Here is a 144,179-nt window from a genome sequence, read left to right as displayed (position 1 = left end):
TATTAGGAAGTAAAAATGCTTAGAAAAACATCCTCGCTGCAACTTACTGACCATTTGTTTACATGGCTACTCTCCGTTTTTATTCATCTTGATCCCGTTTTGTACTCCTGTAGCTTTTCTCTTACATCCAGCTGCACCGCCGCAGACGAGATGGCAAAGCTGTTTGCAGCAGAGACCGCAAACTCCCTGCTCAGAAAATATAAATTAATCATAGCCAGGCGTTGTGGGGGTGGCTTTCGGACTACAGGTTAGTTTTGTGGTCTGGTGTCGGTCTGCACTCATGGGAATTAATTTGTCCCTTACCTTACCTCTTTCCTTTAAATAATAAATCAAATGAGTGTCCTCTTTTTTTATTCTGGCTACAGAGACGATGCATAAGCAAGAATAGAAGGTGTCCTCTTGAGTATTTGCAGCAAAAAAATTCAGATTATACACAAACACACATTGCACAGCTGCTGCAGAGTTCGCTGCAACAGTTGCTCATGTGGGAAGCTAACTTGTGCTCTGACGTAGACCAATCAGGTGTGGAGAGAGCCGGATTGGCTCCGACAGCTAGTTTTGGGAAAGGAGGTAAAATACACTACAGAATGCATGCAAATGATCTGCATATGATGAAAACAGTCATCTGTGAGAAAACCAACAGAGGCGCGGCTGCCAGCACGCTGATGGAGGCAGCATGTTCCTGCCGCAGGGCATGTGAACCACTCACCATCAGGAGGATAGATTTTCCTTTTCAACGTTTGCTGTGTTTTCACAGGTGGAAGAAAATATTTGCGCTGCGGTTATTAAGTCATCACCACTACATTTCGACTCGGGTGCTTTCTGCAAAGAACTTTAACAGGCTCTGACTGACTGGAGCCGACCTCAAAGGGAAATCGGACGAGGCAAAGCCATCATAATAAGAATTGATTTCAGCAACAAAAACATGGAAACACTTTGATTATATACCATCGGAGCAGAAAGTTCTGCGGAGTTCCAGACAGTCTACAGCTTTATACATTTTCACTTTATTAACTCCAAGTCATGCACAGAAAAGGGCAACTTCTCACCATTTTGCTTTATTATCAACACACACTGACATGAAGGACCTCGAAGGTCCTGCAGTTCTTTAATTTCTTCCTGCTGCCACGAGAAAATGTCCTTATTCTTTTAGTAATAACGACAGACTTGATTTTGCTTGTGCTTTTAGTTATAGGAACAAAGAACTTCATTATGAATCATAAAGATGGTAATCAAAAAAGATTTGAGGAAGGACAAAGGCTTCTGCATGTGTACTAACTAACCTAAACACAAGTGAAAGGGAAATGAATGGAGATTTTTATTAAAAAAGACATTCATCACCATTCAAAAGTGTTCATTGCCTTCGAAATGTAGATTTTATCTTTAAAACCACACACTTCAATATATTCATTGGGATTTTATGTAATAATAGACACAAAGCAGTGGACTATTGTAAATAGACAAGGATACATGGGTGGTAATATGTATTTGTCATCATAATTAAGAAACTGTTACCTTCAGTCGCTATAAAAAATTCAGTATATACCAAACATAACTTAAAAAAAATATGAGTTTGTGATTTGACATCTTGAAATTGGTCTCTGCCTCTTTAAGAAGCTTCTGCTCTTTCCGAGACTCAGTAGACCATCACAACACGTCTCTATTATGCTGTTTACAATCATTTTTATTAGCTTTGGGCTGAGAAGTTGTTCCTATGATGATCTCAGGAGACATGCAGGTCCACCAGGTGCCTGCTAATTGCTGCTGCCGCTAGTCTGGAGGGGCTGAGTGGGAAATTCAAAAATGTGGTTTCGCAAAACATTCAAGTGATAATTGGTCATTCAGAAACATTTTCCAACCACATTTCTTCCTCATTGATTATCTGTCAGTGTGTTGGTCAGTTCTTAACCCAATTATACTAGTTTGACCATTTTCCTTAGATGTTTTCTCCTCTTTATGCCAATAATTTGAGCATCTTCTCCACGACCACAGGATGCCTTTCCTCATCACTTTTTATCACTGCTCATTGCATCAACTTGTTGCCAGCTGGAAGACGGTTGTTTAGACAGCATGAGTGTCTTCAGTCTGAACTTAAATGGAATAAATAAACAAAAAAAAATTTTTTGTTTCTTTTGCTGAACTTACCTTGTCAGCAGTTTAAATGGAACATTTGATTTTCTTAACTTATTACTTCCAACCTTTGTGCACTAAACATATATTAAAATAAGACAATGTCAGGTTTTTACTCCAAGTATATCTGCTGTTGCTAGCATGAACCGGCTTTTTAACAGTAATTTATCTAACTTCTGGAGGAGTAAATCAACATTTCAAGTTGCAAATGGTCCAGCTGAACACAGCGGGTTCTGTCACCAACTAATTGGTTGCAAGTATGTATTATTTCAGCTATTTGGCACAACAACAATTTAAACCAGGAAAAGATGGTTCACAGATTTTACTCAAAGACAACAGAGGATGTGCTCTTGCAAAAATAAGATTATTACTTGCTGCTCACCCTTCTTTGTAAAACCCTGACTTGAAAAAAGTTCAGAACCTTTTTGCCCAGAGGGCAGGAGGAAGAAGACAGGATGTAAAGGTGGAGCATATTGTCCTATAGGTGGCACATTAATTAAAATGAAAAGAGATTTCTCTGCAGTAACAGAGCAGCAGAGGACATATGAAGTGGATAATAACTGATTTGGTGGGTTTTGCTTGTAGCATCTCCAGCTGGTAACATACATGGAACATGCACAGTTTGTGTTACATGCTGCTGTATGTTTCATACTGCATGTGATTGCATGGTAGAGGTGGACAGATCGATTCGAAATATCAATATAATCAATACCATGTCGGTATCGGTATTGGATCTAAACTAGTTTGGTAAAATTGATGCTTTTTCCTCTTAAATTACTTCATTTTTCTACTGTAATTTCTCAGATCTACCCTGAAAAGGTTTTGTTTTGCTCTTCAGTAGTATTTTTTTTAGAATGCCTAAAAATGTATTTTGCTTTTCTGTTGTATTTATCATTTCACTCTGTTTGAATAATTTTGTAGGAGGCTATAACTTCTGTCCCTATCCTGTTTGATAAAAAAAAAATCAGAAGAAAAGCCACAAGAACACCCAAAGGTCAGAAATTTAATGCTATGTGAAACCTCAATAATAAAACATCATATTGTTGATACAGTATCTGTATCAACAATACTGGCTCTATATTTACTTTGTTGGATCAATACCAAAATGTGCAGCATCGCATACATGTCTGTTTCATGGTTATGCACTGACATCTTGCAAATCTTTAAGACCCTGTTTCACATTTTACTTTTCTCAAACGGATATTATTGGGAATTTATGCCACTAACTCAAAGTAGTGCATAATTGTGAAGTTGTTAGCAGCCTGTAGCAGTTTATCTTACACAATTCCTCCATATTTACCTCAATCCATCTATCCATCCAAACTGACCAAGTTGCGGCCACCACCATGCTTCACCATCGGAGAGTCACCTTCAGGGTGTTATACAGTATTAGTTTTCCCTGACATATTTTCTGGCACAAAGTCAAAACTTTCTATTTTGGTTTGTCTAATCTGACCAGAACAAACTGCTTAATGAATTTCTTCTTCTTCTTTTAACATTTGTCATTTTTTCTTTCTGAATAAAGGATGCTGTAAATTTGCTTCCTGTATGTGTTGTCAGCAGTGTGTTCATGTCTGCAGCTCTCGATCGACATGTAGGGCCACGTAGAAGGAGCAGCAGCATATTCTGCTTTCCTGCACTGAACAAGCTCATCCTAATGAGCTGAGCATGTTGAACACAAAACTAATAAAGAGCGAAGTTAGCGACCGTATCAGGCTGGAAATGTTCCAGTTGTTCCAGTTCTGTGTCACAACTGTTGAATGTTTCTGTCTGCTGTGTTTCTGAAAAGTAGGTTAATTTGAGATTCAGATCGGGCCTGAGGTGTAATTGTGTGTGTGTGATTTTCTGGAATTGACCTGCAAACGGCAGATGGTAATTAGTCTCAGCCTTTAAAAAAAAGGTGCATTAATTTGGCCTCTTCTCCACTGGTCTTATGAAGTCTTTCTCAAATTGTACTGATCCACATTTATTTGCCGTGACTTGAGGTCAAGTTGTGAAGTTAGCTTACCAAATGATTGTGGTTAAAAATAATTAAGTGGCTTAAAACCAGGTCACATCAACAGTTATTGTTTTTATTTTATTGAAAATGATGCATCTGCGAATAAATCCAGCTGATAGAAATGGGTAAAAGAACTCATATTTAATGGTGCCACAGAAAGTCAAACCTGTTTTTCTTTTATTGTGCTTCTAAATTGCAAATAACCCTAAAACTATGCTAACAGCACATGTAGTGAAGAACAACTTTTATTTTTATTTGATATCTGGAATTTGTAAATAACTCAAAAGTCCCTCAACTTGCTCGCGATTTTGTCACATTTATAAAACATGAACACTTCTAATTAGTTAAGAAACTAATACTTTCATGTCATGTTGGATATATTTAGATGTTATTGTTGTGCTTAGTGGGTGAAGTGTTTATCAGAATGAAAAAGTTTGAGAAACTGGATGATGGAATATTCTAACTAAAGCCACGAGCTTGAAAATATAATCACATTTACTAAAGTGATTATAATTTATTGAGATCTCCCTGTAACTGCGATTCTAAATGTGCTGATTTGAGTGTAAAAGCAAAGACAAAATGCTTTGTGACGATTTAAAGACGTTTCTGGTTTTGCAGGATCCACTGGGCCGGTACAGAGACCGCCACCCTGTGGTGCGGCTACATGAGCGGCGCCGTGCAGGCGGGGCAGCGGGCCGCGCTGGAGGTTCTGGCTGAAGTCAGCCATGTTGTCCTGACGCCGGAGGAGCAGGAATCTCTGATCCAGGGTCAAACTCTCCACCGTCCCCCAAAGCCGACCGCGCTGTCGGCGCTGCTCAAGAGGCTCAGCAGGAAGTCCGTGTTGATACCGGCGCTGACGATAGGCGCTGCTCTGCTGCTGGTCCGGAAACGAGACGTTCTGGTGAAGATCCAAACTTACGTAGGAGCTTTCTGAGCGATGAGGCGATACTGTAAGAACATCGTCGGGAGAAATGTCAGTTAAATTTGTTTGTGTTTGTGAAGTTAAGCTCCATGAAACGACTTAATGTTTCTAAAACTTCTCAAATCCAATCTGAAGAACAAAATAATGAATTTTTTTTGAATTAATACTTCAAATGAACACATTATTGGCTAACAAACATCAACCGTTCAATATTTGCATATTCATATTTAATTCATTCTGGAACGTAGCTCCAAATTATTTAAATGTGGAGCATTTCTGAAGCATTCGAAATAAAAAGCAGCTTCTGAAGCTAAGATAGCTAGCCACAATGGGATTGGCTGGTTGCGTTTGGAAACCAGCCAATCTGGTGGCACCGTTCACTTTCCTTGGTGCTGATTGGCTGGAAGATCATAATTAAGGAAAACCATAGATATTAGTTTCTTCAGTAGAACCAAGATGGTTTTTGTTGTGTCTATTATATTCAGGTGTGTTTTGGAGTTTAAATGATTAAAATATGAAGTTATCAGCATTTTTAAGGGGGTTTAAAAGAGGCAGCTGCAAAATATGATTTAAAAAACCCACTGACTTTCTGTCACTTCTGAGTTTATTGACTTTTAATTAGTTTTATCACCTACTTGCTATTTTCATTTGTTTACTTGTTTCTCACCAGTTAATTCAGTAGTTGCTTTTATTAGACTGTTCATCTTTTCTCTAAAGCTGTTTTACCAGATGTGATTTGATTTTTGCTGTTCATTACCTCAGTGACTTTAAACCATCCACACACTAATTCAATAATAAGAAAATAATCAAAACGACTATAATTAAAACAGCTTAAAAGTCTAAGAAATACCAGAGGCTTATTAGGTTTTCAGAAGCTGAATGGAAAGAGATTTAATAGATTTTTTTAACTTCTTGTGCCTAACTTTAGTCTAATGTAGAAAAGGAGGTGAGGCAGATGAAATTAAAATTTTCTAGACTTCCCTGCAGAGGAATTGAAAAGGGATGGCACAGCAAATATGCGTTTAATTTAAAGTAAATATATAAACATTTTTGTAATCTTTCAAATATAACATCCATCTTTATTAATACAAAATGAACAGTAAACGCTCATTTGAGCATAAACATTAGTCACATATTGCAGAACTAAGAATCTGTTTCCAATCTCTGAAGTCTGTTTCTTTAAATACAAAAAACAATCTATGCAAGCAGTACAACTGCATATCAGGGTAGCATTAATTCATAATATCACTCAAGTAAAAGAATAGTAAAGAATGCTATACATTTCCCCCAAAAAAGTTACTCAAGTAAATGTAACCAGTAGACAACAATAGAATAGACAGCAATATTAGTAGCTTATTTGATGTCATAATGACGCTTTTACTGCAAAGTTGCATTAAAAGTCAATTAAAAGTGTAAACTTTGCATTATTTAGTCAATAATTACACTTTTAATGCAAAGTTCTATAAAATTTTGAATAGAAAGTAAATTAGAAGAATCAACTTTTCATTAAAAGTGTCAATGAATGACACTTCATGACAACACTCATACATATTGGTGAAGACTCCTTCATGTTTATGACTGGTGTTATGTTCCCACTTCAAATAAAGTGGTACCGTTTATTCTTGCTAAGAAGTTTAACTTGATCTATTGGCATGAACTAGTCATCATTTAGCAAACATTTAGCATGCAGATCTGCACAGCTGCATGTCTGAGGGCTGGCGTTAGCATCTTAGCGCTCATGTTGCGTTTAAAAAGGACAGAGGGCACAGAAACAGGAAGTGCAGAAGTCGTTACTGTATCAAATTGAGACAGGAATAATGGAAAGTTTGCCTCTCTGAAGTAAAACTGCATCTGAACCATTTGAGGCACAGACTCACTTTCCACCTGTTTCTGTTTGAAAACCTTCTCCAATGTTCTCCTAAAGCTTGAAGACACTAACAGAATCACATCATCTGCAAAAAGTCGAGAGGTTTCCAAACTGGACACTTTTCTCTCTGTGGTTAAACCTTGAGAAACTGTCCATGAAAACCACAAAGGCAGACCTGGTTTAATCGAAACTGCACAGAAACAAATCTGATTTGCTAACAATGATGCATCCAAACTGACCAAGGTTCCTGTTTTGGTCATAAAAGGACCTGAAAGATGTCTTCAGCCACTATGAGAAGGGAAACAAAAGGGAAACCTTTCCAGGAAGGCAATCTCCACTCTACTTAATGTAACGTCTGTATTTAAACTTAGTTTCTTTCAAAAGAAAGTTTTAGAAATCCTCCAAAATCCTCACTTATCAAGGATAATCCCATAAACCAATCACTTCACCCTTAATTAGCTTAGAGGTGACCTTGTCTTTACACTTGAAGCTTGTAATTCACTTTCATTGATTCAACACAGACATACACTCACTGACATCCAATTCAAGGTTGATGTAGCCATTATGAATAATTAAAGCTAATTCAAAACCTCAACTTTGTGCTAAAACTGATCGACTCTAGTTGATTCCAGAGATTTAAAATAGGTTAATTACACATTTTATCATGACTTTGGTTATAAAATAACTAAGCGATGTCCTAATTCAACCCTGCATCCAATAAACCAGAACAAGATGAATAATTTGTTCCTGCCTTAAAATCTGAGTTACATGCTAATGAGGGGATTCAGCTTAGATAATTGATTCATGTAAAATTTACATTAAATTAGCTGTAAATCATTGTGGTTTTTTTTAAACATTTCTGCACAATTTCTACTCGAAATAAAATAAAATGATTGCAATGTTTTCGATTCTTTCATTATTTTCATGCAAAAATTGCAGAAATCCTTGAGATTATCTTCCTGCTGCTTGGTTTGAAACCACCTCAGACTGCTCGTGTTGAAACAGGTTTGCGGAGCGGCGACAGAGCCCAACACGGCCTCACAGATTGCCATAAAAACTGCATGAGCGGCTTGGAGCGCAGCCATGGGCCCATTTGTGCGGCTTCAAAACACCAGCAGATATTTGAACGAGTGTAAGATGGATTAACTCGTCACGCAGTAATAACATCTCCGGCTAAGTGATTTAATCAATATTACTAGATTGCGCAGTCGATTGAAAGGATTTTTGTCAGCCCGTATGTCTCCTCCAGAGAGCAACTCAAAAGCTCACTAATCACCATGAATCCAGCAGCACCACGGATCGCTATTTGTCTGTTTTCGCAGGTTTGAGCTAAATTCAGAGCCTCTGCAAGCCATGCTGAAGGATGGGTATCATCTCAGAAGTTGTTTGCATGGTTTGAAGAAGTGAAATAATGGATACAAAATACACCGATTGCGTTTTTGACTTGACCCTGAAATAAACAGCTCACACTTTTCCCCTCGTCCCAACAGCATAATTAGAAACTTAAAGATAACAGCTGTGTGATTAAATGAGATTTTATCAGTCAAGTCAAAGCAGTTTTTATCAGCATGAAGAAATGTTCGGTATTATTTAGCTTTAAGAAGTACTAATCGAGTGCAGAGACAGATACTTATTGAAATTTTAACCGTTTCTTATTGGCAGAGGCGGTCCTGACCTGTTTGGGGCCCTGGGCGAACCACCTTTATATGAAATTAGAACATTAAGCTGACATAATGTGAATTACAGTAAATTGTAATCAATATTAACATTTACTGAATTTCAATGCTTAAGGACTTTAGCACATAAGCAAACAAACATAAACAAAATAATCTGCAAACATTAAATAATTAACTTTAGAACAATACTTCTCCTTAACACTTATTTCTTTGCAATAAAACACACAACATAGCTTCACAAACTTCTGCTAGTTTGGAGAAAACCAATCTGTCCCACAGTTCAACCTGCCTGCATGCCTTCAAGGCAAAACACTGGGAAAATCTGACCCACTTCTCCTGTCAGACACTGAGAAGGGCAAAATAACCCAGAGATCACAGAGCGAAACAGGTTCAGTCATAAAAACTTTCTCTAACATCCGTTTAGCTGCATTTTCAGGGAACATTTCTGAGTGCTTGGTTGACCTTTGACCTGATTTGACAACCGCCACTGCTTATTGGGTAGTTTTATCATTTCATTTTGTGATAAACGTTTGAGAACATTTGTAATCTTGATGTGACCCTAAATGAAAAGTCTCGGCTGTTGGAAACATCCCCTCTCACCTGGTATTTTTCCCAAAATGCACTGCACTCCTGCTTTCAGCTACAAAGCTACAATTTTTGCAAAATGGTAAGAATTCACATTGAAAGGTAAAATTACAGCTTACCTGATGAATATGAGCTTTTCTTGAAAACCTGAAGGCCAATTTCAGCTTTAATCATGTGAAAAGTAGTAATGAAGCAGCTTTTAGACATATTCACCCAAAGATTAAGATTAGAAAAATGCTTCTAAATGGCTGCGTGCCACCTATATTCCATGTTTTATTTATTTCACAGTTAAAAGGAGAATAATGATAATGATTTTACAGCCACAGCCGATGGGCATGAAAACACACAAAAGGAATTTATTCATATCAAATCCTAGAGGAAGATGGTTTTGTTGATAAAATTGATGCTCTCTTTTTTAGGATAAAATGCACTAATAAATTTTTCATACACTTTCAAAGGCTTTATAGAAAAGAAGACCGTTTAGCATTTTATACAACCACGTTTAGCTCCAGCAGGCAGCCTCCATGTGACTCCTTCAGATGGATGGATAGAAGGAGCATCTTCTTTAAGGAAGGTTGCTGTAATTACTGTGGCCTCTGTAAACAACAGTCAAAGCACTTGTGTTAGTGTTTGCCCTCCGGCTCCAGCGCCGTCTTTAAAAATTCATCCTCTGCAGTGGAGGGTAATCAGTGTTTGTGACCATAAACAACTCTTTTAACAGATTACACATGCAGCCCATTTCGTAAAAGCTGCAGATTTTTCTTTTGTGCCATGTTTTTTTTTTTTTTTTTTTTACTTTTATCTAGAAATAACAGTCTTTTAAAACGAGTCTCTCTTTTGCAGTCCTTGCAAAACTGGATGAAGTATTGTTTTTAATTTGTGTCAGAGTTATGCCAGCGAAGCAATGCTGCAGCTCCAGCCGTTTGTTTTAGATTGCATTTCGCATTGTTTTCATATTTCACGTAAGTTTTATTGTTATGCGTACATCTAAACTGGTAATTATTTACACAAATTATTAACAAATCTGTGTAGCTTCTCCATCACAGAAAAATTATGGATTTTTCTTTTGCATTCTTTGTGATAAAAAATAATCTGAAAAGTGAAATGAAATAATACATAAACATGTTTTGTTAATGGAAGGTAGTTTTGGTTTTAAAATAAAAAAAAAATAATATAAATAAAATAAAATATTTTTTAAAAACTGAAGAAAATAAGAAAATTCACATTAGTTTTATTTCTATTTTTCATTTAATCCACCTGTGGTCAGGAGGAGCGCTGCAGATGTCACGGTCGGACAGCAGCGAAGTGAGGTTGTCCCGTCAGACCGTCAGTTCCTGAAACCACACACCAAAAGAAATGTCATAAAAACTCATGTAGGATCAGTGTGTGACTGCACACAGAAAAAAAAGGGTTAAAAACTGAAAGAATAGTATGATTTATTCTTTTTTGAGAGCACTTTATTCCTTATTTTGAATCGACAGCAGGCGGCTAATATGACAAATATGTTATTTTGTTCTTGACGCAAGAGAAAAATCTTCTGTAACTAAAATAACATTGGTCTATATTTTTTTTCTCAACAAAATCAGGTAAAGTATGACTTTAGATATGAATGAATTTAGCTAAGTACAGCTGGAGTTTACCACCCACACGGCTTAATTTACACTTCTTACAGTATTTCTCTGCAGCTTTACATTCTTCCAGCTAAAAAGCTCTGTTGTGGCTTTATGCTGTCTTTTTTAGCATTAAACAGTCTCCACCACCCACTGCCCAGTGAACAGCAGTCTGACTTCATTGCTTTTTGGTCAACAGAGTCAAGGCTGAGTCATAAAAAGCGCCGTCATCTCCAACACCATTTTTAACAAATCCCATTTCAACCTGGGGGTCAAACTCAGTACAGCCAATGAGCAACAAGGTGCACAAAGCTGTTCAGCTGCCGGGCGTTCAGATGAATTCAGAGAGAAGCCCGTCTCTGGTATAAAAACACACGTTGCCTGAGCAGCCGCAGCTCCGTGGAGCAACACTAATACCTTCACCATCTGGTACCAAGGACGGCGACTCGTAGTCAAAACATGGGAGTAAACAAGCCCAGTGCGTGTTAGCGATTTAAAAGTGAATCCGTGCTCGAGCGAGAGCGAAATAATGGAGTTGGATGAAAACAAGCTTCACTCACCCTGAAAATAGCTGAAGGCGCATGAAGTCTGAGCTTAGCTGTGTGAAGATAGCATCTTTCCCCTCATTAGCACAGCTACTGTAAGTTCTCTGCTTCATATGAAACAAATATTCTATAGAAAGATGGAGCCAGAGTGACCAGAAAAGCTCCAGTTGTCACTTTCAGTCCTTGTTTCATTAAAGCTGCAGTAAGTAACTCTTACAAAAGTTTATTTTTTTACATATTTGTTAAAACTGTCACTATGTCAGGACTGACAAATAGAATATGAAAAAAGTTAAGTTCCTCTGCTTTTTGCCATTTGCAGTAAAGGTGGACGAATGGATCAATCCAAAAATATTGATACCAAGTTGGTAATATCAATACTTTAGATTTAAATCAATCTCAACTATACAGTAAAAGGACTTTGCTTTGATTTGCATTTGATTTTTGCATTTATTTAGGAAACACTGCACACATTTGTTCATGGAGAAATTTTACAAAAAGTATTTTTTTCTACACCTTTAAACTTTATTTAAATTTTGTCCTGGGTTTTAACAAAGCAAGTCAAAGGAAAAACCATAAAAAACGCCTCAAAGTTAGAGGTTAGGGTCGGACGAATAGGTCCAGATTTCTCAGAACCACAACACAACTGCTGCTTTAAAAAAATAACAGCAAGGCTGAGGGAAGTACTTGACAACTTTAACATCTAGATGTGATGTTATAAAAATAAAGTGACCCACACAACTCTGACGTCTCAGTGTTTGAATTAGCTAATCAGTCGCCGTTGTGCTAGCTTAGCTAATAGCAGCAGTAGCTAATAGCAGCAGTAGCTAATAGCAGCAGTAGCTAATCTACCACACCGATCACTTCAAAAAGTAAGCATCAAGCCTAAAAGGATAAAACTGACGGACTGAATGCTCTGTCCTGTGTGTGGGAAATGTCTGAGTGTTTTTTGGTGTTGAAACCTGATGCATAAAGTGGCGTTGTCGTCAGTTGCTATGGCAACGGCCTGCATGTAGCGTAGCCGACACAGAGAGCGAGAACAACAGCGGTTTTGATTTGTTCTCTAATGGTTTTTCTGCGATGTTTTTCACTTTCCTGTGGCAGGTGGTGCTAAATCAATGATACCTTCATCTGCAGGTTTCATTTAGTTCACGGAATCGTTTTACTGCGGCAGCATGTAAAAGAATCGTCTTTTTGGCCTCCAGCGTCATGTTACCATGTTATTAAAAGCAATAACATGCAGGGAGTCCATAGGTTGAAAACATAATATTATTCTTTCAAAGCTGTATTTTATTTTGTCTCTTTTCTTGTTGTTGTGAATCTATATAATTTCAGTTTGTCTGACTTTTCTTCTGGTGTACCTGAATTATAAAGGTTATTTCTGGCTTACTCTAAAAGATGCTAGAATATGACCTTCAACATCAGGCGTTTTATTAATTAAAGCTTCATCTTACCTCAGATTTTTTATGACTATATGTCTTAAAATTGTTATTAAATGTTGAAGGAAAATGTGAAGATGTCTGGGAGATGAAATTATTTGACCATTTTTAATTGACAGGCTGGATGTAACAATTCACAGACAATCTATTATTTTTGGAAGCCTGAGGTTTGAATCCTTTCGTCTCTTGTCTTTAGTTTCAACATCAGAATTGTAATAAAATGTGAATTCCGTGGTTCAATCCACCATCTTCTGATATTCACCTTTTTTCTGTTACCTTTTTGCTTCAAAATGTTGTTTTGTTAAAAGGTTAGATATGAAGAAACGCACACAAAACATCACAACCGATAAATAAAATGTTTGGTTTTGGTCTGGTCCAATTATCTTCTCCTCTTGTGCCAAAGTAAAGGTGCAACCTTGAGTTCAAATTAAGTTAAATAGAGTTTAAAACATGTTTTATTTGTTCTTGGAAAGACTTTCAAAGATAAGGGGAAAGTGATTTTCTGACTGAACTTTTTGCAGAGCACCTGCTAAAAAAAAAATATGCTCAACATCAATATGAAGATTGAAAATATTCATCAAAAATAACATTGGTACTAAAATTCTCTAAAACAAATTAAGACATTTCCAAGCTCTTTATATTTGCATAACAGTTTTAACAGATGAATGTTAAAACCTGAGCTGAGTTGTGAAAGATGCATTATATTTGACATATTTAGCTCTGAACAGAAATTACTGTTTTGTTTTTTAACAATTTCTGAAAACAAATCGTTCCAGACGTTCCTGTGAGGTCAACCAGCCCAGTGAAGCTGCTCTAATCATTTAAATTAGAGGAATTTTAAAATAACACAGACTTTGGCAGGGTTAATTATTCCCTTTTTTCTGTCCTGTTTCTAATTTTGCCAACACATCAAAGCCGTTTGCACTTTATGAAACTAAGTAGGCAAAACAACACGAATGAATCGATTCAAAATCTTTTCTTTGGAGAAAAATAAAGACAAGTGTTGGGATTTTAATATTTTTTTTATTATAAAAGACAACTAAATGTCCAGAGATGCTATAAAATCCATATTATTGCATTTTTTTGTCAACTTTAAATTCCTTCTTTTCAGTCATATTTGCATTTGTCTCACTACATTTTACACAAATCAACAACTTTACAGAAACACAAAGTTTTCTCACATGATGTTGAGCTTTTATTCAGTTTTATTTCCTCTTATGTCCAATTAAATCAATGCATTATTGACTTTCTTTATGCACTGATGAACTGGTTTAAAAAAAAATATGTTTGTATTTTATTGTAAATGTGATTGAGTTGAACCAAAGCTGCAGTTTCTGGTACAGTCAAAGTTTTCATTTTGGCTAAATTTGAGGAATTTAAACTGATTTCTTTGTTGTTGTGGATAATTTCTGATGCGGTTCTGGTTTGAATAGTGCAGGTATTTTGGAATCAAGGGTGTGAAATTCACCACATTGCATCAGGATGACTTTTTTTTTTTAATTAACCATATTGTCTCATTTTTCCTTTTTTTTTCCTGTATCAAAAAAACCTTCTAACTGGGAACATTTTATGTTGAGTTAAATAAAATATTACCGATGCCAAAAAAACAAAACTTTTAAACATAATTTCACCCTGTGGGCTGGAGAGCCTTCAGCTGCCTTGTTGGATGAAATACTGATACATAGATGATCCACGTTTTATTGACAAACGCCGTATTGTAAAGAAAAACCATTTCTCTGAAGTTCAGTAAGTAACTTGTACCGTCTTTTAGCTTCCTTTCTTTTACAAACCTAAAAAGGCTTTTTTATTTTTTTCATTATTTATGATCATCCTTTCAGTAAACCTGAGTGAGAAGAACATATATTTTTCAGTGGGTCATCATCTCAACCTCAACACGATGTTGAATATGAAAGGGTGAATTAAAGTTCACGCTTGAATTTCTGTAACTTAGGGAAAAAAAGCATCTTGTGTAATTAACATAATTAAAATTCGCATTTATGCATTAACAGTCACAAAGCATAATTTATTTACAGAGACTTTATAATTAATTTTATTTGTTTTTTTCTGGCATTTTGTTTATTTTGGACATTTAAAATGTCTTCTAGTTTTAATTTATCATTGTTTTACTACAAAATATTACTTGAAAATGGTCTGAAAATAATATTATCACAACAACATCTGGGACAATTTATCATCCAACAAAATTTGTTATTGTGATTTATTTATTATTTGGACTTTGTGACATTTAGACCAATAAAATGAATAAATAATGGAGAAGAGGAAATAATTATGCATGGTTTTCATTTTTCTTTCCAAATAAAAATAAGAAAAAGAAGTGGAAAAAGAGGGTCGACCTCAACGATTTTGGCCTAAATTTTCAGATTTTAATAAATAATAAATATTGCAAACAATGCATCATTTTTCATCCAATTCTCGATCCGTCATGAAATTAAAATAAAACGCAAAAATGTGAGTGGTGCAAATATGATCACACAGGATTCAGCTGTTGTGTGAAACTCAGGAGGCAGGAATCGCTGTTAAAGTCGTGACCTGAATCTGAAGCAAACCCATCCGGTGAATTTACCGTGGCCTTACCAACGAGGTTAAAATGTGGAGCAGGTCGGAAAAGATTTAGAAGTTGGATAATATCAGGTGTATTTTATCATGTTAGAGAAAAAGGAAACCATTTTGCAAAATGTGCATCGTCTGTGCATCAGATCGGCTTAATCCTCATCACTCTTTGTAAATTTTCTCTCTGCTGTTCAAACCTAACATTTCAGCTGCAACACAAAACTCTTAATTCCACTATCAAGTTGCATAATCCGCTAACAGTCGGGCTGCTTTGCTCCGTAAAGCTCCGCGGAGGAGAAAAATCTGAGAACGCCTCAGAAAGTTGTTACATAAGTATTTGGACTCACACTGGCTTATTTCACATCCCTCCTCTGTCAAATAAGGGTTTTCCCAAGAAAGAGGGTTACCATCTGCAAAGATCATGAGATTTGCTACAAGATGGTAAGTGAGAAAAAGCAGCTCCTTCTTTCATGGCAGAAGGTGTGAAAATGTGATCATCTTTATACATTGATGATAAAATGACTAAAACCAGGCGATTGTTGGCAATCTGAACTTGATGTTTTGTGATTTACATTTGTTTATTCACCACAACGCCGCAGGCGCTTGATTGGATGATCCCGAGCGTTTCTTTGCAATAAGCAAATACACCCTGGTCTATTTTGTATACAATCATAAATGTCAATTTAAAATTTCAAAGAAATACACATTTAAAGAGCCTCAGTGAAAACGGGTTTATTATTCTTAACTCTTTGGTGCAAAAAGCTGATTGAGGATGGATTTATTCATTGCATGTTTATGTCTGTTTGTATAAGGTTGAGATGGAACCGCACCTGAAGGTATGCGCCCTTTATTAACCAACACAAAAACGACACAATCAAAACCTGCCAGATTACTTCATTACCCGGTGGAAATAACTCAGAAATAGTCCAAACATTTTTCTTTCGGTTCTTCTTATGGACAGAGATGAAAAGCCCATGTTTGACAAGTTTTGCTTTTGCATTTTGCACGTAGGTTTGTAAGGCATTTCTATCCGAAAGAAAAGGATGTGAAACTTCACAAATGGGTAAAAACATGGAAAAACCTTAAGAAAACTTTACAGCAGGAAGTACAGTGGCCATCGTAAGAAAGACTTCCAATATTCAGTTATGACGCAGAAACTGATCAGTACATTATTGCGACGGAACGCAAGAGAAAAGAAAATCCTCGATGCTCTGAACCGCCTCGTGTTTCCAGCTGAGGATGATCATCTCATCTCATATTTCCACTTCCAGTAACAAACCACACAGGCTAGAATTTGGTCAACCGTATGTTAGGGCTGGTCAGTAAATTAATACCAATATTAATTACATACCGAAACAGACACATGATCAATATCAACAGATATTTGACGGAATATTCAATAATTTCGACAAACTCCAATCCAGAACCGCACAGGAAAGGATTTAGGTCATCAAGGCTAAGCTAAGTTAGTTGCATCAACCAACTCAGTCGCTCCGTGGTTACCTAGCAACAATCAGGCTGTTGCTAGGTAACCACCGTGCTTAAAAACAACAAACAATGTAGTGGAGTAAAAACCATGGATGGGACAGAAAGGCTCTCGCCACCAGTTTAAGATATTTAAAACAAAAAACTGATAAATAATTATTGATATCAAACTGATTGTGTTCCAGCCGTATCGTCCAGCATCCACTCCTTTCCATGTTTGCTTTTCCTCAGCATCAAACGTCTCATGAACCTAAGAGTATTTTAGTGGCAGAAACATCAATACTGTATAATCAGGTTGATGGGGAGCCATAATTTTCCTCTCAACCTGAAGTGAGCTGGAAAAGGCTTATTTCCATATTGTGGAGCCTTAGAGCCTAAAATATGATTAATATTATCCATCAAGTTCAACAGCAATGTCAGAGGTTCAGTCACCACAGGTAAGTTATCATCTGTAAGAAGCCATCATTCATATTTTCCTCCTTCAGCATCTTTGATGATAATTTACCTTTTTATATTCCAAATCTTTTGTAGTATTCAGCAATACCTCTAAATTATCCCAGAGTGAAAACTCAGTTTGGTATTTTTCCCCCTTTGACCAATTCTTTGGCACAGGGTTCAGGATATCATCCATCTCCAGTGCTTAATATTTTTATGCCTTCTTAAATTTGCTCTCAAGGACGAATTCATTCAAAGCCATTTTTACTTCATTTCATATTCTATTAGCAACACATTTCATCTCCACGTCCTTAAAACGCTCTGTGTCAGTCCAATTCTCCGGACAGGCAAGTAGTTTTGACAAATCATGGGGGGAAGTACTCAAACACAAATCTCACATATAATACAAATTTAACAGTATACCAGAGAAAATGACATCCATCCATCCATCCATCTTCTTCCGCTTATCCGGGGTCGGGTCGTGGGGGCAGCAGCTTCAGAAGGGAGGCCCAGACTTCCCTCTCCCCAGCCACTTCTTCCAGCACCTCCGGGGGATCCCAAGGCGTTCCCAGGCCAGCCGAGAGACATAGTCCATCCAGCGTGTCCTGGGTCTTCCCCGAGGCCTCCTCCCGGTGGGACGTGCCCGGAACACCTCACCAGGGAGGCGTCCAGGAGGCATCCTTACCAGATGCCCGAGCCTCAATTGGCTCCTCTCGACGTGGAGGAGCAGCGGCTCTACTCTGAGTCCCTCCTGGATGACCGAGCTTCTCTCTCTAAGGGAGAGCCCAGCCACCCTGCGGAGGAAACCCATTTCGGCCGCTTGTATCCGTGATCTCGTTCTTTCGGTCATGACCCAAAGCTCATGACCATAGATGAGGGTGGGAACGTAGATCGACCGGTAGATCGAGAGCTTCACTTTTTGACTCAGCTCTCTCGTCACCATGATGGACCGGTACAACGCCGGCTTTACGGCAGACGCTGCCCCAATCCGCCTGTCGATCTCCCGCTCCCTTCTTCCCTCATTCGTGAACAAGATCCCCAGATACTTAAACTCCTCCACTTGAGGCAGGACAACCCCCCTGACCCGGAGAAGGCACTCTACCCTTTTCCGGCTGAAGACCATGGCCTCGCATTTGGAGGCACTGAGCCTCATCCCGGCCGCTTCACAACATCCCAACAAAAGATAATTAAAAATTGGCGCAGAGCAAAGTTAATAGGTCACTTAAACTCATGAGCTAAAATGAACTAAGAAGCTAAAGCTTGCTAACCTTAAGTTACCCTTTAGATTAGGACTAGCATCTTAACTTTAACAGAGGGGAAAAAAACATATAAACACTAAAAATAGGTAAAAAGGTAAAACAAGCGATGATACTGAAACTGAATGATTGTTCGAAGGAGGGTTGGAATTAGGGGCGGGATTAAGGTCTTAATTAGTTTTAATATGAGTAAAACAATTTTTTATGAAATCTGTAAAAGGTATGAAAAATTTTAAATAAGCAGAAGTCCTTGAAGGATATGACTCAATGTTTAACTTTTACCAGCGTCTCTAACTGGAAGTGCAGAAAATGTTTTGCAGATTTTTCATATATGTCATCAATTAAGACATATTTTTTTAATCACCGTGATAAGAAATCATTAGAGAGTTGGACTTTTGACAGTAAATTCTCTTCTATAATTGCAAGTATCCACATATGATTAAGATCCATATCTTCTTTTGACATTTAAATTGCTTCCCTGGCTTTGGTCATTAATGCACACTTATACTTACTTTTAATTAAAACGGATTGTGTCATTTAGTTAAATGGCTCTCGGTCTGGCTTGGGTTGCATCTGATTTTAGCCGTTAAGTTATTAGAGTCCTCATCACCTAGAAGGTCTCTGCACATATACAAACTCTTGCACCTGGCAAACTGATGCAGAGGAAATCCTCTCCTTTATGAATCAAATTTTTAAGTTCTTACACTCATGGAGTGCTGCTTCCTTGGGGCTAAAAGAGAAGAGCCATCTGGCTTGTTATTCGTGCAAAATCTGAAATACAGCATCTGTTTTGGTGTGAGGCTACATTAGCGCACATGACGTGGGGAGAAAAAACATATGTTAATGCAAAAACAAACAAATTGATGTAAATTATGTTGTCATCCACAATGTTGTAGTGTAAAAGGCCAGGTGGGCTTCATAAACGGCTTTCCATCCATAATTTGTGGTCAGCTTTGTGTTTTCTCTTTGGTGTCAGAGAATCAGAGTGAGGTATGTCAGTTTATTGAACAACACCAGTGAACCTGTGTGTTTCTACTGTAAGAATAACGTCGTGTTACAAGAAAGATCAAAGAGTGGAAAAACTTTCTCTGTAAAAACACCAGCAGTTTGTCTCACTGGTTCCCAACAAAACTGCAAACAACTTGATGCTTTGCCTGCATTAATGGTGCTAAATTCAGACTAAATACCAAGACAAAGAGCTATTTATGGAGCAACATTGGGGTCATAAAGTTTGTTCAAAAGAAACTGAAAATAATTCATTGATTTTTTTTCTATTTCAAATCTTTTTGTGTTTCCCATCTTTTTTTCACTTTCAAACCTTCTTTAAACACATTTTTCAGTTTCAACTCTTTCTTTTTGAGAAAAAAAACAATGAAAACTTGAAAAAAGCATGCTAGCAATAAAAAGACGCCATAAGATTAACCATTTTAATTACAATTGACATAAAAAATCTCAAATATTTACTCCTTTTGCCAAATGGTTTGATGTTTTGAGAAATATATCAAGCTGAAGAGTTAAGTATGGAGCTAAACTGGGGCCATAAATTTTGTTCAAAAGAAAAAAATAGTTAAAACTGCAAAAAATTATTTTATTTTGTTTTTCATTTTGCAAACTTTTTTTCTTGTTTTTTTATTTTTTTAAAGTCTTTAGTGAAAAACCAAATCCTTTTGCCATGACATTTTAATTACAACTGACATAAAAAAAACTGAACCCATATTTAAATCTGCCAAAAATATGAATAATTTAGGTATTTATTATAGCGGCTTTCAGGAAAATATTCTTGCATAGTTGTATTTTTTTTTAGAAGCCAAATTTTGTATGTTTAAAAATGATAACCATACAAATGATGACTTACCTTTCATATATTCCACATAAATCTTCATAAAGTCTTGTGAATGGCCATTCATTCTCTCAACCAGGTAGAAACGGTCATCTGCTGCTAGTTAACACCACCACGGATGTAATTTCATAAAAAGGAACTTTCTGCTCCGAGGTTTGAGTCTTAGGAAGGCGTTAGATGATAATTATCAGCTGCTGCCAAGCCGTAGAGCCTGCTGCTTCCTCTCAGGTGGATTATATAGTTTGGATTTATCTTTTCCAGTTCATGGTGTCGTAGATAACATTTCCCCTGAGGCGGATGCTGCTGCTTTGCTGAGGCCACATAGAGCCCAGTGATGATGGTTCAAAGATAATTGATACAGTGTGCGCCAACGTTGCTTTATCTCGATTCGACCAACTACATCATCTGTGTTAACCTTATCTTTTCAGTGAGAAGTTGCTATCTGATTTCTTTATTGCTTCTGATATGGTATATTAAACCAAAATAAATGTGAGTTGACAAATCGTGCTAGCAGACCAGCAGCTGGTTGGCAGCGACGGAGTTCGAAATGATCACCACACGAACCTTTCTGTCCGTATTTTAGGAGCAGATGGAGGAAGCAGATGATCTGATGAGCAGCTCTCCTGTCATGTGACTGTTTTTAAAAAACGCTTGCAAAAGGAGTAGCCGTTTGTTTGGTAGAGGTTTTGGATAAAGTGGAATCTGCACTCTAAAAATGGAGATGTTTTTAGGTAACATGAAAAATAAAGAAGTGATTAGAAATGGTTCCAACCTGGAGTGCTGTAGCAAATTTCCGGCTTCCATAAAAAGAATGAAGCGGTTGTGAGTCAGCTGCAGAGATGTTGGGTAAAGTTGGGTAGAGGAACATTTTGTTTGAAGCGAAGGCCAGCAGGAGGGGGAGGAGTAGGAGGAGGAACACGGGAATCAAAACGGGTTGTTTTCCTTTTTTTCCTGCCAATCAGAAAAACCTTCCAGGAGATAAAACAATACACATCAAGGTTTCCCTTCTCTCCCCACAAAGTCTGCAGGTCTGAAAGTTTGACCTTTTTTCTGCCGTCTTACTCTTTGTTCATTTCAGACTTTCACTAATAAACCTCTTATCTGTCCTGCAAATTACCGTGCTGACTTCAAAGTCCCAGGAACGTCGCAAATCGTGCTTTTGTTGTCTTCCAAGAGACGTCGGATGAAGATCATATCTCGGTTGCTTTGTTTACAGGAGTGTCTTGATGAATCTTAAATCAGTTTGTTTTCATTTTTAGTTAAACATCTTCTTCCTGGGGTCTATCTGTGCGAGTATTGTGGGCTGTTTGGACTCGGGTCAACGGGGAGCCTAAACGTCATGCATTATGCATGAGGTCGGCTCACAGGCAGACAACAGCGCTGTCTGTGCTGCCGCGGCTCAGCCACACTGATTTGCAGAGATCATAGGCACAAGCGGAGGATAAGACAGATACAGGAGGAGGGAGGCGGACGGAGACAGGGGAAACACGAGAAGATAAAAGGCACACATCGGGAAATATCTGAAGCACAGGTTCATTCAACTTGTAAGAAAGAAGAAACCCTTTTTTCGCTCTACAAAGCTGGCACCCCATGAATATCTCTAATTCTGTCTTTTAATAACTTTTTGAGTTACCTGCTTTTTGTTAAGATTTCAAAACTAAAAATACATTTTACTGTCAGAAACCTGGTCAGGGTGCATATGTGTGCCTTGACTGAGATGCCACAACATAAAAATATTTGTGGAAACAAGAGATTCAATCATTTAAAGTGAATTCTCTTGTGTGTATCATAATTTTTTTTTTTAGATGATTACATTTTCTTTATGCAAATACACAAAATTTTACCAGTTATTTCTGGTCTCGTTTCTAGTGCACTTGAAATTAGACAAAAATAACTTAAAAGTAAATTGTCAATGAAATACAGGAGCTTGTTTTATGTCAATAATAATAATGTTGATGAAAAAGTAGCTACTAGTTCCACTGGCAGATAAATTTACTTTTAACAAGAAATTTCCTCATGTTATAAGTGAAATAATCTGCCAATGGAACTAGAACTGGGTTGCTAGGTGACAGCCTGGGCATGACTGGGGTTGCTAGGTGACAGGCTGGGCTTGGCTGGGGTTGCTAGGTGACGGGCTGGGCTTGGCTGTGATAGGTGACAGGCTGGGCTTGGCTGGGGTTGCTAGGTGACAGGCTGGGCTTGGCTGGGGTTGCTAGGTGAGAGCCTGGGCATGACTGGGGTTGCTAGGTGACAGGCTGGGCTTGGCTGGGGTTGCTAGGTGACAGGCTGGGCTTGGCTGGGGTTGCTAGGCAACGAGAAGTGGAATATTCTACCAATGGAACTCGGAATTTTCCATCAATATTAAGGGATTATTGACTTAAAAAATATTTCTGTCTAATTTTAAGTGTATTGAGATATTTGCAGTAGAAGCCAAACCAAAACTACTTGGTAAGACTTTGTGTTTTTTGAAGTGCTTCTGCTTATTTCCAATTTACTGGCTCAGAAAAAAACTAGTTTTAAATTACTTAAATGATCTTTAAGCCAAATAAATTTTCTCTAATTCAATAAGACCAACACACTTAACACTAAAATTAGTGTTCAAGGTCAGCTTTTCTGAGAACAATGCTCTGCTTTCACTCAAAGGATCTTGGGTCCAATGGAAGATCTGCTCACAAAAGCTAGGAAGAAAAGTTTCAGAAATTAGACAGTACAGAACCACATTCATGAGGTCAGACACTGATGTTGGACAATCTTTCATCCTTGGATTGAATTCAGGACTCTGAATAAGTTATTCCTCAGTAAACTTTCTCATTTTTGTTTTGTGGACGTTTTTGGATGCAGTTTGTCAGTCATGTAGCTCCGTACGCTTTGTGGTTAAGCTAATCTGAAAGTCGTATGAAGTTTAAAGTCTGTGCAGAAAATTGATGACCTTCATGTACCATGATCCTCAGCTTTTTCTGACCCGGCTCTATGATTTTATGTAAATTTGGTGACAGAGTTCCTGTTACTTTTAGTCACATCTCATTATTCTCATAAAATTATGTCTATCATTCTTAGTTGCTGAATTTTTACGATTTAAGTAAAAAAAAAACAAAAAAACAATCATTCAGCATCAAGTTTTACTACGGATACTTCAGGGTCACAAATTGTCAACTGAGCTAAATTTCTATCAAAGCACTTTGCAGTAAAAGTCAAAGAAATCCATTTATGGTGTTGGTCCAATGGGGGAGCAGAACTTTATAACCTTGACACAAACATTAAGCTTCCATCTGGCTTTTTAAAGTACTTTCAGCACCAACTACTGCAGTCTGACAGACCTGCAATAAAATGTACTTTTATTACACTTTTTATAGAAAATGTTCATGATTTTATAGGCAGCCTAGTCTAAAAGTGCAGCTATTTGCTCGGCTAGATGGCGACTCATGGCAAGTTCTCTTTAGTAGCATCGGTGAACTGATACTTAAAGATAGATGGGAAGAGGAAGAGGAGAGAGAAATGATTTTATGAAATTAAAAACCTCAAGAGGAAACGATATTGTTTTCTTTTCCCGTTTTTCACATCACAAACAGAAACTTTAATGTACTTAATGCAATAAATCAACTCAAAGTTGCAATGCGTTTCTGTTTTCAGGTGATTTATTGAGAATGTCTTATTTTGGGGTATTAGAGTAAAGGAGGATTAATGGATTAACTTTTCAGATCTTATTTTCCTTCCACCTCACAAACGACTGTTTTGGTTTTGAAAACAAAAAATTTAATTATGAGAATAAGGTCAAAATTATACAGGAATAAAGTTTAAATAAAATCAGAATAAGGTCAAGATTACAAGAACAAAATCATAATGTTATGATTTATGGTCTTATTTCGACTTTATTCTTGTAAATAACATTGTTCTAATTATTTTTGACTATTTTCATAATATTACCACTTTTGTGTTATCTCAACTTTATTCTCATATTTTGACTATTCATGTGACTTTTTCTTGTATCATTTCCTCTTTATTCTTGTGCAACTTTATTATAATACTACAACCTTATTCTTGTATTACTTTATTTTTGTAATACTGCAACATTCTACTTTATTCTCATTTTTTCACTTTATTGGCCTTTTTTCATTGTTTTGACTATCACTATATTTCAACTATATTCTTGTAAAACTTAATACTACCACTTTATTTTTGACTTATTCTTGTAATAATATTACTATGAATTTGACTAGAAAGTCGTATGAATATACAACTTTGTTTCATAATATTTCGACTTAGACTTTATTCTTCATTTATTATTTTTATTTATTCTTTATTCTCGTACTTTGACTTTATTCTTGTATTATTTCCACTTTATTATTGTACAACTTTGTTTTTGTAACATTCTTATGATAGTTTCTCATAGTTTTAAGAAATTCTTGTAATTTTATGTGTTTTATTCTCTAATCGTTGCACTTATACTCCAATATTTACTGTTGGAAAAGCGGATAAAACCCCATTGTGGTTAAAACCTAAAGGTGTGAATGCTATTGCAATGCATTGTGGGTGGAGAGGAGCAAGCAAAGAGGGAGAGGGCGCTGGACAGATCGGCCATCTGGACCTGTGAGCCGACAGCTTGACATGTTCCAAGAACAGCAAACATGGAGCAAACGATCGGAGCGCGGCTCCCTCCTGCGAGCCGCAACACGGAACACGGGGAGCGTAATTAGAGGGGCCCGCCACGAGTGTCACCGTGAACAGACCGGTCGAACAGAGATCAATGCTCTGCTCTCTCAATTAATGAGGCTAATGCGGATTTGACAGCCTCTTCATGGGAGATCTGCGTGGAAAACCCGAGGAGGGAGGGAGAGAGAGAGACTCATGAAACTCAGAACAGAAACGTGCAAATCTTTGACACACAAAAGGATCAATGGAGGTTTTTAATTTGACCAATTACTATTGCTCACCAGTAAAGTCATCATTTTAATTATAAAACATACTGTTGAAAGTGAACAGAGAGAATACCGCAACAAATCCAGATGGGGAGAAGAAGAAGTAGTAGAGATTTACATTAAAAAAGTATTATTCTTCTCCTTGTGTAGAAAGAGTACAGGTTAAAACAATCCACAACTCAGTGGGTTTCAAATACAATAAAAAACAAAAAAATAAAGAGAAACACAAGCCCACGCAGAACCGTGCACAGCAACATTATGCAGTCTGTTTAAGGGGGGCGAGCAGGGTGATTGTTTCTGAAGAAAGCATGATTTTTTTTAAATTTTTACTCTGGTTTAAGAAAAGTTTTACAATGTAAAGCAGTGCTGAGTTTTCTTTCCGACAAGATCTTCCTGCCGCTGCAAGGTCGTTTATTCACAAAGACGCACGTTGCACACATGATGAGAAGAAAAAAGGGGAGGAGGAAAAGAAAGAAAAAGAAAAGAGAGAAAAGCAGCTTCAGCAGCAAAGCACTGCTGGACCTGAAGGGAGTTGAGGCCTCTTTTAATATTTAATCTGTAAAGAAAACAAATACCAGATTTGTCGTGAAGTATAGGTGCATCTCATTTAAAGTTTATTTATTTCAGTAATGCTGCTTAAGACGTATTTCAAGCTTTTATTTCTGTTGATTTTGATGAATAATTAATTTTCTTACCTAAAATATTCCTTTAAAATCGAAGTTATTAAGATGAGTCACAATTTGTCATTGCTCAAGAAAATGGCCGCTCAGAGTCATATTGGGGGAATGTTTAGTGGAAGGAAAACATGCAGTGGGAAACAAATTGCACAAGCAAAATTGATAACCACTTTCTTGGGAGGACTACAGTTACTTTTTTCATAAATCTAACTTAGAAATGTAGAAGAAAAGTTATATTTTAAATTAAATAAAAATATTTAATTAAATATTTATATTTAAATGCATATGTATTGATATTTTAACAAATAAATCACAAATGAGCAAATAAACTGTAATTCAGTCTTTTGTACTTAAATGCTTTTGGACCTTTTTTCTACTGCAGTTTTTCCTTCCACTAAACTTTACTTTGCTTGGATTCAAGGAGGATGCTCGTCTAATTCCATAGCATTTATATTTCCTTTTAGCTTTCTGGGGAAACTGTTTGTGTTTCGTTTAGATTTGGTGAAAGCTGTAATCATCACAACGAACAGAAATAAACAACTTTCTGAAGGTAATGCTCCAGTTTCACTGAAGTAAATTAACTTTCTGTGTGATACAGAAATGCTCTGAGATGCGCCGGTATGTTAAGGTGAGCCAAAAGTAAAGGAGGATTCATTTGGCTCTTTGGTATCTGTTGCTCAAACACACACATTTTTTTTTCTTAAAAAATAAAAATAAAGAAAAGAAAAACACAACATTAACAACAGCAGAACTTCTGGAAATCACAATTTGTCCTTGATTGGAGCATCTGTCCTCATTTCTGTTTGTTTTTTTGTTTTGTTTTGTTTTTTTGTCTCTCTTATTAAAAGTTATTCTTGAAATTTCATTTTATTTGGAAAGAATTTATAAAACTCTCCGAACAAAACAAAATGCTTCAAAACAACCAAAGCGGATTCCTCTTTTGGTACTTTCTGAGGAACCGTCGCAGCTCATGTTTAGTTTTTCTTTCTTTTTTTAAAAAATGTACTGAAAGATTATATAATGATGCTTCACAGGAGTTGAAAACATGGAAACCCATTTTAAATTACACACCCCTGTGTTGTAGGAACAGCTTGTCCTTTTCGTACGACGCCATGTTGTCCTTGTGGAGACAATAAGCCATCAGGGTCCCTGCAGTGGGCGGCCATCTTTATTGTATCCATCCCTTGGCTCTCATTAGTTCGCACAACAGGAATCCTCAACCATCGGTGCGTGTGTTCGTGAAGTGAGCATCATGAGAAATGCCAAATGACCAAATCATAATAATAATAATAATTAAAAAAAATGTTATAAAACCTTAAGAAAAAAGAGAGAAGCCGCCACGTCATCTCCTCCTTTCCTCCTGGATCGATTGTTGCCTGGAATCCGTTTGCATGGAGGACAATTGAAGCGTCTCCTCCGATCTGAGCGATGAGAGAGGAATCCTGGCGGGCCGGGCTTTCGTTTGTTGCATCATCTCAAACAGTCCTTTCTCTGAGAGTTAATGGATTGTAGGCACATCTCCCAGCCAGGCACCAGGTAGGGGGCGTGGACACGTGTACTCGTTCTGCAGAGAACAGGAAGGAAAGAAAGAAAGAGCAGGACGCCGTTAGCGCCGCGCAGCTGGTGGTTACGACGAGAAATTAATTTTAGTTCCAGGTGATTTGATCGCACCACAGCGGGCCTGTGACAGCGCCAGCAACGCAAATAAGGATAAGCAATTAAGTGGTTGATAAACTCCCATGTGGTTCGACACACAGACAGGATGTAAGAGAAATCTGTAGATTAAATTTCAATTACACGACGTCGAGTCTGTTTAGAACAGCTGGAGTCTGAAACGCCACTGTTTCAGTAAAACCCTGCATCTCCAAACGCACCGCCTGAAGGATTTACTGGTTAGACCAGCACAAAACTCAACGTCATAATCAAGAAGTTGGACATCTATTCATGACTTTACAGGTTTCCAAAGTGAAAATGAAAAAAATTGTTGCTTTATTGTTTATCACTTCCTCAAAACCTCCAACTGTAGTTTGATTAAAGTTTTGGTGCTAATGAGTCAAAAGCAATGTTTCCAACCAATTGTCATGCAAATTTTGAGCAAAATCTTTGAAATGTTGCAGAAAAAATATCAAGTGAGAAAAAGCTAATTAAGGCAGCTGCAGCTGGATCGGAGCGACGCAGCCCGGCAATGCAGAGCGTAACTTTGTCAGATGTTGATGCTTCGTATGGCTGCAGCAAACAAGATGTAGAGTTTGCAAACTAGAATTTCATTTCATTTTTTTTCCATTTTGAAAATCTGAATGTTCTTATAGGGCCAGAATGTATTAACAAAACCAATTAAAGTGTTAAAATAGAATTAACTAGCTGTTTGTTTCAGCATTCAGTAAGTGTTTTTTTTTTTTTTTTCAATCAAAGTCACAGATTTTGTGGCGCTAATTTAGGAATATTTGTAAAGTATTTTTGCAATATTTGCGCTAATGTGTGATGTTAAATGTGACTTTTTAATCTCTGTCCGTCACAGACTGGACGTCAAGTAAAGCTGATTTTGGTCAATTTTGAGAAAGATTTTGCACTAAAAACCAGAATAAAATGTGGGAATCTGTTGATTCTGTGTGAATTTTGAGGATTTGTGAAATTTGGAGTTTAGATGGCAACATAAAAATCTACAGTAGAACATTTCTGACTTTAAGATACACTAAATAATTTAGACGTACGATATGTTAGTTTCTGTGATAAAATGTAAATTTCCTTACAAAATATAATTATTATTGGACATTATTTTCTGATATTTTGTTTGAACAGATGATTCTACCATATCTTAGCTAATTCCTCTAGTTTATTTTTGTTTTAAACAAACTTAGGTTTTTTGATTAAAGTGGTCTGAATATGTATTTGTGTCATTGTCCTTCCACTTCACAGCTATGTGCCATCTGTTTTCTGTTGTCTGTAACATAAAAACCTCATAAAATCCATTAAAACTGCATCGTGAAAATGCATGAAAAGTGCAAGAGGCATAAAAAGTGAAAGTGTCACTGAGAGAAAATACTGTTTTTACTGACAAAGCTTTAAAAATAAGAGCATCTGTCAACATTCCCTCACTCACTCTCAACAATCCCACATTCATGCTGCCTGCTCTGACCTTTTCTCTCTCATTTTTAATAATGTTGCTCTTCTCTACTCTCTCAATTAATTTTTCAGCCATAACAGTTTTATAACGAGACGCGTATTGTCACCGGGCCAGACCTATTGAATGTTTTGGGAAAAAAAAGTAGCAGCTAAAAGCAACAGATATAATGAAACACACTTGGGGAATAATTATTTGATCTGCTACAATTTGGAGAGAGTTTGGGTTTTGTGACAAAATCAGTCAGTCAGCTGCAGATAATCCTGACCTCAACTCATTGCCTACACAAAGCACGCCTGTCTGCAAAATCAATTTTCTCCCATTCCTCCACCGAAGGGAGGACCAAAGGTCAAAATGTGACCTCAGAATATGTCAGGAATGAAACAGTGGACCGGCGCAGGGGGCAATGGGCAAAAAGACGATCAGCAAGTAGCTGGTAAGACAACAATCGGGCTCTGAAGGCGACGACAGATCGAATCTTCACACTGTCAGGCAGCAGGGCAACGAACAGAATAACCAGATCTGGATGGCTTAAATGCTGCAGAGAGCCGTGAGAAAGTCTTCCTTCAACAGATGGGCTGTTGATGCAAAACATCTTTTATACTAAAAGATAATGAGATTTTAATCTACTCTGTTCTGCCTATTTCGACCTTGTCACTTTAAATCTAAATAAGCTGCTGCTGGTCACTCCCCCAGCTGCAAGCGGATGCACAGTTATGCAACTGTGCGTCTTTGCAAAGCAGAAGTGGAGCCTCCTGCACAACAAATTGTTTTTTCCAGCAGCCATTGTACAGCGGTAAAACTGGAGCTCAATTTGGGTTTTCCTGGAGTTACTTGGTGAGGGGCGGAGCCTGCTGATATGTGATGCTACACTTAGGAAGTTTTTGCAACGGGTCATTTTTCCAGACACCAAAAATCATGAGCTCAACGCCAAAAACCAGCTGGTTTGGTTGGGGTTTTCCTTAAGCGCTTTGGCTGTTTTTAGAAGCAATAGAAACGCAAATGGAAGTACAAAAACGTGTAAAACATAAGCATCGCATAATGTATCAGATTTTCAAATAAATTTTATTATAAAACAAAGATAAGTAAAAAGAAATGTGAAATCACATGATTTTTCCTTTGAAAAGATCAATTTTATGTCAACTTTTACCTGTAAACGGTGAAGACGAACGTGAAACTTTATGTTTCTCATTACATCTGACATAAAACAAACAGCTTTTTAAGAAAAGGATGGCTGTAATGTGTTCATGTCTTTGTTACAAAGAAAAACAATAGCATCAGTTTTGTGCTGGAAAACACATAAACTCTTCATTTTTGTGAAAAGCAAACCCTGACCCTGACATCTTAAGAGTTGGCAAATGACAGAAGTGCCAACGATACACAAAAGATTTAACAATTAAAAAACAAAGGAACTTTCCATGTGAATCGATAAGCAGATGTACAGCATCATCTCGATAAGCAGCATACCATGGATTGATTTCAGGAACTAATTTTCCTCCAGAACATAATAAATTCAGGAGAAAGAGTCAATTATGCATCTTGACGGGTGAGCAACCCCGGCACATCTAAATGTCAGGGATTTCCCCACAGGACGAGTCACGCTTGTTAAAATGTTGCTGCAAATTAGTGCAACATTTTGACATTTTCCCCTCATTCAAGAGCTTACGAGCCTCAAACTGTTCTGCACTCCAAAACAGACAGAGCGGCACTCGGCTCACTTTCTGAGTGTTTTTAACCGCACTGTGACACGGCAACAAGTCCTTATTGATTTAGCAACACAAACGCTCAACTTAAGCAGTCTCAAAAGCTTTTCAAATGTGCTCCAAACTGTCCCTGGCTCAGCTTTTTGCTGCTGGAGCCGAGATTGTCGTCAGTGTTGAAGCACATCTCTTCGCCGTGCGGCTCAGGCGAACGCGCCCTGAGCAGATCTTTGATTTAGGCGTTATCAAATGGGCTGAGGAGTCTTCAATCAACCCTTTATCTCCCTCTCAGGTAGAAGTGAGCGAGGAAAACTCTGCGGCACAAATTGTCATACAGAAGACAATTTGTGTGAGAGCGAATCACAGCAAAGTTTCGGGTTGTGCTCTGAGCCGATGCACAAAAACAGACAAGAGCTAAAGAGCACAAATCTGTAAAGGCAGATGTCATAAAAATGAAATCTTGCCATTAGGTAATGTTTTGGAGAAGATTTATTAAAGTTCTACATCTGATTGCTGAAACGTTCATTTCTTTCTTTATCCTGCAACTCCTTGTGTCAGTGGTGCAAGAAAAATATAATTTTTAAAAATATTTTCCATATAATAAACAATTGTGTGCATTTATATTCAACGCCTTTTTTGCTTTGATGCCTCTAAATAATCCAGTCAGCCAGTCCATTGTCCTTAAAAGTCACCTAATTATTCAAAATCTGAATGGTGCTGAGAGCAGCGACTCACTTTCGCTACAATAAGAGCTCCCACTCTTCCGGGGTTTGTTTTTAACAGCTCTGGACTTCTATAGAATACAGATCTTTGCGAAATAGCTTGAGGTCAGTCAGGATGAATAGAAAATGTCTATGAAAAGCAATTTTCTGCTCTTGCAACAGACTCTCAATTTAATTAGCGACTTCGATTGGGCCGTTCCAACACGAGGCACTAATTTGATCTGAGCCATTCCTTTGTGGCTCTGGCTGTGAGTCCAGGCTCCTTGTCCCACTGGAAGGTGAACCTCCACCACTGTTTAAAGTTCTCTAACAGGTTTTCTTTTTCCAAAATTTCCCTGCATTTGGCTCCGTTATCTTTCACTTAATCGAGGAGGCAGCGACCTCCAGCCGCCTGGGCCGGATCCTCCGGGGGGATCCCCAGGCGTTCCCAGGTCAGCCATGTCTGTCCTGGTCTTTCTCTGGGTCTCCTCCCAGTGGGTGGTGTCCAAAAGCCAACCAGAACCCAGAAACTCACTTTGGTCTCTGGATCTTGTTCTTTCAGTCACTACCCGGAGCTTTGGGCCGTAGATGAGGACTTATTCCCTTATTTCTGAACATTACCCCAACGTTCTTAAAGGCATTCTTCATCTGAACAGTCGACATGCAGTCACATGGTTTCTGCACGTGCAAGAATCATTCACCAGTCTTATTAATATGGTAGTTATTTAGTGAAGAATTGTGCATTAGATACTCGTTTCTTGCACCTGCAGAACCATCTAACTTTTGAAACATCATGAATGTGTAATGACAGCACTTGACAAATATGCTATGCAAATAAACTCAAAGTAAATAAACAAACTTCTGACCAATCACACACTTGGACAGTGGCCTGTCCGACCCGGGCCTGGTGCCGAGTTCAGCAGGTGGATGACTCTCTACGGACAAAATGACGCAAAAGTCATCACTAGTCAATAAAAGTTGATTTCGGCATTTTGGATGAAGTTTGTGGATCCCTTTAAACTCCCCGACTCCGAGAAGGCGGTTCATTTTCCAATTACCGTCCACCTTCTCATTCGCTCCGTTTGCACTACATTTTCTCTATGTAATACGGAGTGCAGGTCTTTTCAGACATTTTCTTTACAATTATGCGTTTATGTCTCAGAAAAATTACCAATAAAATAAAAGTTAATGGCATAAACTTTTGTGAGGCACTACAGTCTTCCCAAAAGTAACTACTTCTTCACATCTTGGGTGAATAAAGAGCATTTTATCTCTGCTTTAGTCCTTTAACAGCAAACACAGTTGTTCAGTTGCTTGCAAAAACTTCTTAATGATGTTATAAAGTGTTTTACAAGAAGCGCCGAGCGGTTTGGGTCACAATGAGCAAAAACAAAGGCGTAATGAATATACAACAAAAACCTTAAAAATGCAGCATTGGAGCTGAATAATCACGAAGCCTGAGTTCATGGAACAGCAGCTCCAAAAACCTGCTGTCGCAAACTGTGACCTGGGGACAGTTAGCAGAGCATTGTGGTGGTCAGATCGGGTCCGTTCCCGGTCAGGAGGTCTGAGAGGCAGCAGAGGCAGGACCATTACAGGCTGTGGATGTGTGCAGGGGTTTAGATTCACTGCCAAGCGTAACAAGAAGCCTGCACAGGGAGGAGAGCGCAGAGGTGACGGGTTCAGCGCTGGGTCCTGGTAATGAGCCTGGCTGCAATATTCTGCACCAACTGGAGATGGTTGAGGCTCCTTCCTTCCTCCCTGAGCATTGAGATTAATCTGGGCAACGACTGGCAAACATATCCACAAGTTTAGTAAGAAGGTAGATTAAAGAAAGTACTTCTCCATGCAGATTGTACAAGCATCTTAGGTGATAAATAAAACTGCTGAATCCATTCATTATGATAATCATTTTATAGAGTTACAGAGTGTATATCTCCAGGGGTCAGAGGTCAAAAGTTCATTACAGAGACAGTGCCCTGAAATCCTGGAGTTAATACTGGAAAAATGTAGTAAAAACGCCGTTAGGATCTGTTGCTATGCCAACCATGTAATGGAAAAGTTTTAAAAAAAAGCTAATTAGTTAATTTGGCAATGTGCAGTTAAATCAAAAATATTTTTTCTTTAAAAAAGTTGAAGAATGGTGAGTTTGTTCACCTTCATTAATCCATCAACTTTCTGTGGTGCATTGTTGCTTTTGGCAGTGAAACTCAGCATGATGCTGCCACCACCATGCTTGACACTTGGTACATTACACAGTTACTGAGTAACTGATCTTATTTGTGACATCTAATGGTAAATGTATGTAGTTTTAACACAGAGTGTTAAAAGGTGCAGGATCTAATAACAGCAACAGATAATGGCGTAAATTATATTAGCACGTCCAAAGTAGTTTTTTTTCTTATCAGGTTAAAGAATATAGTCGTCATGACATTGTTATTGTTTATTTGGCTTGAAGTGATCTTTAAACTCTCCCATAGATCTTCTTTTTGCTCATTTTCTCTTACAATTGAATCATAAATGCTCGTCTTAACTAAGGGAAGTGAGGCCAGCAGTGCTTTCGATGCCTATTTTTGTGGAATAATTGTGTTGGGTTGCCCACTCCTGGGTCTACGTTGCCTTCTGAATCAACCAACTAAGGTTTGAACCTTAACCATGTCAAAGGTTAATTCAAACCTCCCAGGAGTCAGTAATGTCCCACAAACTCCCAACATTTGAGAACAGCCATAGCTACTGTGTGGCAGCGGGACGCTGGGCGAGCCTGCCTACAGTTATGAGCTGCTTCTTAATGAGGCTCATAATGAGGCACCTCTTCTCGCCTGCAGTGATTTCTTTATTCTGCGTGTCTGGCAGTAATCATAACTTGGACATAGCAAGTGAAGTTGAACCAAGAAGATGTGATTAATCACAGTTAATTCATGATTCAACAAGGGAGGCGGTTACACATTCCTATAGGGCTACCCGAGTTTGGATAACGTTTCCCTTTAATGAAATGAATCACGTGTAATCTTATTCAGATATTGTGGAAAAATAGAACAAATGAGAATTTGTACTGCAATTAAAAGCTTCATTCATTTGTTCATTTGCCTGAAATGCGTCTAAATAAAAGCTGCTGCTTCGCGTCGTCTTCCTGCTGCACAGACATACGAAAAAAGTACAGAGCAATTACTATCCGTCTCTTCACAAACAGGTTCCACCCCCTCCAACATCTTTAATGTGCTTTTAATTAGGTTAGTAATTAGCATTAGCCCAAAGTTGATGTAATTAATCTCCTCTTTGTCCAGACAGCTGGAACCAATACAAACGCGCCACACGCCTGCCACTCTCAGAGATCTCAAGCCTGTTCCTCCACCTTGCTCCAATCCTCTGCCCCGTCCCTGTGAAGTTGGGTTTTTTTTCCCACAGACCAAAAGAAACCACGCAGACAACAAGAGCTGGACTGATTATGTCAATTCTTTGTGAGATTTTTGGCTAATGAGACAAGCAAAACCCACCTTTGATCTGACGATATTAGCGTAGCATGTTCTGTGGTTGTGTTGAAATGATTACAGCGTCAAGGTGTACGTCTGATCTGAGCTTCTTTTATCTTCGTCAGCTCTCATCTTCATAAATATCACAGGCAAGGAATTAGAAAAATGAAACGCTATCTGAGGAGGCTAATTTATGCTCACAGACGAGAGAAATAATTAAAAAATGGAAACTTTTTTTCATGGAAACTAATTCCTGCTTAAGCTCTTGATCCCTGCAAAACAGACCGACTTACAGTTCCTCTTAAGCTCTAGTTCTTTCTCAGAACACACATTTAATCCTATTATGACTTCAAACAGGGATTTTTCTTCTTTCTCATTAAAAAAAAACCTCAATAAATGTTAATTTAGAGAAATTAGATTCTTTTGTTTTTAGATTGTAGGAACAAAAACATGAAATGCTGATCTCTTAGCTGCAGCTAGGTCAAAGCCTGTTGAATAATCCCACATCATCCATTATATCTTGATTTTAAATCAAACCAGAGGCTTTAAGTGGTTACCGACGCAAACATCTGGAAGGTGATATGATCAAATGCAATGCACTGAATACTCCTCCTTGTTTGGCGTTTCCATTTCTTTCTCAAATGCATAAATAATAGCACCCAGATTAATATTTGTGCTGAGAGCATGAATACATGAATATATAATCTTGACAGCATGGGCACTATTTCGCCTCCAGCAACGCTTTATACTGTATGACTTCGATTTGAAATGCTAACTTTGCAATGGAAGCATTTAGAAATTTGGGGGTTATTAATAATAAAATAATAAGATGTTACTGTATTGCTAAACCTTAAAGGCGCTCTATCAATCTACATGCAGCCCTGGGAAAAAAATTAAGAGAGCTCTGCACTGAACTCCATTGAAAACCGCATGATTATTCCACCACATATTGATTTCTGAGTTAAATCATTTGTATTGTTGTTTCTAAATGAATATGAATTTGTTTTCTTTGCATTATTTGAGGTCTGAAAGCACTAAATCATTTCATTATTTTGACCTTTTCTCATTTTCAGCAAATAAAAATTTAATTTATGCTTGGAATGTCAGAGGCATGTTGTCAGAAGTTCACAGAATAAAAGAACAATTTGTTCATTTTACTCAAACATGGACCTATAAAAAGTAAAATCAGAAACTGATTATTTTAAGTGGTCTGTTAATTTTTTCTAGAGCTGTTAATATATAAAATCACTTTGAAACATTTATAACAATCCTTCCAAACTCTTTCTGCATTTACAGATTCCTGTTTTTTCCCCAGAATAATTTGAGTGAATACATAATGTAAATTTCAGTAACTGGCAACGTAACAATATTTACCGTCATTGTTAAATAATCAATTAACCATATTTTTAAAAATAATTTAATCCAGTTTCCATAGCAACGCCCAGCCCTTATTGCTGTCAGAAGAAATATTTTGACTGGAGCTCGACTGACATGGAGTCAAAAAGACATGAAGAAAAAAATATGAGCTGGAAAGAGACGTAAAGACTTTTCTGGCATTGGGAAAACATAACGAGAGCCATCATCCAGAAAGGAAGAGTCTCACCAAAAACAAAAACATCTTCATGATTCCCAAGACTTTTATATAAAAAAAAAGATTCTGTGGACAGATGAGAAGGAAGCAGAAATGTTTTGGAAGATGTTTTCTGCTTTGGTGGTTCAGGAACCTGGATGACTCCAGTTCGTTTGCGTAGAAAGTCCAGTCCGTTTGCGTAATCAAACTCCGGTGACGATTAAAAAAGCAAGATCTGGTTCGCCTTTCAACCTCAATTCAGCTGAAATGAACTCTGGTTCGATTCAAACGCATATGTGAACGCCAAGCAGGAAGTGGACTGCAGCACAGGGCATTCTGGGTAACCAAAACAAAGGCATGAGTCTAATGCTAGTGGGAGAAATGGCTTGTGGTATTTTGCCAAAAACAAGAGAGAAATCTTACAACCACTCCATTTTTTTTTACATTTTGTGAAGGAGGAAGTTGAGCTCAATGTCTTCTTAAGAGGTTTTTGCATCTTTTCCTTCAGAGGATTTTGGTGCAGAACCTCCACACGTGAGGGGAGAAAAAGGTTCTGAACGAGTTTGGATCATTTGGCACAATCCAGAGTGAAAGATAATAACACCAACTGAAAATGGACCAATGTTGATCCCGAATTGAACCGATAATAAGGCATGAAAACATCCTTAGTCTTTTGATGGAGCCATAAGTTCTGGTCTCTAGGAGAAAATCCCCAAAGAGATCATCCAGTTACCAGTTAATAGCCTTCAGATTACTGTTACAAACTCACCTCAAACCAAGATGTTACCCCTAATGTCTAATGATGCACATTTAACACAAACCAAGAGCCATTTTGGAAGCACTTTTTCCACCATTTACTAGCAGGAACTGCCTAAAATGATTTGCTAGAATGAAATAACGATATCTACCAAATTGAGGACGAATAATAACTTTTGTGTGAATTTATTTCAGGCATTAAGAGCAGCATCACACCAACACCATGTTTGAAAACCCTCCAAAATGGCTGGAGAGCAGGCCAACATTCCTAAACAGGGACTCACTGCCAGTTCTCACAGACTCTCAAACATAAAATGCCAGCTGTGTAAAAGCAGAATAATAGTTTATACGGTGGAATCCTATTTGGTCACATTCACCTTGATTTGCCTCTGCAGCGCTGAGGGGTTAATAACTGCAACGGTTTCTGTGGAGTAATGTGAGTTTTTATGCTCATCACTGCACATCAGAGTGAAAAAAGAAACAAATGATTTGGCCTGAAGTGGGTTTGGCCTTTACACCTCCCCATCTATCTCTCTTGTAACACTAAATGTGTTTCAGCAGCAAGGGGAGGATATACTCAACCACAACTAAGTGGGCCAGTGAGAGTACGCCACGCTCTCTCTCGCCTTCTGAAGTTAAAAAGAGAGCAATTTTCAGCGCCGATGCATTAAGCGAGACGTGAACAGCGCGGTCCAAAGGTAGCGCACCGAGATCTCCCCGAGGAAATCTGGACCGGCGAATGAAGGCTGGGAGCAAACCGAGCACATCCCTGATGAGATGTCTCAACATGCACGTTTATTTATGGGTGTGCATGATCATGCATTTTTATCTGTGCTTGAGTGTTATGACTTATGATTGCTGTGATTTAGGTAGGTGATGGATGGCACCATTAGGAGCGGCAGATCCCTCCCCTTAAGTCACTCTCTGTGTACATCACCTTGCCTGCTATAAATTAAGCTTGATGCATAAACAAAGTGTTTGCTGGGGGCTTAGAATACCTCTTATACTTTATCTAGCTCTGGTTCTGGGGGAATCCAGCATAAAGGACTCAGGGGTCCAAAAGTATCATTTTAAATTGCATTCTTTGACAAACAGAGAGCCGGTGGAGTGATTTAATCTGGTCTTCTGTTTCTAGCAGCAGGATTTTAAATGAGCTGCAGATCCATGCTAGATTTGTTTAGATTAGATCAGTAACCTAACTGAGTTAAACCTAATTAAAATCAAGGCTTTCACAAGATTTTCTGTGACATTCTCAGCAACAGCGGGATGCTGCATTTAAACAATGTTTAACTGCTACTAAAGTGCCGAAGGGAAATAAAACCCAGCATAGCCTTGTGCTGTAGATTTTGGCATCTGCTGCACACGTCAAAATCGAGGCTTTTTATCATTTGATATTATGTTGTCAAATCAATGCAGTTTTTATCTGTTTACTGCCAAATTATATCAATCAGTCCCTCCAGTTTCTTAAGAATTATTGTGGAAATTGACAAAAATGTCAAATCAAGAAATCTTCCACTTTTTGGTGCCAATAATCAACTGGGAGTTTATTGCAGATTTTTTTCAGAAATTGTTAAAACCTTTCTTACTTGTACTAAACAGCTGCCTCAGCCTTGACTGATGTCAGATTACAGTCCATGATCTGTTCAGTGAGTAATAAAAAGTGACATTTACCGTCATAAATAAGTGCAAATATGTTAAAGATTTCCACATTAGTACCACAAGCACTTTGATTTTCATTGCAAAAAAAACACAAAAAGCATCACAAAATCCTGGAGGGACTGAAAAGATATTCAATAATATAATTTAATTGTAAGAATTCATTGATATTTCAACAGGTTTATCAATATATTTGGCACAACCGGCCCTTTAAGAGCATCCATGATCCATTAATTCCTGAAAACACTTGCCAATTTTAACTTTTCAGACCAAATAAAGCTCAATATGCACCAGTCCACACAGTGGAAACTGTCTTAGTGCTAACACAGCAGCTAGCATCCATCATCGTCCTTATTTCCGCTCTTCCAGGTGCAGCCAATCAGTGGAGAGGAAAATAAATGGTGCTCCTGGATTGGCTGCTTAGCAAATACAACAAGGTATCTCATCTTCTCAAGCTGCATTTTATTTAGAATATTTTATATATTTTGTATGGAAAAATCCCACAAACACACCACCAACTCCAGTCTGAACCACTGATACAGAATGGATCCATTGATTTAAGTTTCTGAATGTTGGAGCCGAAATCAAGACTCACTGGACCAAACACCATCTGTTATTATCCAATTTTGGAGAGTCGATGAGCATTGTAGTCCAAGTTTTCTGTTTTCTGGCGACAGAAGTGACATTTAGTGCATTTTATTCTATATTCTTTCAGGCATAACATTGTTACCTCTGTTGTTGGGCTCAGTGGATGTTTTTCCTTTTCCTGACCATCCTCTGTGTGAAAATGCCATGAAATATCCAGTTTCTGAAACATTCAGCAGCCATTCAGATGCTTGGTTTGAGTCGTTACCACGGCCTCTAAACGATTAAACGAACTGGATTGCTACTTGTGTTAGCAATCTGCTGAACAGCTGTATCTAATAAAGTGGCCAGTGAGTGTATGTCCCATAAGAACAACTTCAAATATGAAACTCTTACAAAAATTAAACTATAATGCAACATTTAATCATCCACTCGTTATTTCTGTTTCTGGATATAACATCAACATTTAGAGATTTTTATTTTTTGGCTCAATTAGCTTACAAAGATTGTTGTAAACAGTACGCTGGCTGAGAATCTAGTAGCTTCAAGATCTGCACTAATTGTTCATTCTTGCCAACCCAAATAGGTAACTGTTTAAGTTTAGCAACAACTGAGGCAAATCATTAGCAAGAAACAAAAACAAAGACCCATCATACATATAAACAGGATTTGCTGATGAAGAACCACAAGAAAAATAATCCACAGAGTTTTTCGTTGTGGTAGAATGAGCCATCCAAACGGTTAAGCATAGAGATTTTAACTGTTAGTCACCATAAAGTGCATTAAATATATTCGATACACCTGTTTGAAAGAAAGGAGCCGTCCCACACTGATCCTAATTATCATATAATCTTCTAACATGCACGATATATGCCAACTGTGCTGAATAAATGAAAACCTCCAATTAGGAGAAGAAAGTCCAGCTCTGCCAACATTTAGAGCTTTACTTATAAATTCAGGCGTTAATGGTTTGCTCGTCTTTTAGGAAAATGATGAGTTACTTTCCTCTTACAGTGGTTTTTCTTGTAATCATTCTAAATCTGTCAAACAGGGAGTGTGAAGCAGAGTGATTAACGCACCAGTTCAGCCCGACAAACAGGAATTGGTGCCAAACTATCGCCCTGATTTAAACACAAAACCGTATAACGCTGAGAATATGTTCTATAATTGTAAACCTCATCAGATCGCTGTTGTTAAAAATTGATTTTGCTCTTTGAGCAAACTATGCTCATTAGGCTCCTGAATATCTCCGAAAAAGCACATTTCTTTCCCGTAAACTAAAGCGGCTTTAATGTGATGATGCATTCAGAACCAGTGCCAGGTGTTTTGCCGTTGGGCAGACTACAACTGAAGTCAGAGTTCAGTGTCGTCATCTCTTGCCCCATTTCTCGTGTGCATTCAGTTTTTCAAGAGTCTTCAAAGTACAGTGCACAGAAGTAGTTTCAAACATTTCAGTGAATTTGGCTCAGCCCTTTAGAGAACTGCAGCTGTCTCTGCTGCTTCTGCCACTTCATGTGGTGTCAGACAGACTGCATAATGTTGAGATCGGGTCTCTTTTGGTCGGAGCGTCTGTTGCAGGATTTCTTTCTATCTGCAAAGTATCTATCAATGTCTGAACCGAAAGTTGTTCAGCGTTGGGACCTGTGGGTTTATTCGCAGCAAAATTATTGGTCAACTTTTCCCAGAACAAACAAAGTTACAGAATAATTTTAAAGAATCCAACATCTTACCGTTACCGTTTATTTTACAGTAATTTGTTGTATCTTCATGATATTTTATATCACTTTGTATTGCTTTGCTGCTGAAAATGTGCTATACAAATAAAATTAGCTTACCTTTTTATCGTACCCGCATATATTACCTGCCATAGTAGAACATATTATATAATAGTTTTGAAATGTGCTCCCTATTTACAGAAAATTACTAAAACCAAAACCTGAATATTTTCAAGAATAGATCTATTTTTACAACACTTTACAGTAGGACTGCATGATATAAACGGTAGAAACGATAGAAATTTGGCCTAAGATAATGATCTGCCGGCTAACCGCAGTAATGCTTGTTGATGATATAACCAGCTGATATCGAAACAGAGGAAGCGGGAAGCAGCACGGATGAGAGGGCAAAGGAAGAGCTCGTTAAAAAGGCAGGTGCAAATGTAAATGATCTGGATCTGGTTTGGGTTTAACTTCCTGTGGTCTCAGCGCGAGGCTCAGGAGGAGCGCGGCAGATGTCACGGTCAGAGCTGGGTGACGGCCTGACTGTCTTTCTGAAGCTACAAAAAGAAAACCTCACCTCGTACAAGCGCACATGGGCTCAGTGTGTCCTGTGCATAAGGCAGAAAGAACGTGGAGTTTAAATGACGCTGTTGCTTCAGACCATAGAGAGTTGAACACTCAAACCAGGAGCAGAAAGATGAAATTTGCAAATCATCTGCTTGAATACCAGCAACACTACTGACTACAGGTTCCAGTCAAAACACTGGGAAGACGAGGCAGGATTTGACGCAGACATCCACTACATTAAAGTTATTGATTTCTATATACAGATATATTTTTTATTTATTTAAGTTTGATTTAACCATTATTGAAATCATGCTACTGCCTATGATTGGTAATCACAAAAACAGTTAAACATTACGAACAAATAACATCTACTGGGATACATTCTACTCAGTATGTAATTTGTTTTTCGTTTCTATTGTAAGGTTTCTACAAATCATACCATGATATGAATCTAATGCCATATTGCACAGTTTTAATGTGTAAAACTGTAAAAGTATGCTGTATAAAAGCTGTGCCTGGGTTCGGATCAGACGTTTCTGTTTCTCAGTTTCTGTGAACCCTGTGGAAAGCGGATCAACCCAGGGGTTCTGCCTGCAAGTTCCCTGCAGACATTTAGATTCTTCTGCTTCTGCACTTTTTAATAACAAATATTCAAAGTCTACAAATGACTTTCTGCGCCCCTTGAAAGAAGCTCTAGACCAGCCATTAGAACAGTGTCACCTGCGTTTTTATTTTCACATTTTTTAGATTTTCCTCTTACTCTTTCAACTAAACCAATGCCACTGATGCAATGCAATGACTTTCTGCATGGAAAATAATCATGGAATTAAATAAGAAGTTGTCAAGGGAGGAGAAAGTCACCCTGAATTAGAGTTCATGGGCTGTAATTCTGCGGCCGGAGACTGTTCAATTAATCAACGTTCTGTGGGCATGAATAACTCATTACCAAAGTCCCACAGAGGAACCAAACATGTTATTAGTGATTTTATGTAATATTGAGCAAAACGGTGCGCTCCCGTTTCTAATCCCGCTGATGTGGGGAGCTGGAACTGTCGTTTTTGGGGAGGTCGACTCTGGCTCATTAGATCTTTACAAGAAATCAAACCCTGCACTCGCTGACCTACTGAAATACAATTCAGTCTCGCTGTTAAAGAATACAATGCACTGTAAAATGATGAAGTGTGATGGAGGTGCTATAAACACTTGGGCCAATGAAGGGGTTGGCAACAGCTGGAAGGAAAGATTTAAATTAAAATGTTCCATTTGGCAATGTAATGGTCATAATAAAAACCTCCTTGGATGAATAATTACATTCTGTAAAGACATATATTAGTGCAGTCTTATTGTATTAAAAGTAAAATATAAGCCAAATTAGCTGAAGCCTTTTAAACAGTCAATTCTTCATCCATAATGTCTTTCTTCTGTGGGTTATAGAGTGTTTTAGTCACTTATGCCACTATGACTGGAGGCATCTGGCCAGAGCAAACAGCTACATTATGAGTAAATATGATGCAGTAAGAAGGACACAAAGCAGCTCTTAGATTTTTGAGAAACGTCCTGCCGTCTTTTGAAACTAAAACCGAAGTAGTTGGAGGAAAATCAGTTAAAAACTTGAGAAAACCAACAGCAGAGATTTGTGCTCTCAACTGAATACATGCAACATCTCCAGAAATCACTCAGGACGTTAAAGCTCGAGTACAAATGAAGAATTTATGCAAAGATTGTCAAGAAAAGTAGAAAAAAGATTTTTGAGTTGTACAGTGGACAGTTGAGGACTTGCAGATGTTTCTGAAAATGCATAATTTTTTGTAGATGAAATCTAAGATATTCAAAGTAATTTAAAAACTGGAAGCTACTTGACATGCTAGTGGTTGGGATTTGGAAAGCAGCCAATCCAAGAGCGACATTTATTTTATTTTGTCGCTAGAAAGTGGAGATTAGGAAGACTGTAGACGTTTTCTATAGAGCTAAGACGGTTTCCAGAGTGTCTATTAATGAATATTGAGGCATATTTGGTGTTTGAACAAATGAGATAGACACAGATAAGTGTTTCAGCGACTTCAGCTGTTTGCTGTGGCTGTAATCAATAAAACCTGTAAAACTGGAACCAGCTAAAATTGGCATCTTGTAGGTTATCAGATATTTGCAGAAAGTTTCTCATAGGACAAAATCTGAGTAAATCTAATGTAGCTGAATCTTAATTTCAGGCTTCTTTTTAAGTCTACAACATTTAAAAAAATTATTGTACTTGTATTTCTCATTTATCTTCCTCTTACCAGCTCCGTTTTTCGTGAATGTGCTTCCTGGCATCAAATCGCAGACTCATTTACACGTTTTAAAAAAAGCTCCCTTCCCACGTAACGCTCTTCCATCTTGTGAGGTGGCGTGTGGTGGCGCCTCTACCTTTAATCACGATTTAGGCAAATGAATCTCAGCTCAGTCCCATTGAAACACCGGGTCATTTAAGTCGCACCCCCATCCGGTCTGAAAAGCCCCTTTGGGCGGCCAGGAGGCGTTCCGTCTTACTGACGGGTGAAATGTTGTTAGACACAGCTGGCTGAAGCTCAGCACACACCTCTGCCTTCGTTTTGTTGCTGCCCTCAGCACTGACGTTTTCAACAAATGCCAGCGTGCCACTTCCATTACAAGCCATGCATGTCGTGCCATAATGGGAGCGCCTCCATGTTTGACAGATAAGGTGATCCCGGGCCGGGCGCTCATCATGCTTGTTCATTCAGTCAGAGGATCTTGACAGAACATTCCAGAATAATAATGTTGCAGCTTTGAATGGTGAGGTGTGTCATTACTTACAAAATGACATGTTTTACCAAATTCTGCTGTGAAGGGCAACTGATCTTCTGCTGGTGATTCCTGAAGACGTTTCAAGTTTCATCCAATACGCCGCTTCGGTTCTGATCATGGTTTGGGAGTTTCTGGCCTTTAAAGTCCAAACGGATAAGTTACTGACCAACCCATCCGTCCTGTGAGTCGTTTGGGTCGAGGAACGTCTTGAAGAGTGTTTGGTAAAATAAAAACATCCCAATGTGTTGCTTTCAAGTATCATTTCCACCGCAGCACAAAACCTTTTCTGTTCTTTTACCGTCTAAATCTGAGCTTTTTAAACTCAAAGACACTGAAACTCACCTGGAATGTCGTTTTTGATATCTCTATTTGACAGTTAGTCTGATTTTATCTCATAAATTTTAAATATAAGCTGTAAAATATCCCTATCTGGGTTTCGCAGCTAATCAAACTTATTCTTTTGAAATAGTTTTAATAATTTACAAGCATTGGACTAAAGGTTTAGCATTAAAACCTGAATGGTTTTAGTCATAAAAACACAAACGTTAATTTAAATGGCGACTCTAAATGTCTGTTAGCTTTCTAGTGAACTGACAGCTGACATCGTCTCCATGTCTTGGCTTCAACTTTTCTGCAACCCTGAACATAACCACCAAAAAATGATTTTAGTTCTGGTAGTCGAGTGAATCAAACTTAAGATTAAAACTTTTCCTGAACTCTCAAATAAAACATGAACCAACAGAAGCTGAGTTGCCTTCAGCTATAGAGGAAAAGTCTGAAAAAACACAAAACCTTACCAAGTATTTTTGTCTAGTTTCTAGTGAAAATATCTTAGTACCATGAATTTAGACTAAACTAAATTAGAAGCAACCTTTCAGTAAGATATAGAAGCTTGTTTAAAGTAAATAATTCCTTAAAATTGATGAAAAAGTACCAGTTCCACGTATAACATGGGGAAATTGTCTCGTTTACTTAAAACAAGCTTCTATTTCTTGCTGAAAAGATACTTGTAAGTTAGTTTTGTCTTATTTTAAGTATTTGCACTAGAAATGAGGCTTGGTCAAATTCTTTGTTTTTGCAGTGAAGGATTGTCATTTTCTCAGCGACTAAAAATCTACCATGAAAAACTAAATTTTTAGAGGCTTTTTGCTCTTTTCCGTTTGTTTTTATAAAACGCGATGTTGTTGCTACGTGTAGTAGCAACATGATTCCTGACGGAGCAGAGAGCAGGTGTTGTCCCAACTTGTTTAGTTGTTGGGTTAGCTTTGTAGTTTTCAGTTACTTTGTCTAATTCATTCGATGTTGGAGGAAAAACAGGACTTCTTCACACTACCTGTCGATCTTGCCACACTTCCAGAGCTCGGTGAGAGACTTGGAATGTTATTTTTACCCAACAACTCTAACCGAATGTACTTAAGTTGCATCTTTCCTAGGAGAAATAGTAAACACTAAATCTGGCCATTGAGGTCTCAAAAAAGAGCATCCAACTTTAAATATGCAGATACATTCCATCAAATACTTTGAGAAAAAGAAGTGATCAACGCAGCTGTTGCAGCATTCAGCCGAATCCTTAATCAGTCCGGTTTCCTCCTTGAAACATGCATATTAATTTGAGGCTGTGAATAACAGCTTCACCTCATTTCCAGTTTACAAACACCATTTCTAGGTGTGAGTTTGCTCATTTAAAGGTATCCGACGGCCTGCAACCCTGATTAAACTTTAGCAGCTGTGATTACACGAAACAGGCCAGAGATTAAAAAGAAGCAAACACATTTTGGTTTATTATCACCACATACACAAACAGCACAGGGAGAATATGACTGAGAATATGATGCGTGACTTTCATGTACATCAATCCCTGTTCAAATTTAGCTCCAAATTATTTTAATTTGATCCTCAGATTAGCTAATCAAGCCAGTAAACAACAGGAAGTTCTGAAAATAAAACTCTCTTTACAGTAAATATGGTATTTACACTTAAAAACGATGCAGAAAGTCCAGTCAAATCCTGGAAGAAAACCTGTAAAGTTGCTCTCTACTCTGAAAAAACTGGAAATCTGTAAGATATGACAAAGAGCTGTAGCTAAAGTTTCAACAAAAAGTTTTTTTTAATGATGCATGTTACACTTTTAAGATATTTATTTCTGAAAAATAAGTTTCATTTTCCTTTTCTATACAGTTCATCACATAAAATTCTGATAAAATACTTTGAGTTTTATGATTGTAATGTGATAAAATGTGAAAATGTTCAATGGTTCTGAACATTTCTGCAAAGTATGTCACACATCCAACAAAGGAAAGGTGCAGCTGTAGGATCTTAGTCCCGAAGTGTCCTGTTCCTTTTCTTACTATTTCTATACGCCAACATAATCCACATCTCAGAAAATGCGTCCTGATTTTAGCTGACATCAGAATATATTCTTAATATTTAATTCAAGTTATTTAAATATTCCTCTGCAGGATTTAATGGATGCATGCAGAGATGTATATTTTGTGCATCACTGATTTTTCAAAGTGTAATTTGCAGATTTGTTTGGATTTTAACTCTTTAGTTTGTTCCTTTTTTCATTTTAGGAATTTAGTCGTGCAAAATTTTAGTTTTGCAATTAATTCTTTGCCAGATAAATTAACAGACCCGTTCAGTTGCCATGCTGTCGATGTTCAGTGTCTTCGGATGCCAATAAAGCCCACAAGACTCATGAATACAAATTTTTAGCCCTTTACCACAGTTTGAGGCAATTTGCTTCTTATTAGTTGGGACTGTTTGACATAATACGATCTGATATTAAATAACTTCCAAAGAGCTGCAGGAAACATTGTTCTTATTTTTTTTTTTTTACTCCTCATGACTGGTTGTTGACAGTTGCCAGAGGGAGCGTTTGTGCAACTGATGCCACTGCTGTGTCTGCTAGTGACAGTGTCATATGCAGCTGTTGGTAAATGATGTTTGGGATGTGACATGCTACAGAAAGCTGAATGTAAGCAATACAATGTCGGGGATTTGAACTCTGACCTCCTACACCGGGTTATTTTTAAACAAGACAAATCATCATAATTTTCTTCTAAGCTGTATTTTAAAAAAGGTCAAGCATTTATAATCCTTGCAGTTTCTCAGATAGTTTGATGTAAATTTGGCCTGTTCCTCCTGACAGGACTGGTGTTAGGGGCTCCTGCACCTGACCCACAAGAGCACAACCAAATCTCTTTTTCACAAATTACACTAAATAATAAAGACAGGAAAGCAAAGGATGGAGATTCCCAGGTTCATTAGTTGTGTGAGACTAACAGAGGAAGAGAAGCAACAATGTTTGCAAACGTTTCGACAAGATTTAACCGTTAAACCCGCAGTCTTAGTGCAACGCTCAGGAAGAGTGCAGCAGATGTCACAGTCAGCCAACCGGAAATATTATTCTTAGTTTCTTCTTACTCCTCAGCTCTTCAGCCCATGAAACCAGAGAGAAAAATAAAGCTGTTGATCCGGCGAGCCCACCAGCACTGCACTGTAAAAAGCTCTAGTGAGGTTTACTCAACCCCTCTTAGAACTACAGAAGGATTCAAACTCCACTTATTCGTTTTGAGCCAGCTTCACTTAATCAGAAAGAGCACCAAGCTGCCAAATAAACTGAGCAATAAGATTTAGTTTTAGGACATGCAAGTCTTCACCTTCACAGACTTACATGGCTGTGGGCTACACACAGGAAGTACCTTTTTTATATAGAAAGGGTTAGATAATAAAAAGTCCAATAACTTTTTTTACTTAAAGGAAGGTATGCACAGTGCGTACAGCAGCAGGTGGCAGTCTGTGGGACTTAGATCAGGGCTTTGGAATGGTCACTTCAAAACTTTAACTTAATTGTTCTTTAGCCACTTTTTAGCTAATTAAGCAGTATGCTTAGCATCATGATTCATCTAGAAAACCTGTTTGTCTCCTAACTTTAACCTTGCTATTGAAACAACGCCCACATTACAAGATGCTATTCAGTTAAGTCAGGAAAAAAAACACTGTTTTTCCTACAAAGTCAAACTGATGAATTTCTCAAAGTCAGAATAAATGGTTTGTTTGCATTTTTATATTTTGCCCTGGATTTGGTGTTAGCTTTGTGGAGATAATGTGGCTCTGTTAGCTTCATTAGATCGTGATCAAGTGAATCTTGAAGAGAATCAGCACCTTAAAATAGGGTGGAAGCTTTTGTTTGGTCTTGAGCCATAAAACGTAGAATCAGGGACGAAGTCCAGCCCAGAGTCATCTTGTTCATGAAAGAGGGAGAAACGAAGGCATTGAAAAGCCTTGAAGTTCCTCCAGGAAAACTTAGTCTGTGAATAAACCACAATACTCCAGAAACATCCGTTAAAGTCTCATCAGGGTGCAGAACGGCACACGGCCATGTTTGGAGAAAGTCAGACACAAAACAAAACCACAAAAAGCCGAGACCAAATGTCAGGCACAGTGATGGAGGAACGTCTTTGGACAGATAAATGAAGCCTTTAAAATATTTATCCGTTTCCCTGCACAGATTCAAGGTTCATTCAGTTGGGGGCCATAAGGCCTAAGGACTCTGGATGAAAGAGATTTAATAATAGTGCTTTTTGACCGAAACCGTGAGTCACAACCCTTTCAATAACGCAAGCAGGTCTTGCTTGCTTTCAAGTACAATTTCCACAGAGGCACGACGCCTTTTCTGTTTTACCGTCTAAATCTGAGCTTTTTAAACTCAAAGACACTGAAACTCATCTGAAATGTCGTCTTTAATATTTCTATTTGATAGTTATCCTGATTTTACCTCATAAATGATCATTATAAAGTTGTAAAATGTCCCTATCTGGGTTTTTAAAATGTTTTGCATTTCTTGTGAAATAGTTTTAATAATTTACAAGCATTGGGCTACATGTTCAGCATCACTACCTGAGTGGTTTTTCCCAAGTAGTTGTTTTTTCCCGTAGTCATTAAAACACTAATGACCTTTGGGAACAAGTGAGTGATTATATCTCTGTTAGCTTGAACATTGGCTGCTTGTTTTGGTTTCATCTTCAACCCTAAACATAACCGTTGAAAAATATGTATAATTCTGGTATTCAAACGATCCAAAATCAAGATTAAACCATTCCTAAACTCTAGAATAAAACACAAGCCAGCACTATGAAGCGCAGACCGATACGGCTGACATGCTCTTCTGTCTCAAAACATTTTTAAATCTCAATAAAATGCATTCAATGGTCTGACATGCTGTCTGCCTTTTGCCCAATAAACGCTGGAGATAGACACCGGCTCCCCTCGCGACCCTGCAAGGATAAACGCGTTCAGATAATGGATGGATGGATGGAAAATGCATGATGTTGAAAATAGAAGAGCACCATCCATCACTCTTACTAAGGTGACACTGTAAAGTAAAGTTGGTGCGCTTTGAGTGGCCTGTCTGTTAGGCAGCTGACTGCAGACTATTAGACGTCCACTCCACAAATCTGTCCCGAAGAAAGCCATGAGAAGATCCACCGACTGCTGAGCCATCTGAGAGACACAGCAAATGTTGACAAGGGCTTATAGCTGCTTATTTTAATAGTTCAAACAACAAATGTAACATAATATGCAGGAATACACGCAGTGGAAACCGTCTTAGCTTTAGCGCAGAAGCTACGATCTTTGGGGTTTAACAGAGGAAAGTGAATGTTGTTCCTGAATTGGCAGCTTTGGAAACACCAGCTAATAACATCTCAGTTAGCACTGGATCTGCATTTTCATTTAAATATTTTACAAAAATAAATCTGCAATCAGGTGAGTTTTCCACAAATTTTAAGCTTCATGTGCGTTTCACAGAAGAATCCTTGACAAATCCAAAAATACCAAGCTGGGAATTGCAGAGGGTCCTCTGGTGGCAGCATCATGCTGTATTATTCTGCTGCAATCATGCAAGAAAACTTGCTAGAGGAATCTGGGAGTGAGAGATTCAATGACATGGTTTAAGTCAAATCCTGTTCATGTATTAATCAAATTGAGGATCTGCAGCCAGAGTTAAAAATGATCTTCAAATATGACTGAAGTTAAGAATAAGGTGTCAAACTCGAGGCTCGGGGACCAAATCTGGCCCGTCATAGCTTTTCATGTGGCCCTCTGGGCTCCAAATTACATCAATAAGTCCCTTTAGTTTTTCACAAATCCACAAAATCAGCAGATCTCCAAACTGTTTCTGTTTCTACTGAACATTTTTATCAAAACAGACCAAAAAAAAATCCTGAATGGGCCGATCAGTGTGAGAAATATTCAATATTTAACTTTAAGAAGCAACTTATTAAATGTTGAAACAGATATTTATATTTATTTGGTAGCTTAATGAGTTTTATCAATACATTCTGGAACAACCGGCCCTCTAACAGCATTCAGACTTGATGAGGCACAAAATGAAAATGAGTTTGACTCTCAGCACAAAAAAAAGACTTGAATGGTGATTCTGCAACAAACTAACTCATGAAGGATTAACGATATTCCATCCAACTAGGAAACATTGCTTTCCAATCTAATATAATTAATGGGTAATATAACTAAACATGGCTGCCTTCAAAATAACTAATATGTTTGGATTAGCATAAAGAAACAATGCATTTGAGTATTTTTAAGCTAACTTTTTACTGAATGTTTTATTTTATTTTGGACTGGAAATGAGATAAGATCCAACACAGGTCATCAGGTCACCACATGGAAACACACACACACACACACACACACACACACACACACACACGCACACACACACACACATATCTAAGGGCAGTATTTGAGAACCCAATGACCCCTTCAGTCAGGTTTTCATGCTGTGGGAGGAAGAGCAAATCCTCCACGCAGAAAGACCCCAGGCTGCGATCCGAACCCAGGACCTGCTACCAACTGCTCCGTCGTTAAATACAACACAAATATACTGCATCTTTAAAGTAAAATACAGCTTAAATCAGCTCAGAGGATAGTGGAAGCTAAAGATCAGCTTATAAACAGCAAACCTCACTTTAAAGCTGAAGTATGGAACTTATAAAAATATGTTTTTTACAGATTTGTTGAAGCTGTCACTATGATGTAGCAGTATGGTATGAGACGGTCTGTAAAAAAATTAAAATAAAAAAAACTTCCTCTGCCTTCTCCCAGTGGCAACTAGAAACAACCAATCAGAGAAAGGAGGCAGGTCTTAGCGCTGTCAATCACCTGTAACAGTAGATAAATGGTTTTCCTGGAACAGTAAGTTGTTTCCCCCTCGTCAGCACATTTAGCAGCATGTACACAACGTTGATTGGCAGCGCTAAGACCCTCCTTCGGGCTCTGATTGATTGTTTTTGACTTGTGAATTTCTTCAGATGCTAATAGTAGCTCAGGGAGGAAGTGGAGGAAACTGATCTATTCACAGATTATCTGTCACAACTATTAGATTTGGTAATAAGATACCAAATCTAACACTGTTTGCTGTACATGTGATAATCTAAAGCTGTGAAGTTGCTGCTCTTCATTAAAGCACTCATGAAGCTTAGAATAAAATGTTTCCCATGTCAGATCATTATAAACGAGTCTTTTCCATTCTGTGCCATGTGTTTACTGTAATAACCTAAACATCCTGCCTACAGCTGGCAGGTTTGCTGCTCAGTTTAATTGTAATGTCATGACAAAGTGACTAATTCGTTGCCGCATCCGCTACATGAATGTACATGAGCTTTGAAGTTATTAAAACTGTAGCAGAATGAAGCATTTCTGTGTTTTTCCAGGACGAACAACTAAAGGTGGGTGGGTAGATGCCACTGTTATCTGAGGATGAAGAACACAGCGGCTGCCAACGCCCGCAGCAAGGGGAGCAACGCAGGAAAAGGGGGGCAAGTAGCAGATTAGAAAATTCAATTTAGGGCAAAAGAGGGGGTGGATCTTTTATATAAGGTACCACTGAGATGTTTTCCCCTTCTCTGTCAAAGATGCCCCCACACACGCATGGTTTTAAGAGTCTGTCATAGAATCTTTTCTCCGTGTTTTGGTCGTGTTATCTGGTAACACAGAGGATCCCTGTTTGTCTTAGCTGCAGGGCCAAAGCCGGCTCCAGATGCAGCTAATAATACGCAACTCACCGAGGTTCGGGTTGACTATGTATGACTGTATTTCAGTGTGGGAGACAAGGCGGTGTGCCTGGGGCAAAAAAAAAAAAAAAAAGAGCTATCTCACAATTTTTCAGTACATGCATCATCATCTGGCGCTCCCTCGGTGGGACGCCGTTTGGAGAATGACCCAGCAGTCGAGGGAAGAGGGCATGAAATTGGACCTCTGAGAAAGTGAAAAGGTTGCGCTGTGGAAACAGAAGTAGCTCTCACTCAGGGCTGCTACTGGCTCGGCGGTCAGTCCGAGTGGCTTTTCTGACCCTCCATACTTTTAAATCAATACGGTACAGATTTGTTTTGTCAGCCTGAAAATAGCAGCTGCATCAATTGAAATGTGTATGGTAATATCACATCAATATATTACATATAGATGTAAAATTACTAGAGTTAAAGCTAACTCTCTTTCTATGGAGCTGGCATGTTCTCTGCTTTCTTTCCCTTAAAGAAAATTAAACTTCTTCCATCCTTATTATATTAATTAACCTCAACAATTTAGAGGTGCAGTATTATGTGCTTAGCAGTCATATTATAGCACAATCAAGAAACCATTCTACCATCAGTTGTTATAAAAATGCTATATATATATATATATATTGGGCCTCTGTATCTTTAAGAAACGTCGCCTTCAGGAAGTCATCACAACAGTCCTTATTAACCCTTTAACAAAGTTTATACCAGCATTTCACTGAGAAGTAGCTCAACAGCTCCACCAGATGTTTGCTAATTACTGCTGACTAGTCTGAAGGAGCCGATTGGGAGAGTCATGGTGCGTTCACACGAAATGCGTCTTGAACGTCAGGCGTGTCTGGTTTACATTCAAAGTCTATGCTGAGGCGCGTCGAGGGTCCATCGCGGAGCGTTTCACACGTCAAGCAAGGTGCAATTTGAAGCGTTTGACTCATTTTTGACACGCGAAGGATGTGAACGCACCACCACAGGGGATAGCCGCTCTGTAACGCAGAAGCTTTGAAAGCTCCCAGGAGGAGCTTCGTCCTCGGAGGCGGGGCTAAGTCCACCCAGGCGTTTTGAACAGCTGCATGGTTGCCATGGAGATTAAAGGATTTCTCAAACATGCCTGAAAGAATCAAGGCGACACTCCAGGTGTGTTCATTGAAGAGGGAACATCATTATAACATTGATTTTAACTGTAAAATAAACAAATCAGTCAGGGAGGCAAAGTCTAAAAATAGATGCAAAAAAATACAAATAAAATCTTAAATGATCCATTTCTGGACAGTGGACCATCTGGTTTTGAGGATTAATAGTTAAATTGTCTAAAAATCCCTATAACTACCTATTTTAAATACTTAAACAACAAATATTTATCAATATGTACAGTGGAAACCATTTTAGCGCTACCACAGAAGCCATCATCTACAGCCTTCCTTATCTCCACCAATCAATAGCAAGGAAAACTAATGCTGCTCCTGGATTGGCTGCTGGATTAGATACAATTTAGCTACATTTCAGAAAAATCCACAAGTAGATGAATCTGGAGACACTGGACTGGAGTAACTTTGGTTTACTCTCAGCATAATTTCTGATTTGGGGGATTTTTTCAACTCTCAAAGTCGTGGAAATCTACCCATACTGCGAATTACTGTCTGCTTTCAGTTACCATGGCAACACTGCGCTTTAATGTTCGGCTCCTGGGATGGATGTCTAGGAAAGAGACGTGTCTTGAATTATTACTTTTCGGATAAACTCCCTATTTTACTGAGCCGCAGTAGTTTATTCTCTGATTGTCACTTCATGCCATCAGTAGATCAGTTTCTGGTTTAAAAACCAGATTTTATCACCACCGAATGGTTTCTAAAAGCCTTTTAATTACTCAAGCTTAAAAACTTCATCCTGCTCCGTTTTCAGCGAGGAATTTACAATGCAGATGCCTTCAAGAGCGAATGAGTCGGGGAAAAAGAGAGCAAATGAAATAAGCAGCACCTGGAGTGTGAGACTCTTGGTGAAACATATTGTGTTTTCTTTTTCTCCTGAGTACGCCTTCCTGCGTTTAATCTCCTAATAGTTGTGATGAGTTAGAGGGGAGCAGGAGCAGAAAATGAAAGTCTACCTCTAAATGGTTTTTGGAGCAACGCCTGTCAAGTGGAACAGGACTGGAGGGGAAATTAGCTGGAGGCTCATGCAAAGGGAGCTCTGTGGGAGATTCCTGCAAACCCGTTTGGGGAAAACGGATACAGTTTAGTCTTCCAGAGAATTTCAGGAAACACCAAAGAGACACAGTGAACTGCCAACGCAACTTTTCCTTTTTTTTTTTTATCTCGTAAGAAACAACCATGACAGGATTGACTTGAGGCTGACTTACAGAAATATACATATATTTACACTGTCGGGGGTTTTACTGCTGGTGGATTTCAATTTGGAAAAAGCCTTGCAGAAGTTTCCCTTTGAGATGTTTCCCATTTTGTCACGTTGCAGCAACAAACTTTAGAGTTTCACTTGGGTGTTTTTGTGTTGAATTGAATGTTTTTTTTAATAAGGAATACCAGTCAGTTTTGCATAGAATTTGAATAAACATAATTTTTCTCAAACTAAACTAGTCAATTGTGACAAATGTGAAGCTTTTTAGACGTATTACATGTGATTTAGCATAATCTAAGTCACATGTGTCAAACTCAAAGTCCGGGGGCCAAATCTGGTCCGCCACAGCTTTTTGTGTGGCCCTCAAGTCTCCAGGTGCCAAATTACATCAACCAGTCCTCCCAGTTTCCTGTGACTATGGAAATTCAAATTTTTTCTCAGTAATGCATAACTGCAAATTTCTGCAAAAATGGTCCAAACCATAAGGTTTAACTGACCACTAACTCCCTCCAGTAGGGGGCAGTATTGTTACTTTTACAGCACCGCTGCCTCAGCCTTATTTCATGTTAGTCTATGATTGATGTGACAAAGTCATAATTAACGTAAATATTGCAAAATTTTTAAATTAATTAAGAAAAACAGATTAAAAATCCTAGAGGAACTCAACAATTTTAAAACATGTTTAATTTTAAGAACTTCTTATAAAAAACAAAAAACTATTTATTCATATTTTAATGGGTTTTTTTATCAATCCATTCTGGCACCACCGGCCCTTTAAGAGCATTCATGATCTTGATTTGGCCCAAAATGAAAATTTAAATGGTTTTGCCTTTTCAAAAAAGTACCATCCACAAAATAAGACAAATAATCAGTCAGTTATTTAAATCTTAAGGGTCCTGTAACAATAGTATTACCATTAAGCAGATTAATGTCCCATAATGTTCCCTCAGCTGCAGTAAACACAACCAGGCACATTTTGGAGCGCAGCCTCCCCACAGCTGTGACTTCTCTTATTTTGTATTTTAATAACTGTGTGGGTGTTGATACAGCAAACTGAGCTCACATTTCTAACCGAATATGTTAATAAACAGGAGCACTGCTGATTGTTTCTGTTTGGCAGGAAGTCAAAAACAAAGTTAATTTATGACCGTTACTTCCCATTCGGTCTCTCCATTAAGACAATATAAATGGTGCCAAAGGTCGAAGGTTGAAGCAGCTTTTAGCCAACAAGATAAATCACTTTTTTCTGTTTTAATACTAAAGCTGATTTACTGAAATAAACATATGAGAATGATGTGCACTGAACAAAACTTCAAGTTATTATTGTTATTATTATTATTATTATTATTTCACATTAAACATCCGCCATCATATCAACCTTCTAGACCATCCAGGTGTCCCAGTTCAAGTTTAAACTTTTTTTAATTAATTTAAGTTAACTTAAATTTAAGTTTTTAAGTTTTAATTTTTAAGTTTTTAATTAATAAAAATGTACTTCAATTTTTATTAAGTAAACTTTTTATTTTTAACTAATAAAACCAAATTTTACTTCATAAAGTTTACTTTCATAAAGTAAAAGTTATTTTACTCAGTACATTAAGTTGCTTTAACTTAACTGAATTAGTTGCTACCAGTTGAAGCAATTGAATTAAGTTGGTTCAACTAAATTTTTTCAGTGCAGCTTTCAGTTTTTGTGCTTCAATAATCTGGAACAAACCTCCAGAAAACTGCAAAGATGCTGAAACCCTGAGTTCTTTTAAGTAAAGGCCAAAAGCCCATTTATTTAATATTAGCTGGGAAGTCATTAATTTCAGTCTGTCTTCCAACTTTTCATTACTTTCTGTAATTATGCCACCATAATGTCATTTTTTTAAACAAACTGTTAAGTCCTATGCATCCTGAGAACCATACCTCAATATTTCTGCAGATTTAAACTGAAAACATGCAACAACAACATTTCCGTTTGGGTTAAACAAAGTTTTCTGATCAATCCCTTCACTGGTTTCTCTCTTTCTTGGTCCACTTTTAATAGAAACTGGCAGCAGCTGCTTAGACGTAACTCCGTGCAACACGATGTGAATTCCAGATCAGCTTTAGCATTGCGGTCACGTCGGCAACCTGTCAGTAAAGCAACACGTATCTGGATTTGCAGGGCGGGTTGTGGGGGGGTGTTTATGTTCCTCCTGCTCTGAAAATCTTTTAGCAATGGAGCGAAAGCAGAAGTGAACAGTGAACTGCCTCTCGCTGTGCTCAGACACCATTGTGCGTCAGTCTCTTTCCGAACCTCTCAGAAGTCTTTCCGCAGCAGGGGAAATGTGTTCTGCTGGCTTTTGTTCCCTCACATTGCCATCCGCCGGGATTGATGGTGCTACGCTGAGCCGTAATGAAAAGCCACAAAGCCAGCTGTGCAGACCTGCAAAATGGCACTTTCATCAAACTAAACAAGGCTGGCGCCAGCTTCTCAATTATTTAAGGCTTGGAATAAGCAACGGCGTGGAACGCTTTTGAATCAATGACTTTGACACCCATCAGTGATGTTAAAAAGACGAGAATGTTATTCAGAAGATGAGATTTGGCTTATGGTTATGTAGCGAGAGACAATCCTCCAACACTGATTGCTACTGAAATGTCAGAACATTAACTTTTTTTCCCCTGACAAGCTCCCATTAAACTGCATATGGCTGAGTATCACACCAGGCTGAAACTCTCTTCACTTTTCTTCAGTCATCACTTGATCAAGTCTGAAGTGGTTTGGTCAATAGATTTAATTAAAAAGAGTTGGCACTATAGAGTAAAAAACCTTGAGTGGAGATATACTGTTAAAATCAACAAGTCTATCAGTGAGGCCAAACATTTCGAATCAATAAAATTATCTTTTCTGCAAAGGAAAGCCTTCCTTTTATCAGTGTATAATTGATGTTACAAGCATCGCCGTGGCAACTGGAGATTTAACATATGATGCCATCCTTTACTGAGAGCAGGGCTGTCCAACGTCTTCACGCCAAACGCGATTTGAGCGTTGAGCGCCTCTACGCGAGTTTCACACGTCTACCGTTTGAACCGTTTTGAGCGTCCGACGCTGGAGTTAGAAAATCTGAACGTTTGTCGCTGGATGCAGAGCGTCATCCAATCAGAGAGACTCTGCTGTGTGGTTGGTGTCCTGCCAGGAGATGCAGGTACTGGTCATCAAACTGGGATCACTGGGGAGATGAAAACAGCACCTATAGCGACCGTCGTCAGTGAAACTCACAAACCTCTCACCACCTCTGAAACATCTAGGACATTCAAACACGCCCCATGGCGACATTCTGTTGATTTCAGGAAATAAAGCCTGGACACTCTCTCAATATTTCATCTGCCATTGTTCAAAGTAACTGGGAGAGGAAAAAATGGCCAGAGACTCACGTTATCAGCTGTCACCGTTGTTTGTTCAATAGAAACTGAACACAAAATGTTCAGCAAAGACATCTGAGCCTCTGTTATGACTGCAGAAGCTTATTTTGGTGCTTCTCTCTCAATTTCATCTGCCATTGTACAGAGAGACCGGCAACGGAAAACCATTTAAGGTTTTCCATTTATTAAGGTTTTTTGCAATGATCTTTATTTTGTTTTTACTCAAAAGAACCCTCAACCCCAAACTGTTGAAACTGTGGGTTTGTCTTATACCAGATACGTTGTGTTTTCTGCAAAATCAAATTGTTTCATTGCTTTCAATTGTTCATTTTTTAATTATTATTGAGCAGATAAAATAAAAAGGCACCAAATATTATTTTTAAACCCGTTTTATAACATTTGCGCAACCTAATTTTGGCTCTCATGGCAAAAGTATCAAGCCATGAGATATTAATACGTTTCATTATGCATTTTCTCATGTTACAAACTCAAACTTTAAAGTTTTCCTTGAGGTTTTTCCCTCTAACAGCCCAGAACAACGTTGTGAAGAAAAGTGGAGGATACAAATTTGAAATCTTGGAGTTTGTTTCTTCAAGGAGTCCGAATGTTTTTACTATCTGAGCTTTTTTTAAGCACACAATAAGAATGTGTGATAATACATCTGGATTTTCAAAAGTAATACAATATGCAGGTCCTGCTAGACAGATAATCAAAATCTAAAGTGCGTTACGTTTACAAAGAAAGGTGAAAACCTTCTGGTTGAATGCGCAAACATAAACCATGGTAGTCGTTTTCAGAGCCAACATTTGTTTTGCCCTTTAACTACCTGGACGGTGCATTTAGAGCATCTTTTACTTGAAGATTCAGGCGCTGATTGCTTGATTACAGGCTTCTTTCACAAATCTTTTCCTTCACAGACTGAAGCAGAAATTGGAGGCTTTACTGCAAAAATCTTTCAGCGATCCAGGATTCGACGCTCAGCTTCTCTGAAGCAAGTCTAGTCTCGTCATGTTTATCTTTATCACTGTGTTTCTGAAATGTTTATACATAAGTCATTTCATAATAGTGATCCGTGCAACAATGACTTTCACCTGAGCTTACATGAGTAAAGCAGCTGCATTTTAACAGCATCAGCCTCTGGAAACAGAGCTGAATCTTCAAGCTTCACTATTTACACAAAAAATCTACAGTCTTGTTCTTATTTTTATTTTTTGAAAGAAAATGATAAAGTAACTTTATGATGCATAAACAGATTTAATCAAACTCGTATGTGATCATGTTTGTTTAATGCAATTTTTTAAAATATAGTGACATTTAGATTTAGAAGAAAAAGAAAATGTGAAATTACTGTTTTCTAACAACCTGACATTTTAAATCCATAAATTGTACTCCGAGTTTTTCAGTTGCATCTTTTTCCAAATAGTTTAGAAAAAAAAACATCTGAATACTGAACAGAAAGTAGATTTTTTGCTCTAAACTGTAAATTAATTTAATAAACGCAAATCAGAAACTTCAGTTTTGATCAAAATTCATTAAAATATTTTAACTAATATTCTAGAAAAGTAGTGCTAAATATTTGGTACCAAACCAATTTTATTCAAATCTAACTCTTATAAATCTGATTCTTATGTGGGATTCCTCAAGGCTGTATTCTTGGGTCACTTTTATTATTATTTACTGCACATGCTGTAAATAATTCAGGCTTAAAACAGCCAAAAACTATTCAATATGGCTCTCACAGTGTCTATAGAAAGAAAAACAAAATCCCAGATCCTATGAAATAACTGCACTCTCAGTTTTTAGAAAATGAAACATTTAAAAATCCTGTTATTATTCTACAAGGCTTTGAGTCTATCATCAGTGTTCCAGAAATTGGCAACAATAAACAATTTTAAGCATTTTATATTCAGTTTTAATGATGGAGAATTGAAAATGAGGGCAGAATTTCCCTTCTGAGAGGGAAACGGCTTCAAACATGCAGCTAAAGCTACAATGAAATGGCTGTAAATGGTGCATTAGTGGGTTATTATGGCATATTTTACATTTGTTGCATGCTTTTCTAACACATCTGATTGTATTCGAACTATTTTCATAAGCACACCGCACTTTTCAGATTTTTTGATCCAAAGAAACGATGAAATCCATATACTTTTTTTACATCCTCTTCAAAGTTATCCACTAATTTATCTTCTTTTCCATACAACTCTCCTAAAATGCTTCTTTTCCTGAATCTGTCTTGTTTTTTTTGCTTCACCGTTGAAAGACGTCTTCAGTTTAAGCACCACTGAGCTTTCAAATGCTCATTCAACTCTGTAATGAGAGGTTTATGCACTGGAGCCTCAATGTAATATCCTCTATGCGAGTGTCAGACTGTTCTTGTGGACACAATCTAATCATGTGCAGAGCTTTCTCTCTGAACCATGTGTTTCGTTGCATATCACAGATTTCTCTTTACAACCTCAGTCAGACATCTGAGGAGACACTTATGCTGGACATTTACATAGAATCTAGGGCAGGATTTTCCCATGGGCCTGGATTGTGCAGAAAAGTGAGTTATAATCAAACATAACCGTAGTAGAAGCTCTAAATAATTCATACACAGAGAACTGCAGGTAGCAAATACACCAATATTTCATTAACTTGTGATAATGTGTCTGATTCTTCTTCAGGTTTGCTTTTAGTAAATATTAAACTAAATTTTGGTTCCGGTTATTCTGCTTCGCTAAGAACTTTCTACAATTGTTCTGGATTTCTAAATGTTGGTTCTCCATGTTAGATTCTTATTGCTAAGTAATAAACTAATTGGAGTTTCTCTCCAATATTAAAGTTAAATGTTGGTCTAAAGTACTAAATATTCCACAGTTTAGTAAACTAAACAGAAATGGAGCAAGCAGGGCGAAGGTGGGTAGGAGGGAGAAGAGAGCAAGAGAAAAATGAATTATTTACTTAAAACAAGTCTTTATATCTTGTTAAAAAGTTACTTTTGGGTTAAATGTGTCTTATTTCACATGTACAAAGAAATTAGCACTAAAAATCAGACTAAAAATTCTTGGTAAGATTTTGTGTTTTTGCAGTGATGATATGAAATCCAGGTGAAAAGTTTACATACACTCTCCATCAGCAAGAGCATCACTTATTTTGATTCTTTAATGATTCATTATTTTTCCCAGGGTGAAAAGTTTATGATAAAAACAAGAATTGGTTGTGTAAGTTGGTTAAAAATTCCTCGTACTTCACATATCCTTACAGCCAAAAACAAATGACATTTGCACTTATAGAAAATGTACATAAACTTTGTAAGATTGATGTTTAGTCTGCAGCGATCGAATTGCACGGCACATTTGGTCCTAAAGAGTTTCCAAACAACTAAGCTGACTCGTTAGGGCTGCACAACACAGACTTCACCCAATTTCCAGCTCTCCACGACTTAAAGACGTTTCTTTAAAGAACCTGTCAAGCGTGTTTACTTCAGGATGGAAAGTCTGAATTGGCCCCAGAAAACAGCCAAAGATGTAAGTTTTGAGGAACATCAGTGACCCACAAAGTCCACACATCTTCTTCAAAGTGAGCGACACGGCACATAAACCAAAGCAAAAAATAAAACACATGCTCATGTGGAGACGGGAGAAAACAGTCAGACAGTATCCAATTATTCACTGCTTTTTAAAAATCAGAAGATAATGGACTGCTATTATTCCAAAAGGACATTTTTGAAACTAAACTATATTAAAAATGTTTGTGTTCGTTCAGTTAAACCCAAAATTATTCAAGCCTCCAGCAGGTTGAGGTGTTTTTTATGTTCAACAGCGACATTAACGGAGATTTACAGGGAGAAAAAGATCAGGGCCAGAAAACATCTTGCCAGCAATTTTTTTCATTCAGAATAAAGGAGAATACAATGTTAAGATGTAAATATAGCAAGTAAATTACATTTTTAGGGTTGTATTACATCAGAAAAAAACATTTTAGTTGAATGAAAATAATTTTAAATCAAAATCTGTAAGGCATATTGAATAACTTTGGGCTCAACTATATTTACAGGTGCATCTCAAAGTTAGAATTTAAACCAAAAGTTATTTGGAGTAAATTTCACTTCAAAAAGTTTCATCACACACAGATTTATGTATTTTTGAGCAAATTTGGCGTAAAGCTAAAAATAAAAGCCAAATTCAGTTTCGGTTCAGAAGGAAAATAAACCAATAAAAATGATTTTGGCAAAATAAATTTAATGTAACTGACATGTTGTGGCTTTGCATGATTATGGTGAAGACTGCTGAAGAGGCGCATTGTATTATAGCGGATTAACAGAAAGTTGAGTGGAAGGAAATACGTGATTGAAAACAAAGGAGAAACAGGCCAGGATTGCTTCTCAGATGTCAAAAAGAAATGCATTTCATTTTCTAACAGAACCTGGCTCATGTATACATGACCAAACCACCATGATACAACTGCTGTTACCATGGTTACGGCCATGTTGTAGTCTAAAAACTCATCAAAAATCTACCGACTCGACAGCCGTTCTGCAAACAGTCACTCATCGTTCAAAAATATAGATGTCCAGACTCTTGTAATAATGGAAATATTACTGGAAAGTAAAAGTTTAGCAGGGAACAAAAAAATCTCCTCAAGAATCCCATCAGTGTTTATGTCTACTGCAAAGTCAGCGCAAAAGAATTTTAGAGCACGTCTCGGTTTCTAATGCTGTCAAAGTTTATAGATGCTGATTAAATTTTCTAGCAGGGCTTGGCATCTGCCCACACTGCCAAAGGTACCAATAACTCGTTTAATGACCGTGGTAATAATCCTGACCCGAGCGCCGTAGAAAACCTTTGGAGCATCGATGGAGTAATTCATGCAAAAGGAGCCCTGACCAACGACTGAGTGCAGTGCAGATTTCTTCAGCACTAAGAGAAAAAGCGATGATATTAGCTGCTGCATTTCCACCACACAATTTCCTTCCACTTGGTTTTTAATTAATACGACTAAAGTTACTTGTGCTTCTTTCACAGTTAGCTTTTGAGGCTAACTTGAGCATCTCAATCACTGTTTAAGTCAAAACATTAATCCTTCGTAGGCTAGATTGACAAAATGCAGTATTTTAATTAGAGAAAGCCATACAGTTTCAGTAAGTAGATAGAGGAAAAAAATATCGTATTGGTATCAGTTATCAGCCGAATGAGTTTTAGTATATCGGCGTATCGGGTATCGACCAAAAATCCAATATCAAGCATCTCTAATCCTTAGTTTTCTGAGAAACTGGATTCTGGGTTTCCATTAGCTTAGCCACCATCATAAAAACTAACAAATGAAAGCTTGAAATACATCCCTCTGTGTGAAATGAATTAGTGAAATAACTGGTCAACTGCCAAGAAACTGTCTGGGGTTTTTCAACTGGGGTTTTGATTCGCTGAATCCAAAAATCACATTGGTTTTGCTCAATCAGGTCAACTTCCTGAACTGGGCTACATATTAATTTGGGATGCTGGGATGCAGTTATGATGGCTGATTACTGTTGGACTCTAAAGAAAGATTTCCCTGCTGCTGAGCACATGAGGCGTTTGGAGGAATGGAAGTTTATGCCCTGAATTTTGCCATTCTGTTAGAAAACGATCTGTTTTTCTCCTATAGCCTTTTTTGGATGGGAAGTATTAACAGAAATGACTGATAACGTCACAGAAATGTAATAAATTTAGTCAGAAGCTCGGATTTTTCTGAATCAAATCAGAAAAACCTGAACCAATTGAGAAAAATGGATGTTAGTTTTAATTCAGCCCTGCAAAATAGTCCCAATTCAGTTGAAGAAACATAACTTCCAAAAAAATATCTTTTTGTAACCCAGTACCTTATTCCAACTTACTGACATGCAACAAACATGCATTCCTCTGACCTCATTTTGCTCAGTAATGTTTGTCTTTTCTACCTTTACTGGCTTCAAGTGGAATAATTGGACACATCCGACGTCGGAGGTTAAGGAGTGAATAGTGAGGAATTTAGGGTGTTAAGGTGGAATTTCAAGGGTGTCTTTTTACAGGGCATACTTGGTGAATTATTTACCTCTCTGTTGAGCCTTGTGTTTGATTTAGACTTTTTATTTTTAGGCTGAGGCGATGGGTCATACCTCACACTCCCTGGAGCCAGAAATTGTGCAAGTGCAGGAACCAGTGCCGTTGCCAAGCACCTCCAGCGCCTCTGGTGTGGCAGCGGGGTTGTAACTCATGTAATACTCTTGGAGTTGGGAGCTGAGGTTTTGCTCGGGCTCTGGGCTCTTTTTGCGCCGCTTCCGTCCCACCATCGACCGCTGCTGCAGCAACCGCGTAGCACCCGGGTAACGCCGCCACAGCACGTAGATGATGGTCAGGATGAGCGACATGGTGAAGAAGAGCGCCACGCTGCCCACCACCACTTTGTGCAGCGCCATGTGCTCCATCGCCGGGGGCGATATGAGGGTGGGCCGAGTGCGAACCGCGGTGTTCCTAGTGTCTTTGCTCATGTGGCCTGGATAGGTCGGGTGAGGAATCGGTCGAAGTCTGAAGGGTGGGAGGGGACCGAAGGTGCTGGTGGGTGGGGTCGTTGGCGAACCACTGGTGGGGGCAAAGGTCGGTTCAGCCGTGGCGTCAGAGATTAGCTCCGGCATCGGTGATGGCGTTTCGGTCATGAAGTAATCATTCTCCTCGCAAATGCCGTGGTTCCGTGTGACTTCCATGATTTTCTCTCCCTGGAGATGCTTGGGGCTGCTGCAGATCATGGTGGTGTCTTTACTGCCCCGGAAATTTCTCAGCCAGGCAACCAGGGGGCAAATGCCAGCTCCACAGTCCCATATGTTGCCAGCCAGGCTGATAGTGGTCAGTGAGATCCAGGCCGTCACAGCCTCTTGGGACACATTGGACAATTTGTTGGATTCCAAGTTCAGGACTTGAAGGTTGGGCAAGCAGTGGAAAACAGCCGGGTCTAGCGTCTGAATTTCATTCCCAGACAGATCCAGTTTCTGCAGTGTGTACCAAGTCCAGGGAAGGCCCTGGTTCACCACTCTGATGCGATTCCACTGCAAATACAGGGATCTCAGATTGGCTAAGCGTGGAAACAGAAAAAAGTTGATCCTGGAGAACTGGTTGTGCTCCAGATGCAACTCCATCAGCCTTTGCAATCCCAAGAAGGTGGTGCGAGTGAGAGCCTTGATCCGGTTGTAGCCCAAATCCAGAAATTCCAGACTTCTGCACTCCAAAAACGCTCGAATCGGGATGTTGGAGAGACCGTTTGAGCGCAGGTGAAGGTTTTGCAGCTTTCGTAAGCCGTGGAATTGACCCGGCTGCAGGATTTCCAGTTTGTTGTAGGACAAGTCAAGGCTACGAAGGTTGGGGACGCCATGGAATGTTGAGTTATGCAGAGACGCGATCCGGTTGGAGCTCAGAATCAACTCTTTAAGCCTTCGGACTCCCTGGAACGCTCGACTGTCGACGACTGAAATTTGATTATGGTCCAGGTATATCCAAAGCAGCTGTCCCAGGTGAGCAAACTGGTAAGGTAGCAGGGTATGAAGTTCATTGTAGCGCAGGGAGAGACCCTGGCAGCCGACTGAGATGTTTTCCGGGACTTCTAAAAACCCAGAGGAGTCGCAGTGGATGGTTTTCCCCTCGCAGCGGCAGCTGTTGGGGCACGTGCGCTCGCCAAAGCTGAACAACAAGGGAGCTCGCAGGAGCAGGAGCAGAGGGAAAAGAAAGCACGTCAGCCTCCCATCACACAGCAGCGGACCTGAGAGCAAACAAAAGGAAACCAGGATTAGTAAAATCAAGAAACAATAGGAGGACAGCTACAAAACAGCAACAAATACTGAAAAAGAAAATTGTTTTGAAAAACATGGACTGGTTCTCCAATCAACAAGATGCGCTGACCAAAATGTGTTTATTTGCAGCATCAGTTGGATTTTTAAAAGTTAAATCAGGGGACACTTCGAGAAGGAAAACTACTCATTTGCTTACTTGGCCAGAAGGAAATCCTTAAAAACCAAGACATGAAATAAAAGAAGCCAAATGAAACCAAGGATAATGCCAGAGAGAAAAGAAGGATCTGACAAGGACTCAATGAACTGGGTGGAAAATAAGCAGGGATGGTGATCACTGGTGGAAGAGATTAAATGGATGCCGAACAGCTGAGAGAGAGAAGCATTAAACACACTAAATTCTTCATTTTAGGTTGGAAATGTCTATTTCTTCTTTTAATAGATGTTACACAATTTTACTAATTTTGATGAGTTTTCTCTGCATAAATGCTGGAGGATTGTACAGCTGTAGTAGACTTCCAGTAATTTAGAGATCAAAAATTATTTTATTTTCAAGAAGTTTTCAAAAGATTACTTTCTTTTTAGAGAAATTGTAATCAGTTAAAATCAGCTTCACGAAATCGGAGATTGGAAATGGGACACAGAAACTCTGATTGGTGAATTTTAAGTGAATTTTGTTCCCAGACTCCTGCAGTCACCTTTCATGTGGATTAATAAATTAAAACAAACTTGTTGTGTAAGTAGCAAAAAGGTTTTTTATTTATAGCGTGGGGCACCTGCAACACATTTCTTGAATTCTTCACACAATATTTCTTGAAAATTAAGTTTCTTGACATTTACTTAGTATTTTATATTTTATGAGGCACAGAGCTGAAATTTGAGACGGTAGATTTCCCAGGAACCTTCCTGGAACAGGAGTAATGTCTGCTCCCACCACAATGTACTGAACGGCAAAAGCGACTTTAAATGGTTGTGATTTACAGGCTGCTGACCTCCTCCTGATTTATTTTTCTGTCCATGCAGGCAGGACACAACATATTTCACATGATTCCACCACTGTGTCCAAGCTAACAGTAAAAAATCTGCAATCATACGTTGCAGGTAAGAATTCACTGCTGCTTAGAGAACAAAAATATGCAATAGTGCTAATAAAAGTAAATACAAGAGTCTGTTAATTGAAAATATTTTTTATGATGTTCAAGTCCAGCTGTTGACCTTCTGGAAACAACTATTTTCTTGGAGACTTCAAACACAGTAGAGATCTTATTTTAATGTCCTTCAGCCTTGCAGTAAATATGCATCTAAACGGATACCGCAAAGAAGCTAGCTAGCCGGCTAGCTAGTTAGCTAGCTAGTTGGCTACTTAGATCAATCTCGATAATCAAAGAAATGCTTTTTATAGCTGCTGTTGCAAGTTTCCATAGATTCTCTGAGACTAAACTTAGGAGTTCAAACGTGTTTCTAACAGTGAAAAGTGACAAGTTTACAAAAAAACCCACAAACATTGAGTCTTTTTTTTTATTTTCCTCTATTTTCTAATCAAGAGACACTGAATGTCTCATATGTCTCAAGAGGTTCAAGTCCAGCTGCTGGTCTTCAGGAAACAATTATATTTACTTGGAGACTTCAAACACAATAGAGATCTTGTTTTAATGTGCTTTACTATCAATCTAAACGGATACTACAGCCAACTGGCTAGCTAGTTGGCTAGCTAAATCATAATACTTTGACAACTGCTGTGTTGAGCTGCGTTTATGTTTCCATGACATAATGCAGTTTAAACTGCCTTGTTGCTGAAATGCCAGACAAATAAACTTGATTGATTGATTCAAACTCCCCATTTTAGATATGTATTCCTCTCTTTGTTTCCTCTATTTTCTTTAATCTCGTTTTCTGGATGAAGACAAGTGAAGACTGCTCATTTCTGCATCACAATAATTCACCTCTGGTGAAAATTATTGCTCATTTCAGCTCTTCCGCTGATAGCTCAGGGCTTTTACGAGATGTTGCCTGCGTCAGTGGCTTTTTAAACCTCTTATCAATATGAAAAATAAGGATCACAGGCACTTTATCCACCAAAACATTTTGCGAAGGTTGTAATATTTGATCAGATGAGGGCTAATGGCAGAAAAACGTCAATTGGATCCTCTGCCTCAGTCGCAGCGTAATGCAGATAGCAGACTAGGTGAGGACAGGGGTCCTTTAACTTAACATGAGATGGAAATTGGATACTTTTCACCCAAAGCTTCCCATTCTGTCAAAAACTGTAAATGGCGAGGTCAAGAAGTGAAGACACACTCGTCTCAAGAAATCCCTTAAAACGTGGTTTATTCATAATGCTGTGGAGAGGCTTGCCACAGTGAAGACAGGTGAAGTTTTCAGTTCTGACACCAAATAGTAACACCATCTGCGGTGATTTCCCACAGTGTGAACTGTGCTTTTCAAGCTGAATCAATGTCAGCAAAAGAATACACTCCAAGAACCCTGGGCACCTTGAGAGAAATCATCCAGGACGTAATGTTCATGCGGATGCGTTTCTGGGGAAGGTCAAAGGTTCAGCAATCACAGAGCTGGAGGGAAGACATCACTAGAGCTGACAAAAATGTCAAAAATTCATCCGTCTCACAGCTAAAATGACATGAGCAGCAATTAAGCAATGGATGGATAGAGCTGGCAGAACCGTCACACAAAAAGAAAGCTACAGCAGGAAATGATGCAGGGCTGAAACATAAAGATAAAACAATCAGATTCTAAAAAAGAGGCTGGGTAACATTTTATTTTGAAGGGGCGTACATAAGACTGACATAATAGTCATAAAGGTGATAAAACACCTGCTATGAACACGAAGGTGTCTTCATAAGTGGTTATGACTGTCATTCGGTTAATAATTAAACTTTTAATGGATTTTTAGTGCAACTTTGCAACAAAAGTGTCATTATTTACCGTTTAAAGCAAAGTTGACAGTTAAAACGACCAACTTTACGAGAATGCCGTACATTCAGCTACAACAATGAATACTGCAATAGACATGTGATCAATATCAATAGATAATACATCTGATAGAATATTCATTAAATTCACTGAACTCCAATCCAGAACCGCGCAGCATTCTGGAAAGGCTTTGCCAACATCAAGGCAAGTTAAGCAACGCTGGTTAACAGCTCAACCTTTCTTCAGGTGACATATTTATATAGTAAATCTAATTACAATCATAACATTTCTTTAAAACTCAACTTTAATAAACAGAAACTTGGAAAAACATCAACTCTTCTTCAGAAATTTAACTTTGTCTCATAAGCAGATGCTTTTATTTTTTTTTTATTTATTTTTATATATTTATTTTATTTTTGACACTTTTTGCAGAAAATAGACAAAAAGGCACACATTGTTTTATTTTACTCATTTATGTATGTATTTATTTAACTTTTGTTTTGTACTTTGTAGATTATCAATATCTGTAGTTATTCTTTAATTTTTCCTATAAAAGTAAAGATATTATGTTAAAGATCCTCCATTTGAAGTAAATAGAGGATCTTTTGATTGATGGAATCAACAAACTCACTAATTCTTCGGTTACCTAGCAACAACCTGCAGAGTAACTTGTGGTTGCCTAGCAACAACCTTAAGTAACTTGTGCACCCAAAATACTAGCAAACAATCTCAAACACTACCAGGCAAAGAGAGTAGCAGGGAGTGTGGTGTGGCCCCCTCCCCACCTGTTGCTGCTCACATTCCTAAATTCTTTTTTGTTTGTTTGCTTGTGTAAATCTTCTAGGTTTATATTTTTACAGTTGGTTTTCCACTGCAAGAGAAAAGCATAAGCATCAGAAAGCGTCTTGTTATATTTTTTAGACTTGATATATAAGCTTCCACTTTCCTTTGTCAACCTTTAGTGACCTTCACGTTCAAAATGCTGAAGACTTGAGCATTAAGGCTAAATGCACAAAAAATAATTATACCACTGGCCTGAGATTTAATTGTTTGACCTATTTTATGATGGCTACAGTTCAACAATTTCATTTTTATAATGATTTCTGAGTAATATCATCACATCTGACCATGGATGGCTTCAACTCTCGTGTCCCATTGTGGAGGCGCATGCAGCTTCCAGGAAATACGAGTACAGATATTATGATGCACAATGTGTATTTTTGTGGAAAATATTCTGTTATTATGGTTTATATAAACACTTTGTGTCATCTTGTGGTCTCTAAACAACTAAAATGCTGCTTTTACTGTGTATTTCAACAATGAAACCCATTTAAGCACTGGTGGTGACACATGCAGAGTAAATACATTCTAAAAAGAAATAATTAAAGTGGTTTACTCTTAATCTTGAATGAAACATCTGCTTAAAGTGTTTAGAAAGTTCTACAAGATTAATGCAAAAACTAACTGCACAATTTCTGGGACAGAAATCCAAACAACAGGGGTGCCATGGCTGAACAGTGCAGCCATCTGGACTGCAAGATCTGCAAATTAAACCTGACAGACACCAAGTCCTCACACGACCGTTTGGTACAGATCCTGCCTGATGCAGGACAGAGCCGACATGTTAAAAAGCACAACAGTCCTAACGTATTCTAACGGCAACATTAGCACCCAGATGAGCTCCTAATTGGTGTTTAATGAAACAATGTAAATGTTTTGCTGTTCACATGACCTGGTTTTTCCAGAAATCTGAAATGTGTGGAACGCAGATGAGCTACGATGAAATGGTTTAGATCGGGGGTATTAAACTCATTTTCGTTTTGGGCCAAATCAAGATCCCGAATGCTCTTAAAGGGCCGGTTGTGCCAGAATGTATTGATAAACCTGTTAAAATATCAATGAATTCTTAAAATTAAATAATATTATTGAACGTCTTTTCAGTCCCTCCAGGATTTTGTAATTTTTCTTGTGATTTTTTGCAATAAAAATCAAAGTGTTTGTGGTATTAATTTGGAAATATTTGCAATATTTGCACTTATTTATGGCGGTAAATGCAACTCACTGTATGAACTATAATCTGACATCAGTTAAGGCAGAGGAAGTTGTTTACTACAAGTAAAGTTTTTGACAGAAAAATCCACAATAAACTCCCAATAATGTATTAGTGCAAAAAAGTGCGGGGATTTGTTGATTTTGTGTGAATTTCCATGATAATTCTCAGGAACCTGGAGGGACTGACTGATATAATTTCGCAGTAAACAGATAGAAAATGCATTAATTTGATAGAAAACATAATATTTAAGCACATTTACTGTTTAGTCTAGAACCTAGAGGGCCACATAGAAAGCTGCAGCAGGCCGGATTTGGCCCACGGGCCTCGAGTTTGACACATGGTTCAGATCGATGTTTATTCAGCTGACTGAATGGCCCAGTCCAGGAGAGTCGGTTCAATTGGTGATAAAAGTTGTACAATTTGTTAAATTTTCAGCTGCTGCAGTTTGAAAAACGTGTTCTTCCCCCTCGCCAGTGGTGGCGCTGCACCAAGAAAAACTGAAGGAAGCGACACAAAAACCTCGGATGAAGAAAACCTTCTTCACATAACGTAACCACTTCCACACTTGTTTTGGTTGTATTTACCCAGAATTCATTGTCCTTCCTGCTTTGCACAGTCTCTGGTCCGCTTGGCGTTCACATTTGCATTAAAACCACACCAGAGTTCACTTCATCCAAACCAAGGCTGAGGTTTGTAGATGAACCAGAGTTTGTTTGTTGACTTGGATTACGTATTCACGGCTCCACAAACGAACCAGACTAGAGAATGGACAAGCGGAAACTGCATCTCCAAAGTATTGACTGTAGGAGGCGCTACTTTGTTCCGCTCCATCACATAAAATCCTAACACACACATTAAATGTTGTGGCTATAACATGAACAGCATGTGGTAAACTGTGCAGGCTCCTTTTTGATATAAGTCACTGTTTTTACTTTAAGCTGGAAGAGGTAACCCTCTGAAAAGTTTTTTTTTTTTTTTTTACCTGTCACAGAATCAAATGTACGAGTGCAAAAAGGCGATCATTCAGCGACGGCATCAACACGTTCAGTCGCTGTCCAAACGATGGAGAGCAGCATCAACAAGGTGAGGAGTGTCAGCTAAAATTTAGCCAAGATATGTTTTCAAAGCAATTTGTCTGTCTTCTTGTCCGGAAAATGACACAACAAAAAAACAAAAGCAGGAGTTGATGAAACTCTGCAGAGGTGAATTATGGGTAAACTGAGGAAAACTCATAATTTCTGGTCCAACTCAAAGTCACACTTCATAAAATTTGCACAGAAAGCTGGAAAATCTTCTCGCTCTGGTTTGTTTTATAGTTTCTTTTTTTGTTGTTTACAATTTCAAAAGACATTTTGTGGTTCTCACATCTCCTGTTTGTAAATTTCTTTATTCTCACTAGTAAAGATTTTCTTCTCAAGGGAACCTTTTTCTCTTGCCTGAGGCTGAAAGTCTCCTCATGTATTAAACAACTGATGAATTTACCATTCACTTTTCTTACATATGGGTTCCTAAAATGTTCTGTGACGGGATTAAAATGACTCGTATACACAAAAACATCATAATTCACTATTTACTACTGAAAAGTAAGACGCTAAGCTAAAGATACAGAAGATATTTAGGTAAAAACACGTAAATCTCTTGTGGGAAAGTAAAATTTACCACCTCAATGGTGTATGTTTTGTACAATCCAAACCAATAAGTAGGCTCTGTAAGCAGAGCTGCAGCAGGAATGCTGCATATTATTTGAGCTGTGTGGGTTTTTACAATCCCATCTGATAAGAGATGGTAAAGCTATAGAACCAGGGGGAAACGGTCTGGGTATTCAGAATATACGTCGACCCAAAAGTGAACTTCCATAAATAAACCTGGCACAAGAAAGGAAGGACATTACTGTTCGTTGGCTGGATTATTTCTTTTTTGTCGCGATTATTCCTGGTAATAAATCTTAAACTGGCTATTTCCCTTTCAATGTCCAGCGCCACATTTGGAGGAAAAATGGTTTTGTGGGCTGAGCAGCAGAGTTGAGTGTGTGGGTTGTTGTGTGTATGAACAACTAGCCAAATCCTCTCTGTTAATGCCAAACTGTTTATTCTGCTGTTGACTTCTGGTTGGCGTCAGTCACCTTTACTGGATGATACAAGTTTGGACAAACAAGACAAGCTAGCAGTTTAGTAACTGGTTCCAACTGAATCTCATCTTGAGATATTTCCGTCACACTAGAAGACCATTTCCATTTCAATTAGCATTCTGTTCTCCACACTTTGACCTTATGATCCAAATGCCATCGGCAGAATCTGAACGCTGAACTAAACATTCTTCCACATGTTCATCGCATCAGTCTTTGCTGCAACCAAACATTTCATAATCCGAAGCAGCAAACTGCAAAATCTAAACTGTGTAAGACTAAAGAAACTACCAGCATTTGTTAAATTTAGCTTGAATTCACATTTTGATGAATATCTGCTTCTGAGCTGTTGTTGTGTTACAACACGATCAGAAGCCCTAAATAAAAGAACGGTTGAAAATGACACTGGACAGTTCTCCGGAGTCGCCGCGCCTCCCCCAGGCTACAACTCTGGTATTTGAGCAAAATGTCAAGAACTTATCAATGTACTTGCAGAAACGAAACATTAAATTGTTAATTAAAACATAGTAAAGTGACTCCTGAGGCTGTGCTTTAAAGGAACAATACGTTTCTACAGTAAATTGTAAAGTTGCGGAAGATGTCAAAGGTCAAATATAAAAGTATATGTCCACAATATTACTACAAGTAATTAATCTCATCATGAGATTAGTATACTCTCTATAAAATCTGATTGATGGCAGATTATAATTTTTTAGTTAATTAGTTTGTTGTCAATTATAAGTAGAGATCATTACGCTGGGAAACCAACATTTTATTACCAAATATTTCCTAAACAGCTTACTGCATCTTTGTTCTCCCTGAAGGATTTAAAGCCATTATTTATGTTTTCCAGGTGATTATTCACCTGAAACTTGTTGTGGTGTAAGCTCTGCACTGGTGGCAACATCCTCAAACAAAACTCTTTATGTCCAGGTAAGGCTCCCCAGTTCTTTCCAAATGAAAAAATGTGTGAAAAATTGAAGCTTTTCCACATTTTAACCTCATTTTCACTGTTTAGATCCAAGGCAGTGTTTTCTTTTTTACAGCCATGTTGTTGTCATATTTCAGTTCAGATGAGCCTCTCTCCCTTCAACATCAAGACATTTGTAATCATTTGCAGCATTCTAAGCAATAGTGTCCTGCAAAGTGACGACTGATGGCCATTTTCTTTCCCTTGCAGCCAATCACTGCTCAGACTGACTGAGTGATTTCAGCCGGTTTAAGCTTTCAAGCTACATCACGATTTTAAAAATCAACCTTCTGCCAGTCAGTTGGCTAAAACAAAGCTTCTACAGTTTACCTTTTTCTCAAACAAAACATAAATTTGGCTAGCATTTACAATCTACTAGCCAGTAGTTTGCCAAATAGCTGATTGCAGGCTGGCCTGAGCTGACAGCCTGACTAATTCACCAGCTATTTTGCTCCAAGTTTTACTCTATAAACAGCAAAAACAAGTAATTATTTGGAAATTACAACCAAGTGTAGTTGGTGTTTTGTTCTGCAAGACTCTGCATAAAAAATGTGGCTAAAGTTCTCAATATGTCTTTTACACATGGCAGCAGATGCAGCGATTGATTCGACGTGTAAATTTGTTGATTTATACAATTCCAACGTGTGTGTAGCAGAAAATAACTGTGTGTGTGTGTGTGTGTGTGCAGAGGGATCATACTGCAACAAGATGTGACGACTACAGTGGAAAACACTCGAACACCTTAAGCTTCCCACTGGACTCTCTTACAACTGTGACATTTGAATAAAATGTCAAGAAAATTTTCTTCTGCGGCAGAGAAGATGAGGCGGTTAATATTCAGCTAAACGTTCCTGATTTAAAATCCTAAAATGTTCTCCGCAGATTATTAGGCTTATTTATAAAAAAGAAAAACTTAACTTATTGCAGTTCTTTAATTTAAAAGGTGAAACTCATTTGGTATGTAGGTTCATTCCACACAAATGTTGATTTCTGATTAATTGCATGTATTTTTAGCATCTATATCTGTTTAGCTGTGACTGTAGTTTTTTTAACCCTTTACATTTGTCACAGCAGCCCAGTTTCGATTATTAATATCATTATTGTTGTCTTCCTTTTGCCGCCGAGATGCTGAAATTTACCCAGAGTTACAAAATAAAGGTCTGTCCTTTTCTATTGTTTGTATTGTATTGATTATGGCTTATAGCCAATAAAAATTCACAATTAAGCTTGTAAGAAAATTAAACTATTACATAAGACTAATATGAAAAAAATCATTTTTGATTCAGAAATGTTATAAATATGAGAACGAGCGGTGACCTGATAGAGATATGGCAAACAGTCAATAACACAATCCTTAGGCCACAAAAGGTGGTTGCTAAGAAAGCTGATGTCTTTATACCAGGATGCTAATGGAAAGTTGAGTGGAAGGAAAAGTCCGTTCTATGACTTAGTGAAGATTACATTTGGACCACTGATAAAAAACTAAGTCACATTTTCTGCAATAGTTTAAAAGTTTGCTCAGATTTTGTGTGATGATTTGATGGAAACAAATTATGAAGAATCGTCACAGTAGCAAAGATTTTGAACATTTTTATTGGTCTTCTGTGACATGTTTTTTTTTTGTTTTGTTTTTTTGGAGAAACATAATTCTGGGGGTTTCACATAACATCTTTTAAATGCTTTATTTTTTTGAACAAAAATGTCCCAATCATAAAGTCTGCACTTTTCTCCTCTGCAATTTTTTCCTTTTACTAAACTTCCCATTCAATGTTTTTTTGCATGTAGCCCTCTGCTGAAGAAATGAGTCAAAGGTTTTCCTCATGATATCAGAAGTTATAACAAAGCATCTTCTATCTTAGCAGTAAGCTTTGATGATGTAACTGAACAGAAATAAACCAAATTTATGCACTTTTTGACTTCAAAATTCCTATTTTCGAGGATATTCCTTAGGTAAAAAGAGGACATCTTAGCAAAAAAAGAATTGCACCAAGAAGAAAAGCAGCTGAAGGGGAAAACTGGAGGTAAATGAGGTGTGATGGCGAGTATATGATGAACAGAACGTGAACACGGGAGCTATAAATAAATCCCAGAAGTCCTCCAAGCCATGGCTGCACTGCCACTTCCATCACTTCCAATAACCGCTCCGCTAACACACCCAGATATCCACCATCACAACTTCATCTCATCAGTGCTAATCTAAATAAACTAGCCCGTTCCGAGATAAAGGGAATTTTAACCAAACTCTCGCTACGTTTTTGCTTTTTTTCCTTCTGTTTTTTGTGTGTGTCAGTGACAGCAGGGGGGTTATTCACATTGATTTTAGATGACTGGAAACTCCAGGCTGCACACCCACAGAGCGCTCAGCCACTGGTTCTCTGACGCCTCCACATGACAGCACCTTTAAATTAGGACACATCGGTTCGCCATGGATTTCTGTGTAGAATAATAACGACCGGCTGAATATCTGCACACCGGGGGACCAAGCAGGACCTCAACTCAACACGGATTGATCAGCCGATCATTAAATCTGCAGGGATGACTCAGCTTTTTCACTTTTATTCCTTCATTTTTCCTTGTTGTTAGAATTTAACACAGGAATTAGGAGGACGGGGTGTTGAATACGGCCAACCGAAGAGCAGATGTGATCCGTTTACCTGGTTCCCTTCATCTTAGTAGAGCGGGACCAATCGGAGCCGAAGGCTTTCATAGATTTCGTACTCTGCTCCTTCTTACATCTGGGATGTGTGAACAACAATGTAAACAACTATCAGGAGCCGAAATCAAAACGAGCCCCAAAGAAATGAGGAAAATTAACCGAAACATTTAAAACAGCTGAAGGGATTTGAAGGATTTAGTTGAAAAGCTCAGCTTGAGTTAAAAACAGCTTTCGATTATCTGAAGACTTTTTACTGTTTTATGTGTACAAGTACGATAAATTGTCCCAGAAATTATTGCGATAAACAATAATGTCATTTTGAGACCATTTTCAAGTAATAATAGCAATGCAAAACCACATTCTCAAAGATTAATAAACTTAACACAGGTAAGTGGAAAACAATTTAAATATCCAAAAAAACAAACAAAAAAAAAAAACAGAAACTAATAAAATTAATAAAATCTCTCTAAACAAAATTTAGAGACACCAAACCATCAGACTGAAAAGTTTTATTGTTCCGTTTTTGGTAGAAAGAGAAAAAAAAAATCTGGCAAATGGAAATTATTGAGATTGTTCTAGTTTATTATGTGATTGTTTTTTTTTATTGCAATACAGCCGTTTAATAAATGCTTTTATTTGCAGATTTATTAAAAGTATTCATTCACCTTGAACTTTTTTCCACATCTTAAAGCATTAAACCACAATCTTCACTGTATTTTAGTGTAATTTTAAATTAAAGACCAAAGCAAAAAGGCTTCAGGCTTCACGGTGTGTGTGTGTGTGTGTGTGTGTGTGTGTGTGTGTGTTAAATGGCCTCTTCATCATGCCATTCAGTTTGGTCAAGGCCTGATAACGAGTCCTTCATTTAATTCAGGAGCAGAGACGCATCCAATACCTGGAGGACAGGTATTCCAGCAGGGTTCAGTGTGAATGGATGAATATTCATTCATCATAAAACTCATTAACAAAAAGTAGTAGAAACATAAATGGCAAAAATATATATATATAAGTTTAATAGCAAGTTGTCAACTGACAATTTGTTTTTTTTATAGAAAATTATGACAAAAACGTGAAATGAAACGCGTTACATTTGCTTAAAGCTGCAGTAGATAACTTATTTTTATTAATTTCTTCTACATATGTGATAAAATCATTATGTCCTGACAGTAGAATATGAGACACATTTATAGATTTTAACTGTCTCATAAAGAAACAGTGTCACGTTTAACCAATAATAAAAATAAATAAATAAAAAATTAATATAAGCTTCATATTGCAGCTTTAAGGTTTCCATCTGAATCTGGAACATAAAAAAGTTTTTTTGTATTCCATCTTCTGGTTTCAGCGAAACCTTGAGAGTGAGAAACATTTTGGTGAGTGACTAAACTGAGTTACTAAAAGTATTTGCCAGAAAAAGAACAGGCTGCTTCATTCAGTGAGTCAGTTGCAGACTGTTGCTGCAGATCGTGGTGACATGGACTCGGTGGCGCAGATAGACAACATCCTGTGCCCTTTTTTGGAAAAAGCAACATAAGACACAAAAAGGTCTCAAGTTAAAAACAAACTGCATGTTATCGTTTACTTGTTTACATCGGGAAATGTTGCACAATCACACAACAAATAGTAAAAAGACGATTCTTTGTCGTGCTAACATGAGCGCGGCAGAACAACTCCGTTAGCTAAATGAAGCCTGGAGATGCAGCTACTGTTAATTTAGGGCAGTGAATGACTGCAAAGGGAAAAATAACACAGAAAAATTGTTAAATAACTCAAAACCACTTTTTTTTCTGCTCTCTGCGTCTGGTACGCTACACACACACAGACCCGATGCCATAGCAACTGACAACAGCACACTCGGTATGTTACAGTAGTATATTTCTAGGCTTGATGTTTATTTTGCAATTAATAAATGATCACTGCGGTAGATTAGCTACAGATGCTATTAGCTAAGCTAACGCTGATTAGCTAATTTAAACTCGTGCTCTACTGATGATCTGCCAGACTTGGTGTGTTTAGGTTGCCTTTTCTTTAACTGAACTGAAACACACAGAATTCCACAGCACCTCTACATGCTACGGTTGTCATAGTCAAGCTAGCATAACTTTACTTCCCTCTCCCACGCCATTTTTTTCTTAAAACTGTTGACAATTAGTAGCAAAGCACTGTTACTCTTTTTCTTTTATATATCAGAAGTAAATTTAAGATTTAGCGCATTATGTAGACAACGTAACAGCTAAAACCAATGCTAATCATTGTTAGCCATCAGAAAGATGAAGGTCCATTGTTTCCTACCATCTATTAAAACTGAACAGAATTTCATAAAAACTAATCTAAATAGAAAAATGCTATCCCAAAATAACCCTGCTTTCATGTAATTCTAGTTTAGGGACATGTAATGCAACAGCATAGTTAATGCTGGCTTACAACGGTAGCTAACACTGTGTTGCTCTTAAACCAGAGGAATATTCAATGAAGAATAAACATACGAAACAGGAGGAGGAAAACTACAGGCTTTTATTGCGTACAGAAATTAAAGCTGAGGCTGGATTTGCATCTGTTGTGAGCAATAAATATCAATTAAAACCCAGAGCTTCTGTGCTCCACTTTCCTCAGGGCCCAATTACTCCCAAGAGAAAAGTTAGACTCTGAGCTTACACATTAAATGTCAACCAGAATTGGCTGAAAAACGAGGAACACATGAAATGTTATTACATAGAATATATAAGCATATCTTTTCCCCCAGCTACAGCCTTTAAGGTCAGATTCCAGAGGAAAACTTCCCTAAAATGACTGTAAAAAGTGAAGTGGCTCCTCCCCTCAGGACACAGCGCTCTGGCACACCCAACAAAGTCAGCTGTCGTCCTCCTTGGCCGAACGTCAACTTGGTATTTCATCTGAAAGCACCGATGCAAAAGCTATTACCCAGAGTGGCCATGTCGATTGGCCAGCGGTGGTATGGCCACACACTGGGGCACTTCAGGGAGATGAAAAGTGTCCAAAAAAAGTAAATATGCTTTCCATTTCTAATTAGATCGGCCACATTACCAGTGGGTAATGCATATTATAAAAGGAGAGGTGCTATGGCAAGACCTGAAGGTGGCTAGCTTAATAGTAAAATTAACTTTCATGTGACAGCAAGCTAGAAATTTTAATATAAGGAGAAAAAAAAGTCTTCTATTGATTAAAAAAAAGGAGTATTACATATTTAAATATCAAATAAAGCACTAAAATGGTTGTCATGACTACTCATGTTAGGGTGAGTATGAAAAGTATCCACATGCGCAAAATAATGAGCCTGAGATAAACCATTTTGGACATTTTTCTGCTCTAATGTCTAAAATGTGACCTTGCTGCAGGCCTGTCCCTCTCGCCAATCGTTTTCTTGACTTTTTTCGTTTGGACAGAAGATGTTTTTTGCTAGTGTCACTATTGTCTTATGTTTTATTCAGTTGGCTATGACTGTTGCCTTCTTTCTCCGGAGCGTTACCTTTTAAAAATTTGATCTGTGTGGAAGCTGGCCAAGGCTGTAGCTATGAAAGGCTGCTTAGTAAATGTCAGGAAACCCCTGAGTCATACATAACATGAGTTTGAATGTGATAGTTGATTCTGATCGCCGCCAGATATGGACCTCCTGCATGGTATTGTTTATATACGGAAATTTTGCACAAGCGCACAACGCTGGAAGAGTTAAAAGATGATTCTTTTACATGCCGTTCATAGCCACAATTCTGCGGTAGAAAAATACCGATAAAATTAAACCTGGAGATACTAGCTATTATTAATTTAGTTCAGTGCGCTGCAAAAAAGGAAAAATAGCACAGAAAACCTGTTTAATAACTCAAAACCACCATTTTTTCCCTCGCTTTCTGTATTGGCCAACTTACATGCAGACCCGTTTCCATAGCAACTGGCAACAACACCGCTTTGTGTTTCAGGATTCAACACACACACACACACACACACACACACACACACACACACAAAAACAGACATTTCCCACACAAAGAACAGAACATTCAGTTCGTTATGTTTTTAGCCTTGATGCTTATTTTGCAATTATTAATACGTAATCGCTGTGGTAGATTAGCTACTGCTGCTATTAGCTAAGCTAACACAGCGGTGGTTGATAAGCTAATTTAAAAACCTGCTCAACTGATGATCTGTCAGAGGAGTTGGTGTGTAGGTCTTTTTTTATTATTATTTTTTAACTGAACCAAAATACACCAAATTCCACAGCACAGCTACATGCAACAGATGTCATAGTCAAGCTAGCATAACAGACCTACTTACCTCTCAATTCCTATTGGTTTCTGACTTAAAACTTTTTCCTGACCTTGTCTAGTTGTTGCAGTGTTGGCAATTAGTAGCAAAGAACTGCGTCCATTTTTCCTTTATAAAAATCATTTTCTAATTAAAATGTGTTATAACCATTTTTTTTTTTTTTTTTTTTTTAGAGATGCACGATATATCAGTACCAACATTGGTATTGATCAATATAAGTCGTTTTAACATGTCGGTATCAGAACGATGAATAAAACTGAGTCAATATTAATATTTGATATGATTTTCCATCTTATTGCCATTTTGTTTCTGGAAAACAAAGCAAGAAAGTTGGTCACATGACAGCGCCGAAAGCGTATTAAAATACATATAATATATTCAATGTCAGTAAACATCGATTATCATCAGTCATAACGGCAATCGGCTCAGATTTTCATATCAGTGCATCCTGAATTTTATTACCTTGTAACTGCTGAAATTTTTAAGCAAAATATGTTTTAATCAATAAAATTGGTATTATGTGATGGATTTTGAGTGACCTACAGTTACAAACTTAATAAAATCCCATTTGCTGCTACAGCTCTCATCCCCTCTGACAAGAGCCAAGGGGTTTCAAATGTGTGATGCATGCAAAGACCTGGGTCAGCAAAAAACCCAGAGTACTCCAGCCTGTATTACTGAGCGACTTCATTCAGATTCAACACATCTGGAGACAAAACCCAAAGCTTAAACTGTCATGATTTATCAGCAGCCAGCATCACAAATTGAAATTAACTACCTTTTTCGCATTCATATTCATTCTTATACATCCATAAATTTCGTTTTGGAACAATAAAAAGCTTCTTTTATTAAAACTTGGACTGCACAAACGGCAGGAGAAGCCAGTCCTAAATACACGCTGTTCCGAACATCAGAAACAAGACTGGAAAAGTGGAGCACGGATGGTTAATCACTGCAGGAATGGCAAAAATACAGCTTAAATAGGGCAGTAACCATTAAAAATTGAAATGAAATGAGAAGTCAATTCTGTTAGCTCAGTTTTTCTGTCTGGAGTAGTGGAGGAATGTAGCAACCACAGTCAACTAAATCTGCTCAGGCAGAACCAAGGGATGCGAATGAGAACAGACAGAGCTGCTCCTGCTGGGGCTTTATACTCAAGCCTGACAAAAATAAAACTCAAATTACACATTTTTTCTCTAAGGTTTCTTGTTCTTTTGGGTTTGCTCCTGACTTCTGCTGTTCCACTAATTATCAGCTGGTAATGACATTTCATACAATGGAAACGGTGAACCTGGAAACACTTGACATTCAGTTTCAGGTCCTCAGCTACTTGCTAATAGGAAACCTAATTTGCTGAAAAATTACAATAAGGGTAAATGTAGAGAGAACTGGTGGAGGTACCAAACTGTTTTCTAATGAGCGGCTCAAAAAGTCCTGGTAGGGTGCAAAGATTTAATGATGGCAGCCGAACAAATCAGGTTTTCAACACTTTCAGGTCCGTTTTTGATGTTTACATTTTCAACTTTGCATCGGTTTTGTTGAACTTTTTGAAACTTTTAGTTGGCTAGTTTTGTCTTCATAAGCACAAATGCCTGGGTACCTTTGTTGGTGTTTCCACTACAAACAGGAGGTAATTGCGCAAACGCATTAAAAACGGTTCCAACAGAGAGAAAAGAAAACGATCGACAGGAACAGAGCCAACACTCCAAAAACACAAAATCTTAAGTATTTTTATCTAAGTTTCTAGTACAAATATGTTATTACACTTGGAATAAAGTAACTTTTCAGCAGGGGCTTGTTTAAAGTCAATAATTTCTTAATTTTGATCAAGAAGTTCTAGTTCCATTGGTAGAATGTTCCACTGCGCCGTAACCTAGCAACCCAAGCCCGTCACCTAGCAACCTCAGCCAAGCCAAGCCCGTCACCTAGCAACCCAGTTCTAGTTCCACTGGCTTATTACAGTGGAACTGTAATAAGCCAGTAACAAGACAATTTTCCCATGTTATAAGCGAAACAATCTGCCAGTGGAACTAGAACTTTTTCATCAATATTAATAAATTACTGACTTTAAACAAGCTCCTCCATATTGCTGAAAAGTTACTTTTAAGTTAGAACACTTGAAAAAAGACAAAACTAAGATATTTTCGTTAAAAACGAGGCCAAAATGACTTCGCGAAATTCGGTGTTCTTGCAGTGAATTTGTTTTCTGAAACATTCCTCAGACATTGTTTAGTTTAACGCCTTGAAGAAGCTTTGATAACTTTGAAAACAATTCATTTCCTTTTGGGACTAGGAATATTTTTTAACCGAATTAAGCAGACCTTAATGTAATTATTACAGACTGAGGTCATTTCTGTATGAATCCATCCAAATGGTGACATTTTGGATTCAAATCCTGTGATTGAACAGTAAGTAAAGATTGCTCCGAAGTGGCAAATAATTCAATACTTTGATTTGTTTGCTAAAGAAAGAGATAGTGCAGATTATAGAGTGATTCAGAGAATAATAAACTAAATCAGCTCTCTGAATCAGTTCAAAACTCAGATGGTTTATTCACCATTTATGCTGAAAGTGTAATTTATCATGTGTGCTGTGATAAAAAATATCAGCTTGCAAATTCACCGGACAGCTGTGGGTGAAACAAAGAAAAACTGAACAAAAATAAATGTTTCTGTATCAATCTCAGCATCCTTGGTCTGTAATCTTTTTCTAGTCGGCTCATTTTAAGCCGTCAGCGCTCTTCGCTGTTCTATTTGTAAGCTACAGAAGGAAAATGGGGGTGGAGAGGAGAGTCAAACTTAATATGGCTGCAAACTGGCAACCCAAGTTCCCGAAGTGAGTCGCTGCCCAAAGTGAGTCACACCAACAGGAGCACAGAAAGCGTGGGCCAGACGGTGAGAGATATGAAACTCCAGCCATCTTTAAAATAACAAGCTAGTAACATGGGGAATTATTCTAAATTTTATTCACAGATTTGTTGTGTTTTTTATTTACTTTTAGTGCAACTTTGCACTCCACCATTTCTATGCCAGGTGTTTGGTCATGTTTATGACAGCATCATGTCAGTCTTAATAAAGTGTTACCAAAACAATAAACATCATTGTTTCAAATGAAGCAAAAAGAATCAGTTCAAACAAGGACAGCATGAAGGCCAGAGCAGGAAAACGTCTTTCCGTCTTCCGACCTTTATCTGCAGCGGATTCTCTCCCAGGCTGATGACCCACTCTGTTTACGATCCAGAGGCGTGCTCAGATGTAAAAACGGGTATATTAGTTTTTATGAAACAACCCTCTGAAGCATAAAGCAGCACCTCCAGAAACTTCTCAAACCATTTATTACCCATCTGTGCTACTGGAAGCCCATTACTCATTCTAAAAAGGAGAGAGATGGGCCTCAACCATGGACACATTACCAGTCCAATAAATGAATTTCATTAAAGTGCGCCAGCACACCTACAGTAATTTTGGTAAGTACAAACACTTAGACATTCGTGTTATTGAGCTGTGGAAGGAAAGCCACATGAGCTCAGGAAGAAAATGTAAACCACGACTCAGTAGCTACTCACATAACCCACAATTTAAAAGAGAAACAGGGAATCTGTCAAAAATAATCCAAACTTTAATAAGACGTATGTCCTGTAAATGTCAACTTAAAAATGCATTTAATAGAAGGAAAAGTAACCAAAAAAACCTGAGTTGTATGAGAGAGAGAGCATCCTCCATTTATTACTTTCAGACACACCTTGGGATTTAATTTCAGCGTTGGGTCACAAATGCCACCAATTAAAATGGATCTGATGAATCTGAAACAAAGTTCAGCTGCTCTTGTGAGGATTTCCTTAAAGTTTCAACTTATAGGACAATAAATAAAGAGAAGAGTGAACAAATGCAAGGTGACATATTAGGACAGGTCTCTGGCATATACAAAACATTTTTTGCACCATTCTTAGATAATGAGATTTCAGTCTGGTCAGTTCTTCCTACTTTGAGTTGTTTTAGGGCGTCTTGTCCCTTTAAATAAGCTGCTGCTGGCCACACCCCCAAATCAACATGTGCCCTCACATCTGAAAACAGCTTAAAACAAATGCCCAACTATACAACTCTGCATCTTTGAGAAGCAGAAGTGGAGCCTACTGCACAACCAACAAAAATGCAGAAAATGTTTTTTAAATGATAAGTCAACAACAACATGTTTGTCTTTTCCAGCAGCCATTGTACAGCAGAAAAACCAGCTGACCCAACATGGTGGCGCTCAAATAGGGTTGCTAGGTAACAGGCTGGACTTCTCTGGGGTTGCTAGGTAACGACGCAATGCCTGCTGATTTGTGACGTTACATTCCAGATGTTTTTAAAACAGGTCATTTTTCAGACACCAATTTACTGCCAGAAACTGGCTTGGTGTTTTTATTTTATTTTTTTAAGTGCTTGGGCTGTTTTTCAGAAGCAGCATAAATCCAATTGGAAGTACAAAATGTGAATTTTAGGTGATATTTCCCCTTTAAACATGTTTTAACTTGTTTTTTATGGTTGATAATATAGCGATGGTTCCAAACTGCAATCAGTTTAGAGTAAAATCAAACCAACTAATATCCTCCAGACACCAGAGGATGAGATTTATTTTTCGCATAAACCCAAATCGATAAAATAACTACTTTGTCAGAAGAAATTTTAAATGTAAAAAATTTGACCCTGGTTTCAGTTTTATAAATACACCAAACTTGGTATTTTCTCCAATTTACATAAACTTTTGAGAATGCAACACACATTCATGGTCAGCAACAAGCACAGCATGAATTTCGGTCCTCCAAGGCTCACATTTTCAGCAGAGAGAGTTCACTTTAAAAAGGCACCATAATTAAATGATTAAAGGTTAAATTTTCATGAGGAACATCTGGCACTTTAGTAGACAAATCCTGGCAGCATTTACCAGGTTTGTGTCTAAAACCAATCCTTGATTTACATGTTAATTTTACATCAGTAGGTTTTGTGATAAAATGACAATTCAGATGACATTTCACTTGGAAAAGATAACTGCTGGCTATTTATAGGAGCCGCATTATTCTAATTACCACATGTATAAAGAACAAAAGGGAATATATCTGTAGATGTGGGTCCCCCTGTCTGCTTTAGCCAGGTATTTTTGTGCGTCTGTAAAAGTTGCTCACTGGAGAAAACACCCACAGTTTAGGGAAAGTCATAAATTAAAAATAAAAAACTAAATCTGCTAATAAACTTTACTTTTCACAGATGCTTCAGCCTGCCCATTCTGGTCATGTGCCTTTAGTTTTCCCTCTGCCATATGGCCTGAGTGATAATGCGGTGACTTAAAACCTCATAAATATTCAGGAACATAAGCAAATTTGTTCAAGTATATTCATCCAAATCCCAACTTAAGAAGCCAGAAGCTGAAAAATGCCATCAGACATGCGAAACTGCAGAAAATCTCAGCTTTAAATGTGTAAATGTACAGCCATGCAAGCTGTAATAAATTATGTTGATGTAATGCTTTGAGAAAGTGTCAAAATACACTACTGGTATGAAACTTAAAGGATAACCACCTATTAAAACTGCTAAATTTAGAAAGTCCATTTTACCTTAAAACTATTTCTCAAAGTAACAATATCTGTTCTAAATTATTTGTGTATAGTTTTATATAATACACCAGGAGGAATTGTCATGTTTCTGTTTCATCTATACTTCTTTTTAGCAAACTTAAGTGTTAGCTAACATTAGTATTGTAGCACAGCTAGCAGCTACGCTAGCAAATTCTTATCTATGTTTTGTGCCGTTTACTAATATTTAGTATGTCGAGTCCCTCTTGTTTGTGGTGAAGAATGAAGCAACTAAACTCAACAGAAGAGTAATTTTTGCTTTTCTGTTTGATCTAAACTGTTTTTTAGCAAACTTAAGTGTTAGCCAACATTAGTTAGCTGCAGCACAGCTAGCAGCCATGTAAGAAAATGCTATATTTTGTGCAGTTTATTAATTTTTAGTATGTGGATTTTATTAAATTATACTTGTTTATGCTGAATTATGAAGCACATAAACTCAAATTATTATTTTTTTTGGCTAACTAGGATGGTTAGCTAAAATTAGAGGAGCTAGATACATAAAGCTAAAACTGTCGAGAGATATTCCTCAAAGGATTTAGGCTGTTAAAGGATTTATTTAAAACAAAACTTCTGTTTTGATTAGTATTTTCTGGAAAATATTCTGTGTTACAATACATGTTGTATTTTACTGAAAATCAAGCATAAATGTTTGATTATCTCTCTTGAAAAGGTGAGAAAATCCATAATTATCCAATGGTCATTAAACACAAATTAGAAGAATTTGACACAAGCAATAAAGGAGACATAGCAAAAATCTAGAAAAACAACAAAGTTACTGCATTTGAAGTTGAGCTAATTGTCCAAATTGTGGAAAACTAACATTGCAATTCCTATTAAACACACAATATTTATTGCAACACATGGTGGAGGCAGCAAGATGTTTTCCTGTAGCAAGGAAAAGAAAGCTGGTCAATTAAGAACAAGACATCAGGTTCGCAGTTGAAATAGAGTCCAAATCTGAAGCCAATTGAGATTTTGTTACAAGACTTGAATATTTACCAATCCTCTTTTTGAATTTTAACAGAACTTGATCATGTTTAGAAGAGACATACCCTAAAATAAAACGCTGGTATTGCAGCTTAAAGGTGATTAACATATTAACTAACTAGGTCTGACTAAAAATTAATGCCTCACATTTCAGTCTTATTTATAAAAATAATTAAATAGTAAAAATAAGTTCCTTATTCATCCAGTTTAGTATTCTGTGCTATTTGTTTTTCATCAAGCAAAAATTCAGTAAATATGAATGTTTGTGGCTGTAACCTGTGAAATAAAGGAAGTATGATCAATACATGTCACTTTATTCATGAGGTTAAATAAATCATCTACTACTAAGCTTTATAATTACTGTAGTGATTGTCTCCAGTAGTTTTCCATATTGGTCTTGAAGTGCTGCAATTATAAAAAGTCACTGCAGAAATGAGTCATAAGACATTTCTATAGAAGTAGCAGTTCCCTCCTTCAGAGGAATATTATGATTATAGGGCCTTTCTTCTTACTTTCTCAACTTTGAGATGAAATAATTCAAGCTCCAACTCTGCTCTGACCTCTAAACCCAACAGTAAGCACAAACTACGTGGAGGAGTTGTTCAATTATCCACCTTTTGAGTCCTTTGCTCATGCGTGAACCGCAAGGGACCGCAACCCTCGCTGGGAACATTTTTCTTCACGCCTGCCCAGACTGCAACAAGTTTATTTCAATTATCTTCCGTCTTTCTAACACCAAAAGTGTCAACACTATTCAAAGGAATGACATCTGGATGGTTTGTTGAGTCTTTAAAAGAAACATCTTTGTGCGTCGAGTCCCTGCAGTTCAACGTATGAATGTCTTCAACTTTTACTCCCACAGCCCTTAACATCCAAACCGGAGCAGTCAGGAAGAGACAGCTGAACCTCTTCACAGACCAATAACACCGCACATTCCACTGCCTTTTCCTCTGGACCACACCGAGAGGTGACGAGCTGATCAATATGAGCAGGAGATCATCTGCTGAGGCAGAGGAGCTGACATCTTGGAAGATGGGTGAAGTTCTTTTTGAAAGAATGTGTTCACTCAAAGTCAGCAAGGCGTCAGTGGCCTTATTTTCTCTTAAAGTCATTAAGTGGCACATTTCTTAGCTGCATTCCCATTGCAGATGGCTGCTGGAAGTGATGGGCATGTGGCTCTCACTCTGGAGAGTAAACTTCCAGATTAGTTCCTCAAAATAACTCAGAAAGGAAGCACCGTCCTCAACACAGAATATACAAACGTGTTCACTTTCACAAAAAGATCAGGGCACAGAAAATAAGCCTGTTTTCTTTAATAAAAAGCATGGAGGGGTCTTTGGAATCACTGCCCATTACTCTGATCCAAATTAGTAAATTTGATGGTTTCAGTAAAAAAAAAAAATGCAACGTTCTTAAACAGAAACAGCTGCCACAGACAAACGGAGACCAGATCCATCAGTCAGCTTTACGCGGGTCCCGGTATTAATCGCACCGATCCTGCGTGCGCTTTTCCCTTCACTTCCCCCCTACCGTGACATCTGCTGCGCTTCTCCTGAGCACCGCGTTAACACCGCTGAAGGGTTAAGAGACCGGATCCATTGGACTTAGCCAGCTTTACTCGCCTCCTGGTGCGAGTCGCACCGATCCCACATGCGCTTTTCCCTTCACTTCCCCGCTGTCTGACCGTGACATCTGCCAAACTCTTCTTGAGCATCATGCTCAGACCGCAGGGGGTTAAACCCAAACCAGGTCCAGATAATTTACATTTTTGCACCTGCCTTTTTAACAAACTTTTTTAGCGCCATTAGCCATGTTGCCTCCTGCTTCCTCCGTTTTGATGCCGGCCGATTACGTCAACCAGCGTTACCACGGTTACCGGTAGACTGCAGATCTCTACCGTATATATCGTGCATTTCCATTATCATAATTTTTTGCATTGTTTTGTAACGTTACATGTTTTCCTCAGAAATATATTAATGTGACTGCCCTGTCGGTGGATTGAAAGTGATCTATATATATGAGAGACACCGATATGTTTGACATTCTCTCCTCTTGTGCATCTTGCCCAGCAACTCCTCACTTCTTTGAGAGAAAATGAGCAGCATCTGACATCTGGATTCATCAATAGCTAATGAAATGCAGTCCACATCATTTGCAATATTTCAGATTTTCTGATTGTTGTCGTACTCCACATAGGGGTTTGTTTGATTTTGTCACCGTTTGAAGTCTGATCTAATCATTTCAATGTTGAGGTTTTATTTCCAAGGACAGTAACGTAAAACGGAATATGCTGCAGGTCACTTGTTGGATGTAGTTTTTAATTCAATGGAAAATGAATGCAAGAATCACGACATCATCCCTGCTTCATAATTTAAAGCATAATCACTGACCTTCATCTCTCTTTAAGCCACTTTCTTTCAGAAGATAAAGAAATCGCTGCTGCTTCTGAAAATCGTGGGAGTTCTTTGATTTGATGCGTTTGGGGAAAAATGTCCAGTTTCAATCTTTGGCTGATTGATTGGAGGATCTACAGGATTTTCATTCAGCCATTTCCTGACTTATAAAGATCAACAAACATTTACTAGAACGATCTGTCCTTTGTCTTTTCCACTTTGAGGAGAGAAATAAGCATCTGTCGTGATTTATCTCTGGGAAACTGGAAGTCAGTTGTTATCTAATTAAACGCTCATCAGTTTAAAGAGTAAAAAATAAACTTGTTTTTTTTGCTCTCCTGCCCTTTCAGAGTGGATATGTTGCAATACGGTTATACTTCAGGGAATTTGTACTGTTAAAATGTTGATACACATTCACCAAGTTCAAATTTAAAAACTGCTTCTGTTACATTTACTTAGTTTAGCATCAGGAATTTAGAATTTAAAGATTCAGTTTTCCAGGCTTCTTGCTCCTTTAAGTTCATTTTGTCATTTACACCAGATATTTATAACCTGGGCTGGAAAAACAAGAAACAGGAAAAAAGTGGCAAAGACAGAAAGGAGGAAAGATGAAGACAGGAAGGACAGAAAGACAAACATGAAAAGAGATAAAAAGTCTGTCTTTCTGTCCCGTCTTTCAGAGAAAAAAAGGACAGGACAGAAAAACAAAGAGAAGGAAGGAAAACTGAGCCAAAAAGGTGAAACCAAGATAGACAGATTAAAAAGATGGATAGAATGATGGAAGGAAACATGAAAAAAGACCAGAAAGGAAAGCGTATACAAGAAAGGACAGAAAGGAAAAGGGGGAAAAGACAAGGGTGTGAAAAAGGAATAAAAAAAAAAATCAATAACATAATTGAGGAAGAATAGAATGAAAGAAGGGATGAATGAATAGAGTAAAGAAGAACAGCATTTAGACAATGGGATGGAGAATAAAGTCTGAAAATTTAAATATTTTATCCAAACATTAAATCCTGAAATCCAATTCCAGACTTTTCCAGACCTTGTAGTCAAACCTGTTGACTCCCATCTTATTCTTGGTGTAAATAATCACTGAGCAATTTCCCCACACACCGATAAATTGTCTTTCCCATTGATTAGGCTGGTGGTGGTCAAAGGTATGAAACCATGGCAACCAAACGCAGACTGTGAAAACATCACGTCTCTCGCACCGCGCTGCTCATCTTCAGACTGTTTCAGGTTTGAGAGTCACAGACTTTCAACATATCAAGGAGAAACTACACATGCTGCACTACAGGAGGGAAAAGGAAGAGAGAAATTCAAACCAGTGACCCTGAGATGCACCAAGAACAAATCAAAAGTGATATTCTCTGCGATACGACAGCTCAGAGTCGTGAGTGGGCTGTGATGGAGTGAATAAATCACTATACATCAGCAGAAAATGGCTGGAAATATTCAACTCGTTTATGAAATTATTCCCCATTGATGGGTTGAACCGTTTTCAGCTAACCTGAAACTATGAATGAAAATATTAGTCTCTTGTTTCCTTTGTTAATTTTAATTAGCAGAGTGGCGCTGCTTGGGCATTTTGAGTTAATTACAGATTCTGAAAGTGTGGACTCTCAGCTTTCCAATGATGGCAAACATGGGAATAAAAAAAGATGCTGTTCTTTTCTACCAAATTAAAGAAAAACAGACTTGAGTTGCTTTAGCAGAAACATAAAATCATCTTCTGTACCATTAAATATAAAACTAATCCACCCATTTCTATCAATTGTGTTTAATTTAATCATTTTAATTAAATAACATCTAAGCAAAGTCATAAAAAACAAAGCAATTCTCACCAACTGTTCATAGAGCCGTTCAAAACATCCTATAAGTCACGTGTCAAACTCGAGGTCCGGGGGCCAGATCTGGCCCACCAGATGTGGCCCTCTAAACTCCAAATTATATCAATTAGTCATTCCAGTTTTTCACAAATACACAAATTTCACATAAAATCAACAGATCCCTACATTTTTTCTGCTAATTTGTCTTGAAATTGATCAAACATTGGGTTTAAGTGATTGCTGCCTCATCCTTACCTGATGTCGCGTTAAAGTCCGTGATCAATTATTAAAAACTCACATTTAATGTCATGCATTAGTGCAAATATCGTAAAAACTTCCTTATAAATATTACTGAAGAGGCATCACAAAATGTGTGATTTCGATAGCAAAAAAACTACAAAAACAATGAAAATCCTGGATGAATATTTAATTTAAAAAGAAAACACTTATTTAATGCTGAAAAAGCAGATAGTTAATGATGTTTTAACAGTTTAATGGTTTTATCATTAGATTCTGACACAACTGGCCCTTTAAGAGCATTCAGATTTTTGAAAAGACCCAAAAAGAAACAGAGTTTGATGCCCCTAATAAGTAATCCTGTTGTTTTCTTTCCACCGATATCTGCAGATTTCTTTTGAAACATTAAGCCAGTTTTCCATTATTATTATTATTATTAACACAATCCTTTGGTAAGCTAGCTGTAGCGTCGCACTTTGAGCTGACGTCACGGTAAATAAACGGTCGTTTACATGCAGTACCTGGGAGACCACCAGGGGGCGCCCGGGGACCACAGTAACCATTTCATTGTTGTTTTGTCGCCTAAATCTGCGCCTACATGCTAATTAAATCCGCCATTATGAGCAGATAGGTGATCTTCGCCGCATAATGGGCCAGTTCTAGTAATTGTTTACGCCGCAGGCAGCCCATTATAATCTTTAAGTTGGGGAAAGAAAATGAAAACATGCCACTTATTTTAAAAGATTTTCAAGTTTATGTTTTATTTTTTATGGAGGGGGAGTGGGGGGGGGCTATAAGTACTCAGTGGGATAATTATTGTTTCAGCCTGATGGAAGAAGCTGACGGATTATTGAACAAATGGGACATTATTTGTGCCTAATTGCCTTGTTGCTCCTGCTGAAGCAGTTCCACCACAGAAGATTAGCATGCTCCATCAGACTGGAGACCATCAGGCCACTGTGCAGCTCTTGTTTTATTTATGCCTGTGCTGGTGTGTGTGTGTGTGTGTGCTGCTGGAAATGTGGCTTCTTTGTGTTTGTTATTGTGGGAGGCAGGAATGAATATAAATTCCACGGATTAGGATACAAGTAGGTGATTCGCATTCATCACTCCCGGGCTGTTATGCATCCACGCTTGGCAGCCATTGATGAAGACCAAGAAAAAAAAGATGCTTCTGCATTGCTGTTGACTAGTTTTGAAATTAAACTTGTATTGTTTTTTTTGATTGCCATGCAATTACTGTGATCATTCAATTATGAGCCATACAAAAACAAAGTGAGAGAACTCTCTGTGACACTTTTTTTGTTTCTGGTACTTTTTAATCAGCTTTCTTTGAAAATATAAATACTTATTCACATTGTAATTAAAATAGTCATGAAAAGTTGGGTTGTTTGTCAATATTTCAAACATTGACAAACAATGTTTGTCAAGGTTTTTCACAAAATCAAAGTTTTCTATGTTCACTAAACAATCATGTCCTGAATGGGCAATTAATGTTTAATATATATAGATGTATATTAAACTATGAAAAGTGAAAGATGAATAAAGAAACAAATCCCAAGAAAAAACCAAAATCTACACTTATTTCTTTATTTCATGTAACTTGCGTTTACTGCCAAATGGACTTTAAAAAGAAACTGGAGGAAGAGTTAAAAGGAAATAAATTATCTAAAAAATATGTATATATCTAAGAAACAAGTGGCAACAATTTATTCAAAAGACAGTACAAACAAACCACGATTATGAATAATGTTATCCTTTTAAAGAACAAAGAAAATGTCACATCCAAAAATTAGAATAAATAGAAAAACTCAAAATAAGTTTCATTTATATGGTCAGGTGTCCAAAATAAAACTTTTCTAAAAGCATCTTGAATTTCTAATTTATATAAAATTTGATAATTTCTTTAACTAGTACTTTGATGTGTAAAATAATCCATCATACACTTCAGCTGACAACTATTTTACTAACTTTTCTACATTTGTGAAATAAAATCAGCACAAATATTTTACAAGCACGTAGTAATTAAACATTCTTCCCCTGAGGCGTAGCTGCCGTACTACAAATTTAATTAAAATTAATTTTAAAAGTTGTTTCAGGAATCAAAATAGATGCACTAAAATATTTCTGAATTATATTGACGAGTTATGAAAGTAAAGACTTCAACACACTGAATCTATGTTTGAGACTTTTATTTTGAAAATCATAAAGTACTTCTATATATTGCATTGATTCTAAACACTGAGAATAATCCAACTGGATAATTATTAGCCACCAAATGTTATGCAAAAATTTGTAAATTGTGAAAACAGAAGACAAATTTTCTTTTCCCCAAAAAATTATCGTGTTTTAGCGATTTTTTTAACTCAATATTTTCATCTTTTGAGCGAGTTGCATTACTGAAATCCTAATACAGGCCCTTTACTGACATTTAAAAACATTTATAAAGCATCGACAATGAAAGGAAGCATTTCAAGCAAATCTCTTTTTGGAAATTTAAACAGTTATTTTTTCAGTAACCGCAACTGCAACTCACTCATGTTGATTGTTTTGAGTATAGTTACTTTTTAAGTCAAACCACAAGTATTAATAGATTTATTATAACCTGGAAGGACGGCAGATTTTACGTTAAACAGGAAAAACATGCTGTAAAGATCAAAATGAATCAGTTCTCTTGAATTGTTAGGGATTCTTTGTTCATGTCCATTTAAGGAAAAAAGAAAAATAACCACGGTAAAAATAATATCACACCCAAGACAAATGTAGGCACTTATTTTGGATAATTGTGGTGACATAATTAAAAGTGTATCAGTATCTGCTCATTAGCTGCACCAAGCTGCTTATTACTTGGGGAAATGCCACAGTTCTGCACAGATGTGTGGGTTGCATGGATTCTTAAAGACTATTAGTCTAATTCAAATAAGCCAGATTCATTTATTTTTTATCTTTATATTACTTCTAATTTGAATCAGCTGGAGTTGAAACAGGAGGAATCTGCAGAATTAGAAATCCATGAAGAAATGAGTGGGACGCATGCAGATTGATTTTCTATTCTTTTCTAGCGGTGCTATAAACAGTCTAGATGATGTAGATCTGTGCTATTAAACACAACCCATTACTGTAATTTAATTAAAGTGCTGCATATGAATTTGTCATAGTAATGTGCAATAATTGTTTAACTACTTTATTATGGGCAACAAATTCAGTCTAAACATTTTGATTAGAAACTTAGAGTCAACAGAGAGCTAGCTAGCTTGCTAGCTATTCTCGTTTATTGTGTTTTATGTCCTATTTGTAAGGTTCATATGGTTTATATTCTGTAATATATATCTAATAAGTAAATCTCAGTTTGCTTAAGAATTGTGGTACAGAAAAGTTACTGCAAGAATTTATACCTGTATCCAGTTTTAGCTTGTTTATCAACAAGGCTACTTGCTAGCATGGTGCAGTGTTAGCATGCTAGCACTTCCAATTACTGACTTGGCTTTGGATTTCAAGAAAAAGTAAGTAATTATTGACCGACTAATTGAGGTTAAAGGTTTAATTCTCCATCAGAGCCCCAGGAAATTCAAATATTGATTAGCTTAATTTATTAAGAATGCTGTCAGTTCAAGAGTTCAGGAGGTGAAATGTACCGACTCTTCATGATCACAGAGAGAGTGTCTGCGTTGCTTATCATATTAGTTCACTGCTGCAAACTTTGATAGTTCTTTCATATATTTCATGTCAGGGTGAATATATAGAAAATTCTCCATCATACTGCAGGATTTTCCAAAAAATAAAATGCCGTAACTTTGGAGCTTCGGTGTGAAAGGTGTAGAAGAGAAATGCTGAAGTGTTTTTACGAGCCGTCAGCTGTAAATGTGCTGTACTTCCATTGTTTTACTAAGTATAAATAGTAAAATTATTTAAATTTTTCTCTCTTTTTTGAATTCCCAAATTATTTTGAGCAAGTACATTTTAAAATTTGCTTGGCATTTCCCCAATTTAGAGATCAAATATCTTAGAAGCCGGAAACATACAAGTTTTCAAAAGACGACAAATAGACTATAAATCAAACGTTCCATTATAGTTACAAGTGAAAAATAATTATGTGCTTCCATAAACATGATTATGTAGCATATACTACAGCCCCATCTTGAAAACTGCATTTTCTATTACTCGTAACAGAAACCAGAATGTTTTATTGACAAAAGAAGACATGATGGATTGGAATATCAATCAGCAGCCCAGAGAATCCATGTGGGAAACACAGCTAGCAGAGACGTTTTGACCAGGGAGTCAGAAGATCACAGTTTATATTTTTGCCCCGTTTCAGAACAAAACATAATTGTAGAAAAAGTTATCTCCAAACATTGGATGTTTTTCCTCCATAATTCAAGCATGAAACAAACTGAAGAGTTGGCGTTTCTGGTAGAAAACAGAAAGCTGACGCTTGATTACAGAAAAGTCAGAATGCTGGTCAGAATTGGAGCAGGAAAGATTTGAATTGGAGACTTTGTCAAAAGTGGTGAAGTGCAGAACTTAAGAAAAAAATTTAAAGAAATTTTTTTCTTAAAACTTTTTAGAAATTAAAAAAAAAGATTTTTTGAAGAAATTTTTTTTTCTTTGAAAATAGTTTAAGAAAAAAATTCTTATTTTTTTTCTTAAAAGTGTTAAGAAAAAAAATCTTAAATTTTTTAATAAATTTCTTTTAAGAAAAAATGTCAGCTAATATATAAGATGCATCTTACACACAGAGCTCATTTTTTTTTTCTCCTTTGTTCAGTGTGGGGTTTTTTTGTGTGTATTTTTTTAAAAGCAAGCCTGAACATGAAAAGTTGTTTAAAAAAATAATAAATGACATTCCATTGCATTCCAAGTCCTAAACTTGCGTAATTTCTACTCAAAAACATTGCATCCAAATGAAAACTATGGCAATGAAAGTTTGGGATTGGATCTAACAGTTTGTTTTATGTAGAAAGTTGCTTTTAAAAAAAGAGAAAATGCCTCTGAAGCTGCTCGGCATCGTTTAATTATTTCCCAAGCAGCTCAACTGATGAGCCTCAAAATGCACAGAGAACAGAAAAAAATAAAAAAATGAAATAAAAATTGGAGCAGCTGAGCGCAAAACCAGAGACGCGCAGAAGCGATGCGTGTGGGTTTGCGGGGTTGAGCGGTGAATTTAGCTCTGGAGCAGCCAGTCAGTAAAATGGAGGAGGTGATAGGCAGTGTGGGATGAGATTGTAGGTGCCCAGAGCTGTCAGGAGGAAGAGGAGGAAGAAGAAGAAGAGGGGGGGCATGGGGTTGAGTCAAAACATGTCAGGGCTCTGGAGGGAGAAACGGGAGGGATAGCAGGACGGGGGGACGTAATTAGCCAGTCACATCTCTACATTTTGACCGTTTTAAGGTCAGGTTCAGGCGGTGTTAATAAACTTGTCACAGCAGCTTTATTAGCAATGACAGACCGGCTCTGACTCACTGTGCACAGCCACTGATTCCAGATTTTTATTTATTTATTCCAAATCTGTCCCTGAAAAGGATTTAGTAGGAAACGCATCCAGACAGAATCGCTGCTCACACCGCGGATAAATACGTGGATTTCTTCAGAATATGAAGGAAAATGTTTTCCAAAACCCCTTTTCCCTCCACTTACCCATGTTGTCTCATCGGTCCAGTTCCCCGGTCCTCCGCATGCAGCACGACTCCCTCCGTGTCGCCTTTCCCAGCCCAGTCTACTTGAGGAGCGCCGCGGGTGATTCACCTGCCTTCATTGTGAAATAACTCTCTCATCAGAAGAAGGAAAAAAGCTCTTAAAGTTTGCGCTGTTGGTCCATGACGCAGCGCAACTTTCCCAAATAAACCCGAAAGGATCCGTCACCCATAAAGCGCCATGGTGTCGGAACCGGAGCGCTTCCAAGTTCAGAGGTGATGAAGAGCGGCGGCTCTCTGCGCAAACATCCAGTGGGAAGGCAGAGAGGGACCGCCGACCGACAGCCGGGATGCTCCTGTGCAGCAGCGCAGGTTGATTATTGGCGATGTGCGCGCGCCTGAGTGAGGAGGAGGGGGCGGGGGGCAGACAGGCACGCGCGCACGTGTGTGGGTTCAATTAAAACGAATCAGACGCCAAATACCCGACTGGACTCCCCAGATCCAGAGAGTTTAATGTCATCATCATCACCATCATCATCCGATCAGCGCAGTCAAAGTAAAGCGGTGCAGCCGCAGCTGCCGCGCGCCTCAGTCCTGACGCTGCGCGCTGCAGGTGTGGTGGAGGATAAACGACGGCTGTATGTGGTTATCATCATCATTACATCGTGAGTAGGTAGCCCGCCTTTTCCCACCTCGTGTTGCATAATTACTGCAGATGGGAAGGTTCAGCTCATGCGTTCATGTAAGAAGCTTTCAGGCAGAGGCGGTCCGAGCCCGTTTGGCCCCTGGGCGAACCACCAAATTCAGATACTAAATATTAACAATTTACTCAGTTATAATGTCTCAACACTAAAATCTAGGTTTTACTTTAACTCTGGGAATAAACAAATCACTTTCCAAACCTTAAAGTGATCCAAGAATAGTTGAGCATTTTGGCCTAAATATTAACTAAAACTAAAAAGTTGCTGTTTGTGATGCGCTAAAACTCATAATTACATCTTTTGTTATATATTTCACCCAAAGAGGTCGCCATTTTTCCACCTTACTGGAATCTACAGAGTAAACACAGGAAGGCTAACTTTAGAGCCGAGAAATTGTTTTATCATATTGTGTTTGGCTGGTGTAATTTTAGAGGATGCCACATGGTGTCACTGTTGGGTGTATGTAAAACAAAAAACAAAACTGGATCACGTCCCCCCCACACACACACACAAAGAAAAGTGCAGTGGGAGAGAGCCGGAGCCAAACAACTTCCGAATTCCAAACATTTTCCCCTCAACATTTCTCTCCAGAAGACCAAGCCATTTCTAAGAGCAAAACTGACGAAGGCTCCAACAGGTGATCGTTACCTTAACGAGGTAAAAATAAATGCCCTGCCAACAATTTGTATCCACAAACCACCTAAACCCCTTGGTGCCGAAGCAAAAAACGCTGGGAGAAACATCAGACTGACTGCTGGAAGCTCGGTTAAACACTAACGGAGCTCTGCAGCCAGCAGTACCGACGGCACTCCTGCCGGCCCGTTATGTCTGAATTGGGACACCGGACCCTAAACAGCTGTTACCAAACCGGAGCAGACACAGAGCTCTGTCTATTGTTACAACTAATCGTGGATCCTTTTAATTTTTGTTTTAACAGTTCATTCCTAGTTTAGTTCAGTTTTATTTAATTCCTTTTTAATCAGATTCATTCTCTGAGCTTCTAATTAATTTGCTGGTTATCAGTTATAGGTAAATACTTCACACCACCAAATATAACCTAATAAGTAAATACACACAAACTACATGCATAGTCTTCCTTATTTTCACTCTCTCAGCTAATCGGCTTCAAGGAAACTGAAGAATCCCCGTTTTCAAAATGCCACCCCATATTTCAGATTTATGAGCAGCAGATTTACTTTAAAATATTTCATATATCCTATACAAAAAATTGCAAATAGATTAATTTTTCGCAAATAATTGGGAGTTGAAAATTAGTGAATTGCTGCTGCTGTCATAGAAACATAACTCAAACTTCTTTCCAACTTTTCTTGTATTGCTTTGGTGTGGAGTGTTTTATAAACATGAACATTTTTAACTGACACTTAACAGTATTTTATCGCCACAAAGATCAGATTTCTTATTATATTTTCAATAAAACCAGCAGACCAAACATTTAGCTATACAAGTGTAATTTCTTGAATGTAAAATCATAACATCTTTTTAATATCACTTTATTGTCTACATTTCATCCCTGGAGGTTTTCTTTACAGTCAGAAGAAACTGAACTGAAGCGTGTTTTTCATCTGTATTAGTCATTTTCCTGCTGTGGGCAACACATCTGCTGCATCTGGCAACGCACAGCAAAACTAACAACACCGTCTCCTTAAGGTTCTTCCCTAAATGTTTGAGTTTGCTTGAATCTAAATCAATTCAACATGCAGTTGTAAATTCACTGTAAAGTTTCTAAAGAACATTTTAAGTCTAAAAAAAGTGGGTTTTTCCCCCCCTTTTTCTTGACGTAACAAGAATCTCAACAGGTCACTCAGGAGGAAACATGAAAAGAACAAAAATAAAAAGTCAATTTAACAAGCACAGGCAGCGGCCCGTTTGGAGCACTTGAAATGTTTTCTGTCCCAGTTCTAGGAAGGCAGGACCTTTAATCAGTTTGGTTTGGAGAGGCTAGCGCTGTTTTCTCACCGACTGTAAACCTAGAAGTACCAGCACAAAGTTTAATGAGACAAACTGCAACAGCAGCGTAAACATTTAGGAAATAAATTACTCTTTATCAAGCTTCACTTTGACAAACAAAATCCAGAAAATTGGAGATAACTGGTTCAGATCAAACTCTGTAGATATTTACATGTAAGAGATTAGAGAAAATCTTCCACTGAGAAAATATATAAAGTTTTTGTTTGTTTGTTTTTAAACAGAAACAACAAAAAACTAATATTGTTCTTAAATGCATTCTGGACAGAGTCTTCTGCAGCAAAATCAATTACAAAATGTTTTATTTATCCCAAAGAGAAACTAAATGTTGTCACCTTTGCTTTTGGTGCTCCACTTTAAATCTCATCTGTCCGCACTGCTAGAGTCAACTTCCCAATCCTCTCCCTGATTTTTGGTCTTCTCCATATTCGACTTCATAAGCTCAGAAAAATGTCCATGTTTTTTCTAGAAAATGTCAAATTAATGTAGAAACTTCTCAGTTTTGTTTTTTTGTTTTTGCCATTTTTGGAGCTCAGAAATTTCCAAATTTTTTTTCTAGAAAATTTCTGAGATTAAACTAAAAACTTGAGTTTTTGGTGGAAATTTACTCCTTTTAAATACTCTGTTGTACATTTCCTATCAGAAACAAAAAGTTGAACAGTTGAAGATCAAACAAAATATTAAAAATATTTCAAATATTTAGAATATTCAAAATATCTGAAATGTATATTGAGTATCTGAATGCATATTAAACATTTAAATATATTTGAATATATACTAAATATATTTACATGTATATTAAATATTACTAAATGTATTATATATATATATATATATATATATATATATGCAATTACTTTTGAATATTAATATATATTAAATATATAATGAATAGATTTCATACATTTTAAATGTATATTAAATGTTTAATTTTTAAATATATATTATATATTTGCATATCAATCTTATTCAAAAAATAATATATTCTAAATATTTACAATTAAATATTTTCTAAATATTTTTCATATGTAGAATAGTTTAAATGTTCTAAATATTTCAAATGTTTAGAATATTTTACATCTAAATATCCCAGGCATATTAATAATAGTGGTAAAAAAGGAACATCAAATTCCACTTGGTAACAACTCTCACTTAAGTTCAATAAGTCAGTTATTTCCTCTTGTTCCCTTTTTTTTTTGGCTAAATAAATAAATAAAAAAAGTTGGTGATATAAAGAGGTTGTTTCATCCTTTGGGTTTGTGCCTCAAGTGTGTTATGCAACATTGTGTTCATGTAAAAAGGTCGGTTCAGTTACAAAGCCCGAAACCCACACCAAAGGGAGCTATTCTCTCCCACGGACGACACGGCGCCTGAACTAACCGGCTTATCTTCCCTCACTTGTCCACATAACCAAGAGCTGGCGAAGAAATACGTAACATCACCAAAATTATACGTTTAGAAACTCATGTGGAAACAGAACGAGGCAGTTAGAAGGCATGTTTTTATCATTAGAAAAACAAAATGCTTCCTCTCTGCTTGTGTCACCACCCAGGTGTTGCTAATCAGAGACGCTTTAATAATTGGCTCACATTGGTGTTTTACTGACTTCTAACTGACCCGGAGTTCAGATGTTGCAGCTTTTGCATACATTTCTGAATTTCTCCAGGGATTAAATATGTTAAATGATTCAGCTCATGTCAGAAAATTAGAAAACACACAAAGGAAAATATTCTGGGGATTGAGTTGATGTTAAATCTGGTGTAAAAATCACAACATTTAAAAATAGTAAAGCAAGGTGGTGGTTAGAGGTGGGCATTTATTTGATCGTTTATTGTTTATCTTGATAAATTTCTTAGCATGATTTATGATAAATTCCAATTAATTACATTTTAACCCATTAAGAACTGTCCATCTTATCAGTTTTACCATTTTCTCCACAGTTTTTTCAATGAAAGTATGAAATGGATATTAATTCATTTGAAAATATGATTAAATGATGTTACAGTGTGCAGCTTAATGATACAAATCCCACTTTTTGTACGACTGGTGGCCTAAAGAATCGCATTACAAATAAAATATCACAATATTAACACAAGATATTGTGATTTGAAGTTCATATTTCTTACACTTAGTGGTGGTAGTGAGAAGTTCTGGGCTGTTTTCAATAAATTAAATAATTGCTAGAAAACTGCTGCTTATCTTCATCCAATAACAAAATTTGATGATTTCAAACATTTTCAGACCAACCAACCAGAGAAACTTGTACTTTTTAATCTATAATCAAGAATTATTGGCTTAAATAAAATTTATATCGTACTGAAAAGTTATTTGCAAGTTAGTTTTGTCTAATTTCAAGTGTACCAAGATGCGACAAAAATACTTGGTAAGATTTGATGTTTTCCTACTTTCCACTGATCTGTCTCTGGAAAACAATTCAAGATGGACGAATTTAAATTGTCATCAGATTAATTTAACTTTTGGGCAAAATATTAAGATAAGGGATTCTGTCATCTAATCACTGGTGACAACATTTACTCATATCTGGGTGGACAAACAGTTGCACTGCGAATAAATCTTGAACGTCTGAATTAGGCAGCCATCCGTCTCTTTTTATCTCGTCACTCGGCTTGTTGCGTCTCAAAATTATCATGAGAGATTTACTCTGAAGAGGAGGACGAGGGACGCTTTCATTATTAATGCACATCCAGACTTTGAATTTAACTCCAACTGATAATGTTTGTAAATAGTGATGCAAAGTGTTTTCTCTAAATAATGCAAAAGTTGTGAGTTGATTTAGAGAGCAGAATGTAAAGCAGAACTTCTCAGTGCTGTAAAAATATAAATATTAAAGTTATTAGAATATTTCATCATGATGATGATTTAATTTAATAGAAAAGTAAAAATATTTAAACTTTCAACATTTCAGCAACCTTGGTCTTTTTGATGCTCTTTTTGTTTCCGATTTTACTAAATAAGTGACCGTAATTACTTTTTCAGCGGTTGCCATGGCGACTCGTTTTCTCAGGTTAAATTGTATTGAATAATGCGGGTTTTTTGTTCATGAAAGCCAATAGTGCCGTCAGTTCTCACCACAAATGTTCAACAATTTCCAGTAATTTTAATTGTTAATATGATGAAGAGGATTTGGAATTAATTGTCCCTTAAATACTGTTGAATTTGAATTGTTTTGAATTTTATGAACCGAGGCAGCAACACGGTGAAGGACGCGTTTAGAAAAATAAAAGTCCAAATAAAAGAAAAGCGGGCCGGACTCAGAAATTTAACTGAACTATTCAACACATCAGGATTCATTACCAGACTCTCTGCTCAACACAGCTGATTCAAAGTGTCCAGTTTCCTCCAATGCGTGTCAAAGGCCAAGTTTGTCGAGCCGGGGAAAGGTTCTGGACCTAAAAGAGTGCCGTTGAACTCAACTGTCCTAATCAGCCAATTAAGAACCAAAAAAAGAACAAAAAACAAACAAAAATTAAAAGAAGTGAAGTAGATACAGAGACATCATGACAAATCCCAAAAACAACAACTAAAGGTTTGTGACATTTAAACATCCGTTTTAGCATAACTACGGAAGAAAATTAGGGCCATGTTACAAATAAAACAATTCTGACTTTTTTGCCAGAATTGCTACTTTTGATTTCAGAAGAATAAAGTTTAAATTTTGGGACGTCGCCTGGGAAGACTGGTGTGAATTCATCCTAAGATGAATTCACACCAGTGAATTCATCTTAGTGAACATCTTAGTGAACTGGTGTGAATTCGTCCTAAGATGAATTCACACCAGTCATGTGTAATCAAACTCTGGTTCGGTTCGAATGCAGACCGCTCCAAAACCAGTAAGTGGACCACAGCGCAAGGCATTCTGGGTAAATAAAACCAAAACAAAGGCAGGGGTCTAGTGTTAGCTGGAGAAATGGCTCATGGTCTTTTATTAGAGTTTGGATTTTGTGAAGAAAGAAGAAGTTGTGTTAAGTATTTCTTCGGAGGTTTTCATGTTTCCTTCAGTGGTTTTTGGTGCAGCGCCCCCACAGGTAAGGAAGGGAACAGCTTTTTCAATTAGTTTGGTTCATTTGGCGCAGAGCGGTAGGAAAGCGAACCACACCAAAATGTAAAAAAATGTTTTAATTTTGGTTCCCAATTGAACAGAGTCCACAGGACAATCGGGTAAAAACAGACTTGGACATTTTCCTCTTTTAGTTCCAGGATTTATGGACAGAAACGTTCGTTAAAGTCAGTGTCAGTCAGTAACCAGCTGATGTTTGTTTAACCGGATCCAATAATCAGCCTCCAGTTTCCTATATGGGAGCAACAAGCATGTACATCCATTTCTCCAGTTGTAAATTTCATCCAATCCTAACCAAAGCCTGCATTCTCCTGTGTCGCTCTGCCAGAAGTGAGACGCAGTAATTGCAGGAGAGGCCTGGATAAGAGCATCGGGATCTGGACACAGTGTGATAACGGTCATGCCCCTGTGTTCAAACTGTTGACTTGCTGGGTGTATTTATATTTCCACGCTCCCACCTTTTTATTGAACACAGCTTGTGAGTGTTGGTTCTTGCAGAATTGAAGGAAATCGATATGTGAAGCGGAATTAAAAAGCAAAAATAAGAAAGGAGGAAAGGCTGCGGTGGAAAAAATGAAATATATTGAATTCTGCTATGGTACAAATGCCTGAATGGTTTTTTTTAAATGAATGCAAATTACCTTGATAATTTATCCAAGAACACAAAAACAGGAAAGGTGTTGCATAACGAAAAATACAGAAACAGGAGTAGGAAAAAATGTACTTTTGATGAATATTTTGGCTCTCGCATCCATTCGGTTGCACAACTTTTGGCAACAAAAAACATTCCTAAATGTTTCTGGTAGCCGTTTTGGAGTCTGTTGGCACTTTCTTCCCATTTTCTGCTGTTCAGTCTATTTTAAGTTTGCAGTCATTTTGCGGAGGGGCAGGTCTCGGGTCTCTCCGAAGCTTTCCAGTGGGATTCGGGTCAGGACTTAATGCTGGGCCGTTTAAAGCAGTGCTTTTCAGCTGCTCCTTTGTGCAGCTGGGGGTGTTCTTTGAGTCATTGTTCTGCCAAAAGGGCCCTTTCTGCTCCGGGTCTTTGTTGCTGATTAACACGTTTCTCTCTAAACTGCCTTTGTAATATTGAGATTTCATCGTTTCCCTTCACATGAAATCAGACGTTCATAATGACCATGTTGTACCGCGTGTAGGCTTAATGGTTTTCTTCCTTTCATCCACTGCAAAACTAAGAGTAAGGTATCATTTTATGTCCTTTCCAAAGGAACAAATTAAAAAAGCCTTTCCATTTCATTCTGGACATTACTTCAAAGTCAAAACACAGACTACATTTAACACCCACTTTGTTGGTACACCTTGCTAGTACCGGGTTGGACACCATTTTGCCTTCAGAACCGCCTTAATCCTTCGTGGCATAGATTCAATAAACATTCCTCAGACTCTGGTCCATATTGACATGATTTGTCAGCTGCACATCCTTGATGCGAATCTCCCGTTCCACCACATCCCAAAGGTGGAGTTCAGTGAACTCATTGTTGGGTTCAAGAACCCAGCAGTCTGAGATGATGGTGCATCATCCTGCCATCAGAAGATGGGTACTCTGGTCATAAAGGGATGGACACGGTCAGCAATAATACTCAGGTAGGCTGTGGCGTTGACATGATGCTCAGTTAGTACTAATGGGCCCAAAGTGGGCCAGGAAAGTATCCCCCACACCACTGCACCACCACCAGCCTGAACCGTTGATACCAGGCAGGATGGATCCAAGTTTTCATGTTGATGACGCCAAATTCTGACCCGACCATCCGAATGTCACAGCAGAAATCCAGACTCACACCAGGCAACGTTTTCCAATCGTCCAATTCTGGTGAGCTGGGTGAACTGTAGCCTCAGTTTCCTGATCTTATCAGACAGGAGCGGCACCAGGTGTGGTTCTTCTGCTGCTGTAGCTCATCCGCCTCGGGGTTCGATGCGTTCAGAGATGCTCTCTGCACTCCTCGGTTGTAACGAGTGGTTATTGATTTACTGTTGCTGTTCTATCAGCTCGAACCAGTCTGACCTCTGACCTCTGGCATCAACCAGGCATTTGCACCCACAGAACTGCGGCTCACTGGATACTTTCTCCTTTTTGGATCATTCTCTGTAAACTTTAGAGATGGTTGTGCGTGAAAATCCCAGTAGATCAGCAGTTTCTGAAACACTCAGACCAACAACCATGCCATGTTCAAAGTCACTTAAATCACCGCTCTGATGCTCAAGATGAACTGCAGCAGATCGTCTTGGCCACCCTTGGCTGATTCCACATTTGGGTTAATGAGCCGTTGGATGGGTGTGCCTAATAAAGTGGCCAGTGAGTTGACAAAACATCAGTTTGGTCAAAGCGGGACTCCAGGCATGTGGACGAACTAGAGCATGTACAATTTGACATGAACTCTAAAAATACGCATCAATTGTGTAAGATGAAAATTAAAGGTCAATCAGGCGTAAAAGGTCACATTAGCATAACGTCGCTTCCAGTGATGCTTCATCGATAAGAGCCACCAATGATCTCAGATTGATGTTTAATGTAATACAGCAAGAAAAAAGATCCAAGCTAATGTAAGAGATTGTTTACCATCTGGTACAAGCCTCATCAATCACTGGGCGAGACGGTTTAACACCAAACATCCGTCAGTCACAGCTGGAAAAATAAACATGTTGTAATATTTAGAAACGCCTCGGTTGTTTTTAAAGACGTTGGTCAAAAAGGAGCTACCATGTTTTCAACATCTTTTAGTTTGTATCTTTTCTGCAGTTTTAGTCATTATTAGACTCTGAAAGTCTTAAAGATATATTTTAGTTGTAGCTGCTAAATATAAGCTCAGGAAAACAAAAAACCACTTATCAGATTCTCTGATTTTACTTTTTATAGGTATGTGTTTGAGTAAAATGAACATTATTCTGTTATTTAATGAACTATTGACAGCATGCATCCGAAATTTACAAGCAAAAATCTAGTATTTATTTGCAGAAAATGAGAAATTGTCAAAATGAATGCAAAGAAAACAAGTTTATATCCAGTTGGTGGAGTTCTGGAGAGCGTGACGCCACGTGCAAAGGGTCAATACCACAAAGAACCTGTTCAAAAGCAGGTAAACGTATTTATCAGGAATAATTTAAAAATAAGGATGAAATCTTAAGCGACACCACATTTTCTTTCTAAATGTGGTGCAATAATAAAAACTGTGGCATTGTTTCCCTGAAGACCTGTCAAAATGCAAATGCAATTAATGTATGCATTCTTTCTTCATCTGGGGTGATTGAAAGCAAGACAATGGTGGCATTCACAACAGCAAAAAATCACTGATTAGGTCAGAGCAGATGTAAATGTGAGTGGAGGCCGAGATTTAGATCATGATGCAAAACCTGCTGGTATTTTCCAGTAGCTGCAAATTTCTCCGTGTTTCGTTCTATGCAACCAAAGTCAAACATTTTGTTCTCCTCTGAAGGCCAATTTAAAAATAAAAACCTTTGCGTTAGAGCAGAGGTGACAGAAACAAAAGCAAAACTAACAAGCAAAAGCATTTCAGTCTGAGAAGCAGCAGCAGAAAGAAAAGCTGCAGTAAAAAGGTGAGACCCGTAAAATTAAAAAGATAAAAAGCTGTTTGATGAAAGATTGCAGCGTCAGAAACTCTTCTGCCCTTGGAGAATCAAAAACGTTGAAAGTGTGTTCGTCTCTTTCATAAATGTCAAAAGCTTATTTTAATTTATTTTAATTGCATCCAAAAAAAAAAGTTATCTCTTGCATTTGTTCTGAATAACATCTTTGCTTTGAATTAGGAAGGAATTTTTCATGATTGAGTTAATTATTAATTGTTAATTGTTGTAATCGAAAGTTTATTTATTTATGTAACACTGAGTGAAATTTTAGACTAAAAATTAGCTGGGAACCATTTTTTTTTTTTTGCCGCACACATTTATAAGACATTTCTTGGCATTTGTTTATAATACAGAAAGCTTCAAAAGAGGGTTATTATTCAAAAGAGACATTTTTGAGCTTTATGTCATGTTACGATATTAGTCCTTCGTCACAAACAGAAGTGGAGTGTCACTTTTACTCATTCAACCATGTTGGAGAAATCCTTCAATCTTAAATGAGTTCATTCAGTTGTAGCAGCTGTTATTTGAAATCTTTATACTTAAAATATTAAATATATATTTAAATGTATTTTTAATCAACCTAGGAATGTTCTGTGATTGGAAATGACACAAACACTTTCCAAAGGATAATAAAACAATGTAGTAGGGGTAAAATTGGCCTATTGAAGATATTCATTTCCCTCAAGAACCAGAGAATAAGCCTTCATTGGCATTGCATCAGTCAAACATGTCTGATAATTGTGGGCAAGCTTTGGGCATGTTTATCTGATGATTCATTCAGTGGATTACATTTAGAAAAACCCTTCACAACCATCACACAAATACAATTTACTAAGATCAACCAAAATATTAAACCCTTAAAAGACTGACATCTGAAGCAATGTTCCTAAAAAAGCATTTAGCAACACAAAGAAATGTTAAGTTTTCCAAGGTTACTGAACAGAACGTAAATGGAAGGTTTGGATGCGTCTGTCCGGAAACCACCTCAAAAGCAAGAAGCAGACTACAGCGCAAGGCATTCTGGGTAAATCCAACCAAAACAAACATGCGAGTCGAGCGCTAGCAAGAGAAATTGCTCATGATCTTTTACCAAAAACAAAATAGAAATCCTACAACCACTAAAATCTGGTGCATTTAGGTTTGTTTCATGAAGAAGGAAGTTGTGCTCATGTTTGCTTCAGATTTAGCGATCAGTAGCACTGCTGGTGGATGTTTAGTGCAACATGGAGCAGAAAGCTGAGGTCGTTGTTTCTCCCTACATCCATTGGATGGCGCAGATTGATACAAGCAATAGATACACACACACAGTACAACACTTTCATTCTATTGGCTGAGAGGTTGCCAGGCAACGGTACTTTTTGTTTCAAGAGCAAGCAGAAAATGATTTGCAAGCGACCAGAGAAGTTTGCAAGTGGATATTTGATCTGAGCAGAGACAGGTTTTGAGCGAGAGGAGAAAGGTTTGAGAAAGCAGAGTGAATATTTGAAAGAGTGCAGAAGTTTTGAGTATAATCATTACAGGTTTTGAGAACAAAAGATATGAAATCCTGCTTTCAAACTGAAAATGTGTGCTCTCGAATTATGGCAGAAAAAATCCCCCATAACGATACTCCATTTTTGCTTATATTTTCTGAAGAAGGAAGTTGCGCTCATGTTTTCTTCAGAGGGATTCATATCGTTTCCTTCAGTGGTTCTTGGTGCAGCGCCCCCACAGGCAAGGAAGGGAATAGGTTTTTCAATAAGTTTTGTTTGACAGTGCAGTGTGAAAGCTAACAGCAGCTGAATGTTGCCAATTTAGTCCCTGATTATATTGAAGTCAGGTGTGAAAACAAAACAAAAAAATCAATCTTAACTGCAGGTTTTGGAGTAGAAATTGTTTTTTTGTTTTTTTTATCCTGGTCATTGCCTTCCTATGCAATTCTGCTTGATTCTCATCTCCTTTTAATGAGCCGTCTGGGATTTCTGCCATTGAGCTCGATTTCTCAGGATAAATTTCATCCGGGCCAATCAGCGAACAGAAGGAGGAATCGTGAACAATGATTTTCTGCGCTGTTTCAGAAAGATTGTGGCGTATCCCCTGGCACTTCCAGGCCAGATGGGATACATCAAAAATTAATCTATCATAAATGAAGGTTAAACTTATCGGCTAGTATGATAAACTTTAATCCATTAGAACAGTCTCTTTTACCTTCATCTGGAGGCTTGTCAAAGTCAAAGTTTTCCAATCTAAACAGTGATGACATTTTGGAAATGACCGGACCAAACGAAAATGGACAATTGAGGCGTTTACTACGTTAGCAAGGGTAATGATAATTAGCCGTTACATTTTACCACATGAAGTTTGTTCAGTAACTACCTACCAAAGCAAATACATGAGTTATTTCTACTCCTCCTTTAATGAGTTGCAACGGGTTCACTCATACGCCCACAATCCTCAGACGGATGATTGATTCTTTTTTTTTCTGTCGAAGGTAAAAAAAATTATTTTCCGCAGCCTGATAAGACCAGAACCCATGGTTTCATCTCTTTTAAAGACAAAGATGAAGTTTCACTTTTTTCAATTTGTGCAATTTCATACGGGTAATCTTAATAGAATCTCGGGTGTGCGTGTGCCTCTCTGTGATTGTTTGTTTAACAGAGCTGGAGACAGACACAGGAAGACGAAAAGAGAAAAGGCTGCACCACATCAATTGAACAGACAGTCATCAGTATCCATTTGTATGATTCAGCAAGGGGAAAATATCTGACTAGTTTCTGTGTCAAGTAAACACAGTGGAGAAAAAAAGGCTATTATTGTGCGTCTGCCAGATTCAGATTTATCTGATAATTTTAATGCTCATCGTGAAAGAACACCTGCGTCCGACTGGCAGTTTCTTATTCACACGGAAAGAAATGCAACATTGTTGACAAAGCCTGAAGCACATCAGATATTTTGAAAGCATGTCTTGTGAATGTACTGTGACCCGCTGGCCGACTTATGAAGAAACTATGGAAAATTGACAGATTCGCACATGTTCAAGAAATCCTTGAATCTCCAATGGCAACCATTTGAGCAGGAATGCAACAATGCCACTTAATCACTCAAGACGTCAGAAATAAGGGACAGTAGTATTGAACCGAGCGACTGAAATCGTTTTCCAAAGTTGTTTTTTGCCAGTTTATTCGTGGCTTCTACTTGTTCAAGTCAAGCTAACTCGTATGTGAACGTAACACCTGGTTGGGGCTCAAAGACGGCATTATTTCCAAAGTAGGAAACAACTAGCTTAGAAACCGATCCATAGCTCCTCTTTCCTGACCCGTTGATCAATTTACTGACCTGAATTCTCACCACATGACTTAAATCACTGTCATAAACGGAGTTTCCCTTTACACCAGAGCAACCTTAAACACCAACAAAAGACGAGACGCTAACTAGTTCTTTCCATACATGCTAGGCTATGTTGTCTCCATGGTTACCGACGGTTAGACGCTACCTTCTACGTGCTATTTGATCTTTCTAATCATGCTTACTTGTCCGTTTCTGCAGCTCACCATTTTTAAAATGTAAACAACTTAAGAAAGTCGATTTTTTAAGTTGAAGCGGTAGATATCGGTTGTTGACAGGCTTTAAAGGAGTGTGCAGATTGTTCAGACGTCCATCATGGCGGAGAGCGTGACGTCACGCACGAAGCCTCAATACTGCAAAGCTGTGACTTGCGAAGCTCCTCCCCCTCTCAACTCCACCCGACTTGCAGCAATTAAGAAGCACTTGCCTGACTGTAATAACGTCAGACAGATCGACATTAGAGCCGGGTCCATAACTTCTCCCACCTCATGACAGAGAACATCCGGTTTCATTTCAAAATAAGAGCTTCAACATAAATCCCACAGTTTTAAAAGCAAACAAAAGAGGGATGAATGTTGCCTATTTAACCCCATTACCCAGTTTATGGTTTCAAGGCTTCTCAGACAGCAACACTCCTATTATTTCTACTAATGCTATAAATCAATCAAATCCGTGTGATGGTTATAGAAAAAGTAGAAATCTCAAAACAGAAGTCATCTGCTCAGTAAGTTGACTTTGCCTCCAGATCAGTACCATCCTGATTTGTAAAGCAAATGTTTGCAATAACGTTCAAGACTCAGCCTATCTGTATGCAAAGTAAAACAGCTCACTGCAAATCCACCAACAGATAAGACAAAATGTTTGTTTAATAAGACTCCCACACACACGTTTTATTAAATCCTTTCAACTTAAAAGTCAAGGCTGCTTGGAGACTAAAATGATCTTAAATTAAGAAAAAAATAATTGAAAATTTTCAGAACCCAGAGAAAACCCAAAAATATTACAGCATTGTGAAGTTGATGGAATAACTTGATTCTACATTATGGAGGCCATTTAACAGTTTATTAAACACCTGTTCTCTGAAATGTCAAAAAGGAATACAATCTATTCAAGTAATGGTGTCATTTTAAATGGTTTCTGCTACGTTTCATTTACCTTTACAGTCCAAACTAGGAGTTGGGATTGGCATCAACCCCGATGTAACGACGTTCCAGTTAACGTGTCGGAAAGTCGAGATTCCAACATGGCGGCGCCCAGGTAGCCATTGTTCGTGGTTCTATTTACAAACATTGTTTTAAGCCGTAGAGTTGCAGATGCAACATGTAGCTTTAACTTTAGACACACTCTTACAAGAGTGTTTTGTAAAACAAACATGTTTCCACCTCAGTTTTTTGCTATTGATGCAAAAAGCTGCCATGTTGAATCTTGTGACCCAATTACCAATATTTGATTGTTTTGTTTGGCGCGGTCGTTGACATTTCCAAATATATGCAACCTGTTTGTGTTCTCCAGTGTGAACTGCAAGCGACCTGAAAGTGTCCCGCTTGGACAGTAGAGGGCGCAATAACGTCACACAGAGAGAGCGTGCTCAATGTTTTGCCAACCACCATCAAAAAGAAGAAGTGCTCAGCGTTTATGCAGTAAACGTGGATGCTAACAGTAGAGCATAGCTTACGATTTTGAAGATGTTGTCTGACCGGAGCAGCACAGTAACAACTTAATCCTCATTATTGTCAGAGTATCAGTGATGTTCAGGTTAATCAATAAATTCCCCCCAGACTGAACTTGAAAACTGGACGTTATGCTGCTAGCAGTTAGAAACAACTTGTAGAGCATTGCGCAACATAAATAATCAAATAAAACATAATTTAACGAAGCTTCGAGGCAGGTAATTTTCCGAGGAATTTTAATAATTGACGTACTCAAATCATTCAAGGAATCGTTACAACCCTGAAATTTACCAACTGAAGGAATAGATTAATGATTCCCAGTATGTTAGAGTGACTTCATGTGTTCCAGTGAAAGTTAGACCAACACCAGCTCGTTCTGTCTGTTTATCGTTCTTTGGCAGTACGCATTCGCAAAGCGAACAAAGGAACTTCAGTACAATGATGTTTTTGATTCTCTCAAGTTTAGTTCGCCTCCAAGTGCAAGGAAGGATGTAAAGCTGGGAGCTGCAGATTCGGTTGCTAGGCTGCAGAGTCACGGTCGCAGAAACAAAAAAAAGAAAAGCCAGTGACAGAGAGTGCCTTTGAACACTGTTATTTTTCTGAGACTGCACACTGACACCTTCCAGTCCCGCTGCAGCCCCTGCACCATACATTAACCAATTGTCTGTCTTATTTGCTTATACATACAGAATATGGTAAAAGGAAAGTAATCATTTTAGACATACCTGTTTTGGTTGACTAACATGGTAAAGTGAAGATACGTTTAATGATGGTGTCTTGGAAAAGTAGGCACTCCTACAAACTGACAGTATTTAAAAACAGAAGAGCAAAACTGAATTTCACAAATAAACACCAAAGTGCAGTGAATTGGTTTCTACAACCTCCCTCTGATCCAGTTTAAACTTCATGTGTTTCTCTGATTGAAGACTGCAACATATCTATGTGGTATAATCTAAACCATACCATCAGACCTCCTACAGTTCACCTGTTGGCAACTCAGCTTGAATAAATGACCATTTCCTGGTAGCAGCGGTGCACCAATTACATTCTTCTGGCCAGTCTCTGATTACCAAGCTCCGATTTTGACTAATACCAATTTTTTTGTCTGAAATGTTGCTAAATATAGTAAGAAAATCACTGAGTTGGTGCAGTGAGGTGATTATTGTGCGGACATGACCTCTCACGAGAGAGCAGGAAAAGACGGTGGTTAATTTTTAGACCTTTGGTCTAGTAGATAAGATCAGCTTCACATGCAAGTATTGGCCTGATCTCCAAAAAGTAAGAAAATCAGTTGACCCTTACTTGGTCGTTTTAGAATTGCAATATTTTTCCAGTTACGGCTGAAACATTTCAGACATTTAAAGTTTTATATCCAACCCGTAGCTTAGTGAAGTTTATTTTTAAAGCACATTTCAGCAGCAAAGCAGTTCAAAGTACTTCAGATGATTCAAAAGACAATTTTTTTTACATTCCAAGGGCAAAATAAAAAAAGTATGGAAAATTTTGATTAAGGCTAGAATTGGTCCACTTTTTAATAACCAAAGTTTTGTGGTGCATAGACGCTGAATGCTGCTTCTCCATGTTTGGTTCTGGGGATGCAGAGCAGAACCAGAAGACCTGAGAGGTCTGGAAGGTTGATACAGCAACAGCTAATCTTTAATGTTTTGCTCAGCCGTTCAGTGATTCATAAACCAACAAAATTATTTTAAAGTCTATTTTTTGAGCCAGTGCAGGACTGGCTCAGTTGACATTAATCCTCTAATCCTAGAAATGTTCTTCAGGTGATAGAAGACCAACTTCGTAATTATCTTTATGCGTCTTTGAAGGTTCAGGTCTGATCCATCACTGCACTCAGATTTTCTCCTCATATCTAGTTACTATCAGCTGAAACAACTGAAGCTGTCAAACCTGGAACTTCTCAACAACTTCATCTCTGACTCGTCTGCTGTGTGCCTTGATCGCCATGAAGTTATTTTATCAAAACGATCGACCTTCACAGAATATCTGCTATATTACACACAGGTAGGTGTTACATTTTAAAAAGCTTAACGTGGGTGAAGTACAATCATAGGATCTTGATTTTGGCAAAGCAACATGACCGATGCATTTAATTTGAACTGACTGAGTCATCTTCCGTTGCCACGTAAAACAGAACTTCCTTAACTCATGTCTTAGTCTAATGAGCAAACTGGGAGCATAAGAATTAATTTATCAGCTGCAAAAGACTGAGACTGGAGTGACGCTGTGTTGACGGCTCAACAGGGCGATTTAAACTGGGTATTATGCATTAGCCTTGAAAGACAAAGAAAACAAACCGAAGGATTTTTTACTCCGCTCTGCTTTTGTGAAGAAAAAAAAAAAAGAAAGAAATATATTGGAGTGAAAACCCATGGAAACGGGTTAATCCAGAGGAAAGGTCGGGTTGGCGCTGGAAGCAGAACGTAACGAGTCGCCAAGTTCAGCCTAATATCAGGCGAGTGATCAGAGCACAACTGTGGCACGTCTCCCAGAATGCTAGCATGCCAAAAACAAAAGAACAACGGCATGAAAATTATGATCTGGTGCTGTCCAAAGGCAAATTTGTTTTTACTTTTACAGAACTTTGAAGTTAACAGGTGTGTGTGTGGGGGGGAGGGAAACAGCAATGTCCTCTTGAGATATTTTACAATTCATAAACACATAAATTATCAAATCAATCCAGTAAAGTGGAAAAATTTAAATACATTTGCATACAAGTTAACTAGATAAGTCATCTAAAGAATCCCAGTTTCTTAGCAGGCATGTGGTGACAGTGGAGAGCAACACCTCACTTTTAACAGGAAGAAACATCCAGCTGTCACATGAGGCCTCTCATCTGGTTTCACTCTCTTGGTAGGAAACACACACATTTCATCTCTCAATTTTTGGACCCATGAACCAATGACCAAGCAAAGACCTCCCCAACACATGCATATCAAGTATGCTAACACTGCATTTACTAGCATAATGTAATAAGTTACCAGTTCAGATGGACAAAACAGTTTTGCAAAACAAATGAGCTTATTTTGCAGCCTTCAGAGCATGCTCAATATGTTTTCTAAGCTTTAAATAAATGTCTACATTATGGTAACCTTGCACACATTAGCATTTGCTTGTTAAATCTTGTATCACAGGAATTCTGAAAACTTAGCACTGAATGGGATTTTCCATAGACATTAGCCTTAAGCTAGCTGTCTTGCCAACTTTAAACAAGAAGCTACATTCAATTTGTTTTGATATTTATAACATTAAGCTGTCTCATATGGTTGTGTAAACCTACATGTTTATTTAAAATATATTTATGTAGCCTTTTCTTTGTGTGTTCACATTAATAGCCTGAACCAGAAAGTGTTTACATTTCACAAACTGTTCAGGAACACCAGGGAGAACAGAATTACCACCATGTTCTGTTTAATTACATAACTTGGTAATTAGATTTATGCATTATTTTAGCAGCAGCGCTTCTGAGAATTACATTACCGAGACGTTAATTAGTACTGTTAGTAGTTAATTATTTCTTGGAAATGGTAAAGGGACGCGTCTAGAAGTAATGTGAGCAGCACTCTTCTGGAGTTTCTATGTAAACAATAGAAAAATGATTTGGAGAAACTATCCAGAACAGCTGTTTTCCCCTGGAAAATAAACCAAACGGTGTCAGGTGAATATTAAAAGCTCAATCTTTGGTTAAATGCGGTCAAGATGAATGTGTCCAAGTGACTTTGCAGTTAACATGCTCAGCATTATAATGATCAGCGCTGACATCTGGGTAACAAGGATGGACTAAATACAGAGACTGTAAAAATCCACTCCATTAGTTCAGAAAGCTGAGCATCACATTAGGCAACAGTCACCGCCTGCCTGAGAGGGATCAAGACATCATGGCAATGGTTCACAGAGTATTGCTCATTAAAACCACTAACATCACTTCTGATCAACGGCTGAAAGGTAGACGAAACAAACATTATGATTTTAATCAAAACTTCTTAGCATTTTTGCAACTTTTATTACCGTGTTAATTTATTTTTGTTATGTCTTTACCATAAACTAGGGCTGGATGATATGGCTGAAAAACATCACGATATAAGCATCTGATATTAGTAATTATATTAGCAATTATTGCTTAGTTTTTGAGTTTTAAATACTGGTGGAGTCACCTTTCTACTTTTATCCACAGTTTTCCACGCTGTTGATTTTTAATCAGTTATGAGGCATGGTGACGAAACTTTAAACTGCTGCTGCGCGAGTTACTCAACAGGTTGTTGCTAAGTAACCAAAGAATGAGAGAGATGCTAGGTAACCAAAGAGTGAGTGAGTAGTTGATGCCACCAACCTTACTCAGCTGGCCATGAGAAGTTGAGCAGCTAAAGTCTTTCACAATATGGACCCCTTGCAGCAAGATCCCGCCCCCGTCTCCCTGCTGGAGGACAAAAACCTGCTCACTAACAATGACTAGCATTGGTTTTAGCCCTCAAGTTTTTAGTATAATGCACTAAATCTCAAATGTACGGCCAATATATAAAAGAAAAAGGGATGCAGTGCTTTGCTACTCATTGTCAAGACTGTAACAGCCAGATAAGGTCAGGAAAAAGTTTTAATGAAGAAAAAAAATGGTGATTTAAAAACCAACTGACAGATCATCAGTAGAGCAGGAGTTTAAATTAGCTATTCAACTACCGCTGTGTTAGCTTAGCTTACAGCAGCGGTAGCTAATCTGCCACAGCGATCACATTAATAATCGTAAAATAAACATGAAGCCTAAAAACAAAAAACTAAGCCTGAATGTTCGGTTCTTTGTGTGGAAAACGTTTGAGTGTTTTTGGTATTAAATCCTGAAACAAAGTGACAGTGTTGTCAGTTGCTATGGAAACTGACAACAGACTACAGACTGTAGTCTGTAGTCTACTACCCGTGTATCGTAGTCGATACAGAGAGCAAGAAAAGTGGTTGTGAGTTGTTACTTAACGGTTTTTCTGCGTTATTCTTTCCCTTTCCTGTGGGGTTCTGCACTAAATTAATAATACCTACATCTCCAGGTTCCATTTTAACAAAATCGTCCCATATCGGCAGCGCGGCTAAAGAATCATCTTTTAGCCTCCCAGCACTGCGTGCAAGCACGTTTCTGGAAGCAAACAATAAATTGCAGAGGGCCCATATATTGTTATCGATTTATTGTTCAGCCCAACCATAAACTGCTAATTATTGATTCCCTAAATTTCTTTCTCTGCTCAGGTAATCTGGCAATTCAACGATAATTAACCCATTAAGCTTCAGTACAATTAGCTGGAGATTGAAGTCAGAAATGGATAAACACCAAGTTGTAGAATAGTTTTTTCGTCTGTTTTCTGAAAGTTTGTTTGGATGAGTAAACGGAGTATGGAATAAGATGACGTGTATGAATAGGAGAGCATGAACTTCACTTATATCCAAGGTTAGCAGAAGATATTCAGAAAGAACGAAAAGATGCACAAAGATAAAAGTTTGAGATGCCAGAGCATTTCTATAGGCAGATATATCTGTTTAAACGAGGGTTAAAGATGGAAACAGGTTTTTAAAGGTTTAAACTATAAGTATTGATAGAGGTCACCAACGAAAGTTCAAATCTAGGTGGCTTGTTGTCTGAATATGCCATCAGTTTTTCTGTTTTCTTTGCCCATAGAGGTTACAGAATAATGGAGCAGTTGTGGTTTTTGATCCAATTTTGGGTATTTGTTGATACCGTACATATCCTAAAAAGCTTCAAGATACTTAAAATGTTTCTTTTTCCATTCAAAGCAGCAGAGAGTATGTGAAAAGTCTTAATTAGCATTTTTAAATCCATACTTTTAATGATATCCAATAACTTTCTTACATAAGAGGCTCTTTTTATTGACAGTCTCCTTGTTCACAAAGAACGAACCATTTTGTTTTGAAAAAAGAAAAGCTAAATGCCGAGGTTGGAGAACAAGACTCTACATCTGTTACTTTCCTCTGAACACAATCCACCCTTCCAGCCCAGTGTCTGGGTCCATTAACACATGTCATTACCACTGTGTGGACAGTGACCTTTACAGAAACACTCGCACAGGAGAAATACCTCTGCAGACTCTCCAGTCAAACACCGAAATCCACTTTAACGGTGCAAACGTATGACCTGAACCTTTTTGTTCGCTCAGAGACTGAACAGCTTTTTGTTTCAATCTCTGCTTAAATGGTTGGTAATGCTAGTTTGGTTGGTTTGTGTATTTTTAATTAATGGGTGAGCTTTTACAATGGCGTATAATTTAGTAATAAACAAATAAACCAAATTCACACACATGAAAAGTCACTTTGCTTTTCCTTCTTTTGATTCCGCAGCTTGCTTAAGCTAACTGCTAATTGCTAACCTGTCAGACTTTGTTTACAGCTCGATTGAAGTTCCCTGTAGATAATTATAGCTACATAAAAAGTACTTTAAGATCATCTGGGGATTTTTCCAGCAGGCAAAAACCAGATAATCAGAACTTCAGAGTATTTGTATTTTTCTCTTTTTACTAGCATTCCTATTGCTTTTAGCATCCAGTTTTCCAGCTCGACTAAAATGCAAGTTCAAGGCAGTTGGGAATAATTCAGGCCAAATTTCCACCTGTCAAAGCAATTAAGTTATTAAAATGAAGCAGTATCATAAAGTCTACACCAGGGGTGACCAAAGGGTGGCCCGAGGGCCTTTTATAGCCCTTGGTGTGCTTTTGTGCAGTCTCCGACATTGGGCATTTTCACTCAGAGATGAAAACACTGACTTCATTGTATCAAAGTGTCATATATTCAAATTGTTTTCCAATGAAAAGGAATAAAAAAAGTGATGGGTGTACTCACTAGTATTATCTGTGTACTGCAGATTTAACTACGACTAATTTGACCAGCACGGTCGATATGACTGCTAAAGCTGAGATCTGTTCCCAAATGAGAAACTGAAATAAGGAGTGGTAAAAAAAGAAAGAAAATAATGCATTTTGCTCAGGTTTTTACATTTCCCTAGCATTTATTTTTAATTTTAAAGCCTAGCTGCTACAGTTGAACTAAATGCTTTCCTTTCCTCCACCAAACCAGCACATATGGATTCTTTTCTAAACGCTGTCACTAAAGTTGAAGCGTTTCAGGTGAACAATCGTTTGTAGCAGTTAGTGAGTTGGATAGTTTCCATTACTGGAAGTGTTGTGCCAAAGAACAAGCAAGACATTTTTCTTACAACCCAGCATAAACCTTCACATTGTGCTGTGTTCTCCCAAATATCTGAGCTGTCAAACAGACTCTGATTCGTGTTGATAACCCACTGATGTGTAACATCCGGAGCCGTTTCCCACAGACGGATGATTTTCTACCTTCTGGATATTGCTGACACTCGTTTCAGTTTGTCATTGGTCTTCCATCTCTTTAAAGCTACGCTTTTTTTTTTTTGGGAGAGTTTCAAACTTTTTGCTCCTAATACCGTGCAGTTCATGGGATTTAAACTGCAGGGATCCATCAGGACAGAAAGGAGCAGTGCTGGAGGGACTGTGCTTTATTGGACCTGCTGCTAAAGGGGGATGAACAATGTCTGATTCACATTTACAGCCTACTTGACTTAACCTTTTCCACAAACTGTTGCATTACAGGCAAAGGTGTTCATCCTAAAATAGACGATGTTCACTCTAACAACCTTTCACTGCAATTGCATCCATTTTCTCCTACAGCCCAGCAAATACAAACCAAGGAGGGTGTGGATTCTTCTTTCCAGAATTGCTCAGACATGATGGAGTGTGTCTATAAACATCAATTTAAACGAAGATTTTTGGTCTGAACCATTTTTTTTAAAACATCCTTTTACAGCTTTCACGGCACATTTATTTAAGCTACAACCACCTCCCCATCATCTCTGACTAGTTTCCACTCTGAAGAGAAAAGATTCAGCCACCATATTTCACAGTAAGCATGGTGTGTTTGGTATATTTCTCTTCCTTCACAGCTGGTACTAAACGTCTGTTCCCAAAAACTTGAACTTTAGACGCATCCAACAATGCTTTTCTTCAAGTGACGCTTCCAAAAAAAAACTCATTTTTAGAATGAAACTGTTGCTGAACAGCGTCAGTCAGAGGTACACAAAGTAGCATTAACATGGATCCTTCCTGTTAGACTTTAGAACCATCCCTGCTGTTATTTGCACTATTCAAGTCGTGTTTCTTGGTCTTTTGATGCCGTTTGTTCACCAAGTTCTTTAACAAACCTCAAAGGTCTTCATATGACAGCTGGTTACTCCAGATTTGAACGGTATCGATATAAAAGCACCAGGAAAATGAGCATCTCTGTATGTAATTTTATGACCCACATGCAGAATCACAGGACAGAGAATAAAAAGGCATGTCTTACCGTTTCAAAGGAGGAATAGATGGAGGAAAAGGAGATCAGGTGACAGGATGAGGAGATGAGTTTCAGAAGAAGAGGCACTCAGAACAAATCTGACAGATCAGGGAAAACCAGGTGTTGATTGGACAGAGTTTCAAAGCAGGAAGGAGAGTTCTGACAGAGGAACTGGTGTGGAAACCAAACCAACCTTCAAACAGGAAAGGCTGACCATCAGGCGACAGCGCGCCGCCCAACAGCTCCTTAAATCTCCAGACACTTCTTCTGCAATCATCTCACTGATAAGGTGATTGCAGACAGGTGTGTAATCTGCTGCAAGCCAGTTTGCCCTCCAACAGAGATCTTCTGTTCAGGAAGAGAACTCACACTTAGAAGAGAAAACTTATCCTTGCTTTGGATTGACTATTTGAGGCCGTCTTAGCATTTTATCACTTGAACAACCAGGTGAATGTACAGAACTAATCAATAAATTACAAAAGTATGGGAAAGTCAATTTATTTTAAAAACTCCATCACCAAAGGAAACACCTTAGATTAATTAGACTGATGTTTTAATACCTTATGTATCTTAATCATGATGGTTTTATGCAAACAGGTCATGAAAACACAATTAAAAATTAAATATTACTGCAGATCAATAAAAAAGCTCTTGTTGGAAACCAAAATGTGGGTTTAAAGGGACAGTGCTATGTGTTTTCCAGACACAGAATAATTTTATAGAACAATCAAGTAACTGTTACCTCCAGTTGTTAGAAAAATGCTTCATATGTGCGTATATTCAACACTGGAAAAAATTGAGAGCACTGGACTGAATACTATTGAAAAACTCAAGGTTATTCCACCAAACATTGATTTCTGAACTCTTCCTGAGTTAAAACATTAGTATTGTTGTTTCTAAATGAACATTAACTTGTTTTCTTTGCATTATTTGAGGTCTGAAAGCACTAAATCTTTTTCATTATCTTAACTGTTTCTCCTTTTCTGCTAATAAATACAAATTTTTTGCTTGGCATTTCGGATACATGTCAGAAGTTCACAGGATAAAAGAACAATGTTCATTTTACTCAAACATATACCTATAAAGAGTAAAATCAGAAAAAGTGGACTCTTAATGTTGACTTCGTAATTTAACTCCTTGAAATTGGGCGTCTGTCTCTTTAAGAAGCTCTTGCTCTTTCTGAAACTCCACCAACAGGAAGTCATCATAACATCGTTCCTGTATTAATCCTTTAATATTTTTACCAACATTTTACTGAGCAATAGCTGATGTGAAGTTCCACCAGGTGTTTGCTAATTTCTTCTGGCTAGTCTGAAGGAGCTGAGTGGGGAAGTTATGAGGAAGGCTCAGAAAATGTAGCTTTGTCTTGAAGGCGGAGCTAAGCCCGTTTTGCACACTATTTTACATCTTACAACACAATCAAGTAACTGTTACCTTCAGATGTTATGAAATGCTAAAATGCCTTGAAATTGGGTCTCTGTCCCTTTAAGAACTCCACCCTCAGGAAGTCATCACAACATGGCTCCTCTATTAACCCTTTACCCACGTTTTTACCAGGGTTTCACTGGGAAGCATCTCCTTTAACAAGCTAGGCCGATGCACAGTTCCACCAAGTGTTTGCTAATTGCTACTGGCTAGTCTGAAGGAGCCGCTCTGTGAGGCAGAACGTCAGAAACTTGAAAACTGCAGCTCTGAGGAGGGGCTCCATCTTCGAAGGCGGAGCTAGGTCCACTCAGGCGTTTTGCACAGTTGAATGGTTGCCATGGAGACTAAAGGATCTCTCAAACTGGGATGGGAATAAAATAACATTAATCTTATAATGTTAAAGCTCAAAATTGCCGCTTTAATGGGAAGTACATGTAATACCTGCTAGCTGAAACTCACCTTGACATACTTTCCAATTTACTGAATATAACCGTCACAGGACATCAACGCTGAACTGATTCAAATGAATGTGGAAATCCGGACCTTCAGCAGCCGCCTTGTCTTGTGTCTCGCTGAGCAACACGCCGGCTGACCCCATCAAACACACTTCGCCCTGCATAGCCGGCCTCTTTCCCTGCTTTTCATCACTTGTTGAAAGCAAGGCTGCGTGTGTTTGAACAGAAACAGAACTGCGCATTAACAGAGCCACAAATACTTTCCGTGTGGCGCGTGTTGTAGCTCATGCATGATGCATGATGCAATTCATCTTAAAGTGGTTGCTGTGCTGTGCTTGTCTGCTAAAAAAAGGGAAAAGAACGGCATTTTAAAATAAACTGTAGCACTCACTTCATTACTTCTGCACCATTGTGAAGTCTGGAGATTATTGAGGGATTTTGAGTCGGTGAATTTTAATTGCCTGCAACTGTAGAAGTCACTTCTTGAGCGCACTTCATCTCTGTCTGCTTTGAAAGCGTCCCTTTAGATCACAGAGATGTGGCTGTAAAAAATAAAAAGTAAAAACAACCAACATTTTATCAGGCAAACACAAAGTGCCGCGAGGTGATAAACAACACAGAGGTTAGACAGCTGTTGTCCAGATGCCAGTGACGCTGGCTGTTTGTCTAGCACGGAACAGTGTGCGATTTCATGCCGCACCGAGATCACACTCTGTGTGTGGGAGGAAGCACGAGTGGGTTTCTGATTATAACCAGAGGGAAGACAGCTTGCATAGATGATGCTCATTATTCTAAATATCCCTGTTTCTGTGTGAGCGCTTGGTGTGCGCTGCGGCTGTGAAATGCCAGTTAATTGTCAGCGCGGATGCTTTCGGTTAACACTCTGCCCACAGTTCAACTCTCCGCTGTCACCTAAGCTTGCACTGCCTCGTTGCATTTGCCCTAAATGACATCAGATTCATGGCTGCATGATGCTTTTTCCTTTTTTTATTTTTTTTCCTGGACTCCCTGCTAAGCAGGAATGACATTGTTCCAGTTCCCTCATTAGCATAAACCCTGAATGCCTTCAGAAAATATGCAGCACCGAGTTGATTTTCTGACCAGGCACTGAAAAGCAGAAAATTCTCAGCATGCTTATGAATCGCTCCTGACATCTGTGAGGAGAAGCACACTCCATGCTGCTGTTCAGTCATGTGACAGCTGACAAGATAAGAGAGCATTGATTTTCAGCCCTTTGGCATTACTTGAAAAGGAGAATCCTATATGCTGATAAAGCTGCACTCTGAATTTTTTATTTTCCTACAGGTGAAGAGCATGTGAGCTTTCATATGGAAAACAAATGAATAGAAAAGAGAAGAAGAAGAATATTGAATCTGCAGGCTGAGTACTGATTAATTGTACTGGTTAAGGTTGTTGATCTGCAATAAGCATCCTTAAAATAACTGACACAATGCCTGGTGCAGCTTTTCTCCTCCCAGAACTCCTGCTTGGTGGTGGTGAAGTGCGCGGCGGGTGTATTTCTACAGGTGAGCAGATAGATTAAAAATGGCGGGCAGCTGCGCTAAAGTTGATGCTTAACGTAAGTGTAGCTTTACAGACAAACCGGAAAATAAATTTCATATCATCCCAGTTTCAACAAATGGGTGGTGGTACATAGATAGAACCAAGGTGTCAAATCCGTTGCTAACATGGACACAAAAGCTATAAAAGTCTGGGCAAAGTGAGAGTCCATCATGTTTTAAGGTAAGATAAGGTAATTTTATTTATATAGTACATTTTCGTGTAACTTTTCTGTATGATGGTGAATTTATGTGTTTTTAGTGTTCAGAAAATGATTTTAAAGGGTCATAAAATGAAAGTTTTACAGTAAGGATGACCTGGTGTTTCCTCTCCGGTCCCAGAGCCACCAGGAGATCCTCGTTCCCATCGGCTTTGCCGGATCTCACTGAATCGATATTTCTCTTGTTTCGATGCATGACACTGCGCAGACCTGCAGCCGACAGCTTTTAGAGCAGATTCAATAATGTCGATATCAATGAGGCGCAGCTGTGGGGCTGCTTTTCATTCTCTCATTTACAGTTTTGATCAACCACGAGAAAAAAAAATAACAAAAGCCATTGTGTGTTTTTTCTCTCTCTGCCGGGGTTTATCGATTCGGCCTGGAGACGAAGACATGAAGGCTTTTTGTTCTGAATCTCCCAAGGCTGTTATGTTTCACTTTTGAAGCAGAATCAAAAGATAAAACTGCTGGACGTGATTATGAGAAAACCTGGGTTTGGATCACGTCAAACAACTGTAAGGTTTCTTTTTATAATTGCTGCAAATTTGCCCGTTTACATACCATTTGCTTGGTGATGAAAACAAAGCTTGTGAGAACGTTTAATAAATAAGACAATTATTAATCATATCCTTGACTGCAGCCTTTGTGAAGAGGACTACTTGCTTTGGCAATGAGAACAACGCTATCAGGGTTGCTTTTGAAGTATCTACTGTTCATTATTTAAATAGAAATTAGAACATTTATTTCACTCAATCTGCCACAGAACATCCGTAAATAAACAGAAAACATGTGCTTAATTGCATCTGATAATGTGCAACATAACAATAGTGCTGCAAACTTAAGAAGTTTGAGGTAATTTATTTCAACTCAGATTGTAGCAGGCTACATAATTACACACAGGCTCATGTTCTCAAAGCTTAATTATTACCTTCCACTTACAGCAAACGAAAACATGGTGTTTAAAACTAGAAAATTACATCCAGACCAATAAAAATATATATTTTCATTGCAGAAATACGGATTAAAGTGTGTTTAGTACCTGCTTAAAGGCGAGCCTCATTAGAACCCAAAGCTTGATCTTTAATTTGTCAATTTTTCTGTTGAATGTAATGAAGTTTCTACCCATTTTGCCAAAAATAAAAAATAAAAAAACACAACCAACGCTGGGCAATAGAAACCGAAGAGCCTTTTATTTATTAACTAAGAATGACAGGATGAAATGATGAAAATGAAAGTGCAGAAAGAAAAATGAGCTTTGGAAAATTCAGGGCAGATAAATTAAACAGAAAGTTTGCTTTTTCCCCACAACCTAAATAATAATTTCACCTGAGAAAGAGGTGAAAATGAATTATTTAAAATTTCTCTTTCCAACTGCTACTGTTAATGTTGACTGCACTGTAAAACACAAAATATTACCAAGTAATTTTAGTCTAGTTTCTAGTTCAAAGCAGAGGCATGACCCGGATGACGGGCGAAATTCAAATGGGGGTCAGGAAGTGGATTTCTCTGAGTCAAAACAGCAAAATGCATCACAGCGAGTAGCTAACGCTCTAAACGGGCTGGAACAGACGAGGTACCTCAAAAAAAATGTTTGTATATTTAGGATATGATCCATATTATCTCAATAAAAAAGGCTTGTCACATAACCTTGAGGATTTACGTATCATCGAGACGATCCACATAACTAAATATCTGGAACCCCAGAGTTCATATGACACAACGAGACAGAAGAAAGTTTTAAAAATTATTTTGTTTCAGGTTGGGTCAAAGACTTAGGATCAGAAGACGCATTAAAAGGCTGTCGACTTGCTTCTGCCTGGTTGAAGAGACAGATGTGCCATTTTAAGTAATTAGTCTGTGATGACAATGCTATCGCTAACGCAAATAAGCTAAATCATGTTACTTCTGTGTGCTGGGATCTATTTGTAAGTAATTCATTTAGCTTTTGTAAACCCAAATTCATGCTAGAGTTGTATGTAGAGTCTGCATTTCTACAATGTAGGTCAACCATTCACATATACATCTTACCTTACATATGATTGCTTGTCTTTCTAAGTTACTGTTCAATAAAATATCTGAAATTATGATTTAAACGATGCGATCGTTACCTGTTAGAAAGTGGTCGCTGCAAACTTCGGCATTGTTAGTTTCCATACCTCCTGTTTTTAGTCGTAGATTGTTAATCCTCTTTTTCTGTAAGTTTTTTAAAATTAACTGCCTGGAGACCAAACAACTTCAAAAATCAATAAATTAGCATTTATCTTTCTCTCTGTTAGAACGGTTGGAAATAAACTAGAATTATTCACTTTGTCTTCCCGAAAAGTTACTTTTACATTAGTTTTAGACATTTGCATTAGAAACTAAAATACGAATAATACTTGGTCAAATGTGTTTTTGCAGTGAGGGCCTTGGAGATGTTATGACAGGATACTTTTGATTTCATTGTCTTCTTCTTTGTAAATTTGAAAGGAAGAAGTAGTTAAAATAATTATAAGAAGTAAATACTTAACTGTAAAATCCTTTGTGGCATTTTTTGTGTTTTATGATCCATAACTTTTCAAAGCCTTACTCTGGACCAGTCACCTTTTATTACACATGTTATCATAAATTAACTACACAAATGCTGCATTTCCTGAACTCCTCAAAGCCTAGTCCTTGTTTTTGTGGGCAGGTGTAGACGTCAGCCAGTCAATGCTCATATTCAGACATACAGAAATCTATACACCTGAGATTGGTAGTGATAATAAAAAAATGAAACATTGCATCGAATGATGTTGTAAGCACATCAGTTTACTCTCTGTAACAGGGAAATGCAGTAAACGTTCTCATAAACAAGCACAAACACAAAGTTATTGATCGTAGAGATGCAGAGGTCTGGAGATTTGAATGTTTACACGATTTCAGACCTGGGGCAGCAGTCGGGTTGTTCCAGACAGCAGCATAGAAAAAACAAACATTTCACCTGATGACCCATCTCAGTTTCTATCTCTTTATGCCACACAGAACTTAATTTCTCACTCATTTCACTCAGGAAAGTGTCTGGACATGAAGTGATTTTTATCATCAATGTGGTTCAGCAAATTAGAAAAAGAGAAATGCAATCTGTTTGGTCCAGGTGATGGAGATCCCACCCTTGTCTCCCTGCTTGCTATCAATGACTAGCATTGGTTTTAGCTGCCAAGTTGTCAATGTAACGCCCCAAGTCTTAAATTTACGCCTGATATGTAAAAAGAAAAAGGGATGCAGTGCTTTGCTACTGACTGCCAGCACTACGACAAATAGATAAGGTCAGGAAAAAGTTTTAATTAAGAAAAAGACAGCGAGAAAGGGTGAAGTAGGTCAGTTATGCTAGCTTGACTATGATAATTTGACATGTAGATGTGCTGTGGAATTCTCTGTGTTTTGGATCAGTAAAAAAAAGAGATCTAAACACACAACTCTGACAGATCAACAGTAGGTGTTTAAATTAGCTAATCAACTGCTGCTGGGTTAGCTTAGCTAATAGCAGCGGCGGCTAATCTACAACAGCGATCAATTATTAATAATCAGAAAATAAACATCAAATCTAAAAACATAAAACTGTAACGGACTGAATGTTCCGTTCTTTGTGTGGGAAATATTTGATTGTGTGTTGAATCCTGAAACTTAAAGTGGTGTTGTCATCAGTTGCTATGGAAACGAGTCTGCGTGTAGCATACCAGACACACAGAGCGAGAAAAAAGTAGCTTTGAGTTGCTCTTCAACAGTTTTCCTGTTATTTCTACACTATAACAATAGTAAGTATGTCTCCAGGTTTCATTTAGTTAACTGGATCGCTCTACGTCGGCAGCACGGCTATGATTAAAGAATCGTCCAGCGTTGTGCGGATGGATGTAAACAATAACATGCAGGGGATCCATATTATATTCCTCTTGTCTTTTTAATCAGGCTGCTGTATTCTACAGGTGTTGTTGACCTCCAATAATTTGTTCATGGCAATCCTGTTTCATTTTATAGATCATTTCTGGGAGCTGCCGCTCTTCACACTTCGGACTGTGCGAGTTTTCACAGAGTCATGAACTTTCACATGTGAAGTCCGGACTTCTCCCCTGCAAGTCTTCACAGAGCGTGTAATTCAGAGATATCTGAAATACCAACAAGAGAGTGAGAAGCAGCACACAGACCAACAGATAGCAGCAGGAAATAGATGATTTTTGTGGAAGATAACTCGCTCAGCTTGATACCAAGTAAACTGCTGTTTTCTTCCTTGGTGCAAATGCGTCTACTCTTTGTCACGGAAAACTGGTTTTCATGTAAATGTTTTACTTTCCTTCCACTGGATAATTGTCAAATTAATTCTGAGCTGAAAGAATAGTGGGAGAAAAATGGCACAGTTGCAGACAGAAAAGTGGTGCTTCTGACAAATTCAAACAAAAGAAAAGACATTTTGTACAGTCTCATCCAAAAATTTAAATTTTAAAACCACCAAGTGTAACCCTTATTACAAACCCAATCTCCCTACTTCAAAGGACATTTATCTATGAAGAGTTTCATATCAGAGACTCAGGAATATTGTATTTTGCTCTAAAGTGTCAGCCATGATGGATTATTTGAGATATATTTAAGAACTGGTACAAACTGTCCGATGATAGCGGCTCATGCTGCTGCTGACATCCATGAAACGTTCTGAATAATTGATGCTGTGAGCTCTTTGCAATAAAAACACGACAGTATCAATATCTGTTGGTGACATTAATAGATGGTTTGACATTCAGTCTAAACACTGAAGCACTTATTAAATGCACCAGTAGTGTTTCTGTGAGACCGGGCTTGGGTTAGGAATTGCTGTTGGGGCTTTTTGTTGTTGCTTCTTAGGATTCGCTGAAATACAGAGTGCGACAAGAGATCTGACCTCCGAACAGCCATTACAGTGTTCAAAAACTCTGAAGAATCTGAATTAATATGAGTTACAACACCTAATTTTTTCTCTTTGAAATCAATAAAGTATTATTGAATTAGACTGAATTTTTGTTGTGGCTTGTCTGTTTTTGTCAAGTTGAGGCTTTTTGTTGTTGCGTTGCAGCTTTGTTATTGCATCCTGGCTTTTTGTTGTTGCGTTGTAGCTTTTTGGTGCTGCCTTCTGTCCTTGTGGTGTTGCGTTGCAGCTTTGTTATTGCATCCTGGCTTTTTGTTGTTGCGTTGCGGCTTTTTGTTGTTGCATTGTAGCTTTTTGGTGCCGCCTTCTGTCCTTGTGGTGTTGCGTTGCAGCCTTGTTATTGCGCTCTGGCTTTTTGGTGTTGAAATGGGGCTTTTCTGGTTTGGCTTTTGCTGTTGCGTTACGGCCTTTTGGTGTTGTGTAGCGCTTTGTTATTGCGTTCTGTCTTTTTGGTGCTGAGTTGCGGCCTTTTGGTGTTGCGTTGCGTCCTTTTGTTGTATTGCGGTTTTTGTTTTTGCATTGGAGCTTTTTGGTGTTGAAATGGGGCTTTTCTGGTTTGGCTTTTGCTGTTGCATTGGGGCTTTTGCATTTTGTCAGCCCGTCTGGGCCACTGTAATAATAAATGTACAGGAAGATGAGAAGAAAACAAAAGGATTGTGGACTTTGGGTGATGTAGGAATAAGCTGTTTCCATTCTGGGAGAGAAAAAGAGGAGGTGGCGTAGGACTATAAATACTGGAGTGCTCATTTCGACGACACAGACAGCAAACACAAAGGGAACTATTTGTTCCCATTTCTTCTTCATATGTTTGAGTTATTTATTTTTCTTTGTTTGCACAGATCTACTACAACACTCTTAAACATCTCAGGTTTGACACCAATTCCTGCAACACTGAAGCTACTGTTTCTGAAAAATATAGATGTCATGAAAATATTAGCATTACTATGAGCAGAAATTCATCTTTGACCAAAAACACCTGAGTGAATATGAATGCCTTGCTTGTATTTTCTCATTTGATCCAATTTAGATGACGTACTGCAGCTAAAGTTAGCTCTGAGGCAGATAAAATTCATCTCAGCCAGCAGCTATTCAGGCAAGAAAAATGGAGGAATATGTGCTCAGAAGGGATGGATATGTTACGACACCTTGGTCGCCTGCATACGCTGATAATGCTCCAGATGAACAACTGATAGTGTCACTAATATCTAGTCTACATTCAACAAAGTGTTTTTAAAAGTTATTTGAACTGTTTTGTCTTTTTATCATACAATATGCAGCTTAGAAATGTCTCAATTATGCACACACACGCAACATCCTGCTAATATTGGTTAAAAACCTCTATGGACATTTTTTTTTTTTACCCAAATACAAGTTATATGGATTGGATCAGAGCCAGCCTGGTCCGTTAGTGATGTATTACAACTGTCAAAATAAATTGGCTAATTATGTAATCATGATTACTACTGATTAATCAAAAACAAGCTCCAATTCTGACTGAAACTCCAGAAAAAAAATACAGGAATAATACTGTGTGCTGCTGTTTAGTTTTTATAAAATTTAATAAAATATTGTCACACAAACGTTGCCATGCTGTTCACGCTGCAATGCATTCTGGGTAAATGATGTCAAATAGTCCAACTGCGCTAGCTTTATCCAGCTAAGACAGTGATAAATAATGTCTTTAAGTCTTTTTAATTTGAACCGGAGCGAATTGAAATCGATGGGAACGTAGAAATCAGAAGAGGTGATGATGAGGAGGAGCAAACGGAGGAAGAGGCCAGACTTGGCCGTAGCAGCTGGTGTTTGCTGCTGCTGCTGCCTTCAGCTTCATAAAAGAAACAACGAATAACACTTTCCTCTGGTCGGACTGTGTGATCCAGTAAGTAGTTCTATCGCTGTGTGTCCGGTCCGGTAGCAGCTGTTTAGGGTTCGATCTCCCGGTCCGCATGTAAATGGGGCAGCAGTAGTCTCATCAGTACTACTGGTGCAGAGCTCTGTTAGCATTTGAAAGAGCTTCTGTCTGATGTTTCGCCCAATGGCAGCGAGGTTTAGGCGCTTTGTGGACAAAAACTATTTGCACAACATTTATTTTTAGCTCGTTAAGGTAACGATCACCTGTTAAGAGTCTTTGTCAGTTTTGCTCCTGCAAATGACTCAAAGTCTTCTGGAGAGAAATGTTGAGAGTACTTGGGAAGTCGTGTTCGGATCCAGCTCTTTCTCACTACACTCTTCTTTTTTTCCAGATTCACCTCACTGTTCTGTTTTTATTTTTTATTTAAATACAGCCAATAGTAACACAGTGTGGCATCATCTAATATCACACCAGTCAAACGTAATATGATGAACCACTTCAGTAAAGTTAGCCTTCCTGTGCTTACTCTATAGATTCCAGTACAGATTGGACCCATCGGGTGAAAAAATGGTGACCTCCATAACAAAAGATGTACATTTTTGAAGTAACTATGAGTTTTGCTGTATCACAAACAGCAATTTTTTTAGTTGATAGGAAAATTACAACATATTCAGGCTGATGTGTTCAGCTAATCTTGGATCCCTTTAAGATGAAGACCTGATCAGTTTTAGTCTTCTCATTGACGTATTTACCGGACACTCTGAGGTTTCAGCGCCAGCGGGCGGATTGCCTTTAATTGAGCATGCTGGTCCGCCCTGGCGGCGTTCAGGCTGCTGCTGAGCTCCGGCTTGATGTCTGGCTTGTTAATATTGTTATCACGTCTGTAATAAAAGGAGTTTTTTTACTACAGGATATTCAAGGTGATTTAGCTTCCTGTAATTATAGATCTTGATGAAGGGCTGTCAGTGAGCTGCCATTACTTCACACCAGGTGTTATGAACTCAAGAGTTTTAAAACCGGGTGGATTTTTTACACTGGCTACATTGTTAATAAAGTGTTATACCATGACATGCAGTTTCCTGAGCAGGACTTTGATAAGAACAAGGCGATACGTGCGTCAGCTCTTACACAAGACTTAGAAAGCGTGTCTGCAAGGAACACAGATTTTAATGTTCTAGATTACTATCTGCTGTCCTGCTAATTATACAATCCACATAACAGCCCGGAGCTGTTTCGCAAACTTGCTAATCCAAGGAAGTTTTTTTTTTTCCTGTCAGAAAACTTCAAGGATTTTCCTGCCTCTGATTCCAAGTTTTGTCCGTTTAAGTGCGAGCGCCTTCTTATTTAAAGAAATGCTCTTTGCCTGCGTTCATGTCCCAATGACAAATTATTCCAGCTGAATGAACTCTAAAAATATATCTAATGAACAAAACATCTCCTCCGACACCATGTGACGATGCTGCGTGACATCTTAACATGTTTAATTTGCTTCCCTTTGTGTTATGTAAATTTGTTTGACTGACAAGTGCAATTAAGGCAGAGTTATGGCAGTCTGTGCATGCAGCTGACTTGTTGGTGAACTTAGAAAAAGCGACTGACAACGCAGTGTCTCCTAGAGAGTTTCTGTGAAACTTTCTCCCAACACCTCACATATATTCTGCACGTCAGCCGCTGTCGTTTCTTATTCCTGACATCTAATTCCTGTAAGATAATAAGAGATGCAAACAAAAGAGCTTCTGGCTATCAGAGTGGCAAATTCTTATATTTTCTTCTTTATTACAACCTCAAAGCAACACCAACAAATAGATTATAGATCAACTGTGTTTACTGTCAACTTTTAAAACCCAGAATGTATTGGTCCACTAATGTGGGATTTTATCTCCGAATAAATCTAGTGGTTAAATGAAGGCCTGAGGGGTTTGTGGGAGAACATTAGATGAAGACTAAAGAAATCTGGGAGAAAGTTGTGAAGTTTAACTCAAGGTTTGGTTAGAAGAGAATATCCCAATGTGGCTGGTGTTTTTAGTCATTTTCAAATTCAAAAAGTGTGGATTTTATGCTTTCCAATGATGTCAAACACATGGATATCAAACATTTCCATGTGTTTTTAGGACTATTTGTGATTTAGAAGCATAATAAAAGAAAAACTTGAAAACAAAAATCCTCTTGTATTAAATATAAAAATTACCCACCCATTTCTACCAATTGCATTTAAATAATTTAATATTTTGGTAAAACTTTATTAGATGGGGTGTGCATAACACTGACATGACACTGTAATAAACATGAAATAACACGTGTTATGAACATGAATGTCTGTGACTGTTGTCTTGAAGTATCACTCAGAAAAATAATGATACTCTAATGCAAAGTTGGCACTTTTAACGGACTTGCAATGCAACTTTGCATTAAAAGTGTCATTATTTACCGAATGACACTCCATGACAACAGTCAGACATTCATAAAGATTTGCTTGTGTTCATAACATTTATTTCATGTTTATGACAGTGTCATGTCAGTCTTATGCACACCCCGTCAAATAAAGTGCTACCAATCATTTTTAATTAAATAAGAATAACAATAGCTGACATGTGAGCAGAGCATCATAACCAAACAAAGAACAGTTCTCACTAACAGTCCTACCTTTGACAGTTCAGATCTGTTGAAAAGAATGAATCTCTAGCAAACGACGCATCAAAACTCTCAGCAGGTGATACTAAACTGGACCAACATTCGATGTTAGCTGAATTTACAATATTTACTTATTGTCAGACAAAGGAAAGCGTAATAATATGTGAGTTTTACAGATACTCTATCCGACTAGCAGTCGCAGAGTGGATAATGTGATCTGATATAATGCACAACTTGTTCCTTTGGTTTGTTTGCAGTTTGGGGCAAATTGTGTTTGTATTATTTCTGACAAACAGAATAAAACTTTGTAGCTTCTGGGTCTTCAGGGTGTTTCATTCCTCACCAACTGCAGCCCTCCTTGTGGCTATAAAAGGGATTTTTGTAATGCTACTGACATGACAGCAGCTCATTAGCAAACTACTGTTTTGGGACAGAAATATGTGCATTTTATATAACATGAACACATTTAAACTCAGTTCAAGTAAAGGTTAGGTTATTTTTACGGATGGTGACTCAAACCAACTGTTAGCTTTCTAAATGAAAAACTGCAGAACCGTTGGCCTCCTACTTCCCCCCCTCTGTGACTTAAACTGTGAATTAAAAAATGATTCAAAATGCTTTTGGGTCAAGATGTTTCCGATGTTCGGTCTATATTTAGGTGTCCAAAGAAGACCGCTATTACTTTGACATCAGTCTTAAGGTTTTACAGATGAGGTCGTAAAATGATTTTGTCCTCAACGAGTTCGAAAATGGTGCCGATTCCAGGCTGTCATTCATTAAACACGAGTTTATAAAAAAGCTAAGCACAATCTATGATTCAGGAGGTTATAAAATCAACTTTGGCAGCAATAAGTGTCAGGAATGGTTTTCTGCCTGCCTTCACTGGTCGCTCAGATCAGTTTGCAGAAATCTCAACCTTATTAGCAGGATTGGTTCAATTTATTATTTTCTTTTCTCTTGTAGACAATTCCACTCAATTCTCATCTTTCTTCAGTTCTACATCTGGGATTTCTCCCATTGAGTTCAATTTCTCTTGTTAAATTTCATATGAACAAAAAACAAAGTTGTAAACGATTGACGTCCATTTTCTGTGCTTTCTTAGAATCTGATTCTGCATTTTGTTACAGTTTAGCAATTTCAGAAAAGGAGGTGCAGGTCGTGTTGGATTCAAAATATTCAGCAAATAAAGTCAGAGCAAGAGGAATGGTTGACATTTCATTGCTGGCAAAGATGTTTACAATACACCCAATTTCCGGTAAGCTTCATAGCATCGAGCTGCCGCTTTTCATGCCCAGACGTTAGCGAATCTATATCAGATCCGATTGTTTCGAACTTTGACACCAACACCAACCAACACCATGAAGTCTTCTGACCAACAGGAGGAAAATTGGTGCAAGTGAACACAACAACTGAGATGCTCAAGTGAGGGTTTGAACCAACAACCCACTAGGCAAACCCCTACCATTGTTTCTTAAAGGGGCGGTATCACATACTTTTTTGGCATGTAGTGCCATTTTATAGCACAGTCAAATAACTATGTTACTTTCAGTAGTAATAAAAATACTGTATATATCAAATATGAATGAAAATAAAACTGATCTGGTCTTAAAATTGGGTCTCTGTCTCTTTAAAAAGTCCCACTCCTTCTGAAACTCTACCTTCAGGAAGTCATCACAACATGGCTCCTGTTAACCCTTTAACAACGTTTTCACCAGCGATGCACTGAGAAATAGCTCGTATGATGAGCTCAGATGAAGCGTAGGTCCATAGGCTGTTTGCTAACTGCTGCTGGCTAGTCTGAAGGAGCCGAGTCTAGGAGTCACGGAGGAGGAAGCTTTGAAAGCTTGGAAACTGCAACACCATCAAGGAGGAGGAGCTTCGTCCACTCAGGCGTTTTGAACAGCTGATTGGTTGCCATGGAGATCAAAGCATTTCTCATAGAATCAAAACAACACACCAGGTGTGTGTTTGATGAAGGAATAACATTATAACATGATGTAAAGCTCAATAAAGACGATTTAACACAACACTGCCCCTTTAAAGCCACAAAAAACGTAACAACTAATAAGCTTGATTGCCAGGAAGTTGATGGATAATCGATTAGCTGGTTCAGATTCCTGTTAATCTTCTGTTGCATAAACTGTTACAGATCTCCAGCCTGAGTGGAGATCTGTTCACAGCTGAGTGAACAAAGGCCACACAGGTCAATTGATTGTGAGAATTGAACTCTGACCCTTTGGTGTATTTTCTGGAACATCCAAGTCTTGGAAGATGGGTAGCTTCCTTAGATGTTTTCAACTTGTGAATAAACTCTCACTTTAAAAAAACATCACACATTTTGGAAATGCAGCTTTTAGCACCTGTTCCAAATGGGCAGCAACTGTTGCTATTGTCTCTCCATTCTGGCAGCAAACAACTGTATGCTGCTGAATAGCAATCAGCAAAGAAAATCTGTTTTAATAGAGGATGTTGTGCAGCTTTTCCTTTATAAGTGGAATCTTTTGTGCTTGTTTTTTTACTTAGTTATATTTCAGTTTTTAAAAAGTGATACAACAGAAATGGAGCGTACGATCTTTTTGTCATTACTCTGAAACAAGTCTTTAGTTTTTACTTTTGCATTAACAAAATCTGACAAGCTGGGAACCTCTAAACATTTATGAAAGATTCAATTTCACACAGAATACAAAGTGGGGTTTTAATAATGTTTTTGCTTTTGTACAGTTTGCAGCATAAAGTCCAGACTTTATGCTGCCTTTGTGTGTCATTGAAATACATGAAGCAGAAAGCTGAACAGGAAGTTCAAAGAAAACAAGAACAAGAAAACCCAGTGATATTTCTGGAAGTGCAAACCTCTTTTTTACACGCACGCACGCACGCACGCACGCACGCACACACACACACACACACACACACACACACACACACATATCCAAAGGAGAAAGAAAAGTACACGTGGTAAGATTAAACCTGGATAGCAAAAAGGACATTCCAAAAAGCACAGAGTTCTTTTTTCACTGGAAAAATCTAAAAAAAAATTTAAAAAAGAAAAAGGAAAATGAAATAATGTATTAGCTTTTTCAGTGCAGAATGAACCCTTCTTTAAATCCACACAGGCTGAAATATTTCCAGATGATTTACTCTAATTTTAGTTTACCTAAACGCTTTTTGCAGCCACATATATGTGTGTGGGAAGAATCACAATTACCACAGTCCAGAATGTAATTTATTCAAATGCACATAAATTTCCATTTTCTGTTATTTTATTGCATCTTTTAATATGTGTTGAACCTTTTATAGTTACTTAAACAACTAAAATACATTTATATCTGTGCTCTTTCATGGAGAAAATGTTAAATATGCAGAATCGTGCGCATTAAACGAGTGTCTTGTGATTGAAGCACTACAAAAACCATGGTTATCCAGTGGGGGGCATTGACGAATCAAAATGTTGAAAAACCAACTGGGTTCACGCTGCTCTTTCTCTAAAAACATCTCAGTGAGACAGTTTTATCTACTTGTCATATTATTACTGCAAGCAGGTGTCCTATTATCACCACTTATTTACAGCTGTTTCTTTAACAAGCTGTTGGTTTGACAGTTTACTTCTGATCAGAGATGAAACGTTGAGCTGTTAAAGAAGCAGAATTGTGTAAAACCCACTTTTTGAGCTTTAAATCATATTTCCTGTAGTGTTTTTTTGATTCCTTCATGCAAATTTGAGAAATCCTTTAATCTCCATGGCATCCATTCAGCTGTGCAAAACACCCGGGTGGACCTAGCACCGCCTTCGAGGATAGAGCCCCTCCTCAGAGCTGCAGATCTCAAGTTTCTGAGCTTCTGCCTCACAGAGCGACTTCTTCAGACTAGCCAGAAGCAATTAGCAAACCTGGTGGAACTGTGCATCAGCTGAGCTCATCTGGTGAGCTACTTCTCAGTGAAACGCTGGTAAAAATGTTGTTAAATGGTTAATAAAGGAGCAATGTTGTGATGATTTCCCGAGGGTGGAGTTTTTAAAGGGACAGAGACCCAATTTCTAGGCATTTTAGCATTTTCTGAAGGTAGCAGTTACTTGATTGTGCTATAAATTTGCAATTATGTGCCTGGAAAGTACATAATACTGTCCCTTTAACTTACTGCTGGTACAATAAAGGACATTTCTATTCTGTTCTGTTGTCCATAGTGTTTCATGGCCTTAAGCGTTTCCTGGGTAAGTCATAATTCCTCAGACCATGCAACCTTCTTCCATTGTTTCATTGTCTGGTTTTAATGGCAACATGTCCAATGTTGGTGCTTTGGGCAGTGGACATCTTGACTGGTCTGTGGCAATGTAGCCCCCTACATACACAAGTTTCATTTTCAGACAACAGATTGAAGTCTGTTCTGCGAGTTTTTGAAAGTTTTTAATATTGGCCTCTCTGCTGTGTTCCTTTGTTTTCATGATGCTGTTTGTTTTCTGATATTCTCCAACAAACATTCCCAGAACATCTGGATTTGTATCCATACTGCTGCTCAACCATACAATCTTTGCAACATCGGTTTTTTTAAATATTAACATCCCCAAAAGAGCAAGGTCTGTCAGAAAAATGTGGGGCTATAAAGTGACAAAATGTCAGAAAAAGTTCAAGTGGTAGCAGCTCTTCTGCAGGGCGCCGTCTGCTTCCCCATTCTTTGAGGAAAGCAGATTATCTTGCAGCGATAAGCTGCACTCTCCTCTGTTTTTCCTCTTCAGATGTTGGAGACACCAGCCACCTCAGTGACCCCTGAAGCGTGCCATTACCATGTCAGAGAGCGCACGGCCCCTCAAGCTGACACTTCACCACGGCGCACAGGAAACGGCCGGTTAATACACCCGTCACAATCATGTCACGCTCTTTGTTTAACACAATGCCGGGAAAGTAACGGAGAAATAAACCGTCACCATTTTCTAAAATATGTTTTTCTCTCCGCTTCCCCATCTGCTGCTGTTGTTTCGTCAAGTGGACTCACACAATCGATACGTCTCGAATAGGATGTCTATGCAGTCCCGTTTGTCGGAAACTGACAAGCATCGGATCAAAATCCGAGAGCGGGAGCAATTTCAAGAAGAAAGCATCTCTGTTTGCTTTGGCGGAGTTTGTTTCAGGTTGTAATTAAAAGTTTGGTGTACACCACCTAATACATCTTTGCCACATTTCCAGGATTCTCAGGTAGCCCAACCATTCCTATTAATCATGGATGGCGTCTGCTCTTTTATATTAATGCGCTGAAATATCATCAGTTACCCTGCGGTGATTGATGCAGCAGATTGTCTCCATATTCCCCGTCACCACAGCTGTGCAGAATACCAAATGAAAGAGAGATCTCTTCTCACACATGCCACTGTATTAATGGAGTTTCTGCTCTCAATGACAAGCAGCGATAAGAACATTAGAACATTAAAACTGAATATTTTGTTTCTACTTGTGTCTTTATCTCTGTTTGCAGGGTGAATCTCTTGTGTCTTTCCAGGTTAGCTGCTGACTTCTGAGATTTTTGCCCTTTTCCTCCTGCCAACCTGTTGGAAACAACCTCATTAAGCAGGTCAAAACATTTCTCAAGTGAGCTAAAAGCTGGTCTACTCAAAATCAAATTTTGACTTTTGGCTTTGTGTGTTTTTTAAGCTTTGGTCTCAAACTGATGATGTTTTCAAGAAAATGGTCAAAATGGACCAAATTTATTCACCGTTTTTCTGGTCATAGCGTCCACGCAAATGTTTTAAGACAAACCAACTCGTACACAAATACACAGATCAGAGCATTTCAGTGATAGCTATTTGTATCTTGTTCCTGTCAAACTGTACATAAATCTGGTTACAATCCAGCAGCAGTAAAAGGAAATACTTATAACACTTTCACGCTCTTAAAAATCTTGTAAATTAATGCAAAATTTTACTAAAATAGTCACATTCGTCTCTTTTTGAATGTAATCAACAGACTGAGTGCCAACTATGGACTAAAGTAGAGGGTTTAAAGTGATCCAAGATTAGTTGAACACCTTGGCTTAAGTATGTTGTAATTGTCCTATTAGAATTGCTATTTATACCAATTACTTGAAAAATGTATGTTTTTTGTTATATTTCTCACCTATGGAGGGCGCCATTTCTTCAGCTGATGGGTTGAGGCGTTTTGGTCCATTCTGTACTGGAATTTGCAGAGTCAACGCAAGAAGGCTAACTTTACCTGACTTGTTATTTATCATATTATGTTTAGCTGGTGTAATTTCATATAATGCCACTCAGTGTCACTGTTGGCTGTAATAAAAACAAATGGATTTTTTTCCACAAGAAAATAAAGGAGAGTGCATAGAACCAGAGTTGAACACAACTTCCAAAGGAAGTAAATTTGTGCCCTCAACATTTCTCTCCAGAAGACTTTGAGTCCTTTGTAGGAGCAAAATTTACAAATGCTCTAACACAGGGGTGGGCAAATCCAGGCCTCGAGGGCCGGTCTCCTACAACTTTTAGATGTGTGTCAACTTCAACACACCTGAGTCAAATAATGAGGTCGTTAGCAGGTCTCTGGAGAACCTGACTGCACTGAGGAGGTGATTCAGCTGTTGGATTCAAATGTGTTGGACCAGGGAGACATCTAAGAGTTGCAGGACACCGGCCCTCGAGGACAAGGATTGCCCACCCCTGCTCTAATAGGTGATCATTACCTCGATGAACTAAAAATAAATGCCGTGCTGACAGTTTTTATCCACAAGGCACCTAAATCCCACTGCCGCCAGAGCAAGAAACACTGGGCGAAACATCAGATTAACAGCACTAAAAGATCTTTCATATGCTAACAGAGCCCTGCAAAGACTTTAATCATCGCTGTTTTGGTTGGACCAAGCTGGAGTGGTCAGACCTCTAGAATTCATTTAAACAGAATGCATTGCAGCATGAAAATAGCAACGATCGTGTGACAATATTTTATTATAATTTACAAAAATAAGCAGCCTACAGTATTACTGTACTGTTTTTACATCTAAAATAAATATTTCTCAAATAAAGTCTATTGTTACAACTAATCATGGATTCTTTTAAAGCTTTTTTTTTTTAACAGAATGTGAACTCCAGAGGAAACACACGTAGGTTCTTTAAAAATCCTGTGACAAGGAAAATACTAATTAATTCATAAAGTCAAATCTCCACTGAAGCCACTTTAAGGATCTAGACTTGTGCAGTGATCTTAAGTAGCAGGATGTGGAAGGTATTAGGCTGAAGTCAGGAGCTGTTGACATCACAAAGTGAGATCTGGACACTGGACTACACCTTAAACAGCCTCAGGACTAAATTGTACGTCGCCTGGATCGTCACATATTGATGCACGTGGCAGGAAAAAGCCCCATGTGGTTCAACTGTTACAGGTAAAGATCGTACAAAGGGACAAGTGTCAGAGCGCCACTGTTGTCAAATTAGCTACTCTGTCGCTATGTTTAGCAACTTTGATGCTTTTTTTTAAAAAAAGAAAAAAGTAAGTAGCGACAAAAATGGTGAGTTTTCTGTTTTATTGGAGATTTTGAGATTTCATCTGTTCAGTGTCACATTGTTCAAACCTTTAATGTGACATAAACTAAGGGTTCATTTTGATTTAATTAAAGTTTGAAATTCAGTTGGTCAATTGAAGTAGGCAGGAGATAATATTATCCACGCTAACAATCAGATTCAGGCACCAAACAATGTTTCCCTCCCTCATTGTTAGATCTGTGGCCTTGTTCTCTACTCAAGCACAAACTGATGCGTCTGCCGGGTCTTCTTGTCGACTACAGCCACTCAGAGCTGCTTTTGTGCTCATTGAGAACTCCTGATCCTTTCAGAATTTAAGATGAAATTTCTTTGAAAACCTTGAGGTAAGAAAACAATCCCAGAAGGCATTGGGTTTACTACAACTAAATACGCAACACAAGAGTGTGATTAACCATTTCATGCATGAATTATGATCCTTTATGTCAGAATTGTTTTCCAATTTTTCTTTTTATTTTCTTAAGGCATCAATTGTAATTTTCTCCAAATACAAAGTTGTTGTTTGAAAAATACATCAGTACTATTGTTCTTTAGGGGTTATCTGATGTCACAATGTTGTTTTTATCTGCTAGAGTCTATAGCAGAAGGAGGAACCGGGTCGGTTGCATTGCTTTTTTGTCTGTTGGCCATATTGGATTTAACAAAAATAATTTCTTGCATTTGCAGCTGATGGCCAGTAGCTGATAGGGCATTTTATGATACATTAGTGTCCACTTCAGTGGTCTGTGTGCATTTATAACATAAAAATCCACAAGAAGCAGAAAATGTCTTTTAGATAGCTGCCCACTGTAGTGACCACTATGCATGAAAGGGTTAAAGCTAGTAGGGTTGTAAGGTAAACCCTACTAGGTGGTGGAAGACTTTGTTTACTTTGACTGTACAGTTTAACTAGAGCAGCAGGACTTGACTGCAACAAAAGCATAACAGTAAACAACGAAGTTACAAAACCACATTTAAATGTGCAAATTCATCAGGTTTGTTTATGCTCGCAATATGTTTCCCAGAGGATCTTCTTAACTTGACAGATCTGTGTTTATTCTCTGCTTGCGCCTCCGTGTCCTTCATGCTCTTCACATTATTTTGCAGTCGTGTCTCAGGATGAAACGACATGAAAAGAAGCAAAGCGGGAGTAAGACTTGACGGTTTTGAGGTTTTTATACATGCAACATAATTGCAGACATTTTTATGCTGAAAGCAAGACAAAGAGTTTCAGTTTTATTCAGCCGGCATTGATCCATGTAGCAGATGTTTCTTAAAGGAATCCGATGTTTATTTCCACTTGAGAGAGGTAAACATCCTAGTCAAAGGTGTAGGAAGACCTCAGTGACTAAACTCTTCCAATTTCACGTGCCTCTAATGGCTCAGCTTTTTTCTCCGATTCGTCATACGGCCATCTGCTGTTGCATGACCAAACCAATGTTTTTAGCTTTTTTTTTCTCGTCTGTCTCTCCACTAAAAAAAACAAAAAAAATAAACACACTTTAAACTAGATTTGCATAAACCGGCAACAGTCACGATTCTACCATCTGTGACGCTGTTGTCAAAAAATAATGCAGCAGATTGTGAACTGCAGTACTCGTTCTAGTCAAGTCAAATGTTGCTGCAACTTTGACAGACGAGAGAATGTTATTTTAGTCCTTATACCTTTAAGAGATCTGATTTTTTAACAGCACTTTCAGTGCCTTTAGCTACTGTGGCTTTCTCCCAGTCCAAAACCATACCTAAGTTTATTGGTTTCTCCTCTGAGTGAGTCTCTGTAGCTGTGTTTCCATTCATAATACTACTATGCAATTTGACATTTAGACAATAAATTTGCTTAATGGAAATGGTGCCAATTTTGAAAAACTTGCTGCTCTTGCACTAACATAGAGTTGTGTGTTTTTTGGCTGTACTGAAATTGGTTTATTTCCTAAAACTGCAACGGAAACGATTGTTTCGCATCACAATTTGCATGATCAACAACC

General features: G+C 37.9%; 2 protein-coding genes and 1 long non-coding RNA gene across 5 annotated transcripts in view; 2 read left to right on the top strand and 1 right to left on the bottom strand.

Annotated features, from left to right (window-relative positions):
- Positions 1-8,755, top strand: part of LOC106947407 (probable flavin-containing monoamine oxidase A) — a 71,655-nt gene extending 62,900 nt beyond the window's left edge. The window contains exons 12-13 of one of the 2 annotated variants that reach the window (XM_015032394.1): positions 4,748-5,079; positions 8,241-8,755. In XM_015032394.1, coding sequence (XP_014887880.1) covers positions 4,748-5,063 — 316 coding nt within the window. In that variant the 3' untranslated portion in view covers positions 5,064-5,079; positions 8,241-8,755. Of the gene's footprint in view, positions 1-4,747; positions 5,248-8,240 lie in introns of those variants that run through there. The other variant, XM_015032393.1, reaches the window with a different exon arrangement.
- Positions 8,756-22,381: 13,626 nt separating this feature from the next.
- On the top strand, positions 22,382-22,735 carry LOC106947404 (uncharacterized). Its single transcript, XR_001424977.1, has 2 exons — positions 22,382-22,422; positions 22,636-22,735. It is a non-coding gene; the product is annotated as an uncharacterized LOC106947404 (long non-coding RNA).
- A 2,509-nt stretch (positions 22,736-25,244) lies between these two features.
- LOC106947406 (leucine-rich repeat transmembrane neuronal protein 4-like) lies at positions 25,245-98,571 on the bottom strand. Of its 2 annotated transcripts, none has more exons than XM_015032392.1 (3): positions 97,905-98,569; positions 64,538-66,168; positions 25,245-27,514 (listed from the first exon to the last, which is right to left on the bottom strand). In XM_015032392.1, exons 1-3 carry the CDS (start codon positions 97,906-97,908, stop codon positions 27,449-27,451), a joined length of 1,701 nt encoding a protein of 566 aa, XP_014887878.1. In that variant the 5' UTR covers positions 97,909-98,569; the 3' UTR covers positions 25,245-27,448. The 2 variants fall into 2 exon arrangements, 1 of the variants encoding a protein (XP_014887878.1); XR_001424978.1 differs by having other exon boundaries at positions 27,434-27,514; positions 64,474-66,168; positions 97,905-98,571.
- Between the last annotated feature and the right edge of the window lie 45,608 nt (positions 98,572-144,179).

The sequence above is a fragment of the Poecilia latipinna genome, unplaced genomic scaffold, assembly GCF_001443285.1.
Source record: "Poecilia latipinna isolate Pla-1442-1.1 unplaced genomic scaffold, P_latipinna-1.0 Scaffold238, whole genome shotgun sequence".
Lineage (NCBI taxonomy): Eukaryota > Metazoa > Chordata > Actinopteri > Cyprinodontiformes > Poeciliidae > Poecilia > Poecilia latipinna.
The sequence above is the reverse complement of the archived record's forward strand: the minus strand, read 5'-3'. Positions and strand labels throughout refer to the sequence as shown.

What these genes read in the sequence shown, in the direction of transcription:
- LOC106947406 (XM_015032392.1), bottom strand. An exon ending in CTGGCTCCAGGGAGTGTGAG is followed by an intron (nt 27,515 to 64,537) that starts GTATGACCCATC and finishes TGTTCTCTGCAG; the next exon opens with AACGAGTACACGTGTCCACG.